The 144179-nt window shown below is 41.7% G+C and overlaps 1 protein-coding gene across 3 annotated transcripts; it reads left to right on the forward strand.

Annotated features, from left to right (window-relative positions):
* Positions 1-206: 206 nt before the first annotated feature.
* On the forward strand, positions 207-100957 carry CDK8 (cyclin dependent kinase 8). 3 transcript variants are annotated; one of them, XM_081215099.1, is made up of 13 exons: positions 207-425; positions 45722-45797; positions 57629-57739; positions 62478-62618; positions 80552-80609; positions 82937-83068; positions 89938-90081; positions 92531-92600; positions 93402-93474; positions 96306-96403; positions 97019-97097; positions 97221-97379; positions 99680-100957. In XM_081215099.1, the coding sequence occupies exons 1-13, from the start codon at positions 298-300 to the stop codon at positions 99803-99805; spliced, it is 1395 nt and encodes a 464-aa protein (XP_081071225.1). In that variant the 5' UTR covers positions 207-297; the 3' UTR covers positions 99806-100957. The 3 variants fall into 3 exon arrangements, with proteins under 3 accessions (XP_081071225.1, XP_081071226.1, XP_081071227.1); XM_081215100.1 differs by having other exon boundaries at positions 97224-97379; XM_081215101.1 differs by having other exon boundaries at positions 89968-90081.
* The last annotated feature ends 43222 nt before the right edge of the window (positions 100958-144179 follow it).

Below are 144179 nucleotides of genomic sequence, written 5' to 3' on the forward strand. Positions count from 1 at the left end.
CCGGAGCCCGCGGGGACAAGGGCAGCGACCGCGCTCCCCGCCCCCAGCCCTCGTCCCTCGCCCTCCTGCGCCCGGGGACCGCGCCGTCCCCACCGGCCGGCCCCCGCCCCGCCGCCCCCCTGGATGTCCCCGGCGCCCTCGCGGGGCCTCCTCCTGCCGCCGCGGCCGGGCCGGCGCTGCGGCCGCCGGGCGTAGAGCGGGCGGGTTCCCGGGGGCCGCGGCTGCCGGAGCCTCCCCGGTCCCCACCCCCGCCCCGCGGCGCCGCGACCCCGCTCCCCGGCCTCGCAGGCCGTGACAATGGACTATGACTTTAAAGTGAAGCTGAGCAGCGAGCGGGAGCGGGTCGAGGACCTGTTTGAATACGAGGGCTGCAAAGTTGGCCGAGGCACTTATGGTCACGTCTACAAAGCCAAGCGGAAGGATGGGTGAGTGTCGGCGTCGGGCGGGCGGCGGCGTCGGGCAGGTGGGCAGCCTCCCTCCGGCCTGGGTCCGGCCGGCCGGGCTCGTGGAGGAGCTGGTGCCGAGGGGGCCGGGCCCGCACGAGACCCCGCGAGCCGCTGCCTCAGTCTCTCCTGGCGCCTCTCGTCGGGCAAGGGAGCTGTGTACTTTTATTTCAGGGGTTTCGGTACAGATTTCTTTAAAATTTCATTATGAAACGTCAGTTTAAATGATCTTTAAGGGGGGTCGATTTATTATGGGAACCTTCTGGGGCTTTCCTCAACCGCCTCTGGACTGACATCCATCAGTCTGGAAGGGAAGCTGGGATCCTTTTCCCCCACCAGTTTGTGGTTGATTTACGATCAAATTCGGCTTTTATGTGGGGGAAAGAAATCAGCAAGTCAGTGTGGTTCTGAAGAGTTCCTGCTGGTGATCACCTGCCGCAGAAACGGAGTAGTTACTCTTTCGATATCATTAGCTGTGAGTTTTACCTAGAACAATGGGGGTTTGGTGCAGGGTGGGTGGTGAGGAAAAAGGCTGATGGCAAATAGGGGAGTCTTGTTCAGGCCGTTCCCCCCAGATGTAGCAGCTGGCAATGAACTTTCAATAATCTCTTTGCTTCAGATATTCTTCCCTAGAAATATTAAGTCTGACTGGTAATGCTCCCGATTTAGTTGCCGAAACCGGCAGGTGAAGTGTTCACTTTTCCTTTGTCACTAGGTGAATAGCTTGTGATATTGACAAAAGAGAAGGCATTTCTTAGTTGAGAAAATATAATTTATTAACTCCTTGTTTTCCTCTTCTAAAAACGGGTGTTGTCTTTATCGCCTTTGACACTGTAGGAAACTGCTGGAAAGAGAACGTCAAAGCTTGTTATATAATCTTTAGATTTTACTATAAACAAAGTAGGTTTACTTGAACATCACCGTTAGTTTGGTTAGCTGCTGTTTAACGTTTAAGATAATTGCTTTTTTCCCCCCAAATCACACAGGAGGGTATGTTCAGAACTATATTAGCACTACAAAAATGGAACCATTCATAAAGCTGAAGTTACCTGGGCTGGGGGGGAAGCCACATTTATAAATACTTTAGTATTCTAAATATTGGCGAAAGAAGGGTCTACCTATTCAACGTTTTTCTTGGATTTCCTGAGATACCTTTCTAAAATAACTTCAAATGGACTCTAAGAGGAAGAAGATAGTAATTCTCCTTAATTTGGAATGTGCATTTCCGTGCTTATATGCAGCAGTAAAGCAGTACTGGTATATGCAAAAGGTAGGGATTTGAAAACTTGATACTGTGGGTGCTGCATGTCTTTAAAAGTACTCTTTAGCAGAATGGATAGTCTGGTGACACTTGGGAAATCAGCTTCTGGAGGTGTTGTTGACTCTTGTTTGATTGTATTTCTCATTGAAGTATTACTCTGTAATAACGTACATAATTAAAAAGTTATCCTTGTTAACTTCCCATACAATATTTTTTAAAGGCCTTACACCATCTCCCTGTCCCGCAATATTATGTAATTTGGGGCATATTTATAAAATCCCTGATCCCATGAGATTAGACATTGTAGTGCATTTGACTAGTCTGTCATCTTTTTAATAAAATTCTGGTGACCTTAAATTCTTTCTAATCTCTCTGAGAAAAACCAGTTCTATTTTCATAAATTACCAATTTAAGCTAATAAAACATACAAATTTTATTAACTTTGATTTTACATTTTATGAAAAACTGTAATATTGTTTACTAGCAAGAGGTACTTTTGACCACATTTTATATCTCATGGTCAGGTTTTAATTTAGGCTAAGAATAATTTTAGAAGAATTATACAATTTAAAATTAGCTGAATGTATAATATATGAACATTTCTTTGTCATTCATGATAACCAAAAAGTAGGTAGCACTGCATTTTGGAAAAATTAACTTTTTGTTTATAATTCTTTGGGCTTGTTTTCCAGTGGCCTCTAATGATTTTGTTTATAGGAAGAACTGTTTTTTAAAAAATGGATGAAATGTCAAGAGAGTTTTAAAATTACTTAAAACAGTTTTTGTGCTCCAGAGGGAATGTTTTTCGGCTTCTTATAACCTCACTCTGGTAAAATGAAGCTCTTTTGATCTTATGTCAGTGAAATGTAATTTAATGCATTTTAGTCCTGGTAAAATAAAATTTGTGGCTGTTTAATCTTTTATAAAAAGATGATGATCAAATAATTTGTTTCTAGTATTGATTTACTTTCAAATGAAATGATATATTCTGCAACTGAAATTTCAGAGAACTCTAGGAACCCAGACAATAACACCTTCAAAGAGAAGACTGAGATTTACAATAAAATGAAATAAATTTCATTTAGATGTATTTGGCTATTAAAATGAAGGTATCTAAATGTATCCTTTCAGTTGTCCAGTGAGCATCATAGACATGAATAATTAGTAATGGAATTTAGACCAGAGGAGTTAGCTGCTTAAATTATTGTTTTAGGAAATAAGACAGCTTGAAAGGTCATTTCTTTGATTTTAAGTATTGATAGTACTCTGCTGCTAGTAGACTACACTTTTGGTAAACTCAGAATTTTAAGGAATGTGGGGAAGGTGGAATACTTTATTTGAGGCATGATTATATACATGGAAAGGGGGTCTTTTATAGTTGTGTTATTTTCAGATTCTAATAGAGTTAAAACATAAATGCATAGTAAATCTTGGGAATAATTCACTCTCACTGTCACATAAATGAGATAGAGAGTGTCCTTTGTGTCTGAACACCAAAAGGGTCCTCAGTGGGAAGCAGGGGGATTCATTTTCTTTCTGAGTCAATTGCATTTCCTCTTTGCAGAATTTAGGCAACCAAACTTATCTTGTTTAAAGGAATGGAAAAGTGTGAGAACCAGAAAACAATCTGTGTTTTTAAATTCTAAATTCTCATTATTGGCACTGAACATTGTAGAATTTAAAAATTAATTTGGGGTAAGAGTTTGATTTCCAAAAAAGAAAAGCAAAAAGACTTTTCTTGAATAGGGTTCTTAGGCTGCTGTACTCTATGTTCAAAAGAACAGATACTATATAATTGGGATTGTGTGTGTGTGAATGTGAGAGAGAGAGGGAGAGAGGGAAATATACAGAAAACTTTTGTTGGGGCACTTCTGTAGACAGCACAGAGATTAGTAGGCAGTGGTAATGATAATAATAGCTAAATTACTGAGTAAGTCTTAGGACCTGGGCAGAGCCCTTTACAGCCATCATCTGTTGAATCCTCACAAGTACCATACAAGTCAGTTGTGTTTTTTTCAGTTTTATAGTTGAGGAAACTGAAGTTTAAAAAGGTTAAGCAAATTTGTCCATGGTTACATGACTAATTAAATGTCAGAGCTGGAATTGGGGGATTACAGGCAGGTCTCTTACTCCACAGCCCAGGCTCTTAACCATTATGCTTCATATTAAGATAAATATAAACATAGACATGGGGATTTGGTGTTTTAGTGGGTCATTCAGAAAACATGAATGCCTTATCACAGGACTAGTCTTTTCGATTAACTGATACTTTTTTAGTATGTTCCTGAACAGCCCTAGTTTTTCTAGTGCTGCAAAAGTAAGTGTGTAGCTATGTGGTGTATACACACACACACATACGTGTATGTCTGTGTGTGTGTGTGTGTAGGACCAGACTCTAATGGGGCATGTTGGGATGTGAAAATTCTTCATCCAGTGCAAAGAGCTCTAAGCTGGGGAGACTGGAGAACTGAGTTCAGACTCTGCCTCTGATCACCAGTATGACCTTGGGCAAATCATTTGCCCTTGTAGACCTTTGTTTCCTTATTTCTAAAATTACGGGGTTTGAGTTGATCATTTTTAGGGCCTTCCTAGTGTTATAGTTTGAGGAAGTAAAAATATAAAATACTTTTGCAAGATCAGGTAAGCAACCACTAAGACAAAAGTTTTACTTTAGACAGTAGTACACATCCATGTTTCTTAGTCTCATGCTTTAATGTGGGTTCTCATCAACTGCCAACAAGAAAATAAGTAGGTTCCGAAGACTTGTCAGCTCCCTTACCTAACATGCCTTGTACCTGTGGCATTCCCTCCTGTTTACATCTTAAGGTGTGGGATTTATGTGGCTGCTCCCCTCCTGTGAACCATTCATTTGGTGGCTAGCACGAGGAGCGCTTCTGATTTGATCTGCACTAGAGCTTTTAAGTCAGCTCTAATTCCTTAGCTGTGATCGGAACTTGGTTGGAACCCTTTATTTCCCCTGAAGGATTCGAATAGTTTTTCTTCTGACTATTGCTGAACCGTGTATCTAGGTTCAGTTTAAGTATTTCTTTAGATGTCAGAAATGCCAAATACAACATGTAATAATCCCCATCGCTGGGGATTTTGTATGCCTAATAAGGAATATTCCTTATCACATTAAAAAAATGGGATGGAAAGGGACAAGCAGAATATTCACTAGGGATTTCTTATCTACTTGCAGTTGAACTTACCTGCCTTAGATACTCAGTGCATTCAGATCCACCGGGTAGGCCACTTTGAGGTTTCATGCTTAGATCCCGTTTTATTTTTTTTTCCTTTTTGAAATAATTAATTAATTAATTTTTGGCTGTGTTGGGTCTTCGTTGCTGTGCGTGGTCTTTCTCTAGTTGCGGCAGGCGGGGGCTACTCTTCATTGCGGTGCGTGGGCTTCTCATTGCGGTGGCTTCTCTTGTTGCGGAGCATGGGCTCTAGGCATATGGGCTTCAGTAGTTGTGGCTCGCGGGCTCTAGAGCACAGGCTCAGTAGTTGAGACGCACGGGCTTAGTTGCTCCACGGCATGTGGGATCTTCCCAGACCAGGGATCGAACCCGTGTTCCCTGCATTGGCAGGTGGATTCTTAACCACTGCAACACCAAGGAGGTCCCAGAGCCCATTTTCTTAGTAGCAAGACTGGCAAATTAATTCATTTTGGATTTGCTTATTTGATTATTTTACTGTTTCTTCTAACATTGCAAGGAATCTATTCCCTTATTCACTCAGCAAATATTTACTGGACCCTTCTATCTGCCAAGCACTGTATAAGGTATTGAGAATGCCAAGATGAATAAAATATTCCATTTTTGAGAAGACATCTACTGAGGAAACAAACTTAATTAACCAAAGCAATTTAATAAGCATTATGATAATTAATACAAGGTGCTGTTGGAACACAGACCTGGAAGCCCCCACCTGCTGAGGGCTTTCGGGATAAACCTCTCAGAGATGGCAGCAGTTCCTTGACTCTTGCAGGACAAGGAAGATCTCATCAGAAAGTGCATTTCTGTTTTTAACTTAGTTTTCTTTCTTGTTTTCTTTTTTTAATTTTAGTTTTAATGTTTTGGCCGTGCCGCAGGGCCTGTGGGATCTTAGTTCCCCAACCAGAGATTGAACCCGTGTCCCCTGCATTGGAAGGGTGGAGTCTTAACCACTGAACTGCCAAGGAAGTCCCAGAAAGGGCATTTCAAAAGGAACAGGACAAAGGGTTTTTTTTTTTATTGTGCTCTTACAGACCCCAGCGAATTTTGTGGGTCTGAATTATGTCTTCCCACGCCTTTCCTTGCTTCACCTTTTCTGTTGCTGGCATCATGGAGCTCCTGCTGTTTGTGTAGTGCTACATACATGTGCTACAAGTGTTCCATTGTACCCATTGGACATGATGACGTCTCTGTGATTCAATGTGAGGATACATTTATCAGCATGTTCTGAGCACCGTAATTGTCTCTGTGGCAGCTTCCCATCTCAAGAACATTGGTGAATATCCAACTGTCTGATTTAGGAATATCTCTCATCTGTAAAACTGCCATGGCAGAACAATGGCCCTGGATAGCAGGTGACTCTCCTTTGGCCTCACCTCCCTGAGGAGTAGGGATCCAGAATTTTCTGTGCTGCTGAGATGGTGGTGGCCAACAGGTTGGAGGGGAATTCCTCTTGTTGGGACTCTCAGTTGTGTGAGAAGATGGTAGGGAGGTGGCTTCTGGCAACCGAATTTCAGCTAGGAAAATAGAAATAATGACAAATTATTAGAAGTTACTGTAGGTCATTTGCAAGCTTATCTACTTTTTCAAAAATTAGTTCTCTTGGCAGTTGTGTTCAGAATTATGATTTACAAACATTTGAAATATGATCCATGTGTAATTGGGACTGTATATGCCAAATCAGTGTTGAGAAATAGATATTCTTCCCTGTGGCTGATGTCATCTTTTTTTTTGTTTGTTTGTTTTTGCGGTACCCGGGCCTCCCACTGATGTGGCCTCTCCCGTTGCGGAGCACAGGCTCCGGACGTGCAGGCTCAGCGGCCATGGCTCACGGGCCCAGCCGCTTCGTGGCATGTGGGATCCTCCCGGACCGGGGCACGAACCCGTGTCCCCTGCACCGGCAGGCGGACTCTCAACCACTGTGCCACCAGGGAAGCCCTGATGTCATCTTTTTGTAGTGCCTTGTATTGTTGCATCCAACCCTCATTGTCTCTTTATGTTTTTATTCTTTTTCTGTTCTTAGCTGCTGCTAGAGAGTGAAAATCCTACTGTCCTTACCTCTTTCAGAACAATTTGTAAATCCTTTCCTTCACAGCAGCTTAACTAGGCCTTGGCCATCTCTTTGTTACTTAGAAACTACTGTGATATTTTTTGTCTTTAAATATTTCTTGTCACCTCAAGGCAGTTCTTGAAGTTGTCACTAAAAAGTGACTTTCACCCGTTAGTTTGATCTTAATACTTGAAGACCCTTAAGTTATCATTCTCTCAAGATTCTGTAGTATAGTGATTGTCAATGTCACAAAACCAGTCTCTGCTGTAGTAGGCTGCTTCTACTGACAGAGTTATGTCTTGTCCTTCAGGTGTGTTGTCACAGAAAAAATGCTGAGAATCCCCTTTTTAAAATTGAGATATATCACATACCATAAAATTCACCCTTTTAAAGTGTGCAGTCTACTGACTTTTAGTGTATCCACAAGGCTATGCAATCATCACCACTAATTCCAGAACATTTTTATCATGTCAGAAGAAACCCCGTATCAATTAGTAGTCACTCCACATTCCCTCTCTTCCCAGCCCCTGGCAACCACTAATCTATTTTCTTTCTCTGTGGATTTGCCTATTCTGAACATTTCATGTAAATAGAAATATATAGTATGTGGCCATTTGTCTTTTACTTAGCATAGTGTTTTCAGTGTTCATTCATGTTGTGCATGTGTCAGTGTTTCATTCCTTTTTATGGTTGAAAAATATTGCTTTGTATGGATAGACCACATTTTGTTTATCCATTTATCAGTTGGTGGACATCTAGGTTGTTTCTACTTGGCTATTATGAATAGTGCTGCTATGAACCTTCATGCGCAAATTGTTGCGTAGATATATGTTTTTGGTTCTCTTAGGCAAATAGCCAGAGTCATATGGCAACTCTATGTTTAGCTTTTTGAGAAACTGCCAAATTTTTGAAAGCAGCTGAGAACCACTTTTGAGTGGCTTTACCTTGACTTTGGTTTAGAACCAAGATTTGTCCTTTGTCCACAAGACCTGGACACCTTAATTCCCAGGACACCTTATTAATCAGTAGCCCACCTTATTCCCAGGAAGGTGTTCACACACTAGTCTATTGTGGTGATTCTGAAATACAGACTAACACAGCTGCTCCTCCTCCATCAAATCAGACCGCCCTTCTGAACTTGTTCTCAGGCAGCACCTTGTGCTGGGAACAGTTTTCCCTCAGCTGAAATCGGTTCCAACATTTAGCTTCAGAAATCTTAACTGCTTTATCTTAACATACAACTCCAGTAATTCTCTCTTCACTCACCACCCCGCAAAACATAGTTAGTTCTTCATAGATATATTATGTAACTACATTAGTGTATATGTGGTTAATGTTTATATGTCCTTTGGGTCTTTCTGGTGAAGGTTTATGGGTTAGATATTATAGATTTCCTCTAGGGCAGTAATTGTGTGCCCCTTACTTCCTGGCATATTGCCAAATGTCAACAGGTATTTAATACTTTTTAATTTTTGGTGTACCTAAAATTCATATTTGAAAATTTTCCTTTTAAACTTGCTAAACTTAAAAACTTGAGCATATTTTGGAATAGAAAAGCAGCGCCTTGTGAAAATACCCTGAGGAGCAAAGTTAGATGGGCTGGCTAAATTGATACCAGGAACAGAATTGAACGAAACCAAAGGCCAAAGGCAGATGCAAGCTTTGTTAATTGACTGAACCAAATAGAAGTCCCAGGTATTTGAAAAATTGAGCCACTACAAAGAATAAAGTATTTTCTAAAGTATACCTTGTAAATGAATCAGTTTACAGGGGGATCAGACCTATATTTCTAACCTTAAGGAAAATATAATTAGTCTCTGAACCAGAGTTGACATTTAGTTTTGTTTAAACTCTGTGGTTGTTTCATATTTGAAGTTTCCTTTTGTTATGTGAATAAAAAATTATATAGTTTAACAACTACTCAAGGTAACTCAGTTACTCCTCTCTCTAGACAAGCTCTTTAAAATCCATAACTTTATTATAGCCCATGAATTCTAACAAATAATCATCCTAAGGAGAGGAATTCTTCACATCATGATGCCTACTCTGGGTGTTTCTGTACACCTGAATTTTATACCTTGTCTAGAGAACTAAGGGATTGAAAAAAAAAAACAAACCCAAACTTGTCAAATAGTGGTATTATGGTTTATATTAAGCAAGTCATTATTTTAGGGGAAAGAGGAGGTAGGTATTGAAAAATTATTTTTATGAGGCTTCTGTTTTAAGGAAAGCCAATAAACCGTGCAAAATTTAAGCTCGTGTAGAATAAATACATTTGTTTGGAGTTTTTTCACTTTATGAAAGAAGCCCTTTAAGTAAGGGAGCTCTCCTAGCATACTTATCCTGTGACTCAGTTTGCCAAAAATTCAGTTTATACACATTTTCCAAGAAAATGTTAAGCACAGAGTAAGGAGTACTTACCTGTATTTGTTTTCTAGTGCTGATTTAACATTGAAGGTTCTTTTAAATGTAAACTTAAGTCATTTAAATATTTGATGTTCCATTATAGTTTCTCTTTAGCTGTAGTTTTAGGGGGGGAAAAATATGTGTATTTACAATTTATTTGGTCGCTGTTCATTGAATGTCTAATGTGCCAGGTTCTGTGCCAGGTATGGGTGATTCAGCAGTGAACAGACCATAGTTGTAAGTCATTAGGGGACTTAAAGACTTTGAGGGGCACAGGCAAGTAAACAGGTAATTACAATATAGTGGGATACAGCTGTGATGGAGAAGATGATTAATGAAATCTACTGTGACCTTATTTTTTTTCATTCAAGAATATTATGCGGAACTTCCCTGGCAGTCCAGTGGTTAAGACTGGCGCTTCCAATGCAGGGGGCGTGGCTTCGATCCCTGGTTGGGAAACCAAGATCCCACATGCTGCGCAGCCAATAAATAAACAAACAAACAAACGGATGGAGAATGTTCTTTTTTTTTTTTTTTTTTTGCTGTACGCGGGCCTCTCACTGCTGTGGCCTCTCCCGTTGCGGAGCACAGGCTCCGGACGCGCAGGCTCAGCGGCCATGGCTCACGGGCCCAGCCGCTCCGCGGCATGTGGGATCTTCCCGGACCGGGGCACGAACCCGTGTCCCCTGCATTGGCAGGCGGACTTTCCACCACTGCTCCACCAGGGAAGCCCGAGAATGTTGATATTAAAAAAAAAAAAAAAAAAGCATGTTATGCATCTTTCCATGTCAGTAAATATAGCTCTAAATCATCAGTTTTAATTATTGCTGGCATCACATTATACACACCCACACTCACACCCACACACACAGCCACACACACACACACACACACACAGTAGATATGTATCCAGTTAACCAGTTCTCTAGTGATAGATGAAATTTAAGTAGTCTCTAAATTTTAGCCATTGCAGTTAGGGAAGTACCTCCTAGAATATGACTACAGTTCTTCAACATAGTATCAAGCTCTTGCAGTGGAATTTTAGGGTCAAAGATTGTATACTTTCAACAGCTGTATTTCTGTTATAAAATAAGATTGGATTATACAATTAATAAACTCTCAGGATAAAAATTCAAACAGTGTGTAAGAATAGGCAGGAAGATCATTGTCAGCCCCTCTTTGTATATATGCGTATGGGAGCAGATACATGTCTGGGTCGACTTTAAAATTTAATATTTCATTCATTTTGAGCAAATAATACATGCGTATGCAAAAAATGTGAATAAACTGAGGAAGTGAAAACTTAAGTCTTCTCACCTCTGTCTCCTCCAGGCACTCATTTCTCCTTTCACAGCCGTCCACTGATACGTTTCTTGTGTATGCTTTCCAGTTTGTGGACACAAACATCTTTGGACTTTATGGTATTATTTTTCATGCGTTAACTCTTTTATTTTTATAAAGTCACATTTATCAGTGGCTGCTGGGTTATGTGTAAGAATTAGTTAGAAAGGTCTGTATGTCATCATCTTTAAACACAAAATGTATGATGGCGTATACATATATTTTGTTCCTTGCTTTTCTCAGTTCATATGTTTTAGAGACTGGTAACAGCACATGTAACGTAATTCATTTCATCAGCTCGTCATTCTTTTTTATGAACATAATATACATATCCAGTTGAAGGACATTTAGGTTGCTTTCATTTTTTTTTTTATGCCCTTAAGCAGTACTGCAATAAATGTCCTTTATATCAGTCTTTCCACACAACATTCTCTCAGATGGAGACAGAACTTCGCAGGTACCCAGAAAGCTCCCCACAGGGATATTTGCTGTGGATGATACCACTGGCAAGGAGCAAAGTCTTCATGAAGCAAGAGAAGCTCCCTTGCTATATCCACAGGGAGTTTTATCCCTCCTGGCTTCTCTCCAAAGTTTTAGAGACTGATCATCATGCCCAAGCACAAGTTACTGGTAACGACCTAGTACATAACTGCTAGACTGCTGCAGTGCAGGTCAGTTTCCCAGGAATGTCTCTTTAACAGGCCTAGGCTTCAGGCTCTTTGGAGGTCCAATCTTATGCACCATTTATACTCCCATCAAAACTCCCAAAACAAAAACTTAATCTGGAAGGAAGAAATGGAAATAAATATAATAATGACATGCTTGAGTCCTGGGGGTAAATGCATTGTAAAGTTGGAATTGTTTATTCTTTTGGAAATTTTGCTTTAGGTTTTCTTTCCCCACATAGTCCTATATATTTTAGATTACTGGTTGGCATAAAAAAATTGAGTCTTGTGGATGCTTAAGATTACAGTCATTATTAAGTTTACATGTTATTTTATGTTCACTTTCATCAGATGATCTTTCTCTCTGTTTCCTGTTGCTTGGCCTTGGTCATCCTTTCATTTCCTGACCAGCATTGACCTTCCTATACCCAGTCTTTTCCTTTTCTCCCCTTTTTGGCTTGCTTTTTCTGTTTGGTACTGATTTTGGCTTTGGCCTTGCTCCTTGTCACCATTGTCAGTAGCATTCCCCTCTGGGCTGGCCTCCCTTTCTGCTGCCAATGCAATTTCTTGACTTTGTGTATTCAGCAGAGGGAATTATTTATGTAGGTAAGCAGGCAGCTGATTATCTACTAGACAGTTCTGATGTATTTTATTAATTTGGAAGAGACTTTTAAAAACAGTTTTAAGTACTACTAAACATAACTCTTTCTTCATAGACATAATTTCTCCTTAACAGAAGTTGGAAAGTACTTACTCCTTACAGATAGATAAGAAGCTGAAAAAGTACGCAAACATTTAATCTTTTTATCTGAAAATCTATTTTAGTACACAAGAGTCCAGGGCTGCTTGAGAGTTTAAACCAGATACCCTGTAGCCACAAGTTACTACTGTCCTGCTTTAGCCAAGACTAGCTGACCTGCAGAGCCCCTTTAGGCTTTTGACATGTGCTAGGCTTGGACATGCAGACGTGGAAAGCATTAGGAAGTCTGTCAAAGTAGCACACACTTCACATATTTCATCTGTTTCTCTAACGGATTTTTTTTTTGTGGGGGTGGGATGGGACCGTTCAGTTTCGGAAGGTGATTCAGCCTGATCTTCTTTAAGTACTTGAAGTTTTCAATGCAAGCGAAAAACACTAACCAAGTATACCACTTTTTAACCTTTATTTGACTTGGATCATGTAGCATTTGCTCTATTTCTGTTGCACTTTGTAAGAACTGGACTCACTGAGTTTAAGTATGCTTGCTGGTTTTAAATCAGAATGCAGTACAATTACATTTTTCCTTAGTGAGATTCTGTACTATGATTACCCGTGAAATGTTTTGGAATATAAGATAACATTTGCCACTAGTCATTCAATATTTATTTTTAAGTGTTTAAAAAGTAGTTTTGATTTAGTTGCAGTGTACTAAGTAGGGAAATTAAATACCAGTTGTCTTCATGGAGAAAATATTAGTAAAACCTTTCAAGAAGTTATACATTTATACTTCATAAGGTTTTTTAAGCGCTTTATTGAGATATAATTCACATACCATACAGTTTACCTGTTTTAAGTGTACAGTTCATCATCTTTTAGTGTATTCACAGAGTTGTATGGCTGTCACCACAGTTTAATTTTAGAATACTTTTATCCCCCCTAAAAGAAAGCCGGTATCCATTAGCAGTCATTCCCCTTTCCCTCCAACCCTCCAGCCTTAAGCAACCACTAATCTGCTTTCTGCCTCTGGATTTGACTGTTCTGAACATTTCATTTAAATGAAATCATATGATATGTGGTCTGTAGTGATTGGCTTCTTTCACTTAATATAATGTTTTCAAGGCTTATCCATGATTTAACATGTATCACATTTCGTTTAGTCATTCATCAGTTGTTGGATATTTGGGTCATTTCCACTTTTTGGTTATTATGAATAATGCTGCTGTGAACATTGGTGACAAGTATCTGAGTCCCTGCTTTCAGTTCCTTGGATATATACCTAGGAGTGGGATTGCTGGATCATATGGTAACTGAATGCTTAACTTTTGAGTAACCACCAAACTGTTTCCTCAGTGGCTGCACCATTTTACATTCCCACTAGCAATGCACAAGTGTTCCAATTTCTCCACATCTTTGCCAACACTGATTCCCCACCCCCCTTTTTTTAATATAGCTGTCCTTATGGCTATTAAGTGGTATTGATTTGCATTTCCCTAATGATGAATGGTACTTTTGTATCATTCAGTATCAGTAAATACTTCTCATGTACTTATTGATCATTTGATTATCTTCTTGGAAAAACATATTTATATCCTTTGCTCATTTAAAAATTGAGTTATTTATGTTTTTTATTACTGAGTTATAGGAGTTCTTTCTATACTCTGGGTACTAGACCCTTATCGGATAGATGATTTGCAAATGGCCAATAAGCACATAAAAAGATGCATCATCAGGGAAATGCAAATCAAAACTATGAGATATCACTTCATACCTGTTAGGATGGCTACTATTTAAAAAAAAAAAGTGTTGGCCACTTGTATATCTTCTTTGGAAAACTGTTCAGGTCCTTTACCCATTTTTTAATCTGGTTGTTTGGTTTTTTGTTGAGTTTTAGTTCTCTGTATATTCTGGATACTAATCCCTTATAAGATATACAATTTACGAATATTTTCTCCCATTCTGTAGGTTGCCTTTTACTCTGTGGATATTGTCTTTTGACACATCAATTTGAAAAATTTTCATGAAGTCTAATTTGTCTATTTTTTCTTTTATTTCCTGTGCCTTTGTTGTCATAATCCAAGAAATCATTGCTAAATCAAGGTTGTAAAGCCTGTAGTTTGTAGTTTTAGTTCTTTAGGCCATGGATCCATTTTGAGTTAGTTAGCCAGATTTTCTCCTAGAAAGTTTGAACTAATTAATACTCGCATTCATAATGAACAGGAGTAATGTTTGCCACTCCCTTGATCAGTGTTTTTATTATTTAATCTTTAAAATAATTTTCTTTTAATCTTTGTAAATTTGACAGGAAAGCTATGGAATCGTGGTTTTATTTACATTTGTCTCATTAATATTTAAACTTACGGTTTCTTGTTTTTTCATTATTTAATTTCTTTGGTGAATTGCCTGATCATATTTTACCTATTTTCCTATAATATTTTTCTTAAAATTTTTTTTGTGAGGTACTTCGCTTATTGGAATATTAAATTCTTTTATTCATGTTGCAAGTATTTCCAATTTTTTATTTCTCTATGATATTTTAATATATAATCATCTGTCATTCTTTCTTTGCTTCTTTTTTTTCCCCATAATATTTTAATACTTTTCCACTTTTAAATACTGGTTTTAATTTTGTGATTGTAACATGGAAGATCCAACTTTATTATTTTTCTTTTAAATTTATTTATTTAATTAATTTATTTTTGGCTGTGTTGGGTCTTCATTGCTGCACCCGGGCTTTCTCTAGTTGCGGTGAGCGGGGGCTACTCTTCGTTGTGTTGCCGGCTTCTCGCTGCGGTGGCTTCTCCTTGCAGAGCACGGGCTCTAGGCATGCGAGCTTCAGTAGTTGTGTCACGTAGCCTCAATAGTTGTGGCTCACGGACTCTAGAGCGCGGGCTTCGTGGTTGTGGCGCACAAGCTCAGTTGCTCCGCGGCATGTGGGATCTTCCCGGACCAGGGCTCGAACCCGTTCCCCTGCATTGGCAGGCGGATTCTTAACCACTGTGTCACCAGGGAAGCCCCCCAACTTTATTATTTTTAAAAAATATCATCAGGATCATAAAGCTCTTTAGAATAGTTACACTCTACACACTCCCAAGATACTTTAAAATGATTATGTTTTGAGTTTGTAGATGAACAATGACAATAATCCAAATACATTGTGCGTACAACTTGGATCAAATACTGGTGAAAGTGTTTAATTGGACAAACAACTGATAAGCTTAAAGATAACCAGCACAATTTCACAAGAGAACCAGCTCAGCCCAACTAAGATTTTCTTAATAGCAGTTGACACTGATGTTGTATAGGAGTACAAATTAGTTGATGAAACTGAGCAAATGGGGGCCCCATTCCTCCTTTCCCTTTTTTTGTATTCCTACATCCCTCCCAGTCATCCTCTTCCTTGGTCTGGCTACCCCTGTGGTGAACCCAAATCAAGAGTTGCTATGATCACCCTCCACCAGAAAATCAGGAGCCCTGAATTCCGAGTGAAACACTGTGCTCTCTTGAACTGTACAGTGGACACTCAGGGACAAAACCCCTCATCACCAATATTTTTGAAGTTTCTATCACAGTACAAAAGAGTAACTGAGTAGAAAAGAGAGGATGATGATTTATTTTTGCTTGGGGAAGAGAAGTGGGAAATAACTGTGGATGAGAAAACATCATGTATATTCAGTACGTAGGAATTAGCCATATGGAAATAATTCTAGAGGGCCTGAATGTTGTCTAAAGGGCTGGTACCTCTCCAAATTTTGATCTCTTTTAAACTCCTTTCATATTCCCCAACACATTTCTAAATCTGGTTGGGCAGGATTAACCCTAGTGAAGTACCAGTGCAATTATCTGAAGGTAAAATGTATCTTTTTTTTTTTTTTGCGGTACGCGGGCCTCTCACTGTTGTGGCCTCTCCCGTTGCGGAGCACAGGCTCCGGACGCGCAGGCTCAGCGGCCATGGCTCACGGGTCCAGCCGCTCCGCGGCATGTGGGATCTTCCCAGACCGGGGCACGAACCCGTGTCCCCTGCATCGGCAGGCGGACTCTCAACCACTGCGCCACCAGGGAAGCCCTTTTTCTTTTTTTAATACAAATATTTTTACTGTAATCATTTTATTTACAGAATAATTTGCAAAAGTATATCATTAACATATAGTGCAAATACAACTAATGTAGATTTAGACACTGCTTTGTAAACTTTCCATACCTTTGTAAAATAAAGCTATCCAATTTAGTCATGATAGTTACTCTGTGGTATGTGGGATCTTCCCGGACTGGGGCACGAACCCATGTCCCCTGCATCGGCAGGCGGACTCTCAACCACTGCGCCACCAGGGAAGCCCTAAACTTTTCTTTTTTGAACATCACAATATAAAATGTTAACTGGTGATGTAGTAAACTGATAATTTGTCTCATTTGCCTTAACTAGCGTTACCACCATATAGGCACTTTTCCTCGTAGTCAAAGTATGAACAGCATTTTTCTGTAATAAGGCATATTCTGTGCACATCATTTAGAGAAAGGTAAATTAAAAAATAGAAAAGATTTATGGAGCATGAAATCTGCGTGCATGTAACGTAAGCATATATTTTATATGTATTCTCCTCTCTGTACAGAATAATAAATACCACTGTATCTGATGCAAGTAATTCACTTCCAGGATTGTGTATATTAAGTGATCAGACTAATCCCATCATTAAATTATCACCTTGCACTTACCATTAAGACTCCATTACCATGTAGGAAATATATACAGGACATGTTCCACGTGACATGACTTTCTGCTTTACAAAATGGGTCTGGTTTCTGTGTTTCTGTAGAGGTGAACAAGTCAGCAAAGCGTCTACAAAATGCCTCTGATTTATGTAAGCACATTTGTGTATAAATACAATGAAGATTCTGAAGTGGGCAGTCATTTCTACCTCAGTGAGTACCGTTCCCTGCCCCTACTCCATGTTTCAAGGCTTTTCAAAGGGGCCTAAGACTAAAAAAGGTATTTTACATTTAACTTCTTACAGCAACTAAAGAAAGAATTTCAGTTTGAATCACATGGACTTCTTTACTGCCCTGCTGAAGTTTCTGATCAAGAGGCAAACAGGAGCAGTGCCCACATTTTCTATGCATAATTTGCAACCTATCTTTTTTAAAAAATTATTTTATTTATTTATTTATTTATTAGTTTTGGCTGTGTTGGGTCTTCGTTGCTGTGCGCGGGCTTTCTCTAGTTGCGGTGAGCGGGAGCTACTCTTCATCGTGGTGCGCAGGCTTCTCATTGCAGTGGCTTCTCTTGTTGCGGAGCACGGCTCTAGGCGTGCGGGCTTCAGTAGCAGTGGCTCACAGACTTAGTTGTTCCGCGGTACGTGGGATCTTCCTGGACCAGGGCTCGAACCCGTGTCCCCTGCATTGGCAGGTGGATTCTTAACCACTGTGCCACCAGGGAATCCCGCAACATATCTTTTAAACTGACCCAAATTAGAAGAACTAACAAACACACGTGTTACTGAATACTAGAAATATTGACTCAGGTGTCAAACTCAAACAGCGATATTTGCTGGAACAGGTAATACCGTATATCCTCTCACAAATTTCAGGAAGACGTGAGCTCATTTTATTCTGCTCATTTTACCAGAAAGTAGTTTATACCTATAAGGTTATACGGATGTTTCTCTTTGAAGGCAGGCAGAACCAATTTAGGAAATTACCAAATTGTGTCTGTAACAAACTGAAAAAAATCTGTAGCACACAGTACACAACTAAAAATACAATAGAACTATAAAGATATCTGGAGAAAAAAACTAAAGCTCTTCACTCTTTCTCCATCAGAACCGAAGTTCTCCATGGGAGTAAGACTAGAAAAAGGTGAAATCACAGGTTATTGACAGCCTTCAGTTATTAAGAGACATTTTGCATGACAACGTGAATTATGATAGAAATCAGTAGCAATGAATTCTATGATTATACAAAGCAAAAAAGTCAAATTCTGAACACAGACTTGACTGTATTTATGATATTTGACTCTATGTTATGTTAATATGTAATCATCTGTCATTCTTTCATTGCTTCTGACTTTTCTTCACTGTAGACATTTTTTCTTACATTTCCTTCTAACATTTTTAAAGTTTAAAAAGTTTTGCAGTTAAATTATTTAATCTTAAATTTATTTAGTATAAGATGTTATTAGGGTTCTAACTGTAATTTTTCTAGTCTTGTTAATACTGTTGAATAATTCTTTTACAATTGATTTGAATTTGAAATGCCACCTTCACCATTACCCTAAGTTCTCTTAATTAATTAATTAATTTTTGGCTGCGTTGGGTCTTCGTAGCTGCGTGCGGGCTTTCTCTAGTTGCAGTGAGCGGGGGCTACTCTTCGTTGCGGTGCATGGGCTTCTCATTGCGGTGGCTTCTCTTGTTGCGGAGCACGGGCTCTAGGCTCACGGGCTTCAGTAGTTGTGGCACGTGTACTCAGTAGTTGTGGTGCACGGGCTTAGTTGCTCCGCGGCATGCGGGATCTTCCTGGACCAGGGCTGGAACCCGTGTCCCCTGAATTGGCAGGCGGATTCTTTTTTTTGTGTGTGTGTGGTACGCGGGCCTCTCACTGTTGTGGCCTCTTCCTTTGGGGAGCACAGGCTCCGGACGTGCAGGCTCAGCGGCCATGGCTCACGGGCCTAGCCGCTCTGCGGCATGTGGGATCTTCCCGGACCGGGGCACGAACCCGTGTCCTCTGCATCGGCAGGTGGATTCTCAACCACTGTGCCACCAGGGAAGCCCTGGCAGGCAGATTCTTAACCACTGTGCCGCCGGGGAAGTCCCGACTGTAACTTTTAAATAATGGTAGTGTTGCAGGTATTTTTGCCTTTTGATTTTAAATGGGAATGTTTCTAGTGTTTCTGTGTTAGGTAAGAACTCTTATTTTTCTTCTCATAACATTATTAGATATAAGATTGACGTATGCAGTATACCAGCTTGAACAATTCATTTAATCTCTTTGAACACTTTGGATTTCTTGTCTGTAAAATAAATTCATCCCACAGAGATCCTTTGCATAGTATAATAAGATAAAACATGTAAAGAAAGTTTTCAAGCTCTCATAAGAGCTTGAAAAGTTACATGTAAGTTACACGTATTTTAATGTATTTATTAATCTCACTTGTTCAGTCATTTGTGATTCCCTATTTCTCCAGTACCCAATTATGTTAATTTATATTTTTCAAGAAGAATTTGTGATGTTTATTAGTAGTTAATTTTCCTAAATATGTCTTTTTGTAGATAGTAACTTATAGTGCTTCTGCCTACAATGTCATGGTTGTATTTCTGAGAAATCTCTTATGAAAAATCCCTTATAAAAACAGCTGTTTCACTGGGGTAAGGGGGCTAGAGGGTTTCTGTTGAACTTGCTGTGATATAAGTATTTTTATAGTTGTAATCTAAAAGGAATACATCTGTTGACTAAAAATGATAGAAATAAACTGAATGTTTCCTCCTTTACCATTTAGTCTACTCAGAAGGTTCTTAGATTCCCCTATCATCTTTGTCCTTGACTGTGCAGTCTTGCTTGTAGTACTGTTACCATTGCCAGTGGTAAAAGAATAAAAGAATGCTTGGGTAAACAAAACAGTTCCATTGCAGAAGAACACCCAGACAGTCAACAGTGCATCTGTATGTGGCTGTTCTTTGCATCCAGATATTATTTGTCCAGTTTACTCTGTGCTGATTCCAGTTTGCATCCTAATAATAATGCCTTTGTGTGGTGATTTTTTACCCCTAATTAATCAGTGATGTTATAACCATATTATGTTGTAAAAACTCAAGCTATAAGAGACTTGCCTATATTTGCCAGTACAGGGTAAATAGTAAGTACTGTAAATATTTGTTGATTGCAAGTGACCAGATGACCCATTTTGTAGACTGAGATACTGTTAATGTTCTAGCTCAGTGCAGGTGTTGATGCTCGGCTCAGTCAACTGTGCTTATTGATAGGATCTAGTTGTACAAATACATTTGTTCTTGTTAAAGCACTTGAATGGGTGGAAAATTCCGGGGGGGGGTGTCTAGAAAAACATGTGTGGAGGTGGGAGTTGTGCAGATGAAGCAGTAGTCCCCGCTTATCCACATGGGATATGTTCCAGTACTCCTAGTGGATGTCTGAAACCACGGATAGTAATGTAACCCTATATTTACTATGTTTTTCCGTGTACTAACATACACAGTGTGGGTACACTGGACAAAGGGATGATTCTCATCCCTGGCAAGACTCAAGATTTCATCATGATACTCAGGATGGCACACAGTTTAAAACTTATGAATTGTTTATTTCTGGAATTTTCTGTTTAATATTTTCGGACTGTGGTTGACCATGAGTAACTGAAACCACAGAAAGTAAAGCCATTGGTGAGGGGGGACTACTATATTCACTGTATCATTTAGATCATGTGTTGAAAACAAAGTAGAAAATGTAATCCTACCATTGTACAAAATCATAGTACCTTTTTACTTTTGACGAGTGTCGTCACGTTGTAGGAAGACGAGAACTAGAATAGGTTTGGAGAAAGGCAAATAAAATGATTGGAAGAAGGGTACCATTGCATATAATCTAAAAGGATTTGGTCTTTCAGCTTGGAAGTTACAGGGATGGATTTGAAGTATAGTTGGCCCTTGCTACAGGGGGGAGGGGGTCAGGGTCGTTTCTAGGACCCCTTGGATGTCGAAAATCGAGGATGCTCATCTCCTTTTTTTGGGGGGGGTGCGGTACGCAGGCCTCTCACTGTTGTGGCCTCTCCCGTTGCCGCTCCGGACACGCAGGCTCAGCGGCCATGGCTCATGGACCCAGCCGCTCCATGGCATGTGGGGTCTTCCCGGACCGGGGCACGAACCCATGTCCCCTGCATCGGCAGGCGGACTCTCAACCACTGCGCCACCAGGGAAGCCCTCATCTCCTTTTTGACTTCCCTGGTGGTCCAGTGGTTAAGACTTCGCCCTTCCACTGCAGGGGGTGTGGGTTCGATCCCTGGTCAGGGAACTAAGATCCCACATGCCACGCAGCATGGCCAAAAATTTTAAATAAAGTGTAGTATTTGCACATAAACTATACATGTCCTCCCATATACTTTAAATTACCTGTAGATTACTTATAGTAATGAATACAATGTAAATCATATGTAAGTCGTTGCCAGTGTGCAGCAAATTCAAGTTTTGCTTTTTGGAACTTTCTGGAATTGTTTTTCCTGAGTATTTTTCTATCCACTGTTGGTTGACTCCGCAGATGCAGGGCCTGTGGATACTGAGGGCTGACTGTAGAGAAAACTGTGACTATGTAGATAGGCTGACTGTGGGCTTGTTTCTAGATCTCAGGCTTAGGACGTGTTGTTCCCTTCTGTCCCAGTCTTGAAGTATGACAGTGGGATAGACGCTCTGCAGTACTTCATTTTGCTGCTGAAAACATAATGAATATCTAGAAAAGTTTAGATGTATTCATGAATGATAGATCTATAATTAATTACTAAGTGGAATTTGGGGCTTTATCCCCAGTCTTCTGAGGTTTAAATCAAGGGGCATAAGCCTACTTTCCCATATGGGTGCTGTTTCAAATATGGGAAAGAGGAACACAACTTTGTGACCCAAGATGTAGAACTGTGACCAGTGACTGAAAACTAAAGAAGATACACTTTGTCACTGTGAACATGAGGAGCAGTTTTGTAACAAAGTTGTCCAAACATGGAATGAGAGGTAGGGAATTCTTTCTCTCTACACATGGCTTCAGTATATCCTGAATGACAGATTGATGGAGTTGTAGAGGAAACTCAAGTATAGTCCTGTCAGCTCTGAGTTTTTATAATAAAATATCAGGAACCGTGATCAGTTGGAGAACATTGGACCAAATGGGCTAAATCTACAAAAAGTACAGTAAGGTATGCTGAAACCTGCAGATGGTTGGGTTTACCTTTAAAAGTTAATGAGCCACAAACTTGCTTTACATTTTTAAACAATACTTAAATTTTTTAAAAAAATAATGAAATGGTTATCGGAAAAGTATAAACAGTATATACGTAGTACACAGAAGGGCATGAAGTGGAAAGTAGTAGCTCTCCACTCCTCCAACCATCGTGTTTCCTTCTCCAGCTAGTAGTAAGGGAAAGGGAGGGTGGAGAATCATTCCACGGTGTCCGGCCTGAACAACTGAGTCGATGATGGTGGTGCCATTAATGAAGAGATGAGGTAAAACTTGGAAGAACAAGAAGCTGTGTGGGGCAGTCTTATTAAATTGTCTTATATTGTTTGTCTGATTTAGTTCTTTATGTTTTGAATTCTGATTGGCCTCTGGTGACATCTTGTCTTCAAAGATGTCAAATTATTTCAAAAGGAATAGGAGCTGACTTGAAGAGGGTTTTTTGGGACAAATTTGGGTTGATTTGAGCATCAAAAAGAATAATAGATTATAATGTGTCATATAAAGAATCCATGAATCCCCCCCCATTGGTAGTAAAAAACGGAGGGAGAGGGAGTTCTTTACACAAGAATGCCAATCGATAAATGTAGAAGGAATGATAGAATCAGAAACTCCCAGTGTCATACTTGATTCAGGCAAGAATCATCTATGGATACTAAAGTCATTTGGTAAAAGTTCGTTGGGAAATAGAATACTCCTTTTGTCTCCAAATATCACCTCACGAATAATTTACTGCTTGTAAAGGAGAAATGTACCTTTATTTACAGAGACCTGACAGTCACCAGCTTAACAACATTATCAATCTCGGCATCACAGGTAGTGGGAGAGCCCATATCATGTATCTTCCGATGTGATGCAATAAGAAAAAGCATCACCTATGACGTATTCTCACCCAAATGTTTAACTTAAATCCATAGGTGTTTATTATACGATTCCTTCAGTTCTTCATTAGGTTTAAAATTTTTCAAACAATACATTTTTTGGAAGTGTTGACCTTAAAACAGCTGTTTTGCCAGCAAAAATCGGTTTATTTGGGAATAGTAGAGAAGTGCAGTTTGGGACAAGCAAGCCATAGCAAAAATCAGGCAAATCTGACAAAGGAGAGGAACGTTGTAGAGAAAAAGGAGGAAGTTGGGAGGGTTTGTTTTGAATGAAAGTCCATTGGAGAAAAGTGAGAGTTCAGGGTGATGACATTTCTTTATTGGCTGAGTTGCTGGGGTAGTTGATTTGATGCAGGAGATGCAATGTACACTTTTCCTGTTGGAGCCTGTACTTGATTCTTCCCTGTTGATGAGTGTTCTTTTTTTTAACTTTTTGGTTGCACCGCATGGCATGTGGAACTTCCCGACCAGGGATCGAACCTGTGCTCCCTGCATTGGAAGCACAGAGGCTTAACCACTGGACCACCAGGGAAGTCCTGATGAGTATTCTTTTGGGGTCTGTAATTGACAGTTCTTCTCTATTTGAAGTCAAGTGGCACTGCTTAAAAGCTTCCCCTTCTGGCTTCTGACTCCATTTTAGTGAGGTTTCCCTTTATTAATTTTCACAAAAGCATGATTTTTAATGACTGCATCATAATTCTATATAGCTGTATATGACAGTTTGTTAAATGTAAATCTTTCAGTGAGATTATTTTTATAAATATTTTTATAAATTATTTTATAATAATTTTGTAGGGATGATTTTTATAAATGGTGGTTTTAAACTTGCAAATATTCCTTTGAAACCTATAATATAACAAAAGTAGCGCTAAAAGTAACTTTGAGGGCTTCCCTGGTGGCGCAGTGGTTGGGAGTCCGCCTGCCGATGCAGGAGACACGGGTTCGTGCCCCGGTCCGGGAAGATCCCACATGCCGTGGAGCGGCTAGGCCCGTGAGCCATGGCCGCTGAGCCTGCGTGTCCGGAGTCTGTGCTCCGCAACAGGAGAGGCCACAACAGTGAGAGGCCCGCATACCGCAAAAAAAAAAAAAAAAAGTAGCCTTGAATGACTGTGTTACTTTATGAATATTTCACCTGTTTCTCCTTGGAGCTCCTGTTCTCATTAGCAGCTGAGCCCGAGTGCCTCAGAAGACTGCATTGATAAAGCTTTGGTAACAGTAAGATGGGGGCACTAGCAACTATACAGGTCCCGTGGTTCTGTAAGAGTGAGTAGTTAAAAGTGGTTCCTGTAGGAACCTGGTGTTATCTGTCTGTAAGTTAAGCCATTAAGCCACTGGTGGCATGTAGTGGTACCTCACTGTGATTTTTTTTTTTTAAACTGATAACTGGTGAATGTGAGCACCTTTTCATATGCTTAATGGCCACTTGAATATCTTCTTTTGTGAAATCTCATTCAGATCTTTTACTTGTTTTTCTACTGGTTTGTCTACCTTTTCCTTACTGACTTGTAGGAATTCCTGACCTTTGTTGAATATTTATGTATTGCAAAAAATTTTCACAGGTTCCATTTGAGGACCTCTGATGCCACAGACTGTCCTGAGAGCCTCAGAGGTTAACTTGGGTAATTTGCACCCAGGCTTCTCCCAATACCCCTTCCTTTTCCAACTTTGGAGATAACCACTGGCATTCTGTACTAGCCTCTTTGAACCTCTTTAAAGATTTAGTCTTATCCTGTCATGAGGGCTAGGATCCTAGTGAGGGGTGCCTGTCTGCCATAATGATCAGCCGGGACATTTTCTTCTACCTTCGTGTTATCTCTCTTTGTTTAATGGGCTTCTATCTTTATAATAGTTATCGTTTTAGGAAGCATTAATGTCTAAATCAAGAATCCTCATTGTTTCCAAGGCATTACAAAATTATGGATTACCCAAAAGCATATCCACTCTCAATTTATATATATTAATCCTTTTATCTCTGGCTAACCAGCTAGCTAACTGGCAAATTCTGGTGAATGCATTGACTTCTGTCATCTGGACATATCTTGCCTGTAGCAAGGGGTCACATTCTAGGCGGTGAGATGAGATCTGTCCCAGCATATTCTGCCTCATATTTTCTTGTTTCATTCATAATATGTGACCCATCAACAATGAAGATTAAGTCTGAATTTTCTAGAAGAGTTTCTGTTAAGTCTATGTGGGGCACAGTTTGCCAACAGAGACTAATTTCCCCTTTTTTATGGAATGGAGGAGTAGCAAGGATCAACAAACTTTTTCTGCCAGACAGTAAATGTTTTAGGCTTTGTGGGCCACATAACAGTCTCTGTTGTGTATTCTTTATTTTTTTTAAAGAATCCTTTAACAATATAAAAAAACATTCTTAGCTCATGGGCAGTGTGAAAACAGGCTTTGGGGCTGAATTTGGCCCATGGACCATAGTTTGCTGACCCTTGAAGTATTACAACAATGAATGGAAATGTGTGAGGGATAAAGTAATAGGATTTTATATGAGCTTAGCCTCTTGCTGAGACGTACTCTGTCTTTCCAGTGAGCAGTAAAGATTGTGCAGCAGGACCTTGGAGTTGAAAGAAGATCCTCAAACAAAGTGGACAGGAGACTTTGACTACTGTGGCTATTCTTAGACAGATTGGGTAGTCTTTTGCCACTGGGTCAAGAGAAATTTTAGTAACCTCTTGATCTCTTATGACCCCCATGAAGTTAAGTCAGTACACTGAGGGCTTGTTCAGATCTCTCATGGATGAATTGGTAGAAAAGTTTATGATGGTTAGGTAATCTCAGAGTAGAAAGTTGCTGAAGTGCTCATTTTAAATTGCAAAAGATCTGTTCATGTTTAGGTTTCCAGGGAAGAGCTGTAATCATTGAGGACTTGGTTAAATCATTTAATAATCATACAATTATAGGAAAATGGGAACCCATTGCCTGCAGTAGTCAGTGAGATCTAGGAGTCTTTGTAATTGTCTCTTAGTTACATGCCTTGGAAAGTTTTGAACAATTTGTAATTTGTCAATAGTAAGGGATCTACCTCTGTAGGATATATCGTGTATTAGTTAGTATACTTTAATAACGTCATAACTTCTCTTTGGAAATCTTATGTCCTTTCTGAGCTAAAATAGAAAAATGTAATCAATCTTAGATCTTACCTCACCTTTTTTTTTTTTTTAATATTTATTTCTTTAGGCTGCACCGGGTCTTAGTTGTGGCACACGGGATCTTTGTTGTGGCATGCGGGATCTTTAGTTGTGGCATGTGAACTCTTAGTTGCAGCACGCATGTGGGATCTAGTTCCCTGACCAGGGATCGAACCCAGGCCCCCTGCATTGCGAGTGCAGAGTCCACCAGGGAAGTCCCCTACCTCACTTTTTGAACACAACGAAAGATCAGTCACATATTAGACTAAAGTAGAAGCCCATGCAAATTTAAGATCCTTGAGGTACTGGTTGAGGACTTGCTGAAAAATTGGAGGGTGCCTCTGTGAACTCTTGGGGCGTAACTATCCAGGTGTATTGTTGATTTTCCCAAGGCAAACAAATGTTGACTATTTTGATCTAAAGGAACACTATAGAAAGACACAGATCTACAAGTGTGAAATATACAGCTTCAGGAGGCAGTGAAGATAATATTTTTGGTTTGGTTCTGTAGGAAAGTGAGAGGGGAGGGGAAATGAATTATCCTATTTGTGGCCCTGAGATCCTGAATAAATTTATATCCCTTTCCATTGTGTTTTTGTTTTTGTTCTAAATCACGAAGATGGGAGTATTACAAGGATTAGTGTGAGGTATTAGTTCTCTGTAAGGTTTTCAGTTGCTGATGTTAGTCCTTTTAGCTTCTGCTTTTAGAGAGTATTGTCTAAATTTGGGTAGATGTTTGGAAGAGGTAATCCAGGCCTTGATGGGTTTAGCCCTAGTAGTAAAGCTGCCAATATCAGTAGACTTTTTTTTTTCCCCCACAAAAAGTCCAACTCCTAACAGTGTTCAATTTGGGCTTGGTTTTAATAAGGAGACACCAGTAAGTTAGCTATGACCTGGTTGTTGGTTAGGAAGACCTGGAGGATTTCAAGGAATGGGCCATTAGGAGAACATTTAGTCTGGTAATTCCTTTCACCAGTAGATTTCTCCCTGTTAAATTCCCTGGAGTGGTATCATATAGGAGAAAAAAAGTGTTCCTGTTAAAAGCCTGCCAGTGAGTTGAGGGCAGTATGTGGGCATGTCTGAAGGTTATTAGAGGAGCCACCACTGAAGTTGGTTGTCAGCTCCAAGGGAGAGGCTCCGTAATAGCGGTGGGGTTTAATTAAGATTGTTACAGCACTAGCAGTAATACGGATTTTGCAAGGTAGCCCTTTAATATTTAGAGAAATTTCTCCTTGTGAGTTTAAGGGTAAAATGGGACATTATCCATCATACCCCTTCCTTGATCACCCACTTTTTTTTTATCCTTCACTTTCTTAACAATGGCAGAACTATGGGTTTTCCATTGTCCTTTCTAATTATAGTATCTACAAGTGTCTTTGTCAAGAGGCTCATTTATTAATGTGGAAGTTCTAACCCCCTGCTATTCCTTGAATGGTTATTCTAGATATTAAAAGATGCATCTTTGACTTAACCATGTGTAATATTAATTGGTGCATTTACTCTTTTCCCAAATAGTACAAGAATATTAGAGCACTTCAACCCCATTTACTCCCTCCATCCCTGACTTAATATGACAGTGTTGTATCTTTTAATTCTGTAAGTTTATACTCTACAAGATATTACCATTGTTGTATACAGTTAATATTCCTTTAGAATTACAACCATTTTTTCCATTTCTTATTCCTTCCTGCATTATTGTGCTTCCTTTTTGGATCATTTTCTTTCTACCTGAAGAATACTCCGTAGTATTTTGTTTACTGTGGTACTCTTAACAAATTCTCTCTTTTAGTTTGTCTGAAAATGCCACCATTTTACTGGGTGTAGAATTCTAGATTAGCAATTTTTTGCTTTCAGTATTTTAAGATATTGTTACTCTTCTGTTTTGTGTTGATTCTGTCAAGAAATCAGCTGTTAGTCTAATGAACTGTTCCTTTGCAGGTAATATGTCTGCATTGTCATGCTTCCTTTTGGATCATTTTCTCTACCTGAAGATCACCCTTTTTACTTAGGCTGCTATGATTCGTAATGCTTCTTGAATCTGTAATTTGTTGTCATTAGTTTTGAAAAATTCTCAGCCATTGTCTTTTTAACTATTGATTGTGCCCTCTGTCTCTCTTTTGTTTCTTTCTCCTTTCTTGACGGGATCCAATTATATGCATGCTAGCCCTTCTCATCTGTATTACTTATGTCTCTTATTTTCTTCTTCATGGTTTTCATCATTTTGTCATTCTATTCTTTATTTTGAATATTTTCTTATGATATAGCTTCCAGTACATTAATAATCCCTTCTGCTGTACTTCTGTTTTTAAGTTCATCCATTGTCTTAGTAAATGCAGTTATTTTTTCAGTTTTAGAATTTATTTTTTCTCCTCAAAAATCTGTTGTGTCCTTTGCTTGGGTATTTGAAACTGTCAGAATTCTCAGTGTTTTATCATCTTGAATATTATATGCTTAGTTAGCCCTTACGAGTCTATTTCTATTGTTTGTTTACAGTTTCTGCTACTTGTTTTGTCTCCTCGTGTGCTTGGTTATCTTTAATTGTGTTTTAGACATTGTGTTTGAAACTTTTCTGTCGAAATAACTTTATGCCTAGGAGATAGTATCTTCTAACAATGAGCACCTTTATCTGGTGCCTGAAAGAGCTAGCAATCTGGGACTACATTAATCTGTTTTCAAGCTTTGATATTTGAAGCTGAGCTGCAGTCCTCATGAGAGTCAGTAAAGTTCTTGTTTCTTAGAGTACTGCTCTTTAGGGTGTCAATCAAAAGTGCATGGGCTTCCCTGGTGGCGCAGTGGTTGAGAGTCCGCCTGCCGATGCAGGGGACACGGGTTCGTGCCCTGGTCCGGGAAGATCCCACATGCCGCGGAGCGGCTGGGCCCGTGAGCCATGGCCTCTAAGCCTGCGCGTCCGGAGCCTGTGCTCTGCAACGGGAGAGGCCACAACAGTGAGAGGCCTGCGTACCGCAAAAAAAAAAAAAAAAAAAAAAGAGGATCTGTTCAGGTTGAAGCAGGGCCAAGGCCTTGATTCTTCTGTACTTCCTTCCCTTTTCCCCTTAACTGCTCCTGAGATCTCATTAAGATTTTAAGGCTCTATGAAAGTTTGAAAAATTTGTCTTGAAAGAAAACCTCACATCAGAAGCCTTTAAACATATTTGAGGCATATAAAGAGACATAATAAAAAACATAATGAACACCTTTATTTTTCTACTTAAGGAATAAAACATTAGAAAATTAAAGCCCCTTGTGTGCCCTTTGTAGGAGGGAGAGTAATGCTTACCCCCACAGAAGATGTCCATGTCCTAAGCCCCAGAGCCTTTGAATATGTTCTGTTAACTGGCAGAGGGAAATTAAATTTGCAGATGGCATTAAGGTTTCTTATCAGTTGACCTTAAAATAGGAAGATTATTCTGGATTAACTGAGTGGGCCCAGTGTAATCACAAGGATACTTAACAGTGGAAGAGGGAAATAGAAGTGTTAGAGAGAAGAGCTGTGACAGGAGAAGCCAGGTCGGAGTGGCGTGACAGGAGAAGGGCTTCACCCATTGTGCCTTGCTTGGAAGATGGAGGAAGAAGCCCATGAGCAAAGGAAGGTGGTGGTTGCCTCTGTAAGTTGGAAAGGGCAGGAAACTGATTCTCACCCAGGGCCTCCAAAAAAGAGTGCAGCCTGCTGGCACTCTTCATCTTAGCTCACTGAGACCCATGTTGGACTTGCAGCCTACCGCTCTGTAATATAACACATTTGTGTTATTTTAAGCCAAGTTTGCAGTAACTTGTTAGAGCAGCAATAAGAAGCTAATACACCCTCCCTGATCAAATTTACATCTCTCACCCTAGAAGTAACCAACATGCTGCTGTTAAAATTGCTATGGATGCCTTTATCCCTCCATACCACATGTATGTTAAGTAGTGCTGTGCATGTGTTTAAACTTCATGTAAAGGGTATTGAACGGTACTTACCCTGTACCTGTCCAAATAATTCTTTTCATCTTGCAAAAACTGAAACTCTGTCCCCATTAAGCACTAAGGCCCCATTCCCCCTCCCCCAGCCCCTGAATACCACCGTTTCATGTTTTGTCTCTAGTACCTCATGTAAGTGGACTTACAGTATTTGTGAGCCATAGGTTTTTAACCTGTTCTGTCCATGATATTTCCCTCATTTTCAGTTTTCCCCACAGAACAGCTGGTGTGATCTTCTTAAAATGTCACTTTGATCATGTCTCTTCATTGGCTTCTCATTGCATTTTGTGGTGACTCACAGTCTCCCACATGCCCTCCCTGTCCTGGGTGATTGGGCTTCACCTCCATTGTCACCTCTCATCATTCCCTTCCCTGTTCCTGACGAATTTCAGCCCCTCCTAAGCACCAAGTTCCTTCTTGCCTCAGGGAACCTGGTGCCTTGTGGACTGCTGATGTTAACATCTGGAATAGGATCTAGCAAATAATAGATATGCATTAAAACAGTTGAATAATTGAAAACAAACTTTCTATCTATATTTTATTGGAAAAAAGGGGGCCACCCAGCAGAGATTTTCTCATCCTGCCTTCTTTTCACCTTAGACCTTGTTAAAGAGCTACCTCACATTTTTTTTGTTCTTTACTGTGGCTTTCTGTTCTTGTTCTCCTCTTTGCCCTTTCTTCTATTACAATTCATTTGGCTTCAAATAATAGAAAATTCTATCTCAAAATGATTTTTAAGTAAGGAAGTTTCGATATCTTACAAAACCCTTAAATCAAGATTTAAGGCAGCCTCCAGCCACTCTTCTGCAGGCGCAGCACCTCATTGTTGTCATTGAGATGCTAGGCTCCTTCCCTCTCTGTCCTGTCGTCTTCAGCATTAGCTTCATCCTGAGGCAGATCCTCTCATGCAGGTAAAATAGTTACCACAGGCACGTGGGGCTCTGCTTCCTAAGAGAGAGATTCTCTCTTCCAGAGGCTCTTTGATGATCAAGTCACGCCCCGGCCCCTCCCTCTCAGGGAAGCCACCCAGCAGTCTTCACATGACTCATTGGCCAGAATTGGTTCATAACCTGTTTCTGAACTAACCATAGGCAAGGGAAGTAAAATCACTTTTGGACCATTCTGGCCCACCTGGGGGCTAGGGAGGGCTCATCTTTTTTTTTTTTTTTTTTTTTTTTTTTAATATAGTGCACCAATCCTGTCTTCCTCCTTTAAAAAAAAATGTTTTATTTAGTTGTTTTTGGCTGCGTTGGGTCTTCGGTGCTGTGCACAGGCTTTCTTCTAGTTGCGGTGAGCAGGGGCTGCTCTTCTTGGCAGTGCGTGGGCTTCTCATTGTGGTGGCTTCTCTTGTTGCGGAGCATGGGATCTAGGCGCATGGGCTTCAGTAGCTGTGGCGCACGGACTCTAGAGCGCAGGCTCAGTAGTTGTGGCGCATGGGCTTAGTTGCTCCGTGGCATGTGGAATCTTCCCGGACCAGGGATCAAACCTGTGTTGCCTGCATTGGCAGGCGGATTCTTAACCACTGCGCTAGCAGGGGATCCCCAGGGCTCATCTTCTTTTGAGGCACATAGTTACATTAAGGAAAAGTAAATAAACCTGAACAAAACAGCATTCTGTAAGAAGGAATCAGGAGGAATGGATACTGGGTAAGTAACCAACAGTGTCAACTGCATATATGCTGTTCCAGGTCCTGTGACAGCAAGTATTTGTCACTTTTCCCTGAAGGTGTCCCTTCTCCTTTCTAACCTCTAACCCTCTTTGTATGCTCTGGTGCTTCTGTGTTCATCTTGTTTTGATCCTTCTTACCTTTTGTAGACGTGGGCATATTACTTTCAATTTGTATGCAATTGAAGTTATCAGCATAAAGTAGACAGTTATATCTCTAAGATCTTTGTTATAATCCTCATGTTAACCACAAAGCAAAAACCTACAGTTGATACACAAAAGGTAAAGAGAAGGGAATCAACACATGCCACTGCAGAAAATCATTGATTCATTAAGGAAGTCAGCAAGAGAGGTTGAAAGGAATATGGGAATTACCAATAAGCCAGAAAACAGTTATTAAGGCGACATTAGTGAGTCCTTATCTATCAATAATTACTCTAAATGTGAGTGGGTTAAAATCTCCAATCAAAAGACATAGAGTAACTGAATAAATTAAAAAACAAGACCCAACTATATGTTGCCTATAAGAAACTCCCTTTAGTGTCAAGGGACACACATAGGCCCAAAGTGAAAGGACGAAGGGCTTCCCTGGTGGCGCAGTAGTTGAGAGTCCACCTGCCGATGCAGGGGACACGGGTTCGTGCCCTGGTCCGGGAAGATCCCACATGCCACGGAGCGGCTGGGCCTGTGAGCCATGGCCACTGAGCCTGCGCGTCTGGAGCCTGTGCTCCGCAACGGGAGAGGCCACAACAGTGAGAGGCCCACGTACTGCAAAAAAAAAAAAAAAAAAAAGTGAAAGGATGGAAAAAGATACTCCGTGCAAGTGGAAACCAAAAGAGAGCAGGAGTAGCTATACTTATGTCAGATAAGACAGACTTTAACTCGAAACATGTAGCAAGAGGTTCTTTAAACGCCAATGATAAAGGGATTATTTCACCAAGAGAATAATATAACAATCATAAATATATACCCCCCCAACGTTGGAGTACCCAAATATATTAAGTGTAAACTAACAGATACAAAGGGGGAAATATGATACAATATGGTAAGGGACTTCAGTAACCCACTTTCAACAATGACTAGATCATCCAGGCAGAAATCAGTAAGGAATGATTGGACTTGAACCATACTTTAGACCAAATGGACCTAACAGACATATATATATATAACATTCCATCAAACAGCAGCAGAATATACATTCTTCTCAAGCACACATGGAACATTCTCCAGGATAGATCATATGTTAAGCTACAAAACAGGTATTAGCAACTACCACAAGGGCGTGACTCCCTCTCTGAACCTGCCTGTGTGTCTATCCACAGGTATTGTACTCTTTTTCCTCCTAATAAACACTTTACTTGCTTCACTACAAAAAAAAAAAAAAGGTTTTAGCAAATTTAAGAAGATTGAAATCGTATCACCTGACTTTTCTGACCACAGTGGTATGAAACTAGAAATCAGTAACGGGAAGAAACGCGCAGAATTCACAGAATGTGGAAATTAACACACTCTTGAATAACCAATGGGTCAGAGAAGAAACTGAAAAGGAGATAAGAAAATACGTTGAAACAAACAAAACTGGAAATACAACATATCAAAACTTATGGGATGTATTAAAAACAGCTCTATGAAGGAAGTTTATAGTGATACACACCTACAGTAAGAAACAAGAAAGATCTGAAATAAACAACTTCACTTTACACCTCAAGGAACTAGGAAAAGAACAGACTAAGCCCAAAGTTAGCATAAAGAAGGAAATACCAAAGATCAATGCAGAAATAAATGAAATAGAGACTAGAAAGACGATAGAAAAGGTCAATGAAACTAAGAGCTGTTTTTTGAAACATAAACAAAAATGACAAACCTTTAGCTAGACTAAGGAAAAAAAGAGATGAGATTATTCAAATAATGTCAGAAGTGAAAGAGGAGATATTACAAATGGTACCATGGAAATACAAAGGATCATACGAGACTACTATGAACAGTTACAAGCCAACAAATTGGATAACTTAGAAGAATGGACGAATTCTTAGAAACATACAACCTACCAAGACTGAATCATGAAGAAATAGAAAATCTGAAGAGGCCAAAACGAGTAAGGAGATTGAGTCGGTAATTGAAAACCTCCCAACAAAGAAAAGCCCAGGACCAGATGGTTTCCTTATGGAATTCTGCTAAACATGTAAAGAAGAATTAACACCAATTCTTCTCAGACTCTTTCAAAAAATTGAAGAGAAGAGGATCACTGCTAAATTTATTTTTTGAGGCCAACATACCCTGGTACTAAAGCTAGATAAGGCCACTACAAGAAAGGAAAACTACAGTTCAATGTTTGATGAACATAGATGCAAAAATTTTCAACAAAATATTTGCAAACCCAAGTCAGCATTACATTAAAAGGTTTATGCATCATGATCAAATGGAATATATCCCTGGCATGCAAAGATGCTTCATCATACACAAATCAGTAAGTATGATACACCACGTTAATAGAATGAAAGATAAAAATCATATGATCATCTTAATAGATGCAGAAAAAGCATTAGACAAAATATAGCCTTTTTTTCATGATAAAAACTCTCAACAAAGTGGGTATAGAGGGAAAGTACCTCAAAATAATAAGAGTCATATATAACAAGCCCATAGCTAACATCATACTCAATGGTGAAAAGCTCCAAGCTGTTTTTTTCCCAAAGTGGGAAATTACCTTTACATTTTGGGATTAGTCTAGTTCTGATAATTATGGGTACTTCCCTCCTTTCCCGCAGTCTTATTGTGCCTTTTCTCTTGGCTTCAAACCACTCAGAATGTTAATTTGTTAAATCATAGGTTTTATACACAATTAAAATTTTTTCACCTCTTTGCTCTCTTTCAGTTTTATACAATTGAAAGATTATAGATATGTGAATGCTACAAATAAAACTTGAACGTTCAGGTGGCCTTTTGTTTTAAGGTATCAGACCTATTTTTTTGTTGTTCATAGAATATATGACAACAGCTTTAAATGAAAAGTTTTTGATAGCTTATATCTGCTCATTGCCAGATAAGTTGTTAGGTAGACACTGACAGGAGCAGTTTGAGTGTGTGTGTGTGTGTGTGTGTGTATGTGTGTGTGTGTTTTAATGACAAGCAAAATAGTCTGTTAGCTCATGTAGATAGAGGAGGTGTGTTCATTCACACGTGACCCATTTGCACTGTGGTGAAGCTGCCTGACAGTATTTTATTTTATTATTATTTTTTTAAACAGGGTTATCAGATTTCCAGTTAAGCTTAGTGTTTTAAATTTATTTATTTATTTATTTATTTAGGGCTGTGTTGGGTCTTCGTTTCTGTGCGAGGGCTTTCTCTAGTTGTGGCAAGTGGGGGCCACTCTTCATTGCAGTGCGCGGGCCTCTCAGTATCACGGCCTCTCTTGTTGCGGAGCACCCGCTCCAGACGCGCAGGCTCAGTAGTTGTGGCTCACGGGCCCAGCTGCTCCACGGCATGTGGGAATCTTCCCAGACCAGGGCTCGAACCCGTGTCCCCTGCATTAGCAGGCAGATTCTCAACCACTGCGCCACCAGGGAAGCCCCTGCCTGACAGTATTTTAAATGGAAGCAATTTGTAAACGAGTTGGTAGCCACACTTTCAGAACAAACTGATACAGCCTTGTGGGGAGATGTTTTCTGGAATGACTGCCTGTGTTTGAGGTCTAGGTTTGCTGCTCTCTAGCCTTGTGACTTTGGATTCTCTGTCCTCGTATGTAAGATAGGATAATGATTGTAAGTTGTTGTGAGTCATTATTAAACACAACTCCTGCTGTATAAGGGATAATCTGTCATAGCTGTGTAAACTATATAATAACCATGGTACATTTTTTCTTCATGAAACACCTGTGTAATTATCCTCATGTCTATTTGAGTTAAAGTAGTACTATGGCCAGTTAGTAACTTAACTATACTAAAAAAGTATTTTCTTCTTCCTCTTTGTATACATATACACACGTATATTTGGATGTATATCTGTATATATCTCTCTGTATATATGTGTAAGTATACATGTATATATGTATACACATATATATGTAGACATGTGCACACATTTACACATGTATTTTAAATGTATTTATGTACGTGCATAAATATTTATACAGAAAGCATGTATGCATCCTCTCTATACCTAACTACATACGTGCAAAACACATTTTATGTAAATTGTTCCAGATCATGTGAGGCATGGACTTTAACATGCATTTATCTTAAGTGCTTAGTGTAGTACTTGGTATGTGGAAAGTGCTTGTTACACAGTCATCATCTCCTGGGAGTCCCACTCCTTGTCTCCCTGTCTGGAAGTCACATTTGTTGAATATCCACTTGTGGAGAAATAGACTTCCTGGTATTTGGGGAAGTTGGGGGCAGAGGTATGCTTCCCACTCCTGGGAAATGTCTCTGCTTCCTCCCCACAGGTGACCTTGCTCCCGGAATTAGGAGAACACAGGGCTTATAAATCTACTAGTAGAGCGATTTTTTTGCAGAATGGTATGAAAGTGCCAAATACAAAAGATTACTGTTGATATTGCTGCAAGACTTAAGCTTCTCTAATCTGACCCGACCCTGGCTGGCGGCCAATGCCCCCCAACCCTGCCCACTTGGAGATATACTGCATCTTTTCTTACTCTGTGCAGCCATCTCGTTTCTGGTGAGATGTTACATCCTTAGCTAATTACAGTGAGGCCCTGGCCAATTTTACCTTATGTGTGATTGAGGTGGGGCGGGGCTGGAAGGAAATGGGAGAAAGAGACAGGTTTCTTGCCTGTGAAGCCCAGCACCTGTATCTGGGATTGTTCTTAGGCAGCCGGCTTGAGTTTATCAGTCTTTAATTCCACTGCTGTTTACTTATGTATTGAAAATAGAAAAATTTATAGTTTGGGTACTTGTTATTTGACTTTTGGATTATTGACAATAGCTTCCTAATTAACATTCTTGCCTCCAACTTTTTTTTTTCTTTTTTTTGGATTTTGAGATTAATTCTGATTGAGGTTGACAATTCTTATTCATTATGGTATTCAACAAATATAAAGTATAACTGCATGGAGTTAATACACTTTATAAAAAATTGAAATATAGTTGATATACAATATTATGTTAGTTTCAGGCGTATAACAGTGATTCAACTTTTTTTTTAAACACCTTTATTGGAGTATAATTGCTTTACAATGGTGTGTTAGTTTCTGCTGTATAACAAAGTGAATCAGTTATACATATACCTATGTTCCCATATCTCTTCCCTCTTGCGTCTCCATCCCTCCCACCCTCCCTATCCCACCCCTCTAGGTAGTCACAAACCACCTAGCTGATCTCCCTGTGCTATGTGCTTGCCTCCAATCTTGATCCTACTAGTGTGTGCTGATGTTGTGTGATTTTTAAGTGTAATCTAATCAGATCTTAATTTTATTGCGTTGAACATTGTCAAATATCTATGTAATTCTGTTGAAATTTTCATAAATTTTACATATCTTTGGCATTTGCCAAATTTAACTCTCCTCCCACCATAATTTTTTCCCTGTAATTTTAGGAAGTTTTACTTTTGTACTTGAGTAGTGATAGTTCCACTTAACTGATTGTTTTTGCTGTTTTTTGTACATAGAATTGAGTTGAAAATACTGCTCGATACATGGCATCCTGGCATTGTCAGTCTGTACAAGGCCCTACGTTTTTCTTTATTTTTCATCCTCTCATCTCTGTCCCATTCTCTTCTTCCATTATAATAGTCTCCCATTCTTATGAATTTAGAAGGCAGATTAAGGGAAAAACATTTATAGGGTACCTTAATAGCACAGTAATCTTGAGTACTTATTCACAATAATACTTGGAGTACAACACGTTAATATTTAAGAAATGTTCAGGTGTATTCACATGCCCGATGTAATGCTACTTTTAAGAAGAAAATGTTTGGGGCCAAGTAGAGATAAATTAGGCGCATATGCGAAATAGCAGGAAAGACCAGTTACTAGGGAGGAAAATATTACACATTAATTTCTGTTTTCAGTGTTGCTCATTTCTTCTAGCATGAATATTATGGAGAGAAAGAATGATTATATGACCAGTGTCAAAATGTAGTTCTTGAAGTCAGGATGCCTGATTATATAACTTTACTCTTTGTAGAGTTATGTTCAGAAAAATGACACTGGGAAGGTGATCTAAGAAAGATAGGTTGGTAGTTGTCTTTGATGGAAACCCCCTACATTTAGTGATATCTGATCATGTTACTGTAATCTTGTAACTAAACAGACAGAAAGGACCAGGAGTTTCTTTCTAGTTTCCAAGGTTAGAAATACTTTTTAAGCTCTGCATAGCTTTTTTTTCCAAACAAGGTAAAGATGTGTTTGAAGTATGAGAGCTAACAAATGGAGCTTAAATCCCACAAGATAATGCAGAGGAGAGAGATTCATAGCTAGGTTTACAAGAAGCTTTGTAACTTCTTGGAGTTTGGCCTCTGGAGTTGCCAAGAGACGTGAAAGACCTCCTGTTGTGTCTGTCTTGCTCACTGGTGTATCTCAGGGGCTATAGCCGTGCCGACCACAGGAATGCCCCCAAATCAAGAATTAGTAGGTCTAATAATCTTTTAAATAAGCTTATGTGATTAACCAGCAAGTTAACTTGTGGATTTCATTTGTCAGAATGATCAAAAGAGCAAAACATGTTAACTACCACAAGGAATTTTAAGCAAAGTATAGCATGGCTAGTTAGAATGTGTTCTCTGAGAGCTGACCCAGTGTAAACTAAAGGGACTGTTGTTTCAATTTGCTTTAATGCATTGTGACTTCATGTAAGGTAATTGGGCATCATGAATGTTACAGGCCACCGGAATGCACCTGTAGGAAAGTTTACTTGCCTGCTGCAGCAAGGGCAAGTGCACACCTGGGAACCAGAGCAAGTGGGGCTTCGTCGGTAGGTTTGGGCTGAATGATTCTAAGGAGAGACTGGGAAGTAGACCAGCTCTGCACTGGATACTGTTGTGAGGTGGGGTCAGTTTGGTAATTGGGTACCTGAGTATTCTGTTCAGGGGTAGGTGGAATGCAGCAGAGCTGGGGACTCATTGGTAAGAGAGCAGTAATTACTCAAAAAAGGGCCATTTTAGTCATTTTGCCATTCTGGTGTGGCCTTGGGCAAAACTTTATTTCCTGTTTGCCTTTCCTACTGGCCTTGCCACTAATCTGTTAGGGATAGCACAATCTGATTTTCAGTGGGGTTTATTTTCGCTTTCTTAGTCCCTCTTTTTGGCCAGATCCAGCCATTGAGGACATTGTTCTGTGAAATCCAGATCTTCTCTGTGCTGGAATTCTGTTGATCAGGAGACTTCAGAGCGTCTCATCTACTGTTGGACTGAAGTCAGTTCTTTGTGACTACTTTTTGTTGTTGTGAGGTCAGCTGTTGAATCATGCAAAGCAAAAATGGCTGTGCACATACAGCACTCTGGAGATCCCATCTGAGCTCTAGAACACTGACAGATGCTGAGAGATTAGGGACAGTTTGTAGTCTGCTGCAAAGGCAAGAGCCAAGGCCCCAAGTATGGTTTTGGTGTAGACAGAAACTTTCCTAGGTTTGACATCAGAGGGGCTGTCTGTCTCGTTTACTATTTTAGTTTACCATTTTATGGACTTCCCTGGTGGTGCAGTGGTTAAGAATCCGCCTGGCAATGCAGGGGACGTGGGTTCGAGCCCTGGTCCAGGAAGATCCCACATGCTGCGGAACAGCTAAGCCCGTGTGCCACAACTACTGAGCCTGCGCTCTGGAGCCTTCAAGCCACACTGCCGAAGCCCGCGCACCACAACTACTGAAGCCCGCGCACCTAGAGCCCGCGCACTGAAGAGTAGCCCCTGCTCGCCACAACTAGAGAAAGCCTGCGCGCAGCAACAAAGACCCAATGCGGCCAAAAAGAAATAAAAAACAAAACAAAACAAAATAAAGAGTTGCTTAGTAGTTGAGTGTAATTGCCCAAGAACTAGAGTGAGCTGAGTTGCACCCAAAAGAAAGTGGCTACAATCTCAACAGTTGGCTTGTTTGCATATTTTAGTGAAATCCTGAGCAAATTGCAGCCAGGTATGAGACTCCCCAGGAGTGACTGGGGATGCAAAGAACGGTGTTATAGGTATCATTGTTAGAGATAACAAGTATCTGTTAACAATTCAGAAATTTAAAGCAGCAGAGAGGAAGGGAAGAGCTGGCGGTGGGGGGAGGTGGGGAAAGCATGCAGATTAAAGCCTGACCGTCTTTGGTTCTGGCCATTTAGATTTTGTTCCATAAGCCCTGGGGGTGGAAGCTCTCTCTCTCATGCTGCTTGATCCAAAGGTCTTGGGTATAAGCTTTCTCATTCTAAGACCATCTTCTGGACGATTCTTAGCAATCCTCAGTTTGGGGTCTCTGCCTGGACAGTCTTCCAGTGACTTGAGGAAGTGTTGTGTTGTTGTAATTGAGAGGTATGGATCCAAGGAGTTTTACTGCAGAATATGGCAAGGTCATTTCCATGGGGGTTCAAGTACAGTCTTTCCCTAATGATGCTTCAAAAATAGCCAAACACCTAATCCGAGAGCATGTAGAGCTGATTAAGTATCTGGCAAGGGAAGATAGTTGTTTACATCAGTGATAAGGTTGAACAGTTCTGGAAAATTATTTTGTTAACCAGAATTATTATGTCACATAATTATCATTTCTTTTCTGTGATGTAAATAATTTATAGTCTCTTAGCAACTTTGAAGTTTGTAATACGGTATTATTGTATATAATCACTGTGCTGTGCGTAGGTCTCCGGGATTAGAGCTCCAGGATTTTTTGTCTTCTGGTTGCAAGTTTTACCCTTAAACAACATCTCCCCAGTCCCCCAGCCCCCAGCCCCTGGTAACCACTATTCTACTTGCTGTATTTACGAGAGACTGCACATGTAAGTGATACGCATGCAGTATTTGTCCTTCTCTGTCTGACTTGTCTCACCTAGCATAATGCCTTCAAGGTCTACCCATGATCCATGTTACCACACATGGCAGGATTTCCTTCTTTTTCGTGGCTGAATGATATCCTTTTTAAGTGGCCCATTACCCATCTTCACTGGAAGGTTGTGAAATCTACTGCTTGTCCCCACTTTTCTGGAATGCCTAAATATTGTCTTGATGTGCATCTGTTTTAATTCATTTGTGATAGGAACTCACTGAACCCTTCCAGGTGTACAAATCCTGTCCTTCAGTTTGGGAGTTTCCTTGAATTACTTTGTAAGTTTTCTTCCTCTCTTTTCTCTCTTCTTTTTTTCTGAAACTCCTAATTATTTGTGTGTTGGATTTCAGGGACTGGTTCTCTCATTTCCCTAGTTCTATTTCACGTTTCTCTAGCTTTGTTTTATTGCTCTGTTTTCTAGGCTCTCTCTTCAGTTTATCTTCTACCCAGCCAGTTCTGCTTCCAGATGGATCTTGTCCTCTCGAGTCTCTGCTTTGGAGGATGTGGCTCTGCAAACCTAATTGGTTCTCAGCTTTCTTCGCTATCAGCTTCTTATGTGGTTTCCTTGGATCCTTGTCATCAGCTCCTGTTCTCCTGTTTGTCCACTTAGATTCTAGTTTCCAAATTTTTATGCTATCTTCTCTCTCATTTTTCATCCTTATGGGTTTATGTCTTGAAAATGTTTTCTTTGCCATAGTTTTAGTAGGGTGTTAGGAGGGGAGTGAAGTTTGATACGTGTTCAGTACTCTATTTTACCAAAACGCTACTCATTTTTGTTTAACCACTCCTTTATAGCCACTTTTTTTTTTTACATCTTTCTTGGAGTATAATTGCTCTACAGTGGTGTGTTAGTTTCTGCTTTATAACAAAGTGAATCAGCTATACGTATACATATGTTCCCATGTCTCTTCCCTCCCTTTATAGCCATTTTATATATTTGACTTCCCCTCCCATCTGTTAAAGGCAAGTGTTCGTCATGGCTGCACCCTCTTCTTTTTGGTCTTCTCACGTGACACACTTTCTCTCAACTTTGTTTATTTATTTTTAAATGTGATGTTTTCTTGTCAGACTCATTTGTTTTGTACACTCCTTGAAGTGAAGTATACATACTCTGCACCCTTTGGAGACAGCTGGCATGGAAGTCCCCCTCCCACCCTACCTCTGTCTGTTTCTAAGGTAGGCAAACCTCAGGGCTGTCCATGTGTTTCCATGATTTTAAGCTGCTGCCCGTCTTTGCTATTCTCTGAGCATGCCAGATCCTGTCTGTGCTTCTGTATTTTTGTACATGCTTTCCCCCTTCCTGGGATGCCTCATATAACTACTGATTTCTTCTCCCAGCCCCTCCTTCCTTTCCTGACAGACTTCTTAAGTTTTAAGAATCTCTGCTTAAGTAGACTCTTTCTGAAGCTTTCTTTCATCTTTCTTCAACCCTTCACGGTATAGTTAGTTGATCACTCCCTCTGTCTACAGTACTATTCTACGGAGCACTGTACTGCAGTAATTACTGATCCAGTCTGACGACTTCCACTGGATCATGACTGAACGTAGGGGACGAACCTTTTTCCTCTCCAGGGTGCCTTTTTACAAAAAAGTGTTGTGTGGATGGCTAGATAAATAAGTGTGCTCTGTGAAGCACAAAGCACTATTATGTTATCATGGTAATTATTACTAGGTGATTTTTAAGAGGCAGTTGCCTTTTTGATAATCACACATCTTTTCAAAGTTTTTTATGTTCTCCCATTTTACCTTTCTTTCTGATAACTTACTTTTATAAAATATAAAACATTAACTACTTGGGATGGGGGAGAGAACTGATTGCAGATTAGAATTTTTTTTTAGCTCATTTTGAAGAAATTTTCACATGGCTGTCTTTAATGAAGAGAAAGTCCAGGGGCTGTTGTCAGGGAGGTGAGTTAGTCTCTGGTTTAATTTATTTCCTTCCCCACCTCTCTCTCTCTCTCTCTCCCTCTCTCTCTCTCTCTCTCTCTCTCTCTCCCCCTCTCCCTCTCCCTCTCCCTCTCCCTCTCTCCTTAGAAGGCTCAAGTCTAGGAAGTTGTCCTCAACAGTAGATATAACTGAACCTGTTACACTCCTGGGTTGACCATCTGGTTAAATCAGTACCATGCACATGAACTGTCTAATCTCTAATAGATTTATTCTGATCCCAATTTCATTTTATTTTTGTGTCACCCTCTTTAATGTCTCCTTTAAGTCTTTCAGAAATCATTCAGACCTGGTGAACATTAAGTACAGATATTCTTAGTATATTTTTAATATAATGTGTGCCCATGGTGCTTTACTAGAAAGTACTTGTAAATCTGATTGTCATAAAACAAATCTTTTTTCAGAAAAATAATGTAATTGTGATTTGTTTTTACAACTAAGGATATGGTGTAAATATGTTATAAAAGGAAAGATAAAGTTACATAAGCTTTATTGATAATTTAAAATGATAAAGTACTAAACTTATTGATTTTATAAGGAGTTACTCATCTGTTCAGTCAAACCTTAACTCCGGCTCTATCACGATGCCCTTACTTTTAGTTTGTTTTTTTTTTTTTTTTTTTGCGGTACGCGGGCCTCTCACTGCTGTGGCCTCTCCCATTGCGGAGCACAGGCTCCAGACGCGCAGGCCCAGCGGCCATGGCTCACGGGCCCAGCCGCTCCGCGGCACGTGGGATCTTCCCGGACCAGGGCACGAACCCGTGTCCCCTGCATCGTCAGGTGGACTCTCAACCGCTGCGCCACCAGGGAAGCCCCCTTACTTTTAGTATTTGACCTCATTTCCAACATCAGAAAAATAATGAAAGCCATCAAAATGAGAACTCCCCTGGCTTTTTGACTCTGAACCAACTTCTTTGCACCTGTATCTATCCTTTCCTCCCTCCTTTGTCTTCCTGTTAACAATGGAAGACACGTTTCTCCTTCTCGCTCTGAATCTAATCTCTCCCCCAGCATTTCAGTCTTTGCTCTTCTCGTTTTCCCCTCTCATCTCCTTTTCTCTGGGTTCTTCCTTTCAGTACTTAACATAATCAAGTCTCTTACATCTTAAAAAAAATTCTTTAACCTTGTGTATTACTCCAGCTGCTGCCTTATTTTATCACCTTCAAATAATCACCTACTTTTATTGTCTCGGTTGACTTATGCCCCATTCATTCCCCAGCCTTCTGCAGTATAGACTGCCAGTACGTCACTGCGACTATTTTTGCCTAGTCTAGTATCCCCTGGTGACTTCATCATTGCTAAATTCAGTGGACACTGCTCACTCCTCACCTTACTAGACTTCTCGGCAGCTTTGGATACTGTTGACTATTCTGCCCTTTTTTGAAAACCTTTTTCTTATCAGTCCTGCGCTTTGGTCTCCCCTCATGTACTCTCCTGGCTTGGTTGACGGTATGTATACGCTGATATCTTCAGCTTTCTCTTGAGCTTTAGACGTGCTTATTCAGCTTGCCATCCCCACGTAGGTGTCTCACAGGTACCAGACTCAGCCTGCACACAGCGGAGCCATCATCTTCCTGTTCCCTCGGACCTTTTCCTCCTGCTGTGTTCCCTGTTCCGGGCGATGATGTTGTGTTGGCCTGTTCCCTGGGGCAGGGGTCATTATGTCTGACCCCATCTCCTTCCTCGTCCCCAGGGTTCTGTCCTTTGTGCTGCTGGTCTGCCTTCCGTCACTCCAGGCTGTCCCCTTGGCAGCAGCCAGCATCATCTCCCACCTGAGTAGTTTGGACACTGTGGACTTAGCTGGTCTCTCGGTTTCCTGTCTTTATTTACTGCCCCCCAACATTTAAAAGGCCGCCAAAGCAGAGGAGGATTGATATTCTCCTGTTTAAAAAGTGTTAACGGAGCATCTCCTCTTGTTCTTGGAGTATAAAAAGACTTCTATGATCTGGTTCCTAACTGTATCCCCAGCCTCATCTCCCCGTTGTTTAATGTATGTTCTTCAAGTGCTTTTCCCTCACCTCATGTGCCTTCACACTTTGTTCCCCTCTTAACACACACACACACAAACACACACACAGCGCACAGTTTTCAAAGTGTGATCTGGGAAGCTCTAGGTGTCCTCAAAATCCTTCGAGAGGGTCTGCAAGGTCAACACTGTTTTCATAACAGTGCTGTGTTATATGCCTTTCTTCACGCTGATTCTCGCGAGTGTACAGTGGGTTTTTCTCAAAGGTGACGTGACACGTGACGATGCCATTGCTCTGGTGGGTAATGGATAGGTTGTGTTTTTTAAGAGTTCCCATTTTTCAACTCTAAGAGGGTTAATATTGATAGAACAAACAGACCTTCTTCAGGGTCCTCGGTGACATCTAAGAGAGTAAAAGGGTCCTGAGTCCAGAATGTCTGCGGACTGCCATTCGGGCCTCAGTGAGATGGGCTTTCCTCTGAGAAGGCTTTGCCTGGGTCTCCAGGCCAAAGAGTGACTTTTGGGTAGCTCTGCGGTTCGTACTTAGTCTGTCACAGCCGTCTTGTGGTGGCTTAGTTAGCTCTCACCACCAGTAGCCACAGAAAGCTCCGTAAAGGAAGGAATTCCCTTGTATCCCCAGGACTTAGCACAGTTCTGGAGACACAGTAAGTGCTCAGGAAACGTGTGTCGAGTGAAGATCCCTTTGAAGCTACTTGGGGATATGAACTATATAACATGTTTTAAATCGTAACCATTTTGTACTTTATGAATGATGCATTCATTTCTTAATTTTTTTGACACCCCGATATCCAAATGGGCTTTAAGAGACCAAGTTTTATATATGCACGCAGATGCACACACACACACACACACACACAGGAAGTGTATACATATTAGAGCAGAAAGAACCTATTATTGGAAGTCAGGAGCTTCATTTCTGAATCTTTCTCTTCTGCAAATAACCATAGAGCCTTGGACAAGTCTTTTTATTCCTTGGAATCTAACTTCCCTCATCAAGTTTTGGGATTGGAATAGATTACGCAAAGTTTCTCCCATATGAAATTATGTGATGATATGTGAAAGGTGTCAAAGTGTATGTGACTTATATTTATTTTTATTCTATTTTATTAAAAATGCACACACATTTAGATTTATCTGTATATTAAAATAACTTTGTTTTTACAGGAAAGATGATAAAGACTATGCTTTAAAACAAATAGAAGGAACCGGGATCTCTATGTCGGCATGTAGAGAAATAGCAGTAAGTGAAGCTCTTTTTATCATCATTATTGTCAGCTGATTTATGGGTGTCACCTATATAGGTCTCTGAATTGTATTTGTCACATATACACATTAATTGAAAGTTGAGAAATATTTTTCATATCTACTATCTATAGCAAAATATATTTGTTTTTTAAAGAGAAGTAAAGGTGGCATATAGTTCTAGTAAAAATTTCTATGTAAATTCACTTATTTGGGGTTAAGTAAATCTCAGTTGTTTATGTACCTATATATTTTTCCAAAAAATGTCACTAAATAGTTAAGGATCCAGTATTCTTATTATTTCATCGAGTGCAATAAAAGTGTTTATTATGTTATATGTTAATTCATATAAAATTAATATTTCTATTTTAATAAGATGAGATTAATGTCATTACTTATGAACTTAAAATGAGATTGTTATTTGATTTTCATTGTATCTGTCTGTTCATCTGAATAAGTAAAATTATATACCCCCCCCCTTTTTGGAGGCATCCCATTGCCATATGGTAATTAGAATCTCATTTTGATTCTGAAGGAAAATATTCTTCATGTTAATGCATTATTAAATAATTATTCGTACATTTAAAATGAGTATTCTCTGAGACTTTACTTCAGCTTTTACTATTGTGAACCTATGGGTCCAAACTTGTCTTTTCTGTCTTTAATCAGAATATTCTAGAAAATATATTGTAATAATCTTTATTTTTATTGCTTTCAGCCCTCTGTCTACACAGATATAGGCTGTTGTGACCTGGAGGTATTAATTTAAATAATATTACTGGTTTAACAGATTCTATACCACTGGGTTTTCAACTAAAAGTCATTTATTGTGTATCATGTTGACAGGAACTAGACCAAGAAGAAGTAAACATAGAACACATAGAGCAAGTCAGGATCCCTGGCCTTAAGTGTTTGCACACTGATGAGGAAAGGCTTATAATTCTTCTAATAATAGGAATGGTGTGCCGAGCACTATGGTAGGAGGGAATAGAGAATGGGAAAAGGGTGTATGTATCTAAACCAGAGAATCAAGGAAGGTTTCAGATTTTGGAGGACATGTAAGAATTACCTCCATGAGGGAAGAATAGGAGTGAGATGGAGGGCATTCTTAACCAAAGGTATGCTGTATTGGAAATTATGTTTCATTTCATTGATAAAATTCTTATACTCTTGTATCTTGAGGCAAGATATCTGTACATTAACTGTCAGTTCTGCAGCATCTACTATCCTCTATATTCTAGTCGGTTTTAAAGAATTAAAATCTGTTGAACTGTGGTCAGTGATGTTGGTCATCATGATAGGGATGACCTTCAGAGGGGCAGGGAGGGACCAGAGGGGAGACAAGGGGGAGCTTTCAGGATGCTGTTCTGTTTCTTGGTTTTGCTCTGGGTCTGGTCATGTGGGTTTCCCATGTGAAAACTCACTGAGCTGTGCACTTAACGTTCATGTGCTTTCCTCTGTCTTTATTATTCTTCAACAGAAAGTTTTAAAATCAAACAAAACTCCATTCATTTCAGGAACAGACATTCTTAGCTTTATATCTATGTTGATAACTGTAAATGCAGTTAAGCACAATAGGAGTATGAAAGCTTATTTTTAACCTACTTGATTGTGGTTCTTCAGCCTAAGCTGAGCAGAAATTGTTAATTTTGATGAAGTCTCATTTGCTAGTTTTTTCCTTTTATGACTGTTGTTTTCTGTGTCTGGCTGAAGAAATCTTTATCTACTCACTAACTGTGAAGATGTTTCCCTTTGTTTTCTTCTAAAGCCTTACAATTTTAGCTTTACTTCTATGTCTGTGATCTGTTCACTTCATTTGTGTTTTTAGTCTGATGTAATGTTTGAGCATCTCCTCCCCTCACCCCATGTGAATGTACAATTGTAGCATCATTGTTTGAAAAGATTCTTTCCCATTGAATTCCTTTGGCATCTTTGTAAAAAATTAAATGACTGTAAGTGTTGGACTATTTCTGGGCTCTATTCTGTTCCATTGATCGCTTTGTCTATCCTCAGCCAATACCAGATAACTCTACTTTACATACAGCAATACTTGAAGTGAAGTGGTATAATGCCACCAGCTTTATTTTTTATTGCAGGATTGTTTGGGCTATTTTAGGTCCTTTGCATTAGCATGTACATTGTTGAATTGGCTAGTAATTTTTATTTCTAAAAAAATGCCTGCTAACATTATGGTTTGCATCAATTCAGGGAGAATTGAATCTTAATAATATTGAAACTTCTAAGCCATGAAAGTATGTCTTTCTTTCATGGCTTAGAAAGACATACTTTTCCATTTTTTAAGGTTTTTAAAAAATTTCTCCCAACAATGTTTATAGTTTTTTAGTGTGGAGGCTTTACACGCTTGTTAAATTCATTCCTAAGGATTTTATGTTTTCTGACATTATTATACATGGGATTATTTTTTAAATTTTGTTTTCCACTTGTTTGCTTCTGTATTTGCTTCTGTATTCAGAATTGATTTTTAAAAAATATTTTATATTATATAAATTATATTTCTAAATTCACTGGTAGGTTTGGTGATGTCTTTGGGATTTCCTACATAAGTAATTATGTCATCTATGAATAGGAATAGTTTTACTTCTTTCTCTCTTTATGCTTTTGATTTTTTTCTTTTGCGTTGGCTAGAGCCTCTCAGAAGATGTTGAATGGTGGTGAGAGCAGGCATCTTACTTGTTCCGAGTCTTGGGGGAAAGTGTTTTCAGTGTTTCACCATCAAGTTAAATGCTAGCTGTAAGTTTTTTATAGATACCATCAGACAGGCTTAGGAAGTTCCCTTCTATTTTTTTGTAAATGGTAATGAATTTTATCAAATGCTTTTTTTCTACATGTCCTGAAATGACTATATAGTTCTTCTCTTATTCTGTTATATTGGTAGACTACATTGATTAATTTTTAACATTTATCCAGTTTTGCAGCTTTGAAATAATCCCTGCTTTGTTATATATCAGTTGATTTGATTTACTAATGTGTTGCTGAGGAGCTGTAGGTCTTTTGAAGAATGTTAGCCTATAATTATTGTTCTTGTAATGTTTTTGTCTTTGGTATCGAAGTTGTGCTGTCCTCACAGAACAAGTTAGGCAGTCTTTCTTCATCCTTTGCATTCTGACAGAGTTTCTGTATGAATGGCAGTTATTCTTCCTTGAATGTTGGACAGAATTCACCGACCAATATTATTTCCTTAATAGATATAGAGCTCTTCACATTTAATATTTGGTCTTATGTATGATAAGTCCTATTTTTTATGTAATATTTTCATTTTGTTTGTTACTGAATTTATTGGCACAAAGTTGATAATAATATTCTTATTATCTTTTCACAAATGTGGCTTCTATAGTGGCATCCCTATTTCATTGTGGACTTGGTAATTTGTGTTCTCTGTCTGTATCATTGATTTTTGCTCTTATCTTTATTATTTCTTTTATTTACTTTTGGCCTGCATTTCTTTTTTATCTTCTTCTTCCTTTTTTAAATATTTATTTATTTATTTAGACTGCACCAGGTCTTAGTGGCGGCACGTGGGATCTTCACTGTGGCATGTTTAGCTGCGGCATGCAGACTCTTAGTTGCGACATGCGGACTTCATAGTTATGGCATGCGTACTTCTCAGATGCGGCATGCAGACTCTTAGTTGTGGCATGAATGTGGGATCTAGTTCCCTGACCAGGGATCGAACCCAGGCCCCCTGCATTGGGAGCGTGGATTCTTACCCACTGGACCACCAGGGAAGTCCCTCTTTTTTATCTTCTTAAGGTGGACCATTAGGTCATTGGTTTTTTTTTTAAACAGTTCTTTTCTAATATAAGCAATTAAAACTATAAATTTGCCTCCAAGTAGTGTTTTACTTGCATTCCACAAATTTTGTCACATTGTATTATTATTATCATTTAGTACAAAATAATTTCCATTTTCTTTGTGATTTTTTTTCTTTTATTCATGGATTATTTAGAAATATATTGTTTAATTTTTAAATATGTGAGGCTTTCCAGATAATTTATTGTTGTCAACTACTAATTTTTTCCTGTTGCGGTCAGAGAAGAGAGACTATATTTTAGCAATATATACTGAAATATTTATAGGTGAAATCATATGTCTGAGATTTACTTCAAAATAATTCAGGGTGGGGTGGGAGGAGTGGATATGAATATCGATAAAATGAGATAGGCTGTGAGTGGATGATGATACATGGGGGTTGTTCTATTTTACTATTCTATTTACTTCTGAAAATTTTTCTGTAATAAAAATTCAAAAGGAGGGCTTCCCTGATGGTGCAATGATTGAGAGTCCGCCTGCCGATGCAGGGGACGTGAGTTCGTGCCCCGGTCCGGGAAGATCCCACATGCCGTGGAGCGGCTGGGCCCGTGAGCCATGGCCACTGAGCCTGCGCGTCCAGAGCCTGTGCTCCGCAATGGGAGAGGCCACAACAGTGAGAGGCCCGCATACCGCCAAAAAAAAAAAAAAATTCAAAAGGAAAAAGGATCCCATCTGTCTGACAAGTCTGCTCAGACCTTGCATTTATTATGGAAGTCCATTGTCTGAGAAGTCCAGTTTCTCCAACACTCACCTCCATTATTCTCTTACGATCTACACCCAGTTTGTTCCTTTCATAGCATTTATTATAAATTATAATTAAAGGAGTTTCTTTTTATTTTTTGTTAACTTATTTTCTGTTTGTGGTCCCTAACTCTGCCTGACTGGAATGCATTTCTTCACCAGTGTGTGCTAGTTCTCACACATAGTCTTTTGTTTAGTAAATAACTGTAAAAGGGAGGGAAGAAGGAAAGAACTCTGAGAATTTCTACTGAAGCGAAGAGCATTGCATGTCTTCATCCTCACGGTATTCTAAGTGGCTTGCTGTGTATTTCCAGAGCTTCCTGTGAGTCATGATCCCTTTAGCTTAGTGGTGTTCAGACTTCTTCAGTGGGCTATCAATGGACCAAGGGGCCGCCTTGTAGTTCAGCTACTGTTAAAGCTTACATCTGCTTTAACCTAGGATCCTCAGGTTTTTTAGATTTTTCTTTAATTAATTTGCAAGAATTCAATTGAAGAAAAGTTTCCACAGCTTAAAAAAAACAAATAATTTTGGAATAATTTTACTGATGCTTTTATAGTAATTTCAACTCAACTGTCATACTTAGGGTGTACATTTAGAATTTATTATTTTTGCTATATTGTAAAATTTTAATATTAGAAATCAATGTTATTTTGAGAATATTAGAGGTTTTCTTACCTATTTCTCACTCACCATGTAAGTGGTATTTATTGACAAGATAGTTTTAAATGCTATTTGTTTTTTATTTATTTGTACTTTTAGAGTTCAGATTAAGTATGATATTGTGTGGCATAGTTAGAATGAATTAAGTTTATGACGAATGATGTTTTAAAACATTTGTATTTTTAGCAGTGATCTTAGTACTCAGGAAATTATAAGATTTTATTCCCAGTAGAATTAGGAAAACTTAGGTGGTTTCTGTGATGAAACCATTGTATAAGTTTATTTAAACCTTTTTCCATTAAACATTTTTGGACATAAAATTTTCAAAAAGGCAAAAACATCTTATACAGTGCTAAGAATAGCATCTGCATGCCATGGGCTCTGTGTGGGGTGGTGAAGTCCATCACGTGTGAAAACTGCTTACCACCCCCAGTGTCTGAGCACCTGCCTCACGGGGTTCCATGGAGCACTTAAGACCCACCCCGGGTTACCTGAGCTCTCATTCTGGCTTTACCACTTAACTGGCTTGTAGGACCCAAAGCAGGTGACGTAATTTCCCCGTGTTGTAGTTTCCTCTTTGTAAAATGAGAATAATAGTTGTCTCATAGGGTTTTAGTGCATGAGGAGCGTAGGTCACTTCTGGGACACAGTAAACTCTGGGTGCACGTTAGTTCCTCAGTCAATTGCAGTTATCACTGCTGCAGCCACAGCACGTGAACTGCCTGCTCACTGGAACGTGTCTGCTGCCAGAGGCCTTTAGCGGAAGGTCTCGGCACATTTTATATCCCGGGACCTAGTGCAGCATCTGCCGCAGGGCCTGGCATGTGGCAGGCATTAGCTCTGCTAAATGTAGCCCAGCTTCCTGGTCTTTTGGAAGTGCTTCAGTGTAAATATTTACTTAGAGGCATTTCCCCACTGAGACTCTCAGCTCCATCTCCAGTCCCGCAGTGACCCATCTCCCAGCATAGCGTGTTGTACTTCTCAGTAGTAATAGCTATTTACTGTACTAGTTTGCCAAGGCTGCCATAACCAAATACTGCAGACTGGGTGGCTTAAACAGCAGGAACTTATTTTCTTACTGGTGGAGGCTATTGATCCAAGATCAGGGCACCTGCAGACTTGTTTCCTGTGAGGCCTCTCTCCTTGGTTTGCAAGTGGCCACCCTCTTGTGGCCTCTTCATGTGGTCATCTCTCTGTGAGTCTAATCTCCTTTTCTTGTAAGCTCACCATTCAGATTGGATTAGGGCTTATCCTACTGACCTGTTTTTAACTTAATTGTCTCTTTAAAGGCCTTATCTCCAAATAGAATCATTCTGAAGTTCTGGGGGTTAGGGCTTCAACACAAGAATTTTGGGAGGACAGTCCATAACACTTACCATTACTTACTACCATAGCAATAGTACTTACTATTAAAATCATTGCTCTCAAAGACTTAATACTTGACTAATCAGATTTTTAAAAAATAAAAGTGGATTGATTTTTTTTTTTTTTTAAGAGCATGGTAGGCTTAATTGACTGCAGATTATTACTGGTTTTTTGTTTGTTTGTTTTGGTTTGTTTTTTATAAATTTATTTATTTATTTATTGACTGTGTTGGGTCTTCGTTTCTGTGTGAGGGCTTTCTCTAGTTGTGGCGAGTGGGGGCCACTGTTCATCGCGGTGCACGGGCCTCTCACTAACGCGGCCTCTCTCGTTGCGGAGCACAGGCTCCAGACACGCAGGCTCAGCAGCTGTGGCTCACGGGCCCAGCTTCTCTGCGGCATGTGGGATCTTCCCAGTCCAGGGCTTGAACCCGTGTCCCCTGCATTGGCAGGCAGACTTTCAACCACTGCGCCACCAGGGAAGCCCGTGGATTGATTTTTTGATGAAAGCATTGATCTTAGTCCACAGTTTAGAAGCCAAAGGGTGTGTTGTATGATGCCCTTTAGTTGGTGTATTTTCTTTATTCGTGAACTCAGTTATTCATGTCTTTACCAGGTATTTAATGAGCACGTACCAGGCAGTGTGCTAGAAATTAGCAGTGCAGTGCTGAGCTAGACACAGTGCCTACCATTGTCCAGTTCATAACCTAGTATATATTTAAAATATCTGTGTCTCTGGATGATAAGGAGAATTACTCCCCCTGGGTGTTAGGTCTTGGGATGTGTTGTTGTTAGACTAAATTACTGGCTTTGTATTTTAGAAATTAATTAATTAATTTTAAAAGCATTTGAATCCTGATTCTAACCACTACCTAGGAATGTGACCTTGAGCAAATTAGTTAATCCCCTTACACCATCATTTCCTCTTTGTAAAGTAAGAGCAGTATAAATATTTCATAGGGTAATTCATGATTAAGTGAGATAATGCATGTCATGTGCTTAGCCCCATACTTGGCACCTAGGAAGAGCTTAATAAAATGGTTGCTGCTGTTTCCTTTTAATACAAGAGCTAAACCTCATCTTGGAGGTGAGATGGAGGTGACATCTAAGAATAGCTTTACATGTAGGTTTCTAATCATTGGAGAGAGCTTTTGCCACAGCTTTGGAGTTTGTTTGTTATAATTTCTACCCTGCTGATTTCCAGAAAGGATTTGAAATAGCTGCCCAGCTGAGAAGTGTGTTCCAGTTGTGAGGTAATGGAGAAAACCCTGACCCAGAACTGGCATGCACTTAGGGCTAGGTCCACTCTTCCAGCCAACTGGCTGATCTTGGGCGACCCTGAAGTCCAGGCTTTCCCGTATCAGATTCTTTGCCTTGTCTATTAATTAGCAAATGGTCAGTTTTAGATATTGACCTTAAGTTTCTGAGAATTTGTGTATATCTCTGGAGTTTCATAAGTTTTAAATTATCTTCTAAAAGCAGAAATATATGACTTGAATTTAATCTTGCTCCTGAATAAAATAATCATCCCTTTCCAGAGAATAATCATTAATATAAGTGACTTAATATGTAGTCCATTCATAGTCTTTCCTTTGCTGAATTCATTTCAGAGCCCCTAATATATTGTTAACATTACATTTACCTTGATACTTGTTTTGGTGAAAAGTGTTCTTAGAAAAGGTACTGAAGTCCTAAGTTCTAAAACCTTGACTTTCTGACATACCTGTCATGTATTTGGAACACATTTGCAAGGCACTAAGTCATTTCTAACTGATAGAGACAGAATATCAGGCTTCATGAGAAGTTTTTTCTTGTCATTGTTGCTGTTGTATTTGTTTTTGCATGGTGGGATGGGAATGCTTTTTTTGGTTTTTTTTTGGAATGCTTTTTAACTTACGGATCATTAGGGCCACTTGGGTTATTAAATGGAGATAAAATAAGGAGATAAAAGATTTTAAATAGAAGAATGTCTTTCTAGGAGATGAGAAAGGTTAATAAACCCATGCAAATGTGTTCTACTTGCAAGTTTCTGTCTGTATAAGCTCTTTATTATTTTGTGAAAAGTTTACAAAATTTTATTCAGCTTTCCTTTGTAATTTGCAGAAAAAATAGGTACTGTATCTCACAGAGTTACAGATCTTAGTTCTTATCTGATATTTGGTGGTGATGAATGTTGTATTTTCTATTGTTGCTGTTACAGTTGTCCCTTCGCATCCATGGATTCAACCAACCATGAATAGGAAATATTGGGGGGGGGGGTGGATTTCCAGAACGTTCCAAAAAGCAAAATTTGAATTTACCATGCTCCAGCAACTATTTACATAGCATTTACATTGTAAGAGATATTATAAGTGTAAAAGGAAAAAAAAGAAAAAAGAAAAAGAAGAGATATTATAAGTAATCTGAAGATGATTTAAATAAAGGACTTGAGCATTGGGGGATTTTGGTACCCTCCTGGGGCAGGGTGGGGTTGGGGGGTGGTCCTGGAATCAGTCCCCCTCAAATATTGAGGGACGACTATAGATAGTTTTTTTAAATAATTACAAGCTACAGATTTGCTTTAAGTTTAATTGTTTTGTGATGTCAAAACAGACAGCTAGTAGAATGGGAGAAAATATTTGTAAATCATATATCTGCTAAGGGATTAATATCTATGTAAAGAATTACAACTCAATAGCAACAACAAAAAACCCAATTCAAAAATAGACAGAGAGGGCTTCCCTGGTGGCACAGTGGTTAAGAATCCACCTGCCAGTGCAAGGGACACGGTCCGAGCCCTGGTCTGGGAAGATCCCACACGCCGCGTGCAACTAAGCCCGTGCACCACAACTACTGAGCCTACACTCTAGAGCCCACATATTAGATATTAGGCAGAAGATTTGAATAGACACTTCTCGAAAGAAGATATACCTGTAAGCACATGAAAAGATGCTTATCATTAGTCATTAGGGAATTGCATATCAAAAGCACAGCAGGATACCACATCATACCTATTAGGATGTGACTATTACAAAAAGGAAATTTTACAAGGTAAATAAAAGTTAGTGAGGGTGTGGAGAAATTGGAATTCTCATGCATTGCCGATGGGAATGTAAATGGTAGAACTGCTGTGAAAACCAGTTTGGTGGTTCCTCGAAAAGTTAAACATAGAATTATCTTATGATATAGCAATTCCACTCCTAGGTATTTACCCAGAGAATTGAAAGTAGGGACTCGGGTACCTGTACACCAATGTTCGTAGCAGCATTATTCACAGTAGCCAAAACGCGGAAACAACCAGTGCCCATTAGCTGATGAATGAATAAACAAAATGTGGTGTATAAATGGAATGGAATGTATTGGGTTGGCCTGAAAGTTTGTCCAGGTTTCCCGTAAGACAGCTCTAGTGACACTGAATTGTCCTTAACTTCATTAGAAACAATTTTGTTAGATTGTATTGTGATAGCTGTCATATCAGTGTGCATTTGTAAAAAAACATCAAAATTGGTGAGTTTTTGTGTAGCCATTTTAATATTGAGGATGGAAGAAAAAAGCAACATTTTTGGCACATTATGCTCTATCATTTCAAGAAAGGTAAAAACGCAACTGAAACGAAGAAAAGATTTGTGCAGTGTATGGAGAAGGTTCTGTGACTGATCAAACATGTCAAAAGTGGTTTGCGAAGTTTGTGCTGGAGGTTTCTTGCTGGACAGTGCTTCACGGTCGGGTAGACCAGTTGAAGTTGATAGCGGCCAAATCGAGACATTAATTGAGAACAATCAACATTACAGCACTTGGGAGATAGCTGACATACTCAAAATATCCAAATCAAGTGTTGAAAATCATTTGCACCAGCTTGGTTGTGTGAATCGCTTTGATGTTTGGGTCCTGCATAAGTTAAAGAGAATAAAACCTTCTTGAAGGTATTTCTGCATGCGATTCTCTACCCACATGTAACAAAGATGTTCCATTTTTAAAACAAATGGTGACGGGTGATTAAAAGTGGATACTGTACAATAATGTGGAATGGAAGAGATCGTGGGGCAAGCAAAATGAACCACCACCAACCACACCAAAGGCTGGTCTTCATCCAAAGGAGGTTGTGTATATGGTGGGATTGCAAAGGTGTCCTCTGTTATGAGTTCCTTCTGGAAAACCCAATGATTAATTCCAACAAGTACTGCTCCTAGTTAGACCAACTGAAAGCAGCACTTGACGAAAAGCGTCCAGAATTAGTCAACAGAAAATGCATGATCTTCCATCACGATAACGTGAGACCACATGTTTCTTTGATGACCAGGAAAAAACTGTTACAGTTCTGATTCATCCACTGTATTCACCAGACGTTACGCCTTCGGATTTCCATTTATTTCGGTCTTTACAAAATTCTCTTAATGGAAAAAATTTCCATTCCTTGGAAGACTGTAAAAGGCACCTGGAACAGTTCTTTGCTCAAAAAGATAAAAAGTTTTGGGAAGATGGAATTATGAAGTTGCCTGAAAAATGGCAGAAGTAGTGGAGCAAAATGGTGAATACGTTGTTCAGTAAAGTTCTTGGTGAAAATGAAAAATGTGTCTTTAATTTTTACTTAAAAACCAAAGGAACTTTTTGGCCAACCCAATATTTGGCCATTAAAAAGCTATGAAATTTTGATGCATGCTACAACATGGATAAACCTTAAAGACTTTATGCTAAGTGAAATAAACCAGACACAAAAGGACAAATACTGTATGATTCGACTTATATAAGGTACCTAGAATAGGCAAGTTCATAGAGACAGAAAGTAGAATAGAGGTTACCAGGGGCTGAGGGGGAGAGGAAAGTGGGGAGTTATTGTAATTTAATGGGTACAGAGTTTCTGTTTAGGATAATGAAACAGTTCTAAAATGGATAGTGGGGATGGTTGCACAACATTGTGAGTGTACTTATGCTTCTGAATTGAAAATGGTTAAAATGGTAATTTTTTTATTATGTATATATTTTACCATAATAAAAACATTAAAACAAAACAAAAAAAAGAAACCAACTAAACAATAGCAACCATACAGACAGATTTACACGGTTATATCTTTTCAGTATCTTTTCTCCACTGATTTTTACTCATTTGTATGGGTATCTCAAAATTGTATAGGTACTTATTAGAATTTTAGGATTGATTGCCATTAAGTTTGTATTGCCTTTGAATTACAAATGGTATGGGGTTTTTAATGCTATTTTTATGGCAGAGATTTTTAATGAATCTCCTTTGTTTTGCAGTTACTTCGAGAGCTTAAGCATCCAAATGTCATCTCTCTTCAGAAGGTGTTTCTGTCTCATGCTGATAGGAAAGTATGGCTGCTGTTTGACTACGCTGAGCATGACCTCTGGGTAAGGTGAATGGTTGGTGGACGTGGAGCCATGGTTTCAGTTGGGGATTAAGAGGGACTGACTGAAAACAGTTTTGGGAGCTCATCTTCGTTTGAGATTTACATTTTGTTTGTTCGTTTGTTTGTTTGTTTTTGCGGTACGCGGGCCTCTTACTGTCGTGGCCTCTCCCGCTGCGGAGCACAGGCTCTGGATGCGCAGGCCCAGCGGCCATGGCTCACGGGCCCAGCCGCTCTGCGGCACGTGGGATCTTCCCAGAGCGGGGCACGAACCCGTGTCCCCTGCATCGGCAGGCGGACTCTCAACCACTGCGCCACCAGGGAAGCCCGAGATTTACATTTTTAAAATAAAAGTAACTTCCTAGAATGTGGTTGAGGAGTTACCAACGCTAGAGTATTGCTTTGTATTTTTACTTTTGGTAAAAAGTAAATATCAGTTTGGGTTATGATAAAAATATCGTATCAGTTTGACCTTTGTAACGTACTACAGAAAACAAACAACTCTTCAATATTGTTTCCTAGCTTTAGATTTTTGATAAAATAGAAAAATTAACAGTAATAACTATTTTCTTATAAAATTTAAAAGCAGCATCTTTCCTTTTATTCTGTAATGTAAAGAAATGTAAGATGAGAAGGTGATAGGGAAAAGAATATGTTATGTTTGAAGGACTAGATTGAGATCTAATGGGCCTGTCTGTCATTTATCATGTGACTGCCATTTGTCATGTGACCTTAGACAAATCTCTTAATGGCTCTGAAGCTATCGTTTCCCCCATCTGTAAAATATAATACTTTTACTGCTCTTTTTTACAGGATTTTCCTGGAGAACAATTTTGTATTCAAAAAGCCTTGTAAACTAAGTGTTCTATACAAGTACAGTAGAAAACTTGTTAATCATTTATTGGGTATCATTCACAATTGATATCCAGTATTCTAATGTAGTTCTTATTTTCATTGGCAGAAGTTCAATATTGTACACACTTGAATTTGGCATATTCTTATATAGGAAGAATTCTTTGTAGAAGAGAGGTCTAACTACAAAATGAGATTGTCATGGAAATAGAGTCTGTTGTGGCTTTTATTTTGTTGTGGCTTTTATTTTATGATAAGAATATTTTTTAGGTCACCAGACCCAATTAAACAGTTGATTCTCAAAGTCAAGTAATTATATTTATTAGTTTAGCTAATATAATGAAAATATGATTCTGTATTGATAAACATTATTATAAGCTAAGAATTTAAATTTATCCTGTCTAAATAGGTAAAATACAAACAGCTGACTCAGTATCTTGCATTTACTCAGCAGATTATTTTTAAAATAGGATTTACAGAAGGCTTAAGTAACTATAAAATTTACTCCTTTATTAAATATAACAGCTACATTTTTTTTTTTTTTTTTTTTTGCTTTACGCGGGCCCCTCACTGTTGTGGCCTCTCCCGTTGCGGAGCACAGGCTCTGGACGCACAGGCTCAGCGGCCATGGCTCACGGGCCCAGACGCTCCACGGCACGTGGGATCTTCCTGGATCGGGGCACGAACCCGTGTCGCCTGCATTGGCAGGCGGACTCTCAACCACTGCGCCACCAGGGAAGCCCAACAGCTACATTTTTTTAAAAAAAACCTGAAAGGCCATCTTGGGGATAAGATTAATGATATATATAGATGAAAATCTATAATAGGATAGCCCAAATAATTTTGAAAGATATAAAACTTATATCCTGATCAGTCTTGGGTGAAGAACATGTTAACACAGATTTCCGTTTAGGAAACAAAACAAGTAAACAAAACCCAGTATTATGTCAAGTTAATTCATTAGCAACTACTTCAGTACTGTGAGATATATTTTTCTGGTATTTACTAAGTAATAAGGTCTTTAAATATTTCACTGTGTTTTGCATCCTATCTATATTTACTAAATTAGCATGGCTGTGCATTTATTGAGCTAAATAAAAGAGAAAACATATGCAAGGGATTATAGTATCCTGGCTCAATCTCAAAATCTTCAAAATAATTTATTCTTTCATTCAGCTGTAGTTCGTAAATGCAAATACAAAATTTTGAAATAAAACTAGCACAAATCCTAGTAAAACTGTTTAAAAGTAAATTCACCTTCTGGAAATAGTTCTAAACTCTTTTGCTAATTTCCAGAAGTATCCTCATTTACATAATTTTAACTTTAACAGACTTCAGAAACTGAAACTTATTTTGGTGTCATATGCTTTCAGATTTATAAAAAAATATTTTCATACTGTTTGTAGATTCCTGTTTTCCATGACTAAATTTGGTTTGATTCAAATTATTTTTGTAAGTTATCTGGAAAGAACTGTTTTCAAACAGAAAATAGACACATGAAATTTTCTCTCTGTTTTATGAAACTATTGTCCAAGGTTCATACTGGTTGTAAATATTTTTTTCTTTTTTTGTTGGCTTCTGTTCTTTTAAAAGAGATCTAATCTAATCAAATTAGGATTCTGTTAATAAAAATTCATTAAATCAGGGTGGCCAATATTGAATTGAACATTCGTCATACTGAAATCTAACATAAGATCAAATTATATAATCCAAATTTATGAGAAAATTTCCAGGCTGGTTTATAAACGTGATTTGTAATAAAACATAGTTGAGCATAGGAGATAGCATTGTATTTACAGTGGTTTCTCACAAACTGGTATGTAATATTTAATTTTATATGTAGGTATAATTATGCTTTCACAAATTATACTGCATGTAATGTTGTGCATATAGTCACCATTGGCTTTATCATCATCTTATTAAATACTCATTTAAGCCAAATAAGTACTTTTAATGCTTATTTTAATAAAAACCAAATGGTGATTCAATTTTATTAAAACCTATTCTTTATCCATTTTATTTTCTTATTTTAATTTGAATATTGAAATGAATTAGATGGGGTAAGGCAGCAGAGGGTTAGAAAACAGTTGCAGTAAACAGAGTCATTTAAAAAAATCACTTAGGTGTTGGTGAAATCTTATGGTATACATATTGCATATTTGTTATATTGCACTAGAATAAAAATGAAGGTAAAAAATTCTCCCACTATAGTTTTTTGTAGTTATAAAATATTGGTAAAACATATGTAATACCCTAATGAAAATATAACTAAAGAAGTGGTATACGGCATCAGTTGATTATCTTACCTCCCTAAATATTTGTTCCTTTCATTCTTACTCTGGCAGGTTTTAATGTTTTTAAATGTATTTTCATCTTTTTTTCTTTTAAGCTCTGAGAGCCACTGGTTCTTCTTACGGTGAACAGACTTGATCGTCACATCATTTCTTAAGATAGGTGACAAACAGTCTAGATTATTAAGAGTTATTGTAGCTCTGTTTTGTTTGCCTTTTCTTAAATACTTTTAAAAAGTTACTGAAGGGCTTCCCTGGTGGTGCAGTGGTTGAGAGTCCGCCTGCCGATGCAGGGGACGCGGGTTCATGCCCCGGTCCGGGAAGATCCCACATGCCGCGGAGCGGCTGGGCCCGTGAGCCATGGCCGCTGAGCCTGCGTGTCCGGAGCCTGGGCTCCGCAACGGGAGAGGCCACAGCAGTGAGAGGCCCACGTACCGAAAAAACAAAACAAAAACCACAGGAAAAAGTTACTGAGAAGAAAGTTAACATAATGTAATGCTGCTACTAAAGTATAGATTAATCATACTACATACGTACTGACTGATACCCCTTACCTTCTGAAATATACCTTTGCTTTTTATTTTTTCTTTGGAAGATAAAACTCCTTCACTCATTAGTCATTAGTTATTTCTTACCCATTTTCTACCTCTATATCATAAGAAAGTAGAAATGAAAAGATTAATGTATAATATTAAATATCTCACTCTTCTTTTAATTATTTTTATTAAGTTCAAGAATACACCTGATATTCCCTCACAAATACTGGTCAGGAGTCTGCTCTTGTGCATATTAGACGCAAGCATGGGCACAGTGGTGCACACAGCAGAGTTGGCTGCAGCTGACTTGTAGATTTTCTTGCAGTTTAAGAGTGCTTTCATTAAAATGAAACCTGTCAAAAGTTTGAAACATTGGCTCTTGTTTCTTTTGAGGTACATTTATTTGTAAAATGATTTTCTGTTTATAAAGTGGTATTGTGTTTACCGGATGTCCATTAACATTATATTGATACCTAGAAAGCTTTGATGGATGTTACAAGGCTGTTTTTTTTCCTCGTCTGAAGAAGCTTTCATATTTCTAATTATGTCCAGTGTGAATTGGTCATTTACATGTTATTCCTTTGTGTTTGTGTGTACTTAATTGAAATATTTTCCCATTTGCTTTCTTTATAACTCATGTATTGTAAATAGGTACCACATCTATGCTATGTCAACCAGCCAGAGCTCTCTCTGTTCTTTTTTTTTTTTTTTTTTCATTTAATCACTGCAGAATAAAAAATACTCTTTCCTTGAAAATTTTCACCAGATAAACAGGGGTCAAGTAACTCTGAAAGTAATTTTTAATTATACTTTAAAAATAAAACCACATTACTTCTCTGTTGTCATCATTTATTTTCTGAGACCGTATCATATGTTTAGGAAATGACATTTTAGCTCTAGTTATTTGGAAAATTTAAGGTTATTTATGTTATCCAGCAGAACGTGAAATTATATTTTCAAATCTTTGGAAATCCCTGAGTGTTTCTTTTTCTGTTAGGAAAATATTATATATCAAACTATCTTTCCTTTTTTAAGCTTCTGGTGATATTTTTCTTTCTTTCAGCATATAATCAAGTTTCACAGAGCTTCTAAAGCAAACAAGAAGCCAGTACAGTTACCTCGGGGAATGGTGAAGTCACTATTGTATCAGATCCTAGATGGGATTCACTACCTGCATGCTAACTGGGTGTTGCACAGGGATCTGGTAAGTTGAAATGTAGTTAGGTTTAAGCCAGAAAGATGCATTTGGAGTTGGATGATTTTCTATTTGTCTCTAGATATCAGTGCTATAGAGGCCTGCAAACCTTATAGAGGAAGTGGGAATGCTAGTCTCAAAACTAGCCTAGCCTTGTGCTTTTGTGTAATGCATCCTGCTTCTTGACATACGTTAAGCTGTTGCTTAAGAGGTGAAAGAGGGCACATTTGTTTTGCTAAGCTTTCGGGTTTTTTTTTCAAGTCTGTAAATAACGTATTGGCCCGCTTTAATTGAATATTATATGCCAGACAAACTCTAGAAGCTGATATATTTATGAGTAACTTGAAAATAACCCTTTGGAGCCTACTGTATCCTAGGTTGTATATTAGAAAAGGAGCATTCATCTGCTTATTTTTAAACCCACTATGTTAGTAGCAGTCTCTCCGCCAACAGCCTTTAATAATCATGGTTGAGTACATTATTGAGTGCCTTGCCATGTTAAGCTGCAAAAATTTTTACGAATTTAGAAACTTCAGAAACTGACTTTATTTTTGTTTCACATGGCAGAATAGTTTATGCCCTTTTTTTAAAAAACCCATATAGCATTAAATTGGTGATTAAATTGTGCATTGTTCATTTAATCTTCATAGATTTAAATTATGTAACTCTCACATTCCCCCTTTCCCCTTTCATATTGTGTAATGTAGTAACTCTAGTAAGGTGTGCCTTCATTTCAAACAATTACAAACACAATGCTGGAAGTGATGACTTGGTCTCTAGTCACACGTGTACGTTAGGAAAAAACCCCGTCGCCAACTCGGAGGTGGAGCTGCTGTACCCCTCACGCAGAGATTCTTTCCAGGCTGCTCTGTGTTTAATGCAGTCAGTCCCTGGCCTTCAGTCAGGTGTTATAGTTTCTAGTTCTTTCACCTGTCTTCAGTAAATCTCCTTGAAATAAGTTTAGTGGTAGTTATTTTATCTCCAGTTGTCAAATCTAGAAACCATTTAGAGCAGGATCAATAACACATCAGAAATTTGGTTGAAATAACTTTTTCCCTTATGCAAAAAATTTTCCTTTATTTTTAATAAAATTAGGTTATTTTATTTATAAACAATGAATTTATAGAATATAAATATGAAAAATCCTTTGTCGCTTTATGAAGCTGAAAATAAATTTCAGCTTTTAGGGCTAGAGTCCACTTAGGGAAAAACTATTACTGCTTTTGAGTTACTGAACTTTTTTATGATTCTAAAAGAATAGAATCTGGTTTTTCCCCATAGAGTTAATTATGCTACAATAACGCTACATTTTCTTTCTAATGTAAGTATTTTCTCATCACTAAAATATGTATGTTCATTAGATGAATACAAACTGATTTTTATTTATTTATTTTTTTAATTAATTAATTTATTTTTTTGCGTTATGTGGGCCTCTCACTGTTGTGGCCTCTCCCGTTGCGGAGCACAGGCTCCGGACGCACAGGCCCAGCGGCCATGGCTCACGGGCCCAGCCGCTCCGCGGCATGTGGGATCTTCCCAGACCGGGGCACGAACCCATGTCCCCTGCATCGGCAGGCGGACTCTCAACCACTGCGCCACCGGGGAAGCCCCAAACTGATTTTTAAACCAGTATTTAATTTTTATGTTAATGTATAATATACCTGAACTACTCACATTAGTATTAACTACAGTGGTGAAAATACTTTCAAAGTCTGATTTCTTTTGTGTCTCTCTTGGGAGAGCTCTTTCTGTTGATACAGCCAGAACAAGTTGTCTTTGGCCCAGAGACAGTGTAGAGCAGGTCACCTCAGAGGTCTCTGTTGGTGGTGTACCAGGAGGCAGATGCAGTGGGGCAGTGCACTTAGGTGCAGGTGACAGAGGGATGCACTGTCTGCAGCTGATTTAAAAATAATAATGAAACAGATGAAAAGTAGTTACTTTTTAAATTTTTATTTATTTATTATTCTTGGCTGCGTTGGTTCTTTGTTGCTGCCCACGGGCTTCCTCTAGTTGCCATGAGCGGGGGCTACTCTTCGTTGCTCTGCGCGGGCTTCTCATTGCAGTGGCTTCTCTTGTTGCAGAACATGGGCTCTAGGCGTGCGGGCTTCAGTAGTCGTGGCGCACTGGCTCAGTAGTTGCGGCTTGCGGGCTCTAGAGCGCAAGCTCAGTAGTTGTGGCGCACGGGCTTAGTTGCTCCGCGGCATGTGGGATCCTCCCAGACCAGGGCTCGAACCCATGTCCCCTGCATTGGCAGGCGGATTCTTAACCACTGCGCCACCAGGGAGGCCCATTACTTTTTATTGTTACCGTATGCTGGCAATTCTGAACAGTACCAGTGATAAACTATTCCTGTTCACTGAGGCAAACCGCTCCTACTCGTGTGCCCCTCTTGGTACGGCACTGCTCTCTGTTTAAAAGTGTGCTCATCCAGAATAGTTTGTAAACTCTAAGCGGTGGTGTTTCCGCCGCTGCCCCCTTTGGCTTTCCCATCTGAAGTGCGGTTTCCTGTACTGTCTGTGCGTGACTTCTTAGTGATCTTTCCAAACGCCTGACCCTTCTGTGCATCACAGGCACACTGCACCATCGTCTCCTGAAAACGGTAACCTCTGTCCCAGGCTGGATCTTACTGTTTCAGGCACCTGCCTCTTGAATTATTCTTCAGTTCTTGAAGGAAAGATTCATTAACATAGTTTTTAAAAAAATATGTGCCCACCTTCCTGCCAACTGAAAATTAAATTTTGGAGTTTGATATTATATAGTTTTTCAACGATAGCTACATAAGATATTCATATATGGAGTAATCAGGTATTTACTCTGAAGGACATTCTTTAGAAGCTGTATGATATGCCTTTTCTTAACCCCTTCTCAAATAGTTGTTATGATTTGCGGATGAGATATTTACCCTATGAGAATGAATATAATTCCGAGTTAATTATAGTCTTTGCTCCTTTCAGTCAGGTTTAGATGAAATGAGGCGATACCAACCTTAATAGATCTACGTAGATATTTATTTGTTCGTTTGTTTATTTATTTATTTATTGGCCATGCCACATGGCTTTCAGGATCTTAGTTACCCAAGCAGGGATCAGACCTGTGCCCCCTGCAGTGGAAATGTGGAGTCCTAACCACTGGGACCACCAGGGAATTCCCTACACAGATTTATAATGTTAATAATCGAAGCAATTGGTTAAGTTGCTGACTTGCCACAAGAAACTTCATATTAAGGTGGATAATTGGCATAGACAGCCTAAAAACACCATTTGAAAATAGCCCAGAATGTTACTGAAGCTTTTGCTTAATAACATTGGCTTTATTATTAATAGAAATACTGATTTGAGATGATAGAGTTATGAAGTTCTTCGATATATATAGTTGTTATTTAATAAATAAAGATTAATTTTGTCACTACTAGTGATTATGTAGTAGCAGATCAGTAACTGGGATCTGTCATCCTTGGTAGGAAATAGAGATCTAATAATTCTGGAACTCTTGTTGGGCTGAAGGTGGTAATGTGTACACATGTGTGGATGTTTTAAGAAAAATGGACTAGAAAGGAAAAACATTCAGTGTTTATTTTGTGAGATAATTTATGAATCCACAGTAAACTTTTTAGTTTTAGAGCATTAAAATATGTATGTATAAGTTGGTTTGCTTATACGCTTAATCTGTTTGCTGTAAGTAGAGAGAAATAAAAACAGAGGTGTGTGTAAGTTAGCTATGTTGTTTCCTTTGACTACACCCTTCTCCCTTCTTCATTCTCCTCTCCTTGGAAATTAAAATCGTTTGACTAATAGTCTGTAGTCCTGGTTCTGGCATTACCATCTGTATTAATCAGCGTTCTCCAGAGAGACAGAATGTGTATGTACAGAGAGAGTGAGATTTCTTTTAAGCAGTTCCCTCAGGCAGTTGTGGAGGCCTGGTTAGTCAGAATCTGCCGGGTAGGCTGGCAGGTTTGACAGACCCAAGGGAAGAGGTGTAGTTGAGTCCAAAGTCAGTCTGCTGGCAGAATTCCTTCTTGTTCAGGGAGGTCAGTTTGTTTTAGTAAGGCCTTCACCTGGTGGATGAGACCCACCCACGTTATGGAGGGTAATCCCCTTGACTCAAAGTCCACCCATTTAAATGTTAATCTCATCCAAAACCACCTTGACAGAAACATCCAGAATACTGTTTGACCAGATATGCAGGCACTGTGGTCCAGCCAAGGTGACAGATAGAATAAGCAGTCTATACAAGTTGGTTAGCCAAGACGCCCGTTAAGGTGATGTGAGAAAAGGCATTGCTGGGTCAGGTAGTCCATCCACCCCACCCCACCCCACCCCACCCCCCTTATCTGCTGTTTATATAAAATAGGAGTGTTCTGTTGGCTTAAGGAATATTAAGGTTTTTTTTGCCAGATACCATAAAGAGAAGCTAAGTGTGAAATATTATGAAAGCTTCAAATAAAGATATGTTTAAGTGACTCAAAATAAGGAAAGGTTTAAAGTCTGTTAGCCTGAGTGTATTGAGTTTGGTGATTTTTTTCTGAGCCCAGTCTAGTAAAAAACTTGAAGCACCAAAATCATATTCGATACTTTTTGTGTAGAAGCTAAGTTTGATTTGGCAGTAGTGACTGAACTCTTTTCTGTGAGAGGTAGTCCTCCTGGACTGAGTTAAAGTACACGGACAGAGTGTGAGAAGTTCTCACTAACAGTGACTCCACTGTGACCTTTGTGAGGACAGCCAGCCAGTTTACGCTATCTGGCCTCTTTCAGTAGAACTGATGGGTTTTTTTGTTTGTTTGTTTTTGTTTTTGCGGTACACCGGCCTCTCGCTGCTGTGGCCTCTCCCGTTGCGGAGCACAGGCTCAGTGGCCATGGCTCACGGGCCCAGCCGCTCCGCGGCATGTGGGATCCTCCCGGACCGAGGCACGAACCTGCGTCCCCTGCATCGGCAGGCGGACTCTCAACCACTGCGCCACCAGGGAAGCCCAGAACTGATTACTTTTTATAAAACTTTCTAAATTTAGGAATGGTTTTCTTGTGCAATCGTGAAATTTCAAACTCAGTTAATTTTTCTTTTCCTAGGAAAGTTCTGTGATAGATTAAGAATTTGAAAAACGCTTGTCAACGTATGCATGCTGGTGTTAGTGAACTGCAGACTAAAAACACCACTACAGTCTGGCTCCAGTCTCCTTTTCTTCTTTTCTCTCTTTCTTGATAGTTATTTTCCAGCCCACCCAGAGGTTGCCCTGCCTTCCTGAATCCCTGCTCCCTTCATCTCCAGCATCTGAAATTCTATTCATCCTTGTCAGTAAAGTGCGCCCCTCCTCCGCCTCCACTCCCCCACTCCCACAGCAGTCACACTCGCTGGGAGGGAGAATGTTTACTTCTACACCCTGTAGCAGTTACTTTGAACTACCCCTGGGGCACTTGCTAGTTTTGGTAATTGTATGTCCTCTGTTCGATGGTAAGTTCCTGAGGGCAAAGACTGTGACTTATTATATGTTTGTATCCTGCCCAGTGCTTAGCAAAATACACATTAATGTATACAGTATTGCTTATATTTGTTGAATGAATGAACTAGCCCATTTGTAACAGAAGCAAAGTGGCCTCCAAGGTTATTCTCCATAGCTTATCTCTGATATTACCTGATGCTGGTCCGTATCTACAGACACACAGAGACTCTGCTGCGTTTCTTCCTTTTACTCCCTCTTTTCTCTGCTGTGATTCAGTGCAGTGGAACAGTGCAGAAAAAGTTCTTTTCTGTTCATACTACATTTTAAGTCCTTTCAGTAGCCTTCCTCTTTCCACCTAAAAGAGCTCAGCTCTTAGCAGTCAGTTCAGAGACCATTCAGCTAATGATACTGATCTGTTGACCTTTTCCATTGCACTCTTCCTCTACCCCATATTTTTGTTCCTCCCACTGAGACCTATTTCCTGGCCCTTTGTCTGTTCTGATGTTCTTTTCTTCATGTCATTTATTTTTTCCAATTTTTTTCCTTTAATCTTAAGGGTCGAACATTTCCATCATAGTTCGTTTACATCCCTCACTTACTTTCAAGAATGTCTTAAAGTGCCTTCTGTATGAATTATTCTTTAATTGTAGGTGAGGGGGCCATACGTCCCTTCTCCTATACATCCCAGCTGTTCTGAACTTGCAGCTCTCATGTGTCACTTTAATACTACATTTAACTGACCAGTTCATTACTAATAATGTAAATATTTTAATTTCTACCTAATAGTTGTGCATTTAAAATTTTCTAGTGAACTCAATGTTGGCTGAATTTTGTGCTTTTTGTTGAAAATATTCATTCAGTTTATCAGATATACCATAGAAATGATTTACACTCAAATCAGACTTGTATTTAAGTAAGTATTAAAGACTTGGGCTTTTGACATGTTTCCTAAGGAACTTAATAGAAAGTAGAGAAGTAGTTATGATGGCTGGCCTATTTACCATTAATTTTCGTTAAGTATATATCAGTATATATATATAAGTATATATCTCATATGGTCATTAATGTGTTCCACTTAAAAAAAAAATCTAATGTCCAAAATTGCATTTGAATTATTACCTTAATGGTTTTATCATAGTGGTAGTTAACTTGGAACTACCAGACACATAGGGTTGTATTTTTGTCCCGTGGCACTAAGTGGATAATATAACATAGCATATTATATTATATACTGTAATATAGTATTAAGTGAGATATACTGTAATATAACTTTTCACCGTGTTGTTTTCTTTTTTCATTTAAGCAGAATTACAAGGCTGTATACAAAATTCGGCGTGTTCTGGAGTATTACAACTATCTGCTAGTTGGTCACTCCTGCCCTAAACCAATTCAAAATAGTTTTTTGGGAGGGGCGGTAGTATAGCTCAGTGGCAGAGCATTTGACCACAAAATAGGCTCTTTGTTGTTTTGTGTGGTTTTTTGCCATAGTCAAATTTCCTAGAAAATACATCTTTGTAGAGATTTCCTTTGGAGTATCCCAGTGGGGATGTGCTAATGTGTAGTATGTGATGTGACATAGCCCAGTGGGCCATTGCATAGACGTATTTAAAAGATGCTGGAGCTATGTCAGAGCTTTAATCTGACTTATTAAAAAAAATCTGATAGTGCCACCGCCATGCAGTTTATTTTAATTATCCTGGGTAACTTGGAATCACTTGGTGAGGTTTGGGCTGTTTGGTGAAGGATGAGTTGGTTTCCTGTTCAATACAGTCAGAATCTTGGAGTGAGCCATTGACTCAAACGCAGTTTCATAGGGCCTACTTTATGAAGGCACCTGATGATGTATGGATGGTAACGTGATGAATTATTGGGGTGTTTTGGATCTGATTCTTCTTGAGTGAGTTGCCTGGTTTATTAGTTTTGCTTACTAATACTAAAGTTTGCCCACAATGATAGGGTTAGTTGGTTTGTTTGGGTTTTTTAGATGCATTTTCTTTCTTTCTTTCTTTTTTTCACATCTTTATTGGAGTATAATTGCTTTACAGTATTGTGTTAGTTTCTGCTGTATAACAAAGTGCATCAGCTCTACGTGTATGTATGTATGTGTGTGTGTATATATATATATATATATATATATATATATATATATATATATATATATCCCCATATCCCCTCCCTCTTGCGTCTTCCTCCCACCCTCCCTTATCCCACCCCTCTAGGTTGACACAAAGCACCGAGCTGATCTCCCTAGATGCATTTTCTTATTGACTGTTGAGCTCTGTACAATAAGTGGAAGATTCAGAAGGAAAGAGATTAAGTGACCTGATTCTGGTTACTTAAGAGAACTGTTTTCAAAGCTGGGTCACTGAATTTAGGGAATTTTCCCTCTAGATCAATGATTTTTAAATTGCAGGTTGTAAAAACCATAAGTGAGTTGGGAAATCACACAACACAACCAGCCTTTTTATTTTCTTAATGGAGTCGAGTAGAATAGAGAAACTATCAGAGTGCATCATATGTCTTGAGGGAAAGTATTGTTTCATGAAACTTTTGTTTCAGTTCTACATGGGTATATGTGACTATGGTCACACAATATTAAGTGATTTTCTTCCTGTGGGTTGTGTTCAAAAAGGTTTGAAAGCTGCTGCACTAGACTGTTTCCCAGAAGGTACTTGATATGGTTAGGAAAAGAGAACATCAAGGAGAAGAAAGTAGTAAAATCTTTAGAAAACACTTTGTCCCAAATTATAAGTACTTTAATGTTTTATGCAAATTTCTTGACATTGATAATAAAATAATTTTGAATAGCCGTAGCCCTGTAGGAAATATGTTTTTCTAAGTAGGGTTTATTTACGAGTAGGAGAATTTCAGGCAAATTTCACCTTCCTCCTTTAATACCTTTCTAAATTGTCTGAATAGTTTGCAGTTAACATATATTATTGTTATATAGAAGGAAACAGAGGAAGATTCTATTTAGTCTTTATTAAAAGTTCACACATAATATTCAGTGTGGTTTAGTGTATTTATTTTATGGTAGAGGATGATTGCTATTAAGAAAAAAAAAAGCCATGCATACACTTTTTTTTCTGCCTAAAAAAGAGAGGACAATACCTTCTTCAGGGTAAAAAAAAGAAAAAAGGAAAAAAAAAAAGAAAGAAAAAGGCAGAAAGGACCCTGCCACTGTCCAAATGCTGAAAGAGGCAAAGCAACAAAATAATTGACCAGCTGGGAAGAAAGGAGCCTGCGTTCGTGGCCTCTGTTCTAACTGCTGTTGCCCCTTCTCTGTGCTTAGCTTCCTTGAAATGAGTGTTGGGAATATATTAAGAATGTTTCTTTACAACAGAGCTTTTTTGAAGAAAAATGCTTTGTGCCTGTCAGGTTTAATCACTGCTTATTACTTGGGATTTGCTTCATTTACTGGGAGTAAATGAAAATAAATAAATCTCCAAGGATTTACTCTAATTTTCTTATTTGTCTAATTGTATAACTAGTAAAACATAGAAAATTGCGGTCATAAAATTTAGGCTTGAAGATAAAGCATAGGTTTTATTGATAAGAATGGGTTAAGACAAACTTAAATGAGGTTTGCATTAATTTTAGTTAACATAATGAATTGTGTTTATTCTATAGTATATTTACTTAAATGACCAATTGGGCAGTTTTCTTTCTTGGAAGTATTTGATTGTTTGTAAACAGTCTGTTTGATTTCTTGATATGTGCCACGTTTGTGTAATTTTGATACTGATGTTGAGCATACACAGTGAACTGCGTTCTATTGTTTGTAAATAATGAAAAAGTGGTCTACTTAATTTTACTGTATAGCACAGCTGCAAATATCGTACCTGCTTATATGGGCAGATTACAAGTTGATTATGAAAATATTATGTTATTTAGTTTGCATATTGCTTCTAATCTACTTTCCTGAGAGTCTGAGTCTTTTCAGACACTGTATCAGCACAATGCTAGAATCTTTTAAGTCAAATTTCTCACCAATCAAGAACAGATATTCTAAATAATTTAATTGAGCCTTTAAAAAATGGAGTGTAAGATAATATCTTTGAGTAATCCTGAAAATTGACTAGAAGTAGAGGATTATCTGAGTTTTAAGTCACATACATTGGTATCTTTTATCTTTTTTTAACATAAGATGGAGCCAGACCCGTCTTTTCATCTCTTTGATAGAGAGTCATCTGAAGTATTAGGACTGTCTGGCACATAATAAATGTTCAGTAAGTGCATTTTACTTCAGTCCATCATCACGTTGCCCTAGAACTATGAATAAGTACCTTAGGGGCGGGAACTTTATCCATTTCATTTACTGCTGTATCATTATTACCCAGAGTAGCACATATTAGCTGCACAATAAATATTTATTGAGTGAAATACTGGATTCTTATCAATGCTACCTTCAAAACATATCTCAGATTGAACTACAGTAAGACCGTCCTATAACTGAGATTTGAATGTGGCGCAGTTGGCATTGGTCCCAGTCATCTGACCAGTGTCTTTTCTCAAATAAGAGTGACCTGTAGTGCTTGTTTTCAGGGAGAAACAGCTGTGGGAAGAGACAGCCATGAAGGGAAGAGCAAATTATCAGGGGTTCTGGAGTCTTCCTAGCTCAGTGTCTCTGGGTCAGTCCAATGAACAGGTGCTGACAGGGAGATTCCAAAACCCCTCACTGCCAGGATATGGATTTGGATTTTCCAGGTGGACTTCCAGGTGTGCTCATTCGTGACTTCCTGTTCATTAACCCTACAATAACCTGACCTCCCAGTTCACACAGTTGAGTTTTTTGCAGTCCAGTTACTGCCTCTTGACTTTGCTTCTTATCATTTCTGTCACTACTGTTCTAATCCATGGTACCTGGATTACTGAAAAAATGTCCAAGTGAATCTTCCCTACTTGCAGTCTTATGTTCCTATGGTCCAGTATCTACATAGCAATCAGAATGATCGCTCTAAGAAGCAAAATCACACCATGTCATTCCTCTACCTAAAGTTCCTCAGTAGCCTCCTACTTGTGAGACAGGTATACTCAAAATCTATCCTAAACATTTATTATGTCTCCTTGCTGCAAAGACTGGAGAGCTGAAAGCTGCAGCATTGTTTTATGTATCAGTAAGATAGAAAACATGCTGGCAACTTGACTGTCATGCCATGGAAGTTATAAGACATAACCCAGGTACAGAAATATTAAAATTTTAAAAGGAAAGTAAAAAATGCATGAAGTGACTTTTTCCCTTGACATTTGGTAATGGTAAGTAGCTAGGACTTAATTACTAGTGCAGTGGCAAATGTCTGAGGTAACTGTTTTTCTGTCCTTAATAAGAATTGTTAAGTTTCATCATTATGTGTGATGTTTGTTCTAGGGTTTTGGTAGATACCTTTTATCAGGTTAAAAACGTTCCCTTCTATATCCAATTAAGTTGTTTGTTTCTAAATCAAGAATTGATTTTATTAAATGCTTTTCTTGCATCTTTTGAGATGGTCATATGGCTATTTCCTTTAATCTGTTAGTATGGTAGCTTACATTTATAAGGTTTTATTTCATTTTTAATGTTGAACCATCCTTGTCTTAGTGGGATCAGCCCTACTTGGTTTTGATTTTTTTTCCTCCAGTTGCTGTTGGAGTCCCTTTGCCAATACTTTATTGTGTCTATATTCTCAAGTGAAGTTGGTCAGTGATCTTCTGTTTGTACACTATTTTTTGTTATCATGATTATACTAGTTTCAGAAAATGATTTTAGTCTCTGGAATAGCTTGTATAATATAGGAATTACTTATTCTTGAAAGGTTGGTAAAAGTCATCTGTAAAACTGATTCTGGTGCATTGAAATTAGGATGGATGATTTTTGACTACCATTTAAATTTCTTTAATAGTTGTTAAATTATTCTGGTGTTCTACAAAACCCTGGATAGAATAAACATTTTAAAATAAATAAAATTACCATAATTGATCCTGGAAAAGGTAGAAAAACTAAATAGACTAGCAACTAGGGAAGACTTAAAAACATTTGTCACAGGGCTACCTCTAAAAAAATGTAACAAATGCACATTTTTTCACAGTTGCTTCAACCATGAAGCAACAGTTAATCCTGCATTATATAAACTGTTCCAGAAAGAAAGTTTCCTTAATAACTTTGTGGGAAGAAAGCATAACACTGACACAAACCTAATAAAGATAGTAGATCAGTGTCATGTATAAATATTTATGCATATATCCTATATAAAATATTAGCAAATAGTATCCAGAGGAATGTTAAAAGAATACTACTATGCTCCAAGTAAATGAAGTTCATTTCAAGAACGTGAAGATGATTCAGTCTTTGGAAACCTATTAACAGAATTCATATTAATAATGCTAAGAGAATAACACTGTGGTTATCTCAATAGTTATAAATATAAAACTTTTGCAAAATTCAATGTTTGACAAAGTTAAATACTCAATTCTGATTGAAATTCTTTATAAAAATAAGGAAAGAAGGAAACTTCTAAGCACGAAAAGTGTACATACCAAATCAACAGTCATTATCTTTTCTGTTACCTTTTCTGTTGTCTTCTCTGTTCTAACCTTTCTGTTACCACTATTATTTAACAATGTCCTGGAACTTTTCTGGTCTAAAAGTAACCTAAGTAACTATGATAGGGGAGGCTAAATAAAATAGGATCAATACAATAGTACTATGCATTTATTTATTATTTGTTCACTGTTGAGTGAACAATTACAGGAATCAAAAGAGCCTTTCTGGGCTTCCCTGGTGGCGCAGTGGTTGAGAGTCTGCCTGCCGATGCAGGGGACACGGGTTCGTGCCCCGGTCCGGGAAGATCCCACATGCCGCGGAGCGGCTGGGCCCGTGAGCCATGGCCGCTGAGCCTGCGCGTCCGGAGCCTGTGCTCCGCAACGGGAGAGGCCACAACAGTGAGAGGCCCACGTACCGCAAAAAAAAAAAAAAGAAAAGAAAAAAAAGAGCCTTTCTAAGATATTTATATAAATGTAAATAATATAGAGAAATCTGGAATTATGTCCACCAAAATACTTGTAATGACCTAACTCTGTGAGGTGAGGTTTCAGGTAAATTTTACTTTCTTTGTACTTTTCTGTATTTTAATTTTCTACAAGAATGTGTATTTTTATTACTTTAATTCTTAAAAAGCTGTTGCTAGTAATAAACAGTTTTTTAATCAATAAAAGGCATAAATAACTAGATGCTAGAAAGGTGATCAAAAACAATTAGGGGCATCTCATAGGGTGATGTAGAGAAATCATCTTGGGGGTATTATCCAATCATGCGTGGTTACCTCGCCCCCCAGAAGTCTTCAGTTAAGAATCACTTCAGTTGTGAGTCACTATTAACAGATTATAGTGTTAGCTGTCATTATAATATATTTTGGACTTTTAACATATCAAGCATCGTATTAAGTCTTCTTAATATGTGCATTAGTAACATTTATCTTTGCAACACTAACTTGTCATTATTTTTATCCATATTTTATAAATGAGAAAATGGAGGTGAAGGTCACAGAACTAATAGCTGATAGCATCCTTGATTTTCTTTTAGCCTGTTCTTAACCATTTAACCATGCTTCCTCATCTTCTGAAGAAGTCTATTATGTTCCTCAAATGTTTAGGGGAAGAAGAAAGTTGAGAACTATTGGTCTAAAGTCTGTGTCTATTCAAATATAGAAAAAAATTATAATATCAGATAAAGTATATTTTATTTCAAAAGACTGAAACATATTTTGTAACAGCAGAATGATTAAAATAATGGATGTACACCAAAGAACTTATGGTTTGTTCAATTTGGCAGTTGTACAAAAGGAAATAGAAATATATAATTATGTACTTTGACATTCTTTAAATCAGATTTTGACAAAATTTTTTAAATAAGGAATGAGCAGAAATTATAGAATGAAGCAATGTGATATAATAGAATTGCTTGGCATTTAGGGCTATATAAAAGAACATATTTTAAAATAAACATTCACTGGGAATTCCTTGGTGGTCCAGTGGCTAGGGCTCCAAGCATTGACTGCCAAGGGCCCAGGTTCAGTCTATGGTTGGGGAGCTAAGAATCCCACAAGTTGTGTGGCACAGCCAAAAAATAAAAAGAATAGAAAAAAAAAGAAAACCATTCGCTAAAAATGTATGTCTAGAAAAGTTCAGTGTGTACTAGAAGATGAAGATATTCATGGTAAGTATTCACAAAGACACAAATTCTACATTAATCTCTCAGAGCACAATAAAACAACAACAACAAGTAAAAGCAGAATTATATTTTCTTAGCTATTAGACATCAATTGAAAATGTGCCATTTGAGATGCAGATCAGTATGTGTCGTAGTACAAAATGATTAACAACCAAACTGAAACAAAGCCACTGAGTGTCCGGAAAGTGTGCCACCAGGTTGTGTTGTTTATAGTGTGGAAGTTTCGTTTCTTGTTGACTCAGAGTCTCCATTTTGCCTTGATAACGTTAGTGAGTATGAAGACTCTGGTTTTACTCCTAGAACAGCACGTTGTTAACTTGACGAAGATGCCAGTGCTCTGTGCTTCCGTACCTGTGTGAGGCGCCTCCGCTTGGCGATGGAAGCTTCCGGACCAGCCCAATTCCTGTCTGTCTCAGGATGCAGCTCCCTGCGGTCCTTAGTCTTCTACCAGAGGTGGCCCCTTAAATGAAACGACTTTGCCATCCCTGCTGTATGCCAGAACCATCAGTGTGCTGTTTCCCATCGTGACAGAGCCTGGAGAACAGAAAGCCTCTACAGGGATGGTTATCTCTGTAACACAGACATCTTGCTTTAGGAAATGTCAGTGGGGTTTTTTCTTGGAGCACAACAACATAAAACAAGAAGAAAAGCCATGAGAGTGTAAAACAAGGGCATGTTCTTTTAATTACAAACAGTTTTTTTCTGGGAGAAATAAAGCAAGAGAAGGCTATCGTAGTTTCAAACAATCAAATAATTATACTTCAAGTATCTCATTGATCTATTTCATTGTTCAGCAGGCAGTAAAGGGTGTTCTGTAATCATTTCTGTGCATAAGATAACTGTTCTCGAAGGTGTTATCATGATGTTATAATACCTTTAAGTCATGTTGGACCTCTGCTCTCTATAGCAACAAATAGCTTAACAGAGTATGTGCCTCATCAAAATGTCACCCGCAAAGTATGTTTTTTAAGGTGATTATGTCTGATGGCACATGAAAGATCACAGACTATTTACCAAAGTCATGGTTATTACTGATTGTTTCATGAATTATCACCAGTTACTTGGATGCTTTGTCTGTAGAGCTTAAAACTGCTACCAAATTCTCCCACTGAAAAAAGAAAGAAAAGAAATTAGCTTTTTGGAGAATATAATATTGTTTCAATGTGGCATTAAGTATGAAAACAAAAATTATCCATCAAGTCTTTTGAAGCCTTCCTTAAAACTGATTAAGCAACAAAACAAATACTGACAAGAGTATTCATGATCTCTGTGGCTTTTCTGCCAATTTCTCTTGAGATTTCCATTAGATCACATTCACAAAAGAAATTTAGTGTGAGATTTGTCTACTAAATCAGAGTATCACGCCCTGGGGCATATGGATACCACCATGGGAGACACCATGAGGAGGCCCCACATTGTTCATAAACAGTTTTATTAAAACAGCACTTAAAAGCATTCTCTTTTGTTTATGACTACATAGCGTGCCCAGACTGAACTGAAATCCACGAATTTAAGTGTGAGTGGTGACTCTCGGCCCCAAGATCGACTTCAGATCATGCAATAGGCAGTGAGTTGTCTTGCAAAGCAAGTTTTAATTATTAGCTGGAACTTTGGCCCCAAACCATAATACTAGGCAAGACTTCGACAGAGAAACTCTTCCCCACCAATGCTCAAACCCAGGCTTGGGACTTGGCCAGTCCAGTGAGTCTATAATAAAGTGAAGACCAAGAGAGGGAGTTTTTCCCCCTTGCCTAGTAGCAGGCTGACCAGTACCACCCATCCCAGGGCTTCTCAGATCTGGGTCCGGCTGCTGAATGAGTAAGAAAGCAAAAGAGAGAGAGAGAGCTTTTCCACTCCATCTAAAATAGAAGGAGGAAAGTGATGCCCACGTGTGCTTGTGCTTTTGCCAGATATGGACGTAATCTTTTAGGAGCACTTAAGTGCTAGAAAAATCCATCACAGCAAGCCAGTTAATCAGCTTGTAACTCTGGAGGAGGGAGTGGGATTTGGGATGTGGTGGAGGAGTGATGGATGGTAAAAGAGCCTTTAACTCTTAACTGTATGTGGCCTCGTAGTTTGAATTGTTTATAATCAGAGTGTATTCATGTATTACTTACATCATTAGAGGGTAGGCGTGGAGAATCAGGTTTTCCCAAGTAATGCAGAGGAAAGTTCTTATGGTAGAAATAATGGGCTAGCACTGACATAGTTGTGTAAGGTCTAGTCACAGAAGGCTGCAAACACACATGTGGCAGGAGAGTGGTGGAAGGCGGGGCTGGAGAGATCAGTGGGTAAGAGCTTGCAGGCGCCTGGCATTCCATCATAAAGACTTCTACCTCATTCACAGGCAGTGAGGGGCCACGTAAAGGTGAAATACTTTAGTAATAAAACACAACAACAGCATCAAAGAAATTGTGAAAAGGTCGTCCCTACCTCTGTCACTGTAACCTTTTTTGTTCTTCTAGTCCTTACTCAACACTTTTTATTTTTAACCCAGTTGTAATCATAGTCTATATATAATTTTCTGTTCCACTGTTTTCCTAGTAATTTCCTCTGTTACTGTGGAAGATTTTAAACAAGGGAGTGATGATGTGATCAGCTTTGTCTGTTAGGAAGGTAACCCTGGCAATAGTACAGAAGACTGAATTGATGGGAGGAGAATCAAAATGGGGTTCAAGAGATGTCTAGGGAGTCCTGCCCTGATGAGCCCAAATATCCAGTCCCCTCCTGAGCCACACTGTGACTGAGAGCAGGCCTTTCCCTCAGCCAGACAGACGGGCTGCCTCTTCTCTTGGAGGCCCCCCCCCCACACCGACGCTGTCGGCATTTCACACGGGTCTCTGAGACCTGGTTTCCTCGGAAGCAGGCTGAGCTCTGCGGTGTCCCTGATGAGCAGCTCCACGTGGCGCACAGGGAATATTGTTAGCGCTGCGCTTCCTTTTGGTGCTTCCCCAGCTATCTCAGTGGGCAGGAGCGTGTGTGACGATAGAGATCCTGAAAACATTTTCTTGAACAAAACATTATAGTTATGGTAATACACGTCCACTTAAAGCTTGCTGCATGAATTACCTTCAGAAGGGTCTGTTAGGAAGGGGCGCTGCACTGCTCAGAGACGGGCACATCCTGCTGCTGCCCACCGCCCCCCCGCCCCACCTCTGTGCTCATACTTGGGGCAAGTCATGCACTCGCTCTGTTGTCTAGTTCCCTCATCTTAAAAATGGTAGGAATTTTCAGCCTTTGAGATGTATGTGCTGCCGTGTCAGCAGTGTTTTTTCACTGAGGATGAAAAAATAATTTTGATCTTTGGTAGTTGGTAGAATAATGTACTGTAAGTTACATTTTATCAGTAATAGCATAGGGGCTGTCGTTAAATATGGTCAGGGAAGCCTGTGAATTGGGTACCACTGTAAACAGCCTTCATTAACATCCTTAACCTGATTTCAAGATTGCTTTGATGGGTATTTGAAAGGCGTCGTGATCTGGTTTCACTTTTATTCAGCAGACTGGTAGACCAGCAGTCAGACCAGGCGGACGGCAGGGAGGCAGCCTGAGAGACGTCTGGGGACTGCCTCTTCCTCCTTTCCCCCCTCCTCCTCCTTGAAGGACAGCCCTTCTATGTTAGCATAGTAGATACCACTGTGACAGATTTTAGATGGCAGTTAATCTTGTTATTTTTAGAGACTTAAGAACTGTTTGAAATATTACTTTTGTAAAATCTCACTTTAAATGTTAGCTTCCTTTTTTATTTAAAAATGAAAACCTCAAAGATGTTCAGGTCATGGAAAATTCCTTTTACTCTGCCAACTCATTTAGAAAAGACTTTATTAAATTGATTTCTCTATAATTTATTTGAAACATAGGTACATATTATGTGGTTTCCAAAAAAGGGTATCAGGTGGTCCCTTCCCTATAATTAACTTGCTGCTTAGTGTTAAATTATATTTGAAGATACATTTTCCCTTGAAGTTGCAGGACATTTTATGTAACTGAAAGAGTTAGAAGGAAGCACAGCATTTTAACTTTCTGCCAGCTGTTCCGCAGTAGTGAAAGCAGACTGATAACAGGGCCAAGAAAAGCCTTAGCTGTGCCTGGAGAAAAGCACTGCCATATTTGGCCTTCATGAAGTTGCATATTGCTTTGCATATATACACATAAAGTTTCTTTGGTGACTTCCTGTGTTTGATTTTAATTTTTGAGTAAATGTGGTTTTTTTAAAGGTGGATTTATGTTATATTGGCATATTGTCTATTTAAAAGAAACCACTACTGTCTACTGAAAAAAAACACTATTTTGTTTCCACAGAAACCTGCTAATATTTTAGTTATGGGTGAAGGTCCTGAGCGAGGAAGAGTAAAAATTGGTATGTTATATCTTTGCTAAGTCACAGTGTAGCACTCTTTTAAAACTTGTGCAGGCAGCTTTATCACTTCTAATTTTTGCTGTAATAATATGCATTTATTCATATAGTTCCATGTGATCGAAGCCATTTCTAAAGAGTATACGTTAAAAGTGAAAAATGTTTCACACTCTTGAAAGGTGTCAGACAATCTTTAGAGACTGAAGTGTTCTAATTATAAAATAAGCCATGCAAGTTTCTTAGAAATTTTGCTTTCATTAAAAATAGCCTATAGAGGTGAGTGGCTTCTATCCATGTTAGAAGCCAGCCTCACCTTCAGTCACAAGGGCATACAGTGTACTAGTAATTATACCATCGGTTCTGTTTACCTGAGCCACATTAGATCAGAACATATGCCTCTGTTAGCCTCATCTAGAATAGGAATTACAAACTAAGGATACCACTGAGGCTGGGTAGGTTCTAATGAGCCTTTGCCTGAAGGGAAAAAATTAACAAGCATTCTCTACCTCGGCATGTTTTCCAGTAGCTCTGTTTTCTTTATATCAATGCAAATTTTTACCCATTCCTGGTCTGATAGCCTATAAGGATAGAACTAGATTTATTTTTCGTAACTGGTTATTTTTTCATTGTCTTTTCCGAGTTGTGTTTGTCACATTTATTTAGTTTGTTTTGTGTGTGGATAGAAGAAATGTAGTAACTAAATTATATTAATTTAAAAGCAGCAAGCAGGCTTATGGGAGTATATAACAAAGTAAATAGGAATTTCTGATTGTAAGATTTAATATGAATTAGAATTATCACCTGATTTGTACCAACAAAGAAAAACCCAGGTATTCTTAACCCTTCTTCCCTCCCCTCCCCTATAAATTCCCCAAATCTCATTTTCTACTTCTAATTAGACTCTCGAAATACTCTTGATATAAATTTTGCAAGTGTTTTAGTAGTGCGAACATTTGACACACCTCGAAATGCTCCTAGTCATTGACTTGCTTTGAGAACCAGGCCCTGTCAGTGCTTACCATAGTATCAAATGCCTGTTAAGTCCTTACATGTGCTTTTAAAGGATTTCATCCAATCCACCTTGGTGGCATCAAAGTCAAATGTAAGTTCAGAGATACAAAATCTAAAAGACCCAGCCAAACAGTATTTACAGATGTGTTCTTTACTGTAAGACTTAGGGGAATTCTATATGTTAAAAATAATCTAGTTTGGAATTATACTTCTATGTAACAGGTATGATGTTGGCAGGTTTGGGGGACACTAACGGCTTAAAGTATTCACATTTAAGAAGAAATATTAGTTCTTCTGTAAACCAGTATTTAGTAATCTGACTCATGGTTTTAATTCTTTGCCAAATTTCTGTGGGTTTTTTTTTTAACCTCTGTAATTAAGTAGATTAGATTGGGGCCTACTTCATTAAAAATGTATATTAGGAGAGCAAAATTAAACAAATGGTGGATGAATCTTGAAATTTTCGAATAGGTGGTATGAATAGTGATTGTTCATTCAGCGTGTGTTTAGCAAAAGCAATGTGTAATGACACTGTACTTGATGCTAAAAGGGGGAGAGAGATGAAAAAGACACAGTTTTTGCCTATAAGAAGGTGGCAGTTTATTAGGATAAATGTCCATGCCCGAATTACCACACTCTATATTAAACCGTGTGAAATGCCGTGAACTGTATCTCATTACAGCTCCAGCTCTGAGATACGAGTTTATGACATTTGTCAAATCACTTAATTTCTTCTAACCTCAGTTTCCTCATTTGAAAAAGGAGGTGATTGAATTATATGATCTTTAAACTCTTTTCCAGCTTAAAAAACAAACATGATTCTATAAAGAAAAAACTCCACCCAAATAAATGGGGGGAAATAGTGGTATTATTATACTGTACAGTCAGCTTCTGATTATACCAGTGAACATGCTTATTGATGCAAATAATGGAAAGCCTCACCCTAACTGATCTAGTGTCTTGGTGCTTGTGACCAATAAAAAGAAAGGGAATGCAGCTTCACAGCCCTGTCCCAGTGGTGGTAAGACAGATGGAAAGAAATCTGCCCGGAGGGGTAGGGTCACCCTTGACCTCTGGCAGCAGAGGGTGTCTGTAACCCAGTGGAAGAGTGAGTGACAAGAGTTGGCAATGAATGAAGATCTCAGACTTGTTTTATATTTAGACTTCTGAAAGGGGTGAGATGTTGTGTTGGTTTTGTTGGTTTTCTCCCCCCAGAATTCACATTTTTTGTATCTTACTAAATAATAATAGTAAAATTAGAGTAATCAATAAAATTTGTAAAAATCTGTGTCCTTAACATTGCTGTTATTTTTTTACAGCTGATATGGGCTTTGCCCGATTATTTAATTCACCTTTGAAGCCTTTAGCAGATTTGGATCCAGTAGTCGTAACATTCTGGTACCGAGCCCCAGAATTACTTCTTGGAGCAAGACATTATACCAAAGCTATTGGTGAGTAGAACTAATTAAAATTCCATGACTTTTAAAAAGTGGCTTTGTTGTTGTAAAGTATACATGTTTCTGTATATTTTTAAATCAAGTAATATAGAAAATTATAAAAGTAAGAGCAAAAACTAACATAAAATTCTACTCTCTAGAAATACCATCATTAGCATTAGGGGTGTACCATTCCAGACATCCCTTTCTGATAGATAAATAGATGCTAAAATAGTTTTTAAATATATGGGACTATACTATGAATTCTCAGTAAAAAGTATTTTAATTTTACTTGAAAAGAGAAATAAATACAGTAAAATTTCTTAATCATTGAACTTCAGACAAATGTTTCTTTCACCAGAAGAAATACTAGCTTCTAAAAGATCCCCTTAAAGTTAAGGAAAAGAGATTATGAACATAAGTAGGCATTTAGAACATCTGAACTCACTTTTCCGTTTTTGATGGTATTGATTATCTACCTGTTTTGAAGAATTAGGAAATCAGTGCTCTCCTACTTCTGTCCCCACCCACCTCTCAGTTCATAATACCATCGTCATCATTATTAGTATTACCACGTTGTTGATGCTTACAGCATTTATTTTCTGTTTGCAAACCATAATGCCCACTGTTGTTTATACCTAGGCTACATATTGTAATGGATTTGATGTTCAACTACCACAATCCTTTTATCACAACTTTTCCATTAATGACATCTTTATTCTGCTTCATTTCATTCGGTAGAATGTTATCATCATGTAGTTTTTTCTTATGTGTTTTGCCTTTCTTTTTTCCTTTTTTGTGTGCCTTTATTGCTTACTTAACTTGTTCTATGTTCTCCAGGATGGTGTTAAACCCATTTTTATTTTTTTTTGGATAACTCCACCTACAAGTCTTCTCTATTTCGCTCTATTCTGGATTGGTTTTCATCCCTATTTTTCCTTTTTTTATTCCTCTGGGTGGGATCTATTTCTTTCTGGATTTCATTTTTCATCCCTTACTTTGCTACAGCATATTCTTAAGTAACCTATCTTAGAGGTAAATTTTCTAGTTCTTGTATTTCTGAAAAAAATGCCTTCATGATACTTTCCAGTTTGGTAGGGATTAAAATTATAGGTACAAAGTGATTTTGCCTCAGAATTTGGTGATGCTCATCCATTGTCTTCTAGCATCAGTGTTACTAATGGAAAGTCTCACATTGATCTTGTTCTCATTCAGTGGTGAATTACCTGGGGTTTTGTCCTTTCTGAAAACAAATAGGATTTCTCACCCTTGTATTTCACAGTGGTGTGCTGGCCACTTGGTAGGCACATTCAGTTTGAAGTTTATGTCCCATGTCTGTGGGAAATCCTCTTGAGCTAGTCTTGATTGCCTCCTCTGTGTTTTTATTTCTCTTTCCTAAACTGAGTATAGGCAGATGTTGGATTTCTTGGATTGATCCTTTATACCACTTTTCTTCTCATGCTTGTCTGCCTTTGTCTTTTTTATTTCTAAGAACCCCTTCTTATTCTCTGATTATTATTTTTTTTAACATATTGTATTGCTTTATGGAAAAAAAAAGCTTCTTAAATACCTGTGAGGACAGTGATAAAGATGCTTTTTAATCGTTTGTAATTTCTGGAATAATTATCTGTGTTTTCTTTGTAGTCACTTTTTTTACTGATATGTCTTGGTCTTTCCCTTTCATGTGGCTGGTGTTCTTGAACTGTTTGTTGACCCTTGATGTCTCTTTGCATTTGAGAATCAGGTTACAAAAAGCTGCTTGGGAGCTTAGTGTACATGGATCAGAGGGCTCACAGATTGGCAGGCTTTACTTCAGGGTGATCCAGCAGAGAACTACCATTAACTGGGGAATCCTAAATGCCAGTATGCACAAGTCTTTGCACTGAGGACGTTCAGATTCTTTAAGGGAAGAATCTCCAACTTTTGGCCCAAGCTTTGTGTACCTGGTAGCCCCAGGGCAGTAGGGGGTGGGGAGGGATCAAGTGTTCAAAATACAGACTTTGTAGCTGATTCTCCAAGCACAGAATCTCCCCAGAGCAGTGCCGGGCAAGTCTGCTTCCCACTCAGCAGTAATACTGCGGGCTGGGGCCTTCTCTGAACTGTTTGCAGAAATGTTTTTATTTGTATCTCTGCTAGATCAGGTCTGCATATGTCCAGTCTCTTTTCATCCATATCGTAGTCAAAATACTCCCCCTTCAGAGAGAACTTCCTTGGTCACACCATCAGCCTTACCCATCACACTTCTGTCTTCCTGTCTGAAATCCCCTAAATGGGTAAGTCTTGACCAGCTGTTCACCACTGGAGGCCATTGCCTGCATGGTGAGAACTGAGTACTCTGCTGAGTGAGTGACTGGGTCTTGTCCCTGATGGTCTCCTCCGGTTCTATTACTGTGGATTTGGATCTTTATTTCTTTGCTGTCATTTCAATATATACTCAAGAAGAGGAAAGGAAAAATACTTGTAATCATTCCCCCTTATTAATCTTGAATACAGCATGTCTTTTTTTCACAAAATCTTTTATGTTCACTAATCTTTATACCTGCTTTGAGATCACATTTTATTGTATAGAAAAATAAAGGTAGATTAAGTTAGTCAGATATAAGACTTTTCTGTACTATACCATTGCAACTTTTCTACAAATCTAAAATTATTCCAAAATAAAATATTTATTTTTTTAAAAGTCAATTAGGAGGAAAAATAAAAGTTATTGAAGCTAGCCCTGTTTTTGAATGTATATTACTACCTAAGCACACATTTGGTTATCTTTTTTACAAAGGTATTCTAAATGGTTAAGCATGAAAACTAATATGATACATAGGTATTTTTTCCACCTAGAAAATGAATATTTAAAAGCAGTGTTACTTTTGGTAAGACATATTAAGAGGCTATACAAATAAGGAAATAATTACCTAATCTCAGCTGCTGTTAACAGAACACTCAACACTGAATTGATTTAAATTGAGTAAAAAATAAACTATAACATAGGTTTGTGACTGGCTCATCATTTATTACTTTTTTCTTTTTTCTTAAGAAATCTATATTTTATTGTGAGCATTAAGAGTTGTATAAGCTGTTATTCACCAGGACAGTCTGCAGTCTAGCAGTTTCAGGTCAGGGCTGTTTGTCACAAAGCTAGACTACCAGCTGTTAGATAGATTCCTTTGTTCAAATGCCTTTATAATTTAGCAAAGAGAAGGCCTTCTTCCTTCTCATCAACATCAAAATTTATTGGATAACTGTTAGACTTTTTAAAACTTAAGAGAAACCAAAATGAACACAAATTATGTCGTTTACCCTTAAGGGATCTCCATCCAGTTGAGAAAACAGTATGACTGTGTGCATAAACTGTGTTGTCCTCTTTGAACAACAGAAGTAACCAAGACTAGCGCTCTGACTTGTAGCCTTAGCTCTGCCACTCGGGGAGGGGGACGGTGTTTAGGCAAGGCGTTTAGTCCTGTATGGCCTCATTTTTTGAAGATGAGAATTTAGCCTAAATCATCTCTTAGATCCCCTTCAACTCTGAAAGTTCTGTGACGTTGGATAGAAACCACTGCCTTCTGAGGTAGCCAGAGCACAGAGGGAACTGACTTGAGGGCAGATGACTTGAGACCAAGGTCAGTCCCAGTCCCTGCGCATATGCCCGGCCCGGCCCAGCCCAGAGCAATCCTGGAAAATGCTTTCTTCTGTCAAAATGTTTGCTCAAAAAAGTGATAATGTAGATATCTTACAAATTCCTTTTTTGTTTGAGAGAGAGACAGAAATCATATATAAGCCATTTTTAATATAAATTAAAAAAAAGTAGAATCCAGGAGTAGAAAATGAAACTTCTTCCTTGCTTCCAGTCTCTCTCACATGGTTCGTTCCTCCCGCTCCACAGGTGGGTAACCTAAGGGTGCAGTAAAGCACTCAGCACATCCCCCACCACCACCCTGAAGGCACTTGCCTAGCGTTTTGACTTCCTTGTCAGGTAGTTGTAGTAGGCTCAGCAGATAGAAGAACCTTTGTGGTGAATTTACCTATTATTTGCTGGATATGTTCATACATGCATTTTAGTGGTCTCATTTAGAAGGGTTAAATCTGCCAGTGGAGTTTGCTGGGTTATGTTAGACTGAAGGTGCTAAGAAGAAGCAAGAGAGCATAGGGGAAATCTGAGCACGTCAGCCGGCATGTTCCCACCCTCATGGCGAATAGATCTTAGTGCTGTGCTCATTCACTCCATTGTATGGAACTGCAAGCTGAGTCATTAAACCCAAGAAAGAAAATGATAGCTTAGTCAACACTGTACTCCTGGGGACAAAGTTTAATTCAGTTTTGAGTGTTGGGGGTTTTGTTTGATTGACCTTGTGGAGAAGGCTGAAAGAGGGGTATCAATCTTTAATTAATAGTCAACTAGGGCAGTCTTAAAAGTTTTACTAAAGTCTGAACTTCAATAAAACCGAGAGGATGTGAGTTTACTCTTTCATTGAGATAGAGGCTAACTGTTAGTACACTTGTTGATTAAAACAAATTTAACACATTTTTCCTCCCCCCATTTGGTTCTGTGTAACCCCCAGTTGCGGTCCACTTTGCCTGGTTAGCTCAGTAGCTACACATGAACATCACATACTTTGAGAAGTAGATGGGATTTGTATGTTTTTAATTTGGAAAGTCTTTCTAGAAGGAGTTTGACAGGTAGGTGAGCAGGAAGGGACTTTCCCTTGTCACAATCTGAAAAAATAGGCAAGATAGGAGACACTTGTTTACAAAGATTTAGAAATTTATCTGAAGTAATAGCCTGATCAGCTAACTCAAATTCGTGATTAATGTCTGGATTTGAAGAAGGGAAGGACGGTGAAATTGATAGAAGGTGAAAGATAATAGAAAAGATAGGAAGAGAGAGGTTATTTAGGGTAAAGTTAAGCAAGGTTCAGTAAAGTAATTTTCCTACTTTCCTGACCTTTTTTTTTAAAGCAACATAGGATAGCTAAACTATTTACTTACCTCTCATCTTCCTTTACATGTTTTATTTTTTTGTTCGAGTTTTCATAACCACGCTGAGTTGTTACAGCGTCTCTTGGGTGCTATGAGTGGCGTTTTACAGATGCAGACTGACCCCCCGGCCCTCTTGGTGACCCCACTCAGCTTGCCTATCTTCCCTTGGATTGAGATGATGAAAGGTCAGCTTCCTATTGGATAACCATGCAAAAAGAATAATCACAAAATAATTTTCCCGCTTACTCTCTGACGGTAAAACGAAAATAGCTTGGCTTTTCTTTCTTTTTTTTTTTTTTTTTGCGGTACGCGGGCCGCCTCTCACTGTTGTGGCCTCTCCCGTTGCGGAGCACAGGCTCCGGCCACGCAGGCCCAGCGGCCATGGCTCACGGGCCCAGCCGCTCCGCGGCATGTGGGATCTTCCCAGACTGGGGCATGAACCCGTGTCCCCTGCATCGGCAGGTGGACTCTCAACCACTGCGCCACCAGGGAAGCCCCGGCTTTTATTTCTTGATGAGACTTTTCTGTATGGTGGTGTTGGCCAGACTTGGTTCTCTGATGGGGGAGAAAACTGATGGGCAGACAGTGTCATTTTTAAAATCACTTGCTTGTAGTCTCGTTTGTCATCTTAAAGTAAATAGATGTTTAACTTGTTACTTTGAAATGTAAGTGTGATCATTTTACATTAAATTAAATTTCTACTTTCCAGTTTTAGATTTTAGGAATTTTCAGTTATTTATAAATTGACATTTTTTCCCACTTTCTATTTAAGTGACCATTATTAACATAACTGAATAATCGGCCTTAATAAAATAGTGATTTTACTTTGTCCTTCTATAGTTATTTATGTTTACCACAGGTATTGGTTAGGTCAGTGAGAAACCACTTATTGAGTGCCTTCTGTGTGCACAGCCTTGTGCTGAGTGTAGGGAAGTTACCATGGTCGGTTTAGGGATTTGTTGAGTAGAAATGGAGTGCTTTCAGCTTCAAATTCCAAGTTGGCATATATATCTTTCCAATGCTAATAGTTCTCTTAGTAAGAATTTAATATGAATGAAAGTTAGCCTGTATCTTAAAGTGAGTGAAGGAAATTTGTTGTATAAAGAGGAATCCATTTGCCTGGCTTTTAAATAATTCTTATGAATTTGTCACCTCTGTGCCTATTTAAAGGTAGTATTTTGCCCCATATTTTCTTGTCTTTATAAAACACTTAAACTTGCAAAGTCTGACTCTGCTATAGCATGGAGAAACACTTGAACAAAAAGCTCTTCCAATATAAATGCTGTTTCATTAGAATATTTGAGGCTAGGCATTGTCTTTTTCTTGTTGGAACAGTACCTTGCTAACTAGTGCTAACATGGCAGAATAATTGTTAAGCTTCACAAATTAATAAGTACATAAACTTAGATAGGAATAAAAAATATTTTTACCTCAAAAAATGGTGCTGATTTTTTTTTGCAAGTATGCACAATTTCACAGGCTGTTTGGGTTTTCTGTTTGTTTATTTTTTTGTTTCGCTTTATTTGTTTATGGTTCCCATGTTCCATCTGCAGCTTTGTATGTATTTCACAGATAAGGTAATGTTTGAAGCACTTAAACTCACCAAAATTTTTAGGTAATAAATTTGATTAAACTTGAACTGAAACCACTGGGTGGGATGGAGGTTTAACAGGGAATGAAACACTGGGGTGGGTGGGGTGGGAATATGTATGTACATTCAATATTCCTTGATATTTATAATTGCTAGGAATTAATATGGCTTATTAGGGGAGAAAAAGAACTAAAAAACACTCCCTGCCAACATAAAAATGCATTTTCTTTTGGAAAGAACCACTTTATTTTCCTCCTTTCTTTTTCTTTTTTCCTTTCCTTTTTTTTCTTTTCCTTTTTTTTTCTTTCTTTTTGTTTTAAAGATATTTGGGCTATAGGGTGTATATTTGCAGAACTACTAACGTCAGAACCAATATTTCACTGTCGACAAGAGGACATCAAAACTAGTAATCCTTATCACCATGACCAGCTGGACAGAATATTCAATGTAATGGGATTTCCTGCAGGTACACATTATGTTTTTGTTTTTGTTTTTAAATCACTGTTGTTTGAACTTAGATATCTTCATTGGAAAGGTGTATATTTTTAGCTGATGAAAGCTACTCTTACTCAATTCTCTGTGTTGATGACTTGCCTTAAAGACCCATAGAAATAGCAAAATTTGTAGAGTTCACAAATTAGCATAAAATATTTAGGGGTTTCTTGAATTTGTGGGGTGTATTTTTGTTTCACTTTGGTTTTTGGTTTTGTTTTGTTTCATATTTAAAATGGTTGCAATATCTGTATTTAAAGGGTGCCTTTAGTTCTCACGATTGGAGATGAAATAAAATTCAGTAGTATGTATTTTTGTCTGGCAGTATATATAATAATGTCATTACTTGGTATTTGATTACAAATTTTGAACAGTATTTCTATTTAGGGCACTGTGCAGTACATTGTATTGAATAATAGCATTTTTTGGTGTATAGCTGTTGTCAGTAAGAACATTCTTTGAAGTTAGAACAGTCAGGATGTGAGTGAAGGGCTCGCATTGCACAGCGACCGTGCCTGCACTGATTGCAGCAGGGAGGGAGTTGTTGGGTGTCCCGTCACAGGCTTTAGATCTCTAGCTGCATCCCAGTCTTTTGTGCCACAAGACAGCCCTTCATCACCCACCAGAAACTCTGCCCAGAGGTCCAAAATAAAGAAAATTTGTTTAAAACCCCTACATAGTTCTGGCTAGTCAAGTACTTATTAGAAGTTGTTTCTTATTATGAATTTTTCTTAGGTTAGTAACTCAAAACTAATACAGAAATATCTGGGAGTTATAATTCCACATCCCTTGTAAGTGTTAATTATCAGTAAATGCAGAATAACTACCTTTCTCCAAAATTGACTGACATTTCTACAAAGATTGCTTTGTTGTGATGGGAATTTCATTTATTCACTAAATATTTATTTATTGAGCACCTGCCATGTTTCAGGCACTGTGTTAAATATGAAATATTGTCCATATAACAGACATGACTCTTGCCCTCTTGGAGCTGACATTGAACTGCTCTAAGGAGAATGTTGAGAGAATGGGAGTAGTTTGAGTAGGTGGGGAGATTGGCCTTTTCTTCCCACCTCTGAATGTACCCATCATTTCAGAGGCCCCAGGGGAAAGAGCATGGCTTACAGGGGTGGAGTTGGGGGCAGCCTCCATTGTGATGGTTCTAAAATGGTTCTTAGTATGTGGTTCCACAGTTAGGGTAGACTTAGCTTATAAGGAACCTAAAAGGAAGGCAGCAGAATTTAGACTTGTGCTAAAGAACGAGACTCTATGATAAGTTCTTGAGAGCTAGTGACATGGTTTATGTTCAATTTTAGACAGATTAGTATGGCAGGGGTATGTAAAAATCAATTTAAGAAAGGTAACTCAAGTCAGGAAACCAGCTGCTTACCTGTAGCAGTACTCCAGGTATAAAGTGATTTGGATGGAGAAGAAAGAATAAAGGTATAATTTTTGACAGGAAGCATGTAATTGAGGAAAGAATAAAAGATTATCTCAGGACTTCTAGCTTGAGAAATTGACAAAAATAGAGAAATTGAACAAGGAAGTAAGTTAAGGAGAAAATGCCATTTAGGAATTTAAAGTATGTGTTTAGTTTACAATATGTGATATCTGTGGAGGTTAGGTAGCAAATATTTTTATAAGTCAGTTGAAAGAAAAGCAAACCTCTGAGGGTCATTTAAAAGCTGAAGTGCTGTGAAGCTACCTGGTAGAGTGCGGGCACCTGTGGGCTCACAGTGAAGTGCCCTGAGGATGACAGCAAGCTTCTAAAAAAGCATGTGGTGTCTGAGTAGCTCTAATGCCAGCAAGACTGATTGAGGCATTTCCCACCTAATGGATCCAGTAGCTGGAAACTAGCCAAGGCACCAGCTGACTTGTTAATATGCTAGTTACATCCTATTCTGTTCCATTTCAAAGAGCTGCTACTGCTTACCTTGATGACCACATAAACCAGTGTACTTAATGAGGGAAAGTGAGGAGGGCCATAGGAAAAGAAGTACAGCTAAAGCTACTGAGGGGGAAGATAGTGCCTTTATTGTTGAGGAGATTGGGTGCTGATTTAACCAAGAAATTTGGGGGGACAAAAGTGGTTTTACAAATAGAAATAGAACTATTAAATAACAGAAATATTTATTTATAACTTGTTCCTCTGTTGTTACAGAAATTGAGGTAACTTACAGTAAAACATATAGAAAGTAAGCATTCAAAAAATAAAGTTAAAAGATAGATTGAACTCAGTACAAGGTATGGGGAATTGCATTTACATGTTTAAGATGTTTGCTATAGCTGACCATTTATTTGAAGTCTGTGCTTTCATGGAAGTTAAAAGTATAGGACAGGTAATGAAAAGTGAAGTAACCTTTACTAAAATTCCTGAGAATAGGAACCTAGACAATCTAAAATTGTATCAATGTATTTCACAGATAAAGATTGGGAAGATATAAAAAAGATGCCTGAACATTCAACATTAATGAAAGATTTCAGAAGAAATACGTAAGTTGGAAAGAAAATAGACCTTTTATTGATTTTTGCTTTTCTGGAATTCTCAGTATAAGATTGAATACTCAACATGGTAGAATACTCAACACAAGATTATTCTATTAAAGAATTTTACTTATTTACTCTAATAAATATTTTTGCATTATGATAGTCTTCATTTCTTAAGATGTTTGGTGATAGAAGGTGAATATCTCATATTAGCAGCTGATTTGGATATGAGAAAAAAAGTCAGTTCATTTCTTTCCATATTTATTACTTTCTGGAAGCTGTGCATCCATGGAAAGTATCATAGCTGAAGCAGTAAGAGACTGAAATAAACAAACCTTGCTGATAGCCACCTGCCTACCCACCCAGGTTGGTTGTAAATTTAAGTAAGTTTGAATGGAGAAGAAGGAATATTTCATTTATTCTCAATGTAAGATCCAAGGGGATTGGGAAAGGGAGTTTATAGACCTGTGAGAAATTTTTAAAAAATTGTATTTATTTTAAATTTACTAGTAAGGCTGAGTTAAACTCGACCCATATGTTATTTAAGATAATTGTTGAGATAGCATTCGTGTGAACAAAGCCAAACAGTGTGTATATTATTCATGAAATTATCTTGCATTTAATCCGTAGTATCCATTCAGAAGTGACTAGTGTGAATACTGAATGAAATATAAAATTGATTGAATACCATTTTCAATATATGTTCTCTGTTGGTTATCATTAAAATAATTCTGTTTGGAAAAACTTCAGCCAATGTAAAATTAACCTCATATCTAATATAGCTATTTCATAGTATTTCTCTTTCAGGTATACCAACTGCAGCCTTATCAAGTATATGGAAAAACATAAAGTTAAACCAGATAGTAAAGCATTCCACTTGGTAAGCATTAGAGAAAAGTACTAAACAGTACTAATGCATTTTTCCCCCTGTTAAGCCCAACCTGAGGCCTTTTTGAGTCAGTTTCTGTGGTTACTCAGCACTCTTAGGGTTCTTTAATAGTAAAACTAATGCAGAGATCTTGTTGGTACGTGTAGTAAAGATATCAAACACTTGTTTTTCTAAACCCATTAATTAGAAAAATTAATTAGGTTTTCTAATTAATTAGAAAAGTGACTACTAATTTTTCTAAACATTAATTCACAGACTTAATATTTGATTACAGTAGATTTTCTGAAGAGATCAGTGCACCAAGTCTGTCAAGTCATTTTAACAATTCCACGTATCGGTTTTCATCAGTGATTTTAAAATTTCAAAGAAGAATCAAGATGAAAACAATCCCACTGTTCAGAAATAAGTTTTACAGATTTTACCTCTTTATAAGTTTGCCTCTTAGAGACTTGGCTGTTAAAGGTCCTTCAGGGACCTTCATGTGCTTTTTCTGGAAGAATATGAGGAATGTAGTATATAGATAGTATATAATGGAAAAATGATTTGACCTAAAATCTAAATGAATCTGCACTCTCAAGGTAATTGGTGACATTATATTCAACTATTGTCAGTTTAAACTTGTTTACAATAAACTTTCCATTTTTACATCATAACAATTAAAAATGTTTTCCAGTTTTATGGTTTTCAAAAAAAGTAGTATAAAGGGGGAATTGGGGGAAGCGGGTTATATTTTGCTTGGCTTTAAATTCTTCTAATCCTTTATTCCCAGTATTTTTAAATGAGTTCATTAAATGGGAATTTTTTTACTTTGAAAGGATTAAGCTTTCCTTTATTACAGTACCAGGCCCCTTGGCAAATATTTCTTGTATTTCTGCTTTTTCTTCTCCTTCTCCTCTTCTGCTTCTGCATCTTCTTCAGTAATTTTTTATCATGTTGTGTATCATACATTTCATATGTAATCAGCAATTTAAAAAGCAGTGCTTAACTGACCATATTACCATACAGTGTATTATTATCCAAATCATGGCTTCTTATAATGCTTCTCATACTACTTAAAATAGTACCCAAATTGGAAGGTAAGTTAGATCCTTGAAAGTTATAGCCTTATTTATTCTAACAAAATAATGATAATAGTGGTAGAACAAAAGTCACAATTTAGGGGAATGATCTTACGTCCCCCCAATTCACTGCTACTCAGTCTAGTCTGAGGAGACTGTCGCTACCACCACCACCAAAACTGTAGAGAGATATAGGCTTCCTTTACAGCTTACTTGCTTGTTTTTACTAGGGTGACCTATCTTGGGTGGTTCCATCTGAAAGCTCTAATACAATTCCATTAAAACTGTTGAGTATTTTAAGTAGCAAATGCATGCTTTTCCTTTCAATCTCAAAATAAATTGTGCTTCCACTGAAATATCAGCTCATTAAAATTAAAGTCTCAGCATCCCAGCATTTCATCTGCATTTAAAAATATTTTCTGTCCGTTTCTTCTCTGATTGTGTCATCTCCCACTGTCTCCACATGTCTGCTAGTTGCTTGGTTTTCAGAGTATGGTCATAGGTTAGCGGCACCAGAGACATCTGGGAGTTGTTAGGAGGTGCTCCAGGGATGACTCTGGTGTACTCTAAAGCCTGGAACACACTGCATCAAATCAGAGATCATAAGCTAAGAGACTGCTGTTTAGATCATCTCTTAAATCACATATTAGCATCAAATACTCTAGTTCATAGAGCCTTCAGTAAATTATATTTCAGCCGAAAGATACTGAGTTTTCACATTAGTGTGACATTGCTTTATGTAATAATAATAATAATAATAATGGCTAACACTTATATAGTGCTTTCTTTGTGCCCGGCACTGTTATAATTGCTTTCCACATATTAACTCATTTAATTCTGAAAATAAACTTATGATAAAAGGTACTGTTTTTAATCCCCATTTGAGAAATGGGGTTACAAAGTGGTTAAGTAACTTGTTCAGAATCTCTCAACTAATAAATTCATAGCCACACCTCTGCATTTCACGAGCTCTGTACCAGCCACCACATTTATTCAGACCAGCGCAGCGCTGTCAGGAGGACTCGGACGGCCACGCTGTCTGGTAGGGCAGCTCCAGCCACATGTGCTTGCTGGCATGACTGAGAAACTGATTGCTTAATTGGTTATTAATTAATTAATTTTTAATTTGGTTTAATTTGGTTATAATTCATTTAGATTTAAATCTAAATAGCCACATGTGGCTGGTGTATTATTTGTGTTATAATAAGTTTTCCCGGGGCTTCCCTGGTGGCGCTGTGGTTGGGGGTCCACCTGCCGATGCAGGGGACGCGGGTTCGTGCCCCGGTCTGGGAGGATCCCACGTGCCGCGGAGTGGCTGGGCCCGTGAGCCATGGCCGCTGAGCCTGCACATCTAGAGCCTGTGCTCCGCAACGGGGGAGGCCACAGCAGTCAGAGGCCCATGTACCGCAAAAAAAAAAAAAAAAAAAAAGTTTTCCCCTTAACAGAAAATACAAGAATTTTAGTCCCGTTTTAAATTGGATATAGCAATTTAGGGAAAAGGTCACTGGTTTAGAGTAAGAAGACATAAGTTTAGTTACTTCTTGTAGGAGAACCAAGTGAGATAATAAGTCTTAGAATGACTAAAATGTGAATTATTACATTAAATGGAACAATTGGGAGATTTTCTTTTGTTAGTTTGGGGGAATAAATACCCTCCAAATTCTGGTGTTATTCATCAAAAAACATATGCCTCCCAAAATTGTGCCAAAGGGTGTAAAACTAAGAGAAGTAATGCAGTGATGTGTTTATGATTTGTGGTTTCAGCTTCAGAAGTTGCTTACCATGGACCCAATAAAGCGAATTACCTCAGAGCAGGCTATGCAGGACCCCTATTTCCTAGAAGACCCACTTCCTACATCAGAGTAAGTGATCAATTTATTAACTCACTAGCACGATAGACTTTTTTGGTGCGTGCTTTTGCTTTTAGTTGTCAGCTCCAAGTTGCCATAGCTCTTACATGGGGACCCAAGGAAATCCTTACGAGAAGTGAAAAATGAGCTCTGATGACTGAAGTGTCGTCAGGGGTTTTACAGCTGTCGCTCCCTCAGACTCCCTGAGCTGGCTCACTGCTTACAGTTACAGTATTGTGTTCCAGTTGCAAACTCCATTCCCAGATATATTTGTTTCCATACTCTCATTTTACATGCAGTTTGGAGAGTAAAATAATGACATTCCAGCTGGAATCTATCTTTTGATCGTGGTGATAAAAAAGGAGCCTGGGATCAAAGAAGAAAGCTGAGTCCTATGAGATGATTATTGATTATTTTTATACAATGAAAAGCTCTCCCCTGGCCTGCTGTGACGTCACTGCTTAGAAGAAGAGATTCATTGTGTCACAGCGGCATGAAAGGTGCTTATATCACAAATAAGCAGGCAGAGAGTCCATCTTAAAAGATGAAAACAAAAACCACTTAAATGCAGCATTTGAAATATTGATGAGTATACCCGAAATCACTTTTCTTTTTTCTTATGATCAGCGTTTTTGCCGGTTGTCAAATCCCTTACCCCAAGCGAGAATTTTTAACAGAAGAGGAACCTGATGACAAAGGAGACAAAGTAAGTATTAAAGTGTGCTTGGCCACTTCTTGTTTAATTCGGTGCCACTCTGCCATTTCCTGGCTTGGACATGTTTTGTTCTCCTCCTGAGCTGAACTTTATTTTTGTGTTTAACCACTTGAGAAGAACCAGCAGCAGCAGCAGGGCAATAACCACACGAATGGGACCGGCCACCCAGGGAATCAAGACAGCAGTCACACCCAGGGACCCCCATTGAAGAAAGTGAGAGTCGTCCCTCCTACCACTACCTCAGGTGGACTGATCATGACCTCAGACTATCAGGTACCTCTCTTCTGTTTCGCATTGACCTGCCTTGTCAGTATTGCATGTGGGCTTGTGACCACTGGAAAATGCGACGTCGTTAAGAAAATACCAACCTTTACATGCCTGGGAAACACGTTGACATGAAGAGTTATTGGCATTGAAAGCACTTGGTACAGTAGAGGGGGCTTAGCCAGACTTGACATGATCAGACTTAAATTATGCCATTCATTAACTCTGTGACCTTGGACAAGGCTTTAGTTTCTCATCTGTAACATGAGACGGGCGAAGCCTAACCTGCCGTTGCCGTGGGAACAGCTGTGGTGAACTTCAGCACCCAGCGTACAGTGGGCCCTCGGGAAGTGATGTCTGTCGTTTCTGAAACCACAGTGATGAAGGACTCAGGCTTCCAAATCCCAGCCCCGCCACTGACTTCTGGGCAAGTGGTGGTTCAGATGTTGGTTCAGATGTTCTCGGTTTCCTCATTTGTCGGATGGATGTGGATAATGGTCAGCGTGAGGCTGTGGTCAGGATCACGTGAGCGGATGTGAGCTAAGGACAGTGGCCGGCCCGACTGACGGGCATTTAATACATGACACCACTCACCTTATTCATTCTTATTATCGTCGTCGTCATTAGAATTCTTAGTAGCGTTCACAGTGCACAGGACACACTTCCTGAGTTCTGGTAGTGGTGCTGGTGGTGACTGTAATCATGGGAAGAGCTTGCCGAGTACTTACCATGTACCAGCTCTTCTACTAAGCATGAAACAGACATCATTTCCTCCAAGCGTTACAACTCTGTGAGGTCAGCATTATTGTCGTTTCAGAAAACTGAGGCTCTAGAGGTTAAACCCCTTTCCCACGTTCAGCCCACAAGCTGGAGGTAGACTCAGGACGCAGACTCAGATCTGCTGGGGGTGGCTCCGATGCCACTTGTTGATCCTCTCAAGTGACAGGGTCAGGTCCTTTTCCGACAGACCCATTTTGAACATCGTGTACCACCTCCCTGCTGGTTCTAATCCTGTTCTCGACTGATCTGGATTTCAGTGTGGAAGCATACTGAAAACTTGACCAATTAGAGTTATTTCCCTACTAAAAGAGAGAAAGAGGTCTTAGTAAACTAGTACGGCTCCCAGAGCCTGCGGCGACTACACCTCAAGAACTAGATATGAACTCTTTGCTATGGTTAGCGGGAGGTCCAGCCCACCAAACCCTTGTAATCATTGTCTGCCTGAGTAGTAAGTGTCCTCCAGTGAGCTCACAAACAGGCGTCTTGCGGGTTGACGTTTGCTCCAGTACCTTTTCCTCCCCACCTGGAGGGAAAGAACGCACCTCTCGGCACAAGGATTGTTTGCACACTCAGGTGGTGCGTCCTGAGCATGAAAATGAAGCAGGGTGGAGCATGTTGCTGTGCTTCTGTTTGTTGAAGTTATTATTGTGGTGGTTTTTGTGGGTGGTTTCAAAAATAGCATTTCTGACTATAATTTCATATGTCCACTCTTTTTAAAATGTTATTTTTGCTAGGGTTGGCAGAATTTCAAATTACATGATTTATTAAACATGCTTTGAAAGAAGAAAGTATTAAATGATGGTTAATCTTTCGTAGTATTTGTCTTGGGGAACTAACAGTATGAGAGAGAGGTGCAGGAGTGGGAATAGGAATATAAGAGATCAAAACTGGAGGACTCTGGACTCGGCCCCTGGCGCTGTTTTTAGAATTGAGAATACCACTCTTCCTACATTTTAATAATTGTAACTTTACTTTTGTATGTCACTTGTAGCAGAAAGTAAGATTCATTAATGTAAAGGGCATAAAAATATCTAATGCTGAAGAAATGATTCTGCGGTACCCTTTTTTGTCATATTCATTTTTGTTCTTTAGTCACGCGTGTGTGTTGAGAGTTTTCTACTGAAGAAACAAGCATGTAGGTTAGCTTTGAATTTCTTAATGTACACATCATTAAGTTCCAGAGTAACCATCCCAGGCAAGTTAGTTATTATTTATCAGGTAGATATAAAACAGCATAAAAGGGAGTTCCTGTTATAGAGAAAAAAAATGAACTGCACAGCACAGTAGTAAGACTCAGCTTAGTGTTATTTTACCAGCAAAACTTCTGACCTTCATAAAGAAAAGCTGATATTAAAAGATTTGGGGGTTTTGTCATTTTAATTCTAAAGCCACTACATAGCACAAGACTTTTAAAATTCTTACTGCCGTAAAATAGAAGACATTTCAAACACACATAAGCCTTACTGGCTCAGGATACCGCCAGCGCGTAGAACACCTGAGTCACATCTGCCCTCCCTCTCCTTTTCCAGCGTTCCAATCCACATGCTGCCTATCCCAACCCTGGACCAAGCACATCACAGCCACAGAGCAGCATGGGATACTCAACTACCTCCCAGCAGCCTCCACAGTACTCTCATCAGACACACCGGTACTGAGCTGCGTCGGATACTGTCCATGCACTGTCGCTGTGCTGCAGGGCTGCCTGCGGCTCTCGGCGGGAACCTGGAATGGGCCATGAGAATGTACTGTGCAGCCACGTAGTCAAATGTCCGGTAGCCGAGTGCCACCACTTTTCACAGATTGGGGTAGTGGCTTCCAAGTTGTACCGTTTTGGAGTTAGACTTGAGAAGAAAGTGCTATAGCACAGTTTGTGTTGTGGGTTTGCTACTTCCATAGTTTACTTGACATGGTTCAGACTGACCAATGCATTGTTTTCAGTGACAGTCTGTAGCAGTTGAAGCTGTGAAATGTGCTAGGGGCGAGCATTTGTTGTTGTATGTGGTGAATTCTTCCAGTGTAACAACATTATCTGACCAATAGTACACACACACACAAAAGTTTAACTGGTACTTGAAACATACAGTATATGTTAACAAAGTAACCAAGACTCAAAATGAGATTATTTCGGTACACCGTTCATTTTAGTGTCTTAACAGTGGGTTGATTCATTTTCTACATTAATCAGTGTTTTTTGACCAAGAATATTGCTTGGAATTTTTTGAAAGTACAAGAAGCCACATAGTTTTTCCAGGAAGGTTTCAAAACTCCCAAAGATTGATTTCCAACTTATGAGTTTGTTTTTACTTTTAATCTATGACTTGACTGGTATTAAAGCTGCTATTGATAGTAAATAAATATGTTGTCATTGATATAAACCTGTTTGGTTCAGCAAACAAACTAAAATGATTGTCATAGACAGTGTTTTATTTTTCCTGTTGGTGTTGCTGATTTGTGAGCATGCTTTAAAGATGAAAAAAGCATGAATGATAACTTCCTTAAAAAGGTGCGGCATCCAATTCAGATATTTTGTCCTGATTTTAAAGCTGGTTGGTGTAGTGCTACTAAAATTTTGTTCAGTTCATTTTCTTTTTTAAAACTTGTTCGCACGTTGTTTAGGGTGCCCTTACTTCAGCAAAGGAGAAGGAGTAGGAGAGCCTTAGAATTTTTGAGGAAAAAGAAAACCTATAACATACAATGTACTGTATCAAACTATTTTACATGAATGACACAAGTATTCTGAATTTAAAGAAATTGAACATTGTTAAAAACAGGTGTTATGTAATAAATTTATTTTTCATAAATCAAAATGTGGAGTCAATTGTATTTTTATATACACAAAGGTGTTTTATTTTAAAATGTGCCTTAACAGGTGGCCTCCAAATAAATCTCTTCAGTTGTTTTCATTAATAATATCTATATCTTCTGCCTCCATAATGAAGTAATGACTTATGGTTTAGATACGGATTCTTTTCTCTGTTCCACTTAGTGCTATAATACAAGATGTGAAATAGACACCTTTCTAATGGAAAGAAATCATAATGAGCCTTCCATTTCTAGAATAATGCCGAATTCTGTGATGTGCTGAGCCCACTTTGACTCTTTTATCCCAAATAATTATTTTTACTCCCTCCTTTGACACAAAATACAGAAGATTAAGAAACTACCATACTCCTTTTCTTAAAAATTCAACTCATTCATATAAAACTATTCTAAAACATGTTAAGAACTGAGGAATTCCGATAGTGCATGGCCTGACCCTAACGGTAACGGTGATCTTTAGGAGCTGAACCCGTGTTTCCGTGTTGAGTCCTCCCGCCCCAGTTCACGCGCACGATGCCCAGATCTGGCTACAGAGTTCCCCCGCTGCGTCACCGCCCTCAGTCTTACCTGGATTTCCCTTCCGCTCTGATTGTGTTCCGCTTTTTTCTCCCTGCCTTTAATGAAGTGCTTTTAAACTTAGTGTGTATGAGAATCATCTGGAGTTTTCTGTCTTCTCGGGGTTTGGCCCCCGAGGTTGTTTCGGTAGGGTTGGGGTGGAACATGGAATCCTCGATTTCAACAAGGTCCCCAGTTGGTTCTGATGCAGTAGTCGAGGGACACGCACGAGGAACGCTCCCAGGCTGGTCTAAAGCTTGAGCAAACAGTAGCAGTTAAGTGGCTTGGAGAGAGGGCTGCTCTGTTGACAGCCATCTTCTCCTGCATGAATTTCAAAAAGCAAAACCCACAATAACAAATTCCACTTGAAGTGTTGGAAATTTCTCGGGCACGGTCCTCAGATTTCTTTATTCCTTTATCAACCCCCATTTGCTGAGCAGCCCTGCCCAGTCTTGCTGGTGACCATCCAATTCACAAGTCCAGCCTCTTTTCCTCCCTGAGCTGCAGACTCATGTATTTAACTGCGTCTGTGACAGACGACAGACCCCCACGCCTGCCGTGGTTCTCTGGCCTGCTCCCTGGCTCTGCTGCTCCACGAAGCACCTCTCATCCACACCTGACTGCTTTGTGTCCCTTCCCTCTTCCATCCCAGTCCTCTGCTCTTCACACTTGCCCCCTGGCTGCCGAGTTCCAGATTCCCAGCCCAGACCTGCCTGGCACATCTGACCCATGACTCAGATTCTCTCTAGACTGAACGTATCCAAACTTGACTCCTTCCTCGACCGTCCAGCCTGCTGTCCTACAGACTTACCCGCCTTCCCAGTTGTCCGAGCCACGGGGAGACCTTGGCTCCATACACGCGCACGCCCACAACCCCCTCCACCCCACACCCGCCTTTCCCTTCAGTGGCTCCCAGCTGCTGTCTCCTCCCCCTTCCCTGCACCTGTCTTCTGCGTCACAGCAGCCTGGGCGGTCCTCCTGCCGTTCCTCCTCTTACCCCCATCCGTGGCAGCCAGACCCCTTGCTGTGCCCAGCAAGGCCCTGCGTGTCCTGCCGTGTCTTCCCCACCCTGTCACCTGCTTGCTCCAGCTCCAGGGCTGTCCTCCCTGTTCCTGGAACCTGCCACGCGCTTGTGGTCTCGAGACTTCTGCACTTCTTATTCCATCCGCGTCTGTCTCTCCCCAGCTTCTCGGCTTCCTCCCTCACCTCTTTCAGGTCCGCTCAGATCTTATCTTATTAGAGGCTCCCCCTTGCACTGTGTATAAGACTGCAGCCTGTCCCCATCTCCCCACACCAGCCAGCATCCTGCCCCCTTGGCCCGGCTTTATTTTCCTACACGGCACTGACCATCACTAACATACACTTGCTTCTTGTTTTTCCTCGCCCCGCCCCAGGAGGTAAACTCCACAAAGGCAGGTTTTTGTTTTTGTTTTTAAAATGGAAATATTATTGACATACAACACTATGTAAGTTTAAAGTGTACAGTGTGTTGATTTGATACACGTGATTCCACCTATATGACATTCTGGAAAAGGCAAAACCATGAGGTCGGAAAACAGAACAGTGGCTGCCGGCGGGGCAAGAGTGAGATAGGGATTGGCTGCAAAAGGACGTGTGGGAATTTCTCTGAGTGATGCAGCCATTCTGTTATCTTGACTTCAGCTGCGCAAGTGAATGCAGAAATCCTCAGAATGGTGTAGGTGAGTCTTAGTGGTTTTAAATTCAGCCTTAATAAAAAACAAATAGAAGGAAAAAAAAGCCAACAAAATCTAGTGTTGGCAACTGGAATGCTCATACATTACTGGTGGGAATATAAAAAACAGCCATTTTGGGAAACAATTTGATGGTTCCTTATAAAGTTAAATGTATACTTACCATATGACCCTGCAATCACACTCCAGGGTATTTACCCAGTGGAAATGAATGCATGTCCACACAATAGTCTGTACGTGCATGTTCAAAATACCTTTATATTATAGCCTGCAAATGGATGTCTATTAACAGATGAATAGATAAATTGTGAGATATCCATGCAGTGAAATAAATTATTCAGCAATAAAAATGAAAGTTTGGTAGAATCTTGATTGTAGTGGTGGTTACACGTGCACATATATACGTTTTTCAAAACTCATCAAACTGTACACTTTAAATTGGTGATTTGTATGTAAATTGCGCTTTAAACTTGATTTAAAATCTAGTATTTGTAAAGCTTTTTAGCACATGCCTAGCTTTTAAGCGCACATAAATGTTAGCTATTATTAGTGTTTTCTCCAAATGGAAATATGACTTTTTTCTTAAGACTTATGGTATGACCTAGTTCTAGCAGGTAAGTTAAACTTGGAGTCATTTCATGACCAAACGTTTCCTAGCCTCTCATGAACCAGCTTAAGAGTGTTTAAATGAGCGAAACGGAAAGCTAGTGCATTGATAATCCCAAGGCTGGAATATTCAAAGGTCCCCCTGAATTCAGTAGTCTTCATTAAGATTTTGTTTTTTAATTCTGCAAGGGTTTGGGGCTCCTGCTTTTCTAAAGTGTTACTAAACAATTAATACAATCTTCATCTCACTTATGAATTTGCTCATAACCTGAATGTTCTTTGAGCGAGCAAGAGAGTTGAATTCACTAGATATTTACTGAGCATTTGGTATGTGTTTGATAGTCCGTTAGGACTTGTAGCCAAACAGAACTGAAACAAACCTCAATCGCTATCCTCAAACCCTCAAGGAACTACATTTACATTTAATCGAGGAGTCAGGATACACACAGGAAACACAACAATATAGTGGACGCCATTACGGGATCAAGCACTAAACAGAAGGCTGGGAACCATGACTCTCCTGTCTTGAGAGGAAGCGGCACCATGGGAAGGGTTTTGGGGCGGGGAGGATTGGTGTGGAGCATACGAAGAACACGGGGCTCGGGGTCAGAAGACCTGGGTCTTGGCCCTGCCACTTACTTAATGTCAGCCTTGGTCAAGTCATTCACCTTTTCCAAGCCCCTGTCAATAATAAGAATTGTAATAGTAACTATTGTAATAGTAACAGTGTTGTTTTCACTGTCACAGAAATGCCAAAAGGCATTGTGTAAAGCAAACTATGCATCACGCTTCAAAGTTGCATAATTAGCTTTATTAGCTCAGCTGGACCCTAAAGTAACAGCGAATGCCTACCATGTGACAGGCACTGCGTGAAGCATTTTACACGTAGAATTACTCCTCATGAAAGCTTGGTGAGTTAAGTATTATTTCCCCCCATTCTGCAAATGAGAATAATGAAGTTCTGAGAGACCGTTCCCTGCTCAAACTTACTCAGCTACGTGACCAAGTCAGATTTGCTTTACCTCAGCTTCCAGGACTCAGAGGAAGGAATAAGCCATGTCATACAGGGTGAAGTGTGCATCTGTCCAGAGCACAGAACACGTCCTGGGCAGCAGTAGCCAGAGATGAAATAAATAAGCTTGTGGGCTGCCAGCGAGGGCTGTTTTATTTTCAAATGAAGTCATTTCTTGGTGTGCTTTCCCATTTAAATTACAAAGTACAAAAAGAATTTGTATTTTACTAGTTACTGATAATGTCTGTTGAAAGCATACTCAACAATATAAGGGATTTTAAAATCTGACGCTTGTTCAGTAGGCCCTAAAATCACCTTGATTAATATGCGGTAATTGCTTTTCCAGTTGAATTTCTGCACTGGCAGAAAATATGCTTTACATAGGCAAAAACAGACAACTAAAATTTTTCTCTGATGTCGTCAGAGACTTTCACCGTGCCAAGTTACGCAGGACTCCTGTGCATGTCAGAGTCCTCCGGGCCCCTTCATCCTCCAGCTGCTGTTACGGTGACTGTGTCCACATGGGCTGCAGCCATGTTCGGGCAGGTGCTTTGCCGGGGCCCACGAAAGTGGAGCTTCTCTGATGCCTCATCCGTGCAGAATGCTCGTAGGACCCACTCTGAACTCAGGATACGAGGGGCAACTGATGCCCAGGGGGTTACCCTTGCCCAGTGGATAAAAAGAATCAACGGCAGACTTCCCTGGTGGCGCAGTGGTTGAGAGTCCGCCTGCCGATGCAGGGGATACGGGTTCGTGCCCCGGTCTGGGAGGATCCCATATGCCGCGGAGCGGCTGGGCCCGTGAGCCATGGCCTCTGGGCCTGCGCGTCCGGAGCCTGTGCTCCGCAACGGGAGAGGCCACAACAGTGAGAGGCCCGCATACCGCAAAAAGAAAAAAAAAAAAAAAAAAGAGTCAACGGCAGACTTCCCTGGTGGTGCAGTGGTTAAGAATCCGCCTGCCAATGTAGGGGACACAGGTTCGAGCCCTCGTCCAGGAAGATCCCACATGCCGCGGAGCAACTAAGGCCGTGCGCCATAACTACTGAGCCTGCACTCTAGAGCCCGTGAGGCACAACTACTGAGCCCATGTGCCACAACTACTGAAGCCCACGTGCCTAGAGCCTGTGCTCCCCAACAAGAGAAGCCACCGCAATGAGAAGCCCGCGCAACGCAATGAAGAGTAGCCCCCCGCTCGCCGCAGCTAGAGAAAGGCCGCGTGCAGCAACGAAGACCCAACACAGCCAAAAATAAATAAATTAATTTATAAAATTAAATTGAAAAATAAAATAGAGTTAAAAAATTAAAAAAAAAAAAAGCATCAGTATGTAGATGCTTCCTCCTTTGATTTCCCAAAGCAGAACAGTTTGGAGAGGCATTTTGTAAGGCACTTTAGAAGGTCTTGACAGAATTGAGCACCAGTCACCCACGGTGGCAGCCAACCGAATAATGCATTCTTGAATTGGTTTTCCTTTCTTGTTCCCTCCCTCACCTCACACTACTGCTTCCTGAGATCACATTCACACGTAAATCAACTGCGCACAATGCTTTGCCTTGGCTTCTGCACTGGGGTAGCATGGAATCCAGGCTAAAAAGGTGTGTTCAAAAGATGTCAGCCGTGAGGAAGCCGTTGTTGGTCAAGTAGGTCGTGCTAGGCTGTGCTTCGCAGTAGTGTCAATTTACTGAGATTTTCCCTGTGGTAGTTTGAATGAGCTACAGGTGGATCGTTGGACTGGATTATGAAGAAGTTGGGGCCCTTGAACAGTATGGGAACAATGTGTGTGTGTGTATACAAAGAAGATGTGTGTGTATGTATATTTTTACATATATATACACACACTCATCTTCTTTATCCATTCATTCATTGATGGACACTTAGGTTCTTCCCATACCTTGGCTATTGTGAACAGTGCTGCAATAAACACGAGGATGCAAATATCTCTTTGAGATACTGATTTCATTTCCTTTAAATAGATACCCAGAAGTGAGATTTCTGGAACATACAGTAGTTGTATTTTTAATTTTTTGAGGAACCTCCATACTGTTTTCCATAGTGGCCGTACCAATTATTGGGCTGGCCAGAAAGTTCGGGTTTTTCCATAAGATAATGTAACAGAAAAACCCAAACCAGCTTTTTGGCCAACCCACTACACTCCCACCAGCAGGTGCACAGAGGCTCCCTTTCTCCACATCCTCACCAACACTTGTTATCTCTTGTCTTTTTGATAATAACCATTCTAACAAGTGTGAGGTGATGTCTCACTGTGGCTCTGGTTTGCATTTTCCAGATGAGTAGTGATGTTGAGCACCGTTTAATATACCTCTTGGCCATTTGTGTGCCATCTTTAGAAAAATGTCTCGGTTCTTCTCTCCACTTTAAAGTTGGATTCTTTGGGTTTTTGCTGTTGAGTTGTGTGAGTTCTTTAAATATTTTGAATATAAAACCCTTTCCAGAGATACGATTTGCAGATATTTTCTCCTATTCTGTAGGTTGCTTTTACATTTTATTAATGGCTTTCTTTACTGTGCAGAAGCTTCTTAGCGTGGTGTATTGGGTTGGCCAGAATCTTATGGAGAAACCCAAATGAACTTTTTGGCCAACCCGATACTTCCACTTTTATTTTGCTTTTGTTGCCTTTTCTTTTGGTTAGTGTCAAATCCAAATAATCATTGCCACGACCAATGTCAAGGAACTTACCCTCTCTGTTTTCTTCTAGGGGTTTTATGATTTCAGGTCTTACATTTAAGCCTTCAATCCATTTTGAGTTGATTTTTGTGCATGGTATAAGATTGGGGTCCAGTTTCATTCTTATGCTTGTGGCTGTCCGGTTTTCCGGACACCGTTTATTGATGAGACTGTCCTTTCCCCATTCATTCTGTACCATTGGCTCCCATGTGGTAGATTAGTTGACCGTATATGCACGGGTTTATTTCTGGGTTCTCTATTCTGTTCCATTGATCTATATGTCTTTTTTCATGCCCGTACCATATTGTTGTGATTGCTATAGCTTTGTAATATATTTTGAAATCAGGATGTGTGATATCTTTAGCTTTGCTCTTCTATCTCAAGATTGCTTTGGCAATTGGGTCTTCCATGGTTCCATACAAATTTTAGGGTTATTTTTTCTGTTTCTGTGAAAAATGCCTTTGGTATTTTGATAGGGATTGCATTGAATCTGTAGATTACTTAGGTAGTATGGACATTTTAACAGTATTAATTCTTTCCAAAAAATGAGCAAAGTATCTTTCCATTTATTTGTGTCTCACTATCCTTCATCAAATCATATAGTTTTCAGTGTACAGATCTTTCACTTCCTTGGTTAACTTTATCCCTAGGTATTTTATTCTTTTTGATGCCTTGTTATGGGATTATCTTCTTAGTTTCTCAACCTAGTAATTTTTTTAATTGGATGTTGGATATTTTGAATTTTGCTTTGTTGGTTGCTAGACCTCGTTATATTTGTTTAGTGTTGAATTTTGTTTTGGCACACTGTTAAATTAACTGGATCCTTTTGATACTTGTTTCTAAGCTTATATATCAAGTCTAGAACTGCCTTTAAGTCTAGGGCTAATTAGTCCCCACTACTAAAGAAATGTCCTTCTGGGCTTCCCTGGTGGCGCAGTGGTTGAGAGTCCGCCTGCCGATGCAGGGGACACGGGTTCGTGCCCCAGTCTGGGAAGATCCCATATGCCGCGGAGCGGCTGGGCCCGTGAGCCATGGCCGCTGAGCCTGCGCGTCCGGAGCCTGTGCTCCGCGACGGGAGAGGCCGCAACAGTGAGAGGCCCGCGTACGGCAAAAAAAAAAAAAAAGAAATGTCCTTCTGAGAATTCTGCCAGAAGACCCAGCTACCACTCTGACTGGTAGGAACCCAGACTATTCTCAGCCCTGTGTGAACTCCAGGAAATGGTTCTCAACCTCTGGTAGAGGCCTCTCATGCATCACTTAGACCTGAGGGGACCCTTTTGCAGATCTCCAAAGCTCACTCTCCGCGTAGCTCTCACTCTCCAAAACATTGCCCTTAAATTCCAGCCACCTTAGCTTCCATGCAGTGCAACTTCCATCTGCTCAAAACACCAAGCACACTGGACTTTATTCAGATTCTTCTTTCCTGTACTGGGAACTGCTTTCAAGCAGTAAGCTCATGCAACAGTAAAACTCACTTTGTTTCTCAGGGAAACAGTACTTGTGCTGTCCATTGCCTGATGTCTGAAAACCAGTTTTGAAATATATTTTGTCCAATTTTTGAGTTGTTTAAGGGGGAATGGTAAACCTGGTCCCATTACTCCATCTTTTTTTTTTTTTTTTTTTTTTTTTGCGGTATGCGGGCTTCTCACTGTTGTGGTCTCTCCCGTCCATTACTCCATCTTGGCTGGAAGCAGGGGTCACACCTGGAAACAGTTCGTTAGGTGGGTAAAACGTTAGGCAGATTCACAAGATTTATTAGCATCGTGATATAAGTGAGTTTGAGCTTGATAAGACAGTCCGTACATTTTCCTAAAATCTGTGTACTCTACGTCATACATGACCAAACATAAGGCAATCTGGTATATAATGTGATCCTCTAGTTTCCCAATGAGAAGATTAAAAAAGGAAAAGCTTAGATGGATAGATAGATGATATACAGATGGATGATAGCGATTTAGACATTGATATAGATATCCTTTAAGAGATAGAGATGGAATGCTTAAATATCTACTTTCAGTTACAAGTATATAAAATTACACATTAGATAAACCAACATGATTTTAGAATATTGCTTTTCCCTGCTCTCACTTAACATGAAATAATTTTATTCAATCTCTTATATGTGTCTTTGACTTTAGTAATTTTGTCATTGCTATTATCTCTTTTTGAGTTTCCTAAAAGATCATTTTATATCATCAAAGTTGTATGAAGCACAGCCCTTTTTGACTCTTAATATATGTTGCTGTCTCTGGAAATTTTACCCAGGCCACAAGGAAATGGTTTGCCTTTCTGTGCTTGTCTTTTTTGTTTGTTTGTTTTCACTTAGTGATCACCACATGTAAAACACTTACTTTGTGGCTTTTGTAAGTGATTTTTATAAGCCTTGTTAACAATATAAACAATTGTAATCGAGTGTCACAGCCCCAAGAATAATTACTAAGTACTAAACCTGTTCAATTTTTTTGTCTCTGTTTTTAAAAACCCATTCCATCAAATGACCTCTATAATCGTCCAAAACTAGTGTTTTAAGTTCATTTTAGACTCAGCTTGCAAGATAAAATATAGGGTGTCCACTTAAACTTGAATTTCAGATAACCAATAAATACATTTTAGTGTAAAAATGCCCCAAATATTGTTTGGAACGTACTTATACTAAAAAAAAATGTTGTGTATCTGAAATTCAGATTTAACTGGGCATACAGAATGCCCAACTACAGATCTTTCTTTGTTAAATCCGACAGCCCTATTTTAGACCAGTGCCTACCTACCTCAATTAATCTTTCTAAGATATTGCTTATCAGATGATTCCTTCTATTTTGAGTGATAATATTGAGAGACCTCACTTTATATTTAGGCATGAACAGTAATTTCCTCCATCATTTTCTTCCTAAGTATGTAATACCATAAGCACTCTTAAATATATTTCCAAGCATTTTCCCTTGCTGGAAGGTGGAAATTAATTCAGAGAATAAAATATTAGAAAACTCAGTTCACCAATTTTCTGAATATGCCACCAGAACCCGTATTACTAATTAAAGCATGATGTCCTTAACACGGGTTTGGACTGGATGAGCACGCTCATTTTTCTTTTCATATTTTCAGCTTTATTTTCCCTGAGCCTTTCGGCACACCGACAGTTTTCAAAGGCAAATGTCATCTTTCTCACCACCATCCTGACTGCACAAAGTGTAGGTATTTCCTAAGCCACACATGCTTGCGAGGCAATTAAATAGCAAGTCGTAGGATCTAGGAAGAAATCTAGGATTAAAGGATCTCTTTAATCCAATTGACTGTTTTTTCTTTGTTTGTTTGTTTTACAAAAACAGAAGTCTTGAGGACTGAGTTTCTTCATAAAACTAAACACGTTTTCTTCATTTATTCTTGGGCCTGGTCACAATAATGCTTTCATTTCCCCCTGCTATATCATTTAGAAAGAGTAATTCAGTTTACCCCAGTACTGCGGAATCCCGGTGGGGTGTCAGATCTTTAATAACTTAACTCGTTCTGTCACTTTATTGAATTAGAAGGCAAAAATAATGTTTGCCACTTTGAATCCCATTTTAGAATCTGTGAAAAACCGCTAAGTTCATCTGTGGCTCCTGAATATCCTCAGTTAATATCAAATTGTACCCAGCTTGAATCATTTCCTATGATTCAGAAAATCATTTTTGTTCCATCCCCAAGGATACAAATTGGAAGTAAAGTGATGAAACTTGGAAGTAACACAATAAGACATCCCTGGGAAGCATGAGAATCTTAGATTAACCACTTGGAGGGTTTAAGTTCTTGCCCAGATGTGCTGGAAATATCCTTTCCACACAGTGAAAATATTCACTGCCTTCTTTAATTCAGTGATTTTCTCTTGCTTGCTTGCTTGTTTGCTTTCTTCTTCTTCTTCTCCTCCTTCTTTTTACTTAGAAAAGCAGCTGCTGTTCTTGCTGGCAGATGGCACCGCTGGTTCTGAGGAAAATTCGAGAGCTCCCCACCTTGGAGGCTGATGCAAGGTGGTAGGGGGAGCTCAGTGCTTGGGCCAGAAACTTCTTCATGCCCTGGCTTAAAAGGCATTTCTTCCAACACATTCCTATCCCTAAAGAACATCCCTGCTTTCCTTTCCAGCACAATTCTTCCCCTACCAGCCAGACAACTGACATTAACCAGAGCTCTGCCAGCCCTGTCACCCTCTCCCACACCAGTGACTCATTTTATACGATTGATTTCGTGTATGCTAAGCCGAGCATTCTTAAAGAAAGAATTTTTTAAACTATCATTTAACAAATGACATTTCCTCAGTGCTCTGGCGTTTCCATTCTTCAGGGCAAGTGCGCCCGGGGCCAATGTGTTCACAGCATCCTCTCTCATCCCGTAACTATCAAGTCAACTTGAAAAGATGCCCGGCGGTCTTTGCTTTATAACTGGATTTCTTTCACAGTAGTTTATACTGAATGATGACCTGTGGTCCGGAGTGAGACTGAAAATGGGCCGTCTGCTCCTTGCCCAAGGGCATGGCAAGTTCTGGAGGAGGAAATGTGGAACTGTGTTCCGACCTGTGCTGGTCTCCTGGGGCAGCACTGGGGCAAATCAGTCTGCTGCTCTGGGGCTCGGGTTTTCCTGCATGAAACAGGGAGCGTGGAGAGTAACAGGTCCGAACAGGAGGACTCCAGGGCTGCTCGGTGAATTCCAAGCTGCGGCTGGCGTCTCGACAGAGTCCCAGTACCCGTGTGCATGGGCGAGCTGAGCCTCCCAGAGGGTCTGGGTCAGGAATCCCCTGAGCTCACAGCACCCCCTGTCTGCACGGACCACCCACCCTCTGCGAGCTTCACAGGAGCAGTACCCAGCCTGATGTGCTTCCCCGAGGACTCTGGTACCCAGGGGTGGCACCCGGCATGGCGGCACTTGATGGTTAAACATCAGTTTAACTAGTTCTTCTACAAAGATGATGTTTACAGCTGCAGTTTCTAGTCGACGTTTCCCCCGCGCACTGAGAAGAACTCAGGATGGGGGGTATTCGGCAGCAGGGAGAAAAGGGAGCAGTAGATGCAACTACAAACTCTAAGAGGTCAAATGTCTTCATTTCTATGGTTATTTTAAATAGATTTTCATTGCTTTTTCTCTTCCTGGGGGGAGTTGCTTAAATATCAAAAATTTTGATTTTTGTTATCTACTGAAAGCATGGAACATCTCCAAGCACAGTTAAGTACTTGCCTAACATGGTCCAGAATAAATAACCAGGGACACAATTTCCCTGCGCCTGTTACCTTGCACGGCTCTGCGCCACACAGGTTCTCCGGGCTTGAGCAGGGTGTGGTTGCTTTTGTCTCTGATCCTAGAAAATGTTGTGTTCCTTTGTGTTGGGATAAAAAAAAAAGGGTATTCTGGTCCCTTTGAGTCAAGAAAATACTTTCTTGCTTTTTAAAAAAATTTTATCTTATTTTTTTTAATTGAAGTATAATTGATTTACAATGTTGTGTTAGTTTCGGGTATACAGCAAAGTAATTCAGTTATGCATATGTATATATATATTCTTTGTCAAGTTCTTTTCCATTTTAAGTTATTACAGATATTGAGCAGAGTTCCCTGTGCTCTACAGTAGGCTCTTGTTGTTTATCTATTTTATAATAGAGTAGTGTGTGTATGTTAATCCCAGACTCCTAATTTATCCCTCTCCTGCACCCCTTTCCCCTTTGGTAACCATAAGATTGTGTTCTATGTCTGTGAGTCAGTTTCTGTTTTGTAAATAAGTTTGTTTTATCATTTTTTTAGAGTCCACAAATAAGTGATATCATATGATATTGGTCTTTCTCGGTCTGACCTGCTTCGCTTAGTATGATAATCTCTAGCTCCATCCATGTTGCTGCAAATGGCATATTTCACTCTTTTTTTTAGGCTGAACAATATTCCACTGTGTGTGTGTGTGTGTACACACACACATATATACCACATCTTCTTTATCCATTCCTCTGTCAGTGGACATTTAGGTTGCTTCCACCTCTTGGCTATTGTAAATAGTGCTGCTGTGAACATTGGGGTGCGTGTATGTTTTCAAATTAGAGTGTTCATCTTTTCCGGGTATATGCCCAGGAGTGGGATTGCTGGATCATATGGTAATTCTATTTTTGGTTTCTTAAGGAAACTCCATACTGTTCTCCATAGTGGCTGCATTTACATTTGGCTCCATTTACATTCCCAACAACAGTGTAGGAGGGTTTTGCTTTTCTACTTTCACGATACCACTACAGGCGGACCTTGTTTTATTGCACTTTGCTTTAATGTGTTTTGCAGATACTACGTTTTTTACAAACTGAAGGTTTGTGGCGACCTCGTGTTGGTCAGGTCACCCAACAGCATTTGCTCCTGTCTTCCTGTCTCTGGGTCACATTTTGGCAATTCTCACAATATTTCAAACTTTTTCATTACTGTTACGTCTGATTATGGTGATCTGTGATCAGGAATCTTTGATGTTACCACTGTGGCTCACTGAAGGCTCAGACGATGGTAAGCATTTTTCAGCAGTAAATTATTTTTAATTAAGGCATGTCCATTTTTTAGACATAATGCTATTTGACTGCACACTTCATAGACTACAGTATGGTGTACACATTAACTCACATGCACTGAGAAGCCCCACATTCATGTGATTCGCTCTGTTGTGATCTTCCCTTTCTTGGTGGTTTGGAGCAGAACCCGTGCTGTCTCCGAGGTCTGGCTGTATTTGGTTTGTCTGTGCTGAACATAAAGGAGCCCAAAAGCCTGAAAGCAGCCCTGGAGGCCAGTGTCGCCTCCCCCCCTGCTTCCCTGCTTCTCTGTCCATTGTTCACCAGGTGCCGGCAGGTCCCCACTCTTGCTCCTGTCTTGGGGGTGAGGGGATCAAGGGTAGGGCACCTGCCACACTGTATCCTAACAGCCTACTTCCTCCCCTGTGTTCTCCCTGGCTCTTGTCTCCGTAGGCCAGCACGATGCCCCACGCTCTGTGAGCATTGAATACGTTCCGTTAAGACACAGTGGGCACTGACATTTATAAGTGCCTTGCTCATGTCAGCCACCACCTCACCATCTCATTTAATGCTCACAGCCATCCTAGGCCACAGGCCCTATTATTATTCCCATTTTCCAGATGAGGAAGCTGGTGCTTAGGAGGTTCACATTTTACCCAGGATGCACAGCTCCGGCAGAGCCAGGATTCCACTGAGGCCCAGCTGCCTCTGGAGCTGCCGTCTTTACCTCCACAGTGAATCAGTGATGTCATATTGTCCCATTAAGTCAGTGGAGACGGGGGGCAGCAGTCTTGGGACAAAGCTGACCCTGAGGATGGCAGAGCAGAGGCCACAGGAAGCCGGGGGCCTGGAGGTGGATCTGCCACCCTGGAAGGCGGTCCCCTCGCTGGACTCGCAAATTCCATAACAAATAGCCTTTCTCTTGAAGCCATGTTAAGTTGGTGTTTGGCTGTTTGCAATGGAAAGCACTCTTCCTGATACACACTGGGCAAGCGGGGTCTGCGGTCCTTCACTGCTGCTGCGTCTTCCACTTACTAATTATTTACAGAGGCGCTTCTTTTCTGCAGGAACGTATTCATTAATGAAATGTTAGCAAATGTTTATCATATACCAATTGGAAATCAAACTACACCAATAGATGATTTAAAATGTGTTCACATGCTTTTGTTCTCGTGAATATATATATTTTTTTCCTGTTTTAACTTCTGTGTTTATTTCATGCCCCTAAGAGTTTTATGAAACTGTCCAGCTCTACATGGAAAAAGAGGTAACATTTACTTCTTGGTGGCACATCACAAGCATGCTGTCTGGGCAGAAAGCCCTTTTACACGCACTTCCAGACTGATTTATTTCTTTGCGAGCTGCACAATCGCAGCCTTGTGGGAAGAGTCCTCCATGTTCAGACCGCAGTGACAGGTTTAGAAATGGTCTTTGTCCAAGCCGAAGTCTCTTCTGCATCCTTGATTACGTCTAAATGACGCTCTTATCCTTACACAGAACCCACCTTCTCAGTCCACCAGGAAGCACTTGATTTATTTCCCAGCCCCGAGGATGGGAGAAAGCAGCAGTCTAAAGGGTAATCACACAGCCGGGTGAGCTGTGGCTTGGGAGAAGACGGGTTTGAATGCTGAAGGAGTTTGGTATTATGCGAAACTATTTGCTAAGGAGTCTGCTCAGCCCTGCCTGGGAAATTGGATGGGCAGGCAGGAAAGGATTCCAGACACTTCCAAATGGGGACACTCCGGGTGGCTCTAATTGTCCTGGTTGGGGAGAGGGGACAGTCATGAGCGGGCAGTGCCCATGGTGCGTGTGACCTGGAGAAGACAGACCTACAGATGTGGGTGGATGAAGGTCTTCACAGCAACCCCAGCTCTTGGGGGTGGAGCACCTTGGGCTCCAGTGCCCACAGAGGACTGATTTCCCTAGTGCTGTGGCTCAGGTTTGCTTAAGTGACAAGGACAGCCAGCGAACAGGACAACAGGACCAGGTGTTTCCGGGAGGACAGGCACCCTGATGGAGTCTTGACCAGGCGAGATGACCCTGGCCCATGGTCCTGACATGCCTGCACCCCTCTATGGGTTTAGGAGGGCCCTGTCCCCGCAGAGTCGGCAAGGTGAAGACTGAAGACAGACAGCGGCTGTGATGTTAGAGTCTCCTAGGGCTGCCCTTAAAACTTCATTCATTCCTTGAGGCCAGCCAGACATCGTGTTAGGTTCCAAGGATGAAGGAGAATAAGTGTGTGTGTTCGTTGTGTGGGTGAGGGGAAGGTGGTCCGTGTTGCGAGTCGAATAATATTTTGCATGTGCTAAACTAGCTTCTTATTCACAGAAATGTTGTCCTAATCCGTTCCTAAAATGAGGAATTTTATAACACAAAGTCATTCTATTTGTAAACACCAGGGGCTTGAGAAACAGGCCCACGGAGGGGCTGGGAAGCCTTAGAGCAGCTGGATTCAGCTTCTGAAATCATCCTCCAGATGTGCGCGAGACCCCACCCAGCCCCTGGAGAGTGCCTGCCGCATGGCCTTCAGGCCCCCTCCCGGAGGTTTCCAAGTGAATCTCTCCCACTTGCTGTGACATGGCCTGCAATGTCCAGCTGAGGCCAGAGTCAGCCAACACCTCTGCGGATGAAAGAGGGTCGGGACTTCCTGGAGGAAGTAGACATGGCTTGTGACAATCTTTTGGAAAGAGAGGGTCCCCAAACCAGGACCAGGACAACCGCAGCCCCGCTGGAAAGGCCAGGCCTCTGGTCTCCGAGCCTCGCTCACCAGGTGTGTGCCGGGAGCCTGCAGGACCGCTGGGCCCCCTGGTGCCTGAGGAGCCTCCAGTGCAGACCCTTTGACACTATTTCCCAATGAAGTTACACACTCAGCCCCAGAGAAAACTGACAAGAGTGGAAGCTGCTCATCTCACAACCTTAACATTGCATCCCATCCCCACTTCTCACACCCACCGGGCCCTTAGGAATTAATCTGGTTTTTTTTAGCCCAGTAATTATTTTGTGACAGGCACAATTATATGCATTGTATCTGTGCAGGCGTGACAAATCTGTTGATTTGTTAAACTGTGAACTGTTAAAATACGCCAATATTTTTGTAACTGCTTTGGCATTCTTCATTTTAAAAAATATATCAGGTGATTCAATAAAAAATAAAAAAGGAATCGGGCCTGGCCTTTTTGAACCTCAAAGAGGTCCTGCCTGGCCTGGGTGGCAAGGTTCACCCAGATGGAGAAAGGCCTTGCTCAGAGTGTGGTCCCTGGGCCAGTAGGTCTGCCTCGCCTAGAACTTGTTCAGAACACAGAACACGGACTGTGCCTTTGCATAAGATCACCTGGTGATTGCTGACAGCCGCAGGGAGGGAGCACAGGAGAAGATGTGTCCAGCGCTCCGTCCCCCAGCGCTGAGCCCCTCGCTGTTTGGGGTGAAGGGGTGAGCCCCCTCCAGGGCAGCACAGAGCCCCCCGGGGAAGGTGAAGGTCATGGAGACCTGGGCTCCCAGATCCAGCCACTCATTCACGAAAAGTTATACTGTTACCACTTACTGACTTATTTGTCAATAAAAGCTCTATGGCAGTTTGCTTTCTTTCTTGTTTTATAAGTCAGATTCCTGGAGACAGAAAGTAGAATGGTGGTTCCCAGGAGAGCAGTGGAGATGGGGCCTTCGTGCTGAATGGGGCAGAGTTGCAGTTTTGCCAGACGGAAAGCGTTGTGGAGACGGAGGGGGTGACGGTTACACAGCAAGGAGCATATCCTCAATGCCACTGAGCTGTGCACCTAAACGTGGTTAAGGTGGTAACTTTTATGTTACGTGTATTTTACCGCATTAAAAAGAGGCATTAAGGAGGTACAGTCAGTGGGACGCAGTGGCTGGTTCCTGGACAGGAGGAGGGAGAAGCAGCTGGATCTTGCCGCTCCTCCGGCTGTCCTGACTCACGGTTACACCCTCCACTTTCTCTTCCCAAAGCTGAACACTCTCACGGTCACCAACAAAGCACCTACAGAGGCTGCACCCGGGACCAACGAGGGCCCGGGACCTGATGGAGAGGACAGTGCGGGGCGCGGCTCAGCGGAGCCCGCCGCCGCGGGAAGGCTGCTGCCGCCGCGGGAAGGATGGGGGCGGCGGCGGCGGGGCGGCTGGGTTCCCGGCGGCCGAGGCCCGGGCAGAGGCGTGAGGGCTGTGGTTTGGCGCCGCCACTTCCAGGCCAGGGCCCCGCGTCCTGTCTCCCCGCTTTGTGCTCGCGGGCTACAACAGCCGCCCTGAAGTGGGAGCTGGAGGGAAGGGGGCCCCTGGGCTCCCCAGGGCGGCGTGGGGTCGGGGGAGGGGCTACTGAGGCCTGAGGGGCGGGGCTGGGGAGGGATGGAGAAGGGGGCGGGGAGGAGGGGCCCTGGGCGTGGCCGGGAATGGGGTTGGGGGGTTGAAGGGCCCCTGAGGAGCGGGGAGAGCCCCGGAGAGGCGTGGGCCAGAGGACCAAGGTGGGAGTGCGTCGCTTAGAGGCCGGGACGGCTATTGGACCTTGGCCTCCAGGAGGGTCAGACACAGACGCTGCCCTACAGGGCTTCTGAGGGGAGTAAAGGAAGGAGGTGTGGCCCTAGCTGAGGCTCTGCGCTCGGAATCCGGCCGGGAGAGGAGGAGGCAGTGCAGAATCAGGCAAAGACAGCGAGGGTTTTGCCAGCTGCTCGGAATCTAGATGGCCTTCCCTTAGGCTAATGTGGTTGTCGAGAGAACCCTTTCCTGTAACCCTTGGGGTCCCAGGGCAAGATCCAGGTCCACAAATCAAAGAACAGATCACAGAGCTCCTACGCTGTCACAGGCCCTCGGCCCGCGCTCCCCTCCGCGTCCCCAGCCGTCTCCCAGCCAGTGTTCCCCGGGCCGTGTGGCTCCCACTGAACAGTTACCTGCCTGCTTTGCGGAGGAAACGGGAGCACGCCACCCTCCTGGTGTCGCCCACTCTCCAGCGGCCCTTGTTGGGTCCGGTGGAGCCTGGGCAAAGCCAAACCTCCTTCTGTTCAGCATTTTCTGGCTCTGCCCTCTGCTACGTTCCTCCTACAGTCTCTCCTACTTCCGTTACAGCAATGATCTTGTCACAGTAGAATTTCTTGCTGTGATATTGTGATTTATAAGAAATCTACATTTGGTCATTCAGATGACCACAATATATTTCTCATCTAGACTGTGGTTTTCTTCCGTGGTTCCTGGCTCACAGCTCTGACAGCCTTGGAATTTCCTGATCAATGAGAGCCATGCGAGCATCTTTTGTTATAATCTTTGGTCTCCTGTCCTCAGTCCCTGAAATTGCTTCAGAGCCATCAAGGTGAAATGGGTATCTTGTTATTCATAATAAGCCCCTTGCCACCACAACTGGGTTTCGGTTGATGAGGTGACTTTTGGAAGGTACTTAGGATGGGGGCTGGTTGCCAGGGGAACCAACCAGGAAAGGGGTGGAACTTTCAGCCCCACGCCCTGATTTCCAGGGAGAGGAGAGGGGCTGGAGATTGAATCCGTTGCTGATAATTTAATCATGGTTTGAGCAATCATGCCTATAAAATGAAGATTCCACACAAACCCAAAAGGATGGGGTTCGGAGAGCTTCTCGGTTGGGGAACCCAAACCCTTCCATGTGCCACCTTGTGGGGGACTTCACCCTCCTGTATCCCTTCATCTGGCTGGTGGTTTGTATCCTTCAATATCCCTTTTAATAAACTGGTAATCTAGCAGGTAACAGGTTTCCTGAGTTCTGTGAGCCACTCTAGCAAACTAGTTGAACCCAAAGAGGGGGTCGTGGGAACCTCTGATCTATAGCCAGTCGGTCAGAAGCACAGGTAACAACCCAGACATCTCCGGGCAGATAGGGTCAGAATTCAGTTGAATTATAGGACACTCGGCTGTTGTCCAGAGAATTGCTTGGTGGTGTCGGGGGGAAACCTCCCATCCACACATTGGAATTGGGTCCAGAACGTCATTACTTGCGTATCTCTTAACTAGACTGTAAACTTTTGAAGTTAAGGACTGTCTTTTCATGCTGTATCCCTAGCTCTTGGAACAATGATAGGTTCTTAGTAACTTGATGAATGAATGAGTGAATAGATGAATGACCGCATGAATAAGAGAATGAACAGCGGAGAGAGAGACCCAGGATTCTGACCCAGTGGGCCAGCACCTGCCCAGTATCTGATGAACAAGGCATTCTGTGAGTGTCGTTTCATTTAATCCTCACAGTAACTTCGAGGTCAATACCACTAGCTTATTAGTTAGTCCTCACTTTACAAGCAAGGGAACCGAGGCTTAGAAAAGAAAAGTGATTGTCCAAGGTTATACGGAATCTCATTTGCAGAATGGGGCTCTGAACTCTGGCCTGTGAAGGTCTCTGTCTATTCTGCATCTTTACATCCGGCTCTTTTGAGCCTCACGGTCTCAGTAAGTGATTACGTGCTTGGATTTTTGAGCCAAATAAACCCCGGACTCAAATCCCAGCTGTGCCACTTAGGAGCTTCTGTCCTTAGGCAAGTTCCTCAACCTCTTAAAGCCTCAACGTTATCTGTACATGGGGGTGATGAGATGATGGTGGAAGTAGTGGAGGAAGCAGCAGCGCTGCCCTGAAGTGTGAGACCTTGTATTCAGAGCTCTTTGCACAGTGCCTGGCACGGGGTGAAGTCTCCGTGCATATTAACCATCGCTTTTATTGCTTTTAAAGGGAAATAGATTCAGAAATTTTCTTACAACCTAGCTCTATGCAAATCCTGGTGAACAGACTCACACCCCTTTATAAACCAGGGTAGCAAATTATTAGTTCACGATAAGAATGCCAAGCAGATCAGACACCAAGTCACCCGCCCTTTCTCCCCACTGGGGACAGTGGCTCGGACACACTGAAAAACTCTTATTATCCACTTCTCGGTTTTTCAGGTTCTGTTATGACTATTATTCCTTTCTTTGAAATGTCGTCCTGGTTTCTTTTCACAGAGTGTCTTGTTTCCGAGTTCATTCACGTTGAGCTGGTCGTGAAAGTCTCCTTAATTTAAACCTTCAATCAAAGAGGATGACCCGTCCCTTTTGAGCCCAAGATCTTGGGCTCTGTCTTACTTTGAGAACGGAAGTCCCTCCCCCGTCCAAGGACGACACTGTTTATCCTCAAAGGAGAGAAAAGCAGGTTTTCATTTATGGGCCAGACGATGTATCATATAGAGTTGGGAAGACGTCCCCGCTGGAGATCTCAGCAGCAGAGGGCCAGGTGTGCTAGTCAAAAGACACCATTGATGGGACGGGAACAGAAGCCAGTGTCCTCAGCTGCCCTGAGGATGTCTTTCTGGAGATGCTTGTCTGGTCTGACATTTCTGACATTTGCAAGGGAGCCAGTGAGACCGCCGTCTTCACTGAGGCAGCGGCTGGTAGCTCTCTCCTCCAATCGGCCCCGAAATGGTGTGAAATCCCTTTGTTTGCAACAGCCCACAAGGGGACCCCAGAGATGTGGTGTCCTCACAGGAAGGTCTTTTTTTTTTTCTGGCCATGCAGTGCAGCATGTGAGATCTTAGTTCCCCGACCAGGGATTGAACCCATGCCCCCTGCAGTGGAAGTGTAGAGTCCTAACCACTGGACCGCCAGGGAAGTCCCACGGAAAACTCTTAAATCACAGCTGGGTCCTGGCCTGAGAGCTGCCAAGTGTGTTCTCTTCTGTCCTTCTCTCTGTCTCTCTGTTTTTGTCTTTCTCTGCACCCCCCTTGTACTCTCTTTGTGTGTGTGTGTGTGTGTGTGTGTGTGTGTGTGTGTGAACCTGCGCTTTAATAAAACCTACCATGTAGGTTAAATATATTTAGGATAAAATGTACTTTTCTCGTAACTCCTTTTAAAATTAAATAAAAATTTGGAAAGGTCAAGGAATGTGTCATAGGAGTATCAGGAACGAGCAAATCTCAAACATTGTATCTGAGAAAAGATGCTTCCAATCTGAATTTAGGGGTCCAGTCTGCACAGAACCAAGTTTCCCATCTTAGCCTCACATTCTGATGATTTTGGGGCTGTTCATTTTCCCCTAAGTAAGAAAACGCAGAGCGTGTTATATGTGGGGTCATGTTCTCTCAGACCGTAATGTGCCTTCCCGTCCAGTTCTTCTGGGTTGGGATGACTGAGCTACTCTCCTGGTGATGGGACTGAGGGGTCCTATAAGCTCTGAGATTCCACCACAAGCCTTCACATTGACAGTGATGGCATTTCTAAGGCATTAGACACAACAACCCAAGGATATACCACACCATAGTGAAGGCGTGGCTTTCCAACTTCAGGTAAAGGTATTTTTCCTTCAAGCATAATTTTTTTTTTCAGTTTGACCTAATTTCTTTCTTGGCTGAGCTATGGAGTTGAAGCTTACTAGCCCACCAGCTGGGTCAGGTGGGTTAGGGGATATATTCACTCCTTCATCCAAGTCCATGAGATGATTCTTCCAGCATCCTGTCCTCACAATCCCACATCCCCCATAACCACCGTATCCCCACCTGCCCTAGTGACACCTGGGGCCTCACGAGACCTTGGAAGTGCTTCCCCTCCCTTGGCCCACCTCCTATCCTTCTACCTTGACCTACTTTCCAAGCTCTTCCTGCATCATATTCGTCCACCCAGTAGAAACATGCTCGCCTTCCCCATCTTAACAATTGGCGGTGGGGGGCAGGGGGGTGGGGGTGAGGGGGCGTGGCTGATTTGTAGTCTTTGCCAATTTCTGTAGTGTAAACACTCCTATAGTGAGTCTGTTTCAAGCCAGTGGTAACAAGATGCTCATGGAATTCCTGAAAATTTAATAATCAGCTGTCCCCAAAGTAGGGGTGTTCTGGGACATCACTGCGGCCTTCCCTTGGCTCTGCTTTACTTGACCCATCTTTCTCTTCCTCTTGGTGACGAAACGTCTCAAAGAGCAATCTACAGCCATCACTTATACCTCCTAACTTTGTGCTATCCCAAGGCCTTTACAATTGGAGAGGTGTTAACCTGGTCAAGATCATTAGTAATTTTTGTTGTTATTATGAAAGCTATCCATGCAAAATCCAAAAGCCAAAAAAAAATTTCATCCACAAAAATGGAGTTTGAAAGAATTACTGCCGATGAGCTTTGAATCGCAAGCCTACCTTCTTGTTCCCCATTTTCTTGAGCGTCTCTGCACCGTCGGTCACTAGTGCCAGGGGCTCTCTTTTCTGTGGCCTCCCCGAGGCTGCACTGTCCCTTGCTTCTTCCTCCCCCACTCCCACGATGACCTCGTCCCAGAGCTCTGTCCTCTGCCCTCTTTTCCCTTCATTAGCTCCATCGACCTTGACGTTGGTAACTCAAAAGCCCCTACTTCTACGCGGGACTTCTCCTGAGCTCCAGTGCCGTGGCTCAGCCGCCTGCAGGTCCTTTCTGAATAGTCCAGGATAGAATCCACCAGCTTGACGTCCTCATCTTCTCCGCTGTCTGCATTTCCTCTTTTGTTCACGGGGCTCTGTCCTTCCAGCCTCTCAGGCTCCAGTGTCATAGGGCTCCCCTGTGCTCTTCACCCACGCATCCTGCTTGTGGAATCTCCCAGCTACCTTCTATTCAGTTTCACCTCCACATCAGTACCTACTGGCATACCTTCTGGCCTCTAGAACTGGTAAGATTCCTCTCCAGTTGATAAGAAACCCAGCTATAAGATTCATAATTGGTAAAGCATAGCTCTGACCAATCTCACCTTCCTGCTCAAATACCTTTGATTACACCTGAGGTTTAGCCTCACATCAAGGCCCTCAATGGATGACCCCGGTTACATCCCAACGTTATCTCCCATGCCAGCGTTCACCTGCCCCTGGGCTTGGTCCATGTTGGTCCCTCTGCCTGGAGCTCCTCGTCCCCTGCTTCTCCATTTCTAAATCTACCCATCTTCAAGTTCAAAGGCCATCTCTTCCGTGAACTCTTTTCTGAGCTCCCCCAGCTGTAAGTAATTGCACCTCCATTCTCTGCGCTCTCAGAACACTTTTCTTTTGTGACACATCACTTTCTGCCTTGCATTAGAGACGTTTGTGAAAGGAAGGAGGAAAACTTAACATTTATTAGATCATTCATCGCATTAAGACTTTGTATTAGCTCCTTCAAGGTTTCCACAACCCTGGGAGGTGTATACTATTACTCCTTGTTACAGAAGACAAAACAGTTGCTCAGAGTGGCACTATGAAATTGAATTCTGATGGCAGCCTTCATATCTCTGCTGTTTCCAGTCCATCGCGTGTCATGTCTAACCTCCTCTGGATGGTAACCTCCTTGAGAGTGAGGACCATGTCTTTTTCATCTTTACACACCTCAAGACTCCTGGCGCTGGGCTCGGCCCTTGGCCGGCACTCTGAAGGCTGTGGGACTGGATGAAGGCTGAGCTGACTGACTGGTCCGTGCACTGCTCTTTCCCAGCTGTGCTGTGCATTGCAGCTGTGCATTCCAGAGTTACACGTGCTGTAATGACCTCATAGGCCATCCAGTTTAAGTGTTTTTCCCTGCTCTCTGTGTCCTGCTTATGTGTCTCTCTTTGATTGGCAAGCTTTGAAGGAGGCAGACATGGAATCTGCCAAAATCTCTTTTGTCCAGATCCTGAGCATAACAATCAACAGATGATTCCTGGGGATGGAAACAAGTTGTTTTTCAACTTGATGATGATTTTGTGCTGCTTTTTGGACCAAGTCTGCTTGCATTTCCTCCACCTCATTTTTAAAATTATTGATTGATTTTGGCTGTGCTGGGTCTTAGTTGTGGCATGTGGACTCTTAGTTGCGGCATGTGGACTCTTAGTTGTGGCATGTGGACTCTTAGTTGTGGCATGTGGACTCTTAGTTGTGGCATGCATGCGGTAGGGGATCTAGAGCCTCCATCTCATTTTAACAACAGAAATTGTGGGTAGAGTCCTCTGTGACATCACTTTTGTATGAAAATTATTAATGCTTAAGACCCCCAGCCTATTACAACCTATTTTTACTCCTCCCACCCTCCCCCGCTCTCCCCCCTCCCCGTTCTCCCCCCTTCCCCTCCCCCCACCCCCAGTGGCCCAGAGCCCTCCCTCCGTCTCTGCGCTCTGAGCAGGTGCAGGGGGAGGCGTCCTGCCAGCCACACAAGTGGTCCTGACTTCCTCCGCCGAAGCTCCCCTGCCCTTCCTCTCTGCTGCTTAACTCACCCTACAAGCTAACTGGGACTAGACGACTGTTCACGGAATTGCCGCATTGACTCCTAACTCCTTCCAGTTGGGCAGTAGCTTTATGGCGTAATTCAATTGAAAAAGTAACTATAATGGCGGGAACTCAGGCACCACGGTGTCCTGTTGAGAAAGGTGTTTTAGGGCAAGGGGACTCTCCTGAGGGCCCTGCCGGGGCACCGGCTGCCTGACTGGCTGGTCCCGTCCACACACCGTCCTCCGCCTCCACCCTGCTGCGCTTGATTTGCGGCAGGAAGTGGCGACGAGCCAAGGTCCCATTGCTGCCCTCTTACCCATCTGATGCACGGTGACTCACACGTCAGGCTGATAACACCGCTGACAAACAGAAAGGTGATTCCCCCAAGAGCAAGAGCGACCCACGGCCCGTGGGGCAGCCGACCAAGGGGCCTCCGAGACCAGGGGGACAGGGCTCCTGCTTGGCTGACTTCTCTACCAGCGACGCCCCTGACAGAGTGACATGCTGCCCCGTCCTGCAGCCCCCGCCCCCAGTGCTCTCTGAGGCCCACGACAGGGCCCCCCAGAGATGCCCGGGCCCGTGGGTGGGGCCAGAGGGGGAGGGGGGCCCATGCTTCCCTGTCCTGCCCAGGGTGGGTGAGCAGGATCCTGCAGGTGCTTTTGCTTTTCCAGGAGCGCCAAAGAGTCTCTGACTCCCTGGGTGTGTTGCTTTGATATTAGAAAATCCTTGTCTTGCCTCCAAATTCCTGCATAAATCCCACCAAGGCCCCGGGTTGATGGAGGGTGGATTTCATGGGCATCAGTGGCCCTGAGCAGCTGTCATGGGATTTCTGGCTTCTGAACGCACGTTCATTCCCACGGAGAGCTCCAAGGACATCTAAGCCCTTGGATGTTCCTCCTCGCCTGTCCTCTTTCTGTCTCCAGTACGCAGGCTGTCACGGATATTGTTGCATCTGTTAGGGGCTCGTTCAATGAAAGGTTGTCCTTTTTAATCCAAGGTTAATGCAGTGTGTTCTTGTTTATTTGTATATATTTATCTGAATCTCAGTGTATCGTGGGATGCAATGAAACACTAAGAAGTAAAATTGGTCTGCGGTGACTATGGATAATGCTGTGTCTAGCCTCTTTTTGGATATGAGAAAATTTTTATTTGTGTCAGGTGACATACTGAAAAAAAGTGGATGTTCCTGATGGAAGGGTTAGGAACTGGCCAGATAATTGTTAGACGTTATAGACAGAGAGGTAGATAAATAGATAGAAATATATATACATTACACTTACATTTTATGTGCCTGTTTTATCTATGTAGTTATAGAGAGATGCTAATTTCAAGTACTAAATGATGGCAGTTCTAAATTTCTTTTTCTTTAAGGAGAAGCAAACCCAGGCCAGGCTGTGAGACAAAGAAGTGTGGGCTGTTCTCCCAGTGGAGGTGGGGTCTGACCTCCTGCACGATAAGGAACAGTTGTCGCGTGCTGGCTCCTGGCCCTGGCACCGAGGATTCCCCCACAGGCTCACGAGTTCAGGAGGGAAGTGGATGTTCAGAGCTGTCTCCAGCGCTGGCAGAGGCGGGCCCTGGCCAGGGGTGTGCTCACAAGGCAAGGCCATGCCAATGCCCCGGGGAATTCCCCCAGCCTCTGGCAGGGCAGCCTTCGCCAAGGTGTGGCATTCATGCACTTGACCTTTCAGGTGTATATGAGCAGGAAGTAATCCCAGCAGCCGCATCCCTGAACAGGCAGAACAGCAGTGCTGACTCTGCCGGCAGTGTCAAGGGGCAAGCAGGTCTGAGACGTAGCCTTTGGAGCTCTAACGTTCTGAGCAGTATCTCGATCTCTCAGAGGCATCATTATGAAAAAGCATAAGTGTGGTCTTCAGAGGCAAGATCATCTAATTCAGATGCCAGTCTCAGGACCAGCTGCATCAAATAACCTGGCAAACTTGCTGAGAATACAGATTCCTACCTCCCATGCTGGATTCTGACATGGTAGGTCCGGAGCAGGCCCTGGGATCTGCGTTTCGGTAAGCTGCTCTACAGCCAGATTTGGGGACCCTGGACTGGTCTAACTCCCCCCATAGAATCATAGAAATCCCTTCCACGATATTCCTGAGCCAACAGCGTTGTTTCTCTTACTGAGCTGAAATCTGCCACAGGGGACTGTTTACCCATCTGCCCTGGTTTACCCCTTGGCACAGTAAGTGAAAACCTTCTGAATGTGAGGGTTTGGGAAAACAGCCCAGGGCAGGGGAGTCGGTCAGTCGTGAGTAGGAGTGTGTGTGCGTGTATGTGTGTGTGTGTACACAGGATGCACCCCTGCATGTGTTGGGGGATTGGCCAGAGCAGGCATGAGGCGGAAGGGAAGCTGACATTTGGAGATCAAATGGGGGCTTGGTACATCCAGGTCCAGCAGCCACTGAGGTTGGGGAGGATGGACAGGACAGGTGTGCACAAGCCGAGCAGCGCCGACACCAGACCAGCTTATCCAAGAGACTCCATCTGGTGGGGAGAGCCTGATCTTCAGAAATGGGGGCTGGAAGAGAGAGGCAGGCAGCCAGCACTGGGTACCAAATGAAGTTAAGGAAACCGGTATGGGGAAACCTCAAAATACCCAGGAGACCTGAGCAGAAAGAGGTCAGCCGTCCCTCCATGTAGGGAAAGAAAAAGAGCTACTGGCTTACAGTGTCAGAATAGTATCAGAATAGCTTTCAGCGCAGAGCTGTAAAAACAACTTCTAGATCCCATTCACTCATGGGGCAAGGGCGGTCATCAGCACGGACCGGGGCAGGCAGGGACTACGCAGAGGGTTGGGTCTCACTGGGGGCTTCTGTGCTTCCAGGATGGGGCCGGCACCACGTCCTCGGGTCTCCAGCTACCTCTCAGTTTTCAAGGACTCTTTGCCACCTTGGTTGAGCACCTTCAGTTAGTAACACAATATTCCAGAAGCTGTCTAATCAGTACAGAGCAGAGTGGAACCAGTACCTTCTTGTTCTGGACACCACTGCTAGCTTTGTAGCCCCCAAATCTCCCAGTCAACGTAGCAGACCTATAATCAGACTGGTTTACGCTGACCTTGTAGATGTCTAAACCCTCTAGAACATTTTCAAAGAACTTCTTTTAAAATCACATCTGAATGCAAGTAGAGACTTTACATTTTTCCTTTTTCAATTTCATCTTTTAGTTTTGACATAGCTTTTCTAGGCTTTGGCGGTTTCTCTGAGTCCCGGTCCACCGCCGACATCTTTGCTGTTCCCCACAAGTTGATGTCACCGGCAAGCTGGATCAGAATGACTGCAGTGTCCTCCTGTAAATTCTTAAAAAGAGTTTGGACAATGGAGAATTGATATAAGTCTTTGTGGTGAAGCAGTATAGAGACCTCCCTCCACCTTGATGTTGAAAATGTAATGTTCTTCCACCAGCTACAAAGCTACCCACTTGGACTGTGGAGCAGGGCACTTTGTAACTGACTCCGTTACAGCATTTATCAAGCTGTATCATCATCACTTCTTTACACAGCTGTCTCACTCACCAGGCTGAGTTTCTCCAAGGCGAGGACTGTGTTTGATCCGTTTTCGTGATTTCAGCATCTAGCTCCGCGCAGTAGGTGTGAGGGGTACGTGGTGTGGATAACTCTTCTGGCTGACATTTCCCCAACTTGTCTAGAGATAAGAGGAAGCCTAAATCATCCTCTTGTCCAAATGAAGACACTCTTTCATCCCGCAGCCTTTCGATCTAGCAATATCATAAAGTATGAGGTTAGCTGGACACAAGTGAATTCCCCAGAATCATTCATTCTTCTCCTTAATGTACATGAAACATTGGCTTAGTAACATGACATTGGTTTGTTCATCTAACCTCGACGTATGTTAGTGCTCAAGGTCACACTCACTGTCTGTGGTTTGGTGTCCACCTTGTTCTTGCCCCCCGACCCCGCCAGTATCCTTAGTCCTTGGCCTCTCACCATCCCTGTGATTTCTCAAAGACTCCTGTCTCTGTGGCGCCAACAAGCCTCCCCCTGGCTGCCCAGGAGGTCCTCACTTGGACCTGCTTCTCTGACTTGGTGGAAAGCCCTCAGTGCCAGGTGCCTATTTCCTCTCCTTTCTTGGACCCCACTTCCCTGTTCGCCAGGACTGGAAGTGGGTCTCTTGGGGCCAGGTCTGGAAGCAGTGGGTGGGGATGTTGCCTGGGGGCCTACACCCTCTCATGTGTGGCCTGGGGCAGGGCCAGGAGACACGGAGAGGGGCCCGCAGGGCACTTTTAAACACCCCCCACCAGGACTCCTGAATGACCCTGGGGGGAAGAGGCCTCCACAAAATCACGGAGACTGGGTTTCCTGCTCACGCTGGCAGGGGGTGGGAGGAGGCTTGATGTGATGGAGAAAACGTGAAGAAAGTGGCTTGTCTCCCCTCAGGAGCGTCTCAGAGCTAACTTACACCATCTCGTAAGGCCTCCTCCCCTTCCGGCTTTAAGGTTATTTTCACTGAGAGAGAAGGAGACAAAGGGAGAAAACTAGGATTGAGTATTTCTGTCTTCTCCAAGCTCTCTTCTGCCCTCAGGCCACTGGCCAAGCACAGCGTCAAAGATTCCAGGCTTAGGCTTCCTGAATCCAGTTTCACAATTTGCATTACTCCGTCCCGCAGGTCCATTCTCAACTGTATGCTTTGATCTCACACATTCACTTAACAAAGATTTACCGAGCACCTGCGGTATATGCTGGTGGTTCAGCCCTGAACAAAATGGGGGGAAAAAACCCAGAAACCTAATCTCATCTAATGGATAAACAAGGCAAACAAGTAAATACTTGATGTGTTGGGGGCGATAAGTCGGTGCAGGAGAGCACAGCAGAGGGGGGACTGGGTGCTGGATCTCGAGGCACAGGGCCGCGGAGATTGGAAATAGCCCATCTGGGAACATCTCACGGGGAGGTATTAAGTCACCTCACAGGTAGGGGAGGTGGGGGGCAGGCCATGCAGGTGCCTGGGGGGAACCACAGACCTGGGGTATGACACACTTGCTTGTTCAAGAAGGCCAGAGTGACCGAAGTAGAGAACTGAACACGTCCCAGTCAAGTTAGACTTCCCCAGAGACCCTGCTGGCATCTCCTTCTCTGTGTCAGAAGAGACTACCCTGAGCTCTGGCGCAGGAGTGCTTCAGGGGCCGTGGAGGTAAGTGGCTAGGGCTCCGTCCCACTCTAGGCGGCCCCAGATGGCTTTCTGAGTTCTTTTTTTTTTTAAATAAATTTATTTATTTTATTCATTTTTTTTTTCCGGCTGTGTTGGGTCTTCGTTGCTATGTGCAGGCTTTCTCCGGTTGCAGTGAGCAGAGGCTACTCTTTGTTGTGGCGCATGGGCTTCTCATTGCGGTGGCTTCTCTTGTTGCAGAGCACAGGCTCTAAGCATGCGGGCTTCAGTAGTTGTGGAGCACAGGCTCAGTAGTTGTGGCTCGCGGGCTCTAGAGCACAGGCTCAGTGGCACACAGGCTTAGTTGCTCCACGGCATGTGGGATCTTCCCGGACCAGGGCTCAAACCTGTGTCCCCTGCATTGGCAGGCAGATTCTTAACCACTGCACCACCGGGGAAGTCCCCGCTTTCTGAGTTCTTGATGGCAGGCCATCCACCGTCATTTCATTCATTGATTACACACTTAACTACTGAGTGCCCATTGTACAGCCACGAACAAACATTCCCAGCCCTGACCTCACGTGCTTGAGAATGCCAAAAATACGAAGAATTGTTCTGATGGAGGCCATAAGGCGTGAGGTGGCACACAGAGAGGTCTAGGTGGCTTCTGGCGGGAAGAGATGCCCAAACCCCATCTTGAAAAATGGACAGGAAGGAGTGGGCCAGGCAAAGGGGTGGGGAAGAGACTTCGGTGGATCATGCCCAGGGCACCAGGGGTCCTACACATATTCAAGGCACTGTCCGAATTGTACCGGATGTCCGGAGGGGGTGATGGTGTGGGGTTGCTGGAGGTGGGGGGATGGCAGGGGGATGAGAGTGGCCTGGTCGTGTCTGGTCCTATCACAGAAGACTGCAATATGAATAAAGTGGATGTCACCCAGCAGTGTGACGAGAGGAGGGGCACAGCAGGGGAGAGGCGTGGCCCAATGTGCCCTCTCTGATGACACGAGGGGAACAGAGTGGAGAGAAGCACAACAGGCAGCAGCAAGACCCGTGGGAAACGAAGGTGTCCTGAGTGGTGGTGTCCCAGGGCACAGACAAGTGGACAGACTCAAGATGAGGCGCCCGATTGGGGGGGAGGGAGGGGCAAAGATGGCACCCAGGTGTCTGACTTGGAAACAGTGGGAGGTGGAGGTGCCATTTCTGCTAACGGCACATCTCTTCCAAGCTCTCACTTGTAGCTCAGGTTTCCTGGAAGCACAGTCAGAGGATTCTGATGCCCAAGACGTGCGGAGGGCGTGTGCTCTCAGGAGAAGGCAGTGAAGGGAGGAGGGCCGGGTTGGTGAGAGCTAGGAAGGCTGTGGTCTCGGCTGGGAGCCCTGGGGCAGAACCGCACAGAATTGTTTGCACCTGGAGGCAAAGGGTACCCCTCTGTCAGTCGGTCATTGGCTGTGGGCTGCCTGGGGGAGGGACGGTGGATGCTTCTAATCCCCCGGGGTGAGTTGGATCTGGTTCTGCTAAAGACAAGTCTCCCAAGAAGGGGACACCTGTGAGTCCCTAGCAGCCAATATTCCTGGGGGCTGGGGGGCGCAGTGTAGGGAGCCGGGTGCCCCGGTCCAATAAGAGAGGCCTGGGAGGGGCGTCCACTGCGCTCCCAGGCTGTTCTGCTCTTCCATTGGCTGGGAAACCAGATGACCAAACTGACTTGGGGGATGTCATGGCTGAACGTTGGTATTCCCCCCAAATCTAAAGGTTGAAATCCTGACCTCCAATGAGATGATTTTAGGAGGTGGGGCCTTTGAGAGGTTATTAGGCCATGAGGGTGGAGCCCTTGTGAATGGGATCAGCGGTCTCATAAAAGGGACCCTAGAGAGCCCCCAACACATGTGAGGACACAAGGAGTGTGCAGGCTGCAACCCAGAAGAGGGCCCTCATCAGAAGCGACCGGGCTGGCACCCTGATCTCGGGCGTCCAGCCCCCAGAACTGCGAGAAATAAATTCCTGCTGTTGTAAGCTGCCCAGTCTGTGCTACTTAGGTGCAGAAACAGGGGATGTACCAGGGCAGAGCGGGTAGTTCTCACTGGGGGCCCGACCGACTTGCTAAGGAGCGCTTTTCAAGGCTGGCTTTAGAAATCGCTGTTCCTACTTCGGATTTTTCTGCTTCCCATCCAGTTCTTGGCTGTGTTCGGTATGGTTGAGTTTGCTGAAAAGGTGAGTTCTGAGGAAACGAGCTGTTGTTTGGGTCCCCAACAGACTGTCCTGCTTTTAGGGTGCAGGGTCGTTATGGGGGAGTGGGGGCCCCCGTGGCACAAGTCCTCAGAAAGCGCCGTTCCCGGCGTGGTCTATGGGGACAGCGCCCCCAGGAGTCGGGCGTCAGGACCTGCGCCGCCCCAGAGGGCGGGGCAGGGTCTGGACTCGCCCCGCGGGGGGCGGGGCGGAGGGGCCATTGGGCGGGGCTGGCTGCTCTGCCCGCCCCTCCCGGCCCCGTGCGTGGCCGTGACCTTGCCTCCAGCTGGGCTGCGCTCTCTCACTGCATCGCTGGGCCGTGTCCAGGTTGCCGTGGGAACTAAACCGGAGCCCGTGGAGCGGCCGCAGAGTGAACCACTTGTGCAGGACGGGCAGGATGGGAGGGACCCGGCTCTGTGCCAGGGGCGGGGAAGATGGCCTCGCTCCCCTCCCCGGCCGGGCTCGGCTCGCACCCCGGGGTGTCACGCGCGGGGCGGGGGCGCGCGGAGAGGAGGCCTTGGGATGAGCGAGGCTGGAGCATCCTGCATCCGCGCGGCAACATCCCCGCCCGGGGTCATCTCCAGGGCCGGGCCGGCGCCGCCCATCCCGAGATGCCCGCTTCGGGGACGCAGGAGGCAGATTACCTCTCCCCGCAGCACCCCGCGTTTGCGGTTGGTTCCCAGGGTCCTCTGGCATTCGGTGACCACCGGCGACTCTGCGTGTCCCCTGAATGCCTCTTGACGTTCAGTCTAATTACCGCCTTTTCAGTTCACCTGCAGTGACCCCGCAATATACACAGGAGCTCAGTCTGGCAATCACCTTTCGTCTTTGTAACTGGTTTCTTTTGTGGGCTCCTTTTCATGCGCCAAAACAAGAGATTTAAAAACAAACAAACAAACAAATAAAACCTCTTGTAATACATAATCACTGTAGAAAAATTAGATAATACAGGTAAGCAACAACCAGAGATATGATTAAAATAATCCAAATCTTTCCACCCAGGGACAACCACAGTAATATTGATTCCTGACTTTTAAGGTAAATATGTATGTCCTTTTTTTTTTTTTTTTTTTTTTTGCTGTACGCGGGCCTCTCACTGCTGTGGCCTCTCCCGTTGCGGAGCACAGGCTCCGGACACACAGGCTCCGCGGCCATGGCTCGCGGGCCCAGCCGCTCCGCGGCATGTGGGATCCTCCGGGATAGGGGCACGAACCCGTGTCCCCTGCATCGGCAGGCGGACTCTCAACCACTGCGCCACCAGGGAAGCCCTGTATGTCCTTTTAAAACAGATTTCATTCACATTATACATATGGCTCTTTGCTTTCCCAACACATATATGCTGAACATGCTTCCCAATAAGTAAAGATAGAACTGTAATCCACGGTATCTTTTTAAGTGGCCGTATAGTACTCTTTTGCCACTATAGACAGATTCAATGTGTTTTCCAATTATTTAGGAGGTTTGGATTACTTTTGCTGCTCTACGCTAGAGGTCCCCTGGCAGCCACCTTTCTACTTTCTGTCTCTATGAATTTGCCTACTCTGGTACCTCAGATAAGTGGAATTGTACAACATTTGTCCTTTTGTGTCTGGTTTATTTCACCTAGCACAATGTCTTCAAGGTTCATCCATGTCGTAGCAGGTGTCAGAATTTCCTGCCGTTTCAAGGCTGAATAATATTCCATTGTATGGATGGACCACATTTTGTCCCTCCATTCATCCGCTGATGGAACTGACTACGTTTTTTAAAATATTTATTTATTTTACTTATTTATTTGGTGGCACCAAGTCTTGGTTGCAGCAGGCGTGCTCCTTAGTTGCAGCCAGTGAGCTCCTTAGTTGCGGCTCGCCAGCTCCTTAGTTGTTGCATGTGAACTCTTAGTTGGGGCATGCGTGTGGGATCTAGTTCCCTGACCAGGGATCAAACCTGCGCCCCCTGCATTGGGAGCACGGAGTCTTAACCACTGAGCCACCAGGGAAGTCCCCTGACTACATTTTTAGGTGCAAGACACACAGAGTTCCCTGGGGACGGGATTCAACACAAATTGTAATCAGCATTTCTGGGATGGGCCTTGGGCCTCTGCAGCAAGTTCTGGACCCTTGCCCTACAAGCCAGGCCAATTCTTCATCCGCTGTGTCCCGTCACACTTGTAAAAATAAGCCACAGCCCCAAGGGCTGGTCTCGGCGAGTGAGCCCCACAGATCTAATAGAAAGCTTTTGAAAAACACAAATTCTCCATTCCCCGCTTTCCAGCCAGTTTTACCCTCCACCCACCACCATCCGACAGCAGGACTGAGTGGGTCTGAGTGGATCTGAGAGCCTCTTGGCCACGGCCAGTCCTCCTCAGCAGGTTGAGTTGAGTTGAGTCCCCATGGGACTGTCCCCTGCTTCATTCACTGCCCCCTACCCTGATACCGTTTTTATCTGTTATATATATTTGACTTCTCTCATTTGGAGTAAGGACTCTGAGGCTAAAAGCCTGTATTCTGTATTCACTCATTCCACAAATATTTATTGAGTGTTACTCTGTGCAAAGCACTGTTCTTTCTGGGTACAGAGGATACAGCCGAGAACAAAAGAGACAAAAACCCTGACTTTATTAGCTTTCCTGCTGTTGGGACATGGATTGTAAACAAGGTGGATGAGCACGATTTTGGCTAGAGATACATATTAAGCATGAAAAATAAAGCAGGGGAGAGAGATAGGAATTTGGGAGGTGATGCTCACCTTTTAGAGAGGGAGGCCAGAGCAGTCATCACCCTCATGGAGGTGACCGTGGGGTAGAAATGGGAGGGAAGGGAGGGAGCCGGCCACATGGGGGCGTACGTAGGAAGAGCAGCACATGCAAAGGTCCTGAGGCAGGAGCCTGCTGGGTGCTTTGTAGAAGCGTCAAGGAGGCCAGTGTGGTGGGGACAGAGGAGGGAAGAAGATGAATCCAGAAAGGCAGCAGTATCAGATCACACAGGGCCCCACAGACCAGCGCTGTCCAATAGAAATACGCCAGCCACGTGTACTTTTCCATTGTCTAGTTGCCATACTAAGAAAAGGCAAAAAAGAAGCAGGTGAAATTAGCTTTAATCTATTTTATGTAGCCCAATATATCTGAAATATTATTATTTCAACAGGTGTTCAGATTACTGATGGGACGGTTTACTTTTGTTTGCACTGCAAGGATGGAGGCTCCGGGGGTAGGGGAAGCGGTTGCATTCTAGACAGAGACAGACAGACAGATCCCTAAAATGATTCCTCGCATAAGCACCTAGATCCTGAACTAAATGCAACTAGGCACGTTACAGTGTCCTTTTTTTTTTTTTTTTTTTTTGCGGTACGCGGGCCTCTCACTCTTGTGGCCTCTCCCGTTGCGGAGCACAGGCTCCGGACGTGCAGGCTCAGCGGCCATGGCTCACGGGCCCAGCCGCTCCGCGGCATGTGGGATCTTCCCGGACCGGGGCACGAACCCGTGTCCCCTGCATCGGCAGGCGGACTCTCAACCACTGCGCCACCAGGGAAGCCCTACAGTGTCCTTTTTTTTTTTTTTTTTTTTTTTTTTTTTTTGCTGTACGCGGGCCTCTCACTGCTGTGGCCTCTCCCGTTGCGGAGCACAGGCTCCGGACACACAGGCTCCGCGGCCATGGCTCGCGGGCCCAGCCGCTCCGCGGCATGTGGGATCTTCCGGGATAGGGGCACGAACCCGTGTCCCCTGCATCGGCAGGCAGACTCTCAACCACTGCGCCACCAGGGAAGCCCAACCTACAGTGTCCTTTTGAGGAAGAGAGGATAACACATTTGCTGAAATACTTACGTATTCAAGAAAATTCCAGGGGCGTTTAGACAGTGAAGTCGTGGTGAAGGAGACACAGAGTTACTCTCCGCTGGCCGCTCAGCACATCGGGACGGTCCCTCTGCCTGGCCTGATTGGGTCATTACATTTCCCAGGTCGGAGCTGAGGGTGAGAAGCAGGGTCTGTCCCCAGAGTAGGTTAGAACCCAGAAGAGGGAGAGCAGAGCCCCTCTGGTTCCCTTTTCTCCTTGTTTACACAGGCGGTCCCAGGCCTTGGCGTAGGAAAGACCGTTATCAAAGGAGCCATTTGTCATTCAACGCTTGCTTCCCGCTGCCGGGCCCAGGGTCAGCGTCTCAGGATTCAGTGGGGCTCATCCTGTCCTCACCCCCATCAGATTCATCCGGCATCCAGGCGGGAGACACCAGGATGACTTGTTCATGTTCTCTTGATAATCTAAACAGAATGCTTTAAAAAAAATTTTTTAAATATTCGATTTTTAATTTTTTAATCAAAGTATAGTTGATTTACATTTCAGGTGTACAGCAAAGTGATTTAGTCATATATATATTCATATATATAGTCATACACATACATTCTTCTTCAGATTCTTTTCCATTATAGGTTATTACAAGATACTGAGTATAGTTCCCTGTGCTATACAGTAGGTCATTGTTGATTATCTATTTTATACATCTATATGTGTATCTGTTCATCCCAAACTCCTAACTTATCCCTCCCCCCCTTTCCCCTCTGGTAACCTTAAGTCTGTTTTCTATGTCTGTGAGTCTATTTCTGTTTTGTAAATAAGTTCATTTGTATCATTTTTTTTAGATTCCACCTATAAGTGATATCATATGATATATGTCTTTCTCTGACTTACTTCATTTAGTATGATAATCTCCAGGTCCGTCCATGTTGCTGCAAATGGCATTACTTCATTCCTTTTTATGGCTGAGTAATATTCCATTGTCTATAGGTACCACGTCTTCTTTATCCATTCCTCTGTGGATGGACACTTAGGTTGCTTCCGTGCCTTGGCTGTTGTGAATAGTGCTGCTGTGGACACTGTTGTGCATTTAAGCAGAATGCTTTTGATTTTCCTGGGGTCTGGTCTCCTTCATGCCTTGTCATCATCCCCAGCCCAGCTCAGGAAGCGCAGCCAGTGGGGACATTTCCCCTTTGTATGAAAAAATGAAGGTGGCTCCGGCCATTCCTAGAGCTCAGAGAGGCGGAAGGTTAAGAGAAGCATTGAGTCAGACAGAAACCACGGCTTTCCTGGAGGGCCGGTGTGGGACGGGGACTCTTTCTTTACCAGGTGTGCCTGTAGGTAATGTGGCTGACCCATTAGCACCTGTGCCCTGTCCCCAGATTTCAGATTCGGTAGGTCTGGGGTGGAACCTCAGGGTCTGCTTTTCTAACAAGTCGCCCCGTGATGCAGATGCTGCGTGTCCAGGGACCACGCTTTGAGAACCACTGCTGAATGGCGTCCCCCTGTGGGAACATCCCACCATTGATGTGTCCATTCTCATGCTGATGGGCAGCTGGGTTTCTGGTCTTGTACTGTTGCAAACAGTGCTTCTCTAGACAACCTTGTGCATGTCTTTGGGGGAGCTGTGTAGGAACTTCTGCTGAGTGTACCCCTTGGAGTGGAATTGCTAAGCCTTAGAATATGCACGTGATCAGCCTTACATAAGTGCAGTTTCCCGAGGTGGTTGTATGCATTTACATTCTCACCAGGAGTTTACAAGGGTTCCTGTTGCCCACGCCCTCACCAGCACTTGATGTTGCCCATCATTTTTCTTTCAGACATTCTGGTGAGTGTGCACTAGACTCTTGTGATTTTAGCGTGTTTTTCCCGATGATGTGCCTTCTCCCCCTGAGAGATGTGGGTGGCCTTTCCACCCTCTTCAGTGTCTCTTTAGAGACAGAAGTTCTTAATTTTAGTATAGTCCAATTTACCAACTTTTTTCTTTATGGGTAGCATGTTTGAGTTTTTCTTAAAAGATCTTTGCCTGCTCCAAGCTTCCACATACGGCTATTTTGAAGTAGGCATCCGACATTCACTCGGAAATATAAGTTTGCGTGCAATCAGCCCCAGCCTTTTGGATCCAGAGCCGTCAAGCACGGTGTGTGTACTTCTTCTCCCGCGTGGTCCCCAGGTTTTCCCAGTTGTGCTCCAGCCACATCCTCTGGGCTCCTGTCCTGCTCGCCTCCTCCCCTCTCAGCTCTGGTTCTTCCGCACGGCCTCGTAGAGCTCCACCAAGAACACGCCCCCTCCAGCTGGCAGCCCCCTCCTCTGAGGCCCCTGTTGGGCGGTGGTCCTGGGCTTCATTTCGTGAGCGTCCCCCTAGGATGACGATGGCGACGGCCTGCTCCACGGAGCCCACGGGACACAGCAGCAACCCCAAGATGACCGACTGGTCCGCGTGTTCCTGGGTCAGACATGGCCCCGGGGTCTCCTTCTCGGGCAAGGGGGCCTCCCTTTCAGGGAAACACCTCTGTGTCTACTGCCAACTAGTTCATGGCTGCCCCATCTGGATGTCTGAAATCCTGAATGTCATGGCTGGATATTAGAATGGACGTCAACCTCCTCAAGTTGGATTAGGGTCGAATTCAGTTCTCCCCGCTTACATGTGTCCCCAGCCCCCCGGGCCATGGCAGCGTGGGTCCTGGACAGAGCCTGGCCCACACAGGGAAGCGGGTCCAGCACATGTGTGTATGGAGGGAGGGCGAAGTGTTGGCCAATGAGAGTGCCCAGGTGGATGCCGGGGCCGGGAAGGAGATACTGAGAGGGAAAACCACAGAGAGGTGTCAGGACCAGGGACACACGAGTCAGGTACCGGCATACGTGGCTTGAAAAGGCCCCTTGGAATGTGCTCCGTGTACTTAGGACGCACTTTATTCTCGCTTGTGAGGGTCTCACCCACAGGGCTCATGTCTTGTTTCTGACACAGGAAGCATCACCCTTTGAAGGGATAACAGAGTTCCCGAAAACACACTTCCTTCCCTGACAAAGTGGTAGGTGAGGAAATGGCCTGAGTATGTTCCCATTACAGATAATTTTAGATTCCCCCTATTAATGGGCAACCAGAGGTATGAAACAGAAAATTCACACTTATTTAGGTGTTACTGTGTAAAGCATTAGATGAATTTTCTTCCCTTAGCAGATCTGCCGAGTCGAGTGTTAACATGCGTTTGTAACGCACCCACGGATGGGGTGCTTGGGCAGCAGCGAGGAAGCCAGCCGGGGTGAGCACCACGTGGGGCTTGCCCTCTTTCCAGGACACCTGGCAGGCGCTTCACCTGAGTCAGACGGCCATCAACCCTGCAAGAGGCCCCTTGGGAGGTAGGACACACGTGTGGAGAACAGATGCTCCGTGGTACCAGCTGTTTAACTTCCTCGTCAGTGGGGAAGCTTGTTCCCAAGTAGCAACTGTAGGAATCAGCGAGGGCCACCGTGACAAATACCACACACCGTGTGGCTTGCACTGCAGATGTGTATGTCCCACAGTTCTGGAGGCTGGAGGTCCAAGATCAAGGTGAGGGCAGGGCCGGTTTCTCCTGAGGCCTCTCTCCTTGCTTGCAGATGGCCGCCTCCTCCCTGTATCCTCAGCTGGTCTCTCTTCTGTGCACCGTTGTCCTGGTGCTTCTTTGTGTTATCAGAACACCAGGCAGACTGGATTAGGGCCCACCCCAAAGGGCTCATTGTAACTGAATCCCGTCTTTAAAGGCCGCATCTCCAAACACAGCCACGTTCTGAGGCACTGGCCTGTGGCTTCACCGTAGGCATGTGACACAATTCAGCGGCCGCCCTCCTGTCTCCTGAGAGCTCAGGCGAGCACGGAGGCAAAGCGCAGGAGTCAGGAAGGCGTAACCTTTCCTAGACATTATATGCACTTCTACCTCTGTCCAGTAGAGGGCAAACTTTTAAAGTGCTCATTTTAAACCATTAGCCTTGACGTTTTACCCTTTATTGCGTGAATAGTCTCTTTTAAATAAAAAAAAAAAATGCTCAGAGACAGATGAGATTTGCGCTGTTTATTAACATCACGTATTAACAGTTCAAGTCTCAAAAGGCCATTCTTCCCTTTCTTTGGAAGTTTGGCATGATGGACTAAGATAATTTTCCATTCCTGGGTGAGGATGTCTTGACAATTTAAAAATTAGTTCAAAAAAGAAACCCTTTGTTCCTATCACCTTTTAGTATAACTCATGTAATTTCAGTTTCATGATTTCATCTTCTAAAACCTTACGAGAGTTAAAGAGTCATCATGCAAGAGTGGAAAGACAATGCATTTAAGTCAGGACTGAATTTATTGCTTGTTTTATTTATTTATTTATTTATTTATTTTTGGCTGCGTTGGGTCCTCGTTGCTGCGCGCGGGCTTTCCCTAGTTGTGGCGAGTGGGGGCTACTCTTCGTTGCGGTGCAGGGGCTTCTCATTGTGGTGGCTTCTCATTATGGAGCACGGGCTTTAGGTGTGCAGGCTTCAGTAGTTGTGGCACACGGGCTCAGACGTTGTGGCCCGCGGGCTCTAGAGCGCAGGCTCAGTAGTTGTGGCGCACGGGCTTAGTTGCTCCGCGGCATGTGGGATCTTCCCGGACCAGGGAACTAAGCCATGTCCCCTGCATTGGCAGGCGGGTTCTTAACCACTGCGCCACCAGGGAAGTCCCTATTGCTTGGCTTTTTCAATTATTCATTCGGTCAACAAGCATTTGCTATTGAATGCAAGGCAACGAGCTGGGTGCTGGATTCAAGTCCTGATTTTGCCATTTGGTGGCTATTAGGACCATGGGCAAGTCAGACTTTCTGTATTTTCACTTCCTCGTTTGTATAAGGGGCCTGATATCGACCTTCAGAGACTTTTTCGGGACTCAGTACAGTCAGGTCCTTGGGAACGTTTGGAAAACTCCAGGATGCAAAGCCCCTGTGAGTTGTTGCACAGTTGCCAAGTTTAACCTCCGCCTTGTAGAGCAGTTTTGGGCCACCTGCTTCTGTATCTCTGGCTGTGTATGATGGGGCGGGGGTCTTACCTGAAACCTCCCGACCGAGACCCTCTGGGGGTCATGCCCAGCACCGCCCGCCTGGTGGGCTCACCAGCTAAAGCTTTTTCAGTCGGGCTTCTCAACCTCAGCGCTCCTGCCACGTGGGCTGGGTAATTCTCAGCGGTGGGGCTGCCCGGTGCACTGCAGGGCGGTGAGCAGCATCCCTAGTCTCCAGCCACTAGACGCCAGCGCACCCCTCCTCCCTTCCCCCTCCCCACCCGTGGTGACAGTCACGCACGTGTCTCCAGGCATCACCACTGCCGTGGTGGAGGAGCCCGGAGCTGGAAGCTCGGAACTGTCACATTGTCGTCGAGCGGAGCCGCAGTCCCACCCAGCTCCTCTTGGGGGCGCAGCTCGCTCGGTCCGGCCCATGGCATCCACGCTGTCTACATGGCACATCTAACCTACTCGCGAGCATGGCCTCCCTTCATCACATGACCACGTGCCAGCAATGCTTTGCAGAAATGAGCTCTGGGAATGCTTACAGGCCTTATTATGCGTTTATAAGCGAGAAGCCCAACATTACAGGTGAGTCTGGATCTGCCCCTGAACTCCTGGCTTTCAGCATCTCTACACCTTACTGCCAGCTTGTATCACTCTCCTAACCCACTGACAGGCTCTTCAGGGGCAGGAGAGGCTGATTTTAACGTGAAATCTGTCATCCTGGCAAGTTAAGAGGACATCGGGAGAACAGGCTTCGCACGGAAATGGGCACATAGAAAGGGAACAGCAAGTCCCCAGTCAGTGCAGCGGCAGACGGAAGCAACGTCCTGCGCGCAGTGAGTCGGGGTCTCCCGATGGAGAGGGTGGGGGAACCGTCCCTGTGATGCTAGTGGATCTGCAGGTGCCACCTGCCAGCGTCCATCTCAGTCCTCGAGAAACACACAGGGGAGGGTGGGAGCACAGAGGGACTGGACACCGAAACCGTCGTAGGAATTTTCAAAACGCGGAAACAGTGAGGATCTGTTGGCCACTAGGCTGAATGTAACACGGTCTCTCTTTGATGATCCAGAGGACCATTTAGGATCGTGCATTGATTCAGGGTCATTGCACAAAACGAAAGTCACTGTGTGCTAGAAACGGACAGATGTGCCCATAAACACATGAACTGTCAACAGTTCACAGCTTCCTGGGCAACAGGGGTTGAGTGGTTAATAATCTCTTCTATTTATCGGGCACCGTCCGTGCCAGGAGCAGTGCAAAGTGCTGTCCTTACATTTTCTGGTTGAATCCTTTCGGCCACCCAAAGAGGTTTGTGTTATGAGGAAACTGAAGAGGCGAGATACCTTGTATCCAGCCACATAGGTAAAATGACAAGAGCTGAGACGGCAACACAAAAGTCCCTAATTTAAAAGCAATTGCTCTTAATTGCTGCACTGCACCGCCTAGAAAAGACCAGATGGTTATGATGAGTGAAAAGAAGTGGACAAAGAGGCAGAAATAAGCCCTGGGGGGGCAGGGGTGGGAGCAGGCCAGCAAGGCCTCTGTGAAATTCCTCGCGCACTGGCTTCACCTCCAGGGAAGGCTCTCCATGTTGGAAACACTGATATTCACACAGGACAAACACTGTTCCACATGAAAATGCCAAGAGCTGCTCTAAACCAAGGGTTCAAGCTCATGTCAGGTGAGGGGCACCTGACTGGCTAAAGAAGATCTAGACACTCGCCCTGTTTACGTCGTGGTTATGGTTTCCCATCTGTCCTATTGATACCCATCCTCTGAGACCAACCTAGTATTTATATTCTGTTCACAAACCCAATCCCCCAACCTCCCCATGGTCTACTTTGGATGACTTATACTTTGTCCGTCACATGCCCTGGCAGGAAGCAAATGGGACCCTCAAACTACATGATTAAGGAGAGAGGATGGGGCTGTCCACAGAGATTTGGGCAGGGTTGAGGGAAACCAACAAGATTATGGTGAAGGTGTCAAGGCTTCTTGGGTCACTTGCCCCAGGAGGATGGGGAGCAGGGAGCGGATTCCAGGGCCCGGGGAGGGTGCTGTGGGCCAGGCTGCCCAACCTGAGCCAGCTCCCACAGGGGGTCAGCAGACGGGGGAGGGGGGCTTGGGGGAATTATTCCAACTCAGTTCCGTCCCCTGAGCCCTGCCAGTGTCACTAGGCGAGACCTGCCATTGTTCCCAGGACCCAGGGCGAGGTGGGGAAAGATGGAAACGGATTTGGGTGGGGCTAATAGAAAGACACACAACACAATCCTCTACTTCCAAGAAGAAAAAATGAAATTAAAAAAAGTAAAACCAGAGCAAAAAGAAAAAAGGGATAGGGACTTCCCTGGTGGTCCAGTGGTTAAGAATCCGCCTACCAATGCGGGGGACGTGGGTTTGATCCTGGTCGGGAAACTAAGATCCCACCTGCCTCGGGGCAACTAAGCCCGTGGGCTCTAGGACCCACACACCGCAACTGCTGAGCCTGCTCGCCACAACTGGAGAGCCCAAGTGCCGCAACTAAGACCCAATGCAGCCAAATAAATAAATAAATATTTTTTAAAAAAAGAAAAGAAAAAAGGAATACATTTTTTTTTAAAGATCAAAATAAAAACCACAGATTGAGAGGTTACAAACAAACAAGCCTGGAGCAGAAAAAATCCTGAAGACTATTGGATTGAGCCTGGCACATACCTTATACACATTTTAATTTATTGCCAGTAGTTGAACACTGGGAGATTTTACACAGAAGTCTGGATTTCCTGTTCTCCTTGAACAATTCTAAAATCCTACGCAATGGTCCCACAGCTGGACGGGAGACGGAGACATGCAACATCGGTTCCTGAGGTCCCCGCCTGCCCATCTGCTGTGTCCACTCCCCTTGGGCCCCAGTGG

Source organism: Mesoplodon bidens (genome assembly GCF_964165515.1).
Source record: "Mesoplodon bidens genome assembly, chromosome: 17".
Lineage (NCBI taxonomy): Eukaryota > Metazoa > Chordata > Mammalia > Artiodactyla > Ziphiidae > Mesoplodon > Mesoplodon bidens.

Excerpts from the sequence above, each read along its gene's own strand:
- CDK8 (XM_081215099.1), top strand. The coding sequence starts at position 298 with ATGGACTATGACTTTAAAGTGAAGCTGAGCAGCGAGCGGGAGCGGGTC. Across the intron at positions 426-45,721 it reads AAAGCCAAGCGGAAGGATGG|GAAAGATGATAAAGACTATG; the intron begins GTGAGTGTCGGC and ends TTGTTTTTACAG. Across the intron at positions 92,601-93,401 it reads AAAGATTTCAGAAGAAATAC|GTATACCAACTGCAGCCTTA; the intron begins GTAAGTTGGAAA and ends TTTCTCTTTCAG.